The 141,110-nt window shown below is 35.7% G+C and overlaps 17 protein-coding genes and 1 pseudogene across 18 annotated transcripts in view; 1 reads left to right on the top strand and 17 right to left on the bottom strand.

Moving 5' to 3' along the window:
- LOC148770812 (uncharacterized) overlaps window positions 1–1,886 on the bottom strand; it is a 3,312-nt gene extending 1,426 nt beyond the window's left edge. The window contains exons 1-2 of the mRNA XM_088818078.1: window positions 1,428–1,886; window positions 1,284–1,341 (exon numbers count right to left, since the gene is read on the bottom strand). Coding sequence (XP_088674204.1) covers window positions 1,284–1,341; window positions 1,428–1,786 — 417 coding nt within the window. The 5' untranslated portion in view covers window positions 1,787–1,886. The remainder of the gene's footprint in view (window positions 1–1,283; window positions 1,342–1,427) is intronic.
- A 36,933-nt stretch (window positions 1,887–38,819) lies between these two features.
- On the bottom strand, window positions 38,820–41,333 carry LOC148770811 (uncharacterized). The gene is made up of 4 exons (XM_088818077.1): window positions 40,589–41,333; window positions 40,431–40,500; window positions 39,621–39,688; window positions 38,820–39,503 (listed from the first exon to the last, which is right to left on the bottom strand). The coding sequence occupies exons 1-3, from the start codon at window positions 40,927–40,929 to the stop codon at window positions 39,653–39,655; spliced, it is 447 nt and encodes a 148-aa protein (XP_088674203.1). The 5' UTR covers window positions 40,930–41,333; the 3' UTR covers window positions 38,820–39,503; window positions 39,621–39,652.
- Window positions 41,334–52,916: 11,583 nt separating this feature from the next.
- On the bottom strand, window positions 52,917–53,841 carry LOC105967080 (large ribosomal subunit protein uL4 pseudogene; annotated as a pseudogene).
- Window positions 53,842–58,547: 4,706 nt separating this feature from the next.
- LOC105967104 (Class II aminoacyl-tRNA and biotin synthetases superfamily protein) lies at window positions 58,548–62,734 on the bottom strand. Its single transcript, XM_012991677.2, has 10 exons — window positions 62,077–62,734; window positions 61,099–61,209; window positions 60,886–60,999; window positions 60,211–60,501; window positions 60,013–60,123; window positions 59,835–59,888; window positions 59,588–59,667; window positions 59,377–59,492; window positions 58,900–59,014; window positions 58,548–58,780 (listed from the first exon to the last, which is right to left on the bottom strand). The coding sequence occupies exons 1-10, from the start codon at window positions 62,581–62,583 to the stop codon at window positions 58,654–58,656; spliced, it is 1,626 nt and encodes a 541-aa protein (XP_012847131.2). The 5' UTR covers window positions 62,584–62,734; the 3' UTR covers window positions 58,548–58,653.
- A 3,060-nt stretch (window positions 62,735–65,794) lies between these two features.
- On the top strand, window positions 65,795–71,257 carry LOC105967105 (hypothetical protein). Of its 2 annotated transcripts, none has more exons than XM_012991680.2 (14): window positions 65,795–66,083; window positions 66,881–67,008; window positions 67,128–67,313; window positions 67,973–68,041; window positions 68,134–68,190; window positions 69,070–69,123; window positions 69,207–69,269; window positions 69,393–69,455; window positions 69,871–70,035; window positions 70,144–70,299; window positions 70,453–70,533; window positions 70,632–70,693; window positions 70,778–70,870; window positions 70,960–71,257. In XM_012991680.2, the coding sequence occupies exons 1-13, from the start codon at window positions 65,918–65,920 to the stop codon at window positions 70,860–70,862; spliced, it is 1,335 nt and encodes a 444-aa protein (XP_012847134.2). In that variant the 5' UTR covers window positions 65,795–65,917; the 3' UTR covers window positions 70,863–70,870; window positions 70,960–71,257. The 2 variants fall into 2 exon arrangements, with proteins under 2 accessions (XP_012847134.2, XP_012847132.2); XM_012991678.2 differs by having other exon boundaries at window positions 65,798–66,083; window positions 70,957–71,257.
- A 3,006-nt stretch (window positions 71,258–74,263) lies between these two features.
- Window positions 74,264–78,626, bottom strand: LOC105966996 (DDB1- and CUL4-associated factor homolog 1-like). The gene is made up of 7 exons (XM_088818058.1): window positions 78,040–78,626; window positions 77,782–77,961; window positions 77,392–77,694; window positions 77,191–77,304; window positions 76,952–77,067; window positions 75,550–76,768; window positions 74,264–74,863 (listed from the first exon to the last, which is right to left on the bottom strand). Exons 1-7 carry the CDS (start codon window positions 78,550–78,552, stop codon window positions 74,264–74,266), a joined length of 3,045 nt encoding a protein of 1,014 aa, XP_088674184.1. The 5' UTR covers window positions 78,553–78,626.
- Window positions 78,627–78,967: 341 nt separating this feature from the next.
- On the bottom strand, window positions 78,968–82,025 carry LOC148770810 (DDB1- and CUL4-associated factor homolog 1-like). Its single transcript, XM_088818057.1, has 7 exons — window positions 81,808–82,025; window positions 80,598–80,676; window positions 80,381–80,497; window positions 80,144–80,283; window positions 79,762–80,029; window positions 79,578–79,675; window positions 78,968–79,466 (listed from the first exon to the last, which is right to left on the bottom strand). Exons 1-7 carry the CDS (start codon window positions 82,023–82,025, stop codon window positions 78,968–78,970), a joined length of 1,419 nt encoding a protein of 472 aa, XP_088674183.1.
- Window positions 82,026–85,653: 3,628 nt separating this feature from the next.
- LOC148770809 (DDB1- and CUL4-associated factor homolog 1-like) lies at window positions 85,654–90,197 on the bottom strand. Its single transcript, XM_088818056.1, has 14 exons — window positions 89,968–90,197; window positions 89,396–89,477; window positions 89,167–89,283; window positions 88,885–89,075; window positions 88,631–88,753; window positions 88,303–88,549; window positions 88,159–88,236; window positions 87,402–87,884; window positions 87,256–87,307; window positions 86,740–86,954; window positions 86,532–86,642; window positions 86,335–86,444; window positions 85,720–86,264; window positions 85,654–85,664 (listed from the first exon to the last, which is right to left on the bottom strand). Exons 1-14 carry the CDS (start codon window positions 90,195–90,197, stop codon window positions 85,654–85,656), a joined length of 2,595 nt encoding a protein of 864 aa, XP_088674182.1.
- A 2,214-nt stretch (window positions 90,198–92,411) lies between these two features.
- Window positions 92,412–100,085, bottom strand: LOC105967251 (DDB1- and CUL4-associated factor homolog 1-like). The gene is made up of 14 exons (XM_088818055.1): window positions 99,865–100,085; window positions 98,813–98,891; window positions 98,595–98,711; window positions 98,359–98,498; window positions 97,981–98,248; window positions 97,785–97,882; window positions 97,248–97,674; window positions 96,244–96,762; window positions 95,977–96,165; window positions 95,616–95,900; window positions 95,401–95,514; window positions 95,147–95,262; window positions 93,746–94,961; window positions 92,412–93,031 (listed from the first exon to the last, which is right to left on the bottom strand). The coding sequence occupies exons 1-14, from the start codon at window positions 100,083–100,085 to the stop codon at window positions 92,432–92,434; spliced, it is 4,389 nt and encodes a 1,462-aa protein (XP_088674181.1). The 3' UTR covers window positions 92,412–92,431.
- Window positions 100,086–101,815: 1,730 nt separating this feature from the next.
- On the bottom strand, window positions 101,816–105,467 carry LOC148770808 (DDB1- and CUL4-associated factor homolog 1-like). The gene is made up of 7 exons (XM_088818054.1): window positions 104,978–105,467; window positions 104,714–104,884; window positions 104,320–104,610; window positions 104,110–104,220; window positions 103,853–103,971; window positions 102,559–103,759; window positions 101,816–102,463 (listed from the first exon to the last, which is right to left on the bottom strand). The coding sequence occupies exons 1-7, from the start codon at window positions 105,452–105,454 to the stop codon at window positions 101,882–101,884; spliced, it is 2,952 nt and encodes a 983-aa protein (XP_088674180.1). The 5' UTR covers window positions 105,455–105,467; the 3' UTR covers window positions 101,816–101,881.
- A 196-nt stretch (window positions 105,468–105,663) lies between these two features.
- LOC148770807 (uncharacterized) lies at window positions 105,664–107,769 on the bottom strand. The gene is made up of 6 exons (XM_088818053.1): window positions 107,525–107,769; window positions 106,925–107,006; window positions 106,701–106,817; window positions 106,418–106,608; window positions 106,164–106,286; window positions 105,664–106,082 (listed from the first exon to the last, which is right to left on the bottom strand). The coding sequence occupies exons 1-6, from the start codon at window positions 107,767–107,769 to the stop codon at window positions 105,674–105,676; spliced, it is 1,167 nt and encodes a 388-aa protein (XP_088674179.1). The 3' UTR covers window positions 105,664–105,673.
- A 2,296-nt stretch (window positions 107,770–110,065) lies between these two features.
- Window positions 110,066–115,612, bottom strand: LOC148770806 (DDB1- and CUL4-associated factor homolog 1-like). Its single transcript, XM_088818075.1, has 8 exons — window positions 115,052–115,612; window positions 114,014–114,532; window positions 113,756–113,935; window positions 113,386–113,670; window positions 113,171–113,284; window positions 112,916–113,031; window positions 111,508–112,726; window positions 110,066–110,793 (listed from the first exon to the last, which is right to left on the bottom strand). The coding sequence occupies exons 1-8, from the start codon at window positions 115,595–115,597 to the stop codon at window positions 110,185–110,187; spliced, it is 3,588 nt and encodes a 1,195-aa protein (XP_088674201.1). The 5' UTR covers window positions 115,598–115,612; the 3' UTR covers window positions 110,066–110,184.
- Window positions 115,613–115,662: 50 nt separating this feature from the next.
- Window positions 115,663–117,910, bottom strand: LOC148770805 (DDB1- and CUL4-associated factor homolog 1-like). The gene is made up of 5 exons (XM_088818076.1): window positions 117,660–117,910; window positions 116,601–116,679; window positions 116,383–116,499; window positions 116,144–116,283; window positions 115,663–116,033 (listed from the first exon to the last, which is right to left on the bottom strand). The coding sequence occupies exons 1-5, from the start codon at window positions 117,884–117,886 to the stop codon at window positions 115,691–115,693; spliced, it is 906 nt and encodes a 301-aa protein (XP_088674202.1). The 5' UTR covers window positions 117,887–117,910; the 3' UTR covers window positions 115,663–115,690.
- A 6,788-nt stretch (window positions 117,911–124,698) lies between these two features.
- On the bottom strand, window positions 124,699–125,563 carry LOC148770804 (DDB1- and CUL4-associated factor homolog 1-like). Its single transcript, XM_088818073.1, has one exon. It carries the CDS (start codon window positions 125,443–125,445, stop codon window positions 124,978–124,980), a length of 468 nt encoding a protein of 155 aa, XP_088674199.1. The 5' UTR covers window positions 125,446–125,563; the 3' UTR covers window positions 124,699–124,977.
- Window positions 125,564–125,571: 8 nt separating this feature from the next.
- Window positions 125,572–127,659, bottom strand: LOC148770803 (DDB1- and CUL4-associated factor homolog 1-like). Its single transcript, XM_088818052.1, has 5 exons — window positions 127,360–127,659; window positions 127,151–127,261; window positions 126,956–127,074; window positions 125,665–126,862; window positions 125,572–125,583 (listed from the first exon to the last, which is right to left on the bottom strand). Exons 1-5 carry the CDS (start codon window positions 127,657–127,659, stop codon window positions 125,572–125,574), a joined length of 1,740 nt encoding a protein of 579 aa, XP_088674178.1.
- Window positions 127,509–128,496, bottom strand: LOC148770802 (DDB1- and CUL4-associated factor homolog 1-like). The gene is made up of 2 exons (XM_088818074.1): window positions 128,020–128,496; window positions 127,509–127,927 (listed from the first exon to the last, which is right to left on the bottom strand). Exons 1-2 carry the CDS (start codon window positions 128,494–128,496, stop codon window positions 127,736–127,738), a joined length of 669 nt encoding a protein of 222 aa, XP_088674200.1. The 3' UTR covers window positions 127,509–127,735.
- Window positions 128,497–128,705: 209 nt separating this feature from the next.
- Window positions 128,706–130,059, bottom strand: LOC148770801 (uncharacterized). Its single transcript, XM_088818072.1, has 5 exons — window positions 129,961–130,059; window positions 129,743–129,859; window positions 129,460–129,650; window positions 129,206–129,328; window positions 128,706–129,124 (listed from the first exon to the last, which is right to left on the bottom strand). Exons 1-5 carry the CDS (start codon window positions 130,042–130,044, stop codon window positions 128,716–128,718), a joined length of 924 nt encoding a protein of 307 aa, XP_088674198.1. The 5' UTR covers window positions 130,045–130,059; the 3' UTR covers window positions 128,706–128,715.
- Window positions 130,060–132,941: 2,882 nt separating this feature from the next.
- LOC105966995 (DDB1- and CUL4-associated factor homolog 1-like) lies at window positions 132,942–140,767 on the bottom strand. Its single transcript, XM_088818071.1, has 14 exons — window positions 140,403–140,767; window positions 139,337–139,415; window positions 139,119–139,235; window positions 138,883–139,022; window positions 138,505–138,772; window positions 138,309–138,406; window positions 137,772–138,198; window positions 136,786–137,304; window positions 136,528–136,707; window positions 136,158–136,442; window positions 135,943–136,056; window positions 135,689–135,804; window positions 134,293–135,508; window positions 132,942–133,648 (listed from the first exon to the last, which is right to left on the bottom strand). The coding sequence occupies exons 1-14, from the start codon at window positions 140,618–140,620 to the stop codon at window positions 133,040–133,042; spliced, it is 4,386 nt and encodes a 1,461-aa protein (XP_088674197.1). The 5' UTR covers window positions 140,621–140,767; the 3' UTR covers window positions 132,942–133,039.
- Between the last annotated feature and the right edge of the window lie 343 nt (window positions 140,768–141,110).

Here is a 141,110-nt window from a genome sequence, read left to right as displayed (position 1 = left end):
CAACGGGTCGGTTTTGGGCCGAGTTTGCCTAAACCCGAGACCCGACCCGTGAAAAATATATAAAACCCAGACCTGCCCCAACCCGATTCAGCTAAGATCCAAACCCGCCCCAACCCATACCGAATTAAACGAGTCTGCCTCGCCAGACCCGCTAGACCCGTTAACATTAAATTTTTTTATTATTTTTAAACTTCCATAATACTTGCTTCTATATTTTAACAAAATAATCTAAAAATAAAATACAATATTTTAAAATACTTCTACAAGTGAATAATAAAATTATATAATTAATTATATTTAACTTCTACTATAAGTAAAATTCAAAAGGCAAGACGGCTAGCGGTGGTCGACAAATGATAGATTTTACTTGCAAGAAATGAGATTCAAAAAAATGAAATGGTGAAAAATGGGCAAATGAGAATACACACGATGAAAATTGAAAGTTTGATAAATGAAATCATAAATTAATTTTTATATATAGATTAATTATAAAATATAATATAATTATATGGGTCGGTTCTGGGTCAGTTCCAATAAGACCCGTAACGCGACCCAAAACCATCCGGTTTTGGAAACTTAAACCAATGTCCAAGCCAGACCATTTAACTTACCCTGACCCGCCCCAAACGGGTCGGTTCCGGGTCTAAGACCCGGCAAACCCGTACCCATTGACATCCCTAATAGTCGGGTACATCTTATATGAATACAAATCAAGTGGCAACATCTAGTGGAACCTAGACATAAGATTAGGACTTGACAAAGGATGCAAGAAAATCCCGATGAGCTAAACTAAGTCCAATAGAATGGCAAAACACATTTAACCATGTCAAAACCGGAGATGTTCCGACTACCCTTTACGATATGAGGACTAGTAGGACCGCCGAAAACGGAACAACGTAGAGTTGGATAATCCACACTAGGGAACAAAGACACTATATGTAGATGATTTCATTTTTTTCAGTTCACAAGCATTCCAATTTCACTTTTATCATATTCATCATCAAGTAGAGGGGGTAATAATAATATGAGCAGTAAATATAATTCTGGTTCTTTCGAGTTAGTAAAAGTTCAAGGGGTAATTGGCATTTTAACCCTCCTAGTAGATTTATTTGCACATTGCACCCCTCAAATTTCAAAAAATGGCAACATTGAACCCTCAAATCAAACACTTTCTCCCCCAATCAGTCAATTTTAACAGGCAAAATTATTTCCTAATTATAACAAATTAAAATTTATTTAACCAAAAAAAAATATACAGACAGAGAGATGAAGAGGGAATTTACATGTAAATCCAAGAGAGCTGCAAAATCATCTCCCCTTCTCCAAAATGTAGTCAATCCCCTAATTGAATGACAAGCGAAAATCTGGAATCAAAAATAAAAATAAAAGTGTAGAGAGAGAAAGAGTAAGAGAGAGAGAAAAAGGACCTCAGGTAGTAGGCGAGGCCTCTTTCGTTCTCATCTCTAGGGATAAACCTAGCGCCGATAGATCGGTCGGTTAGGGCGAAGAAGATGATGGCTTCATTTTCTTCGATTTCGCCGATATCTAAGATTTTGGGATTCATTCCGGCGGCGGTGGCGTGAATCTGAAGAGATTTCAGAAGATAAACCGACTCCTTCGTGAAGACGTCGTAAGGGATAACCTTGTGGGAATTGGCGGGTAAGCTGTAGCTGGATATGCCGGAGTAGGTTACTCCGGCGGCACCGGCGGACAATCGGCTCTCACATAGAAGTGGTGTTTGTGTGTTGTTCATCAATATAGTTTGCTTTTTGAATGGATTTGTCATCTTCGTGGCTGAGACGGCGGAGGGAGGGAGGAGGGGAGGAGAAAGGGGTGCGGGGAGAGCGGTGGGGCTGTGGTGGGTGGGGGTGGAAGTGAGGGTCTAGAAACGAAAGAGACAGATATATATATAGAGAGAGAGAGAGAGCTGACTTAGAGCATGTACAACAATGAAATAGCTAAAAAAACCCTCTCTAAATAGTGGGGTCCACATACTGCTTTTGCTTCACTTTTTTTTTTGATAACATCTTTCTGCTTCACTTGATCACTTCTTTTGCAGGCCACTTTATCACTTTGTCTAAAAGTGGATCCCACATTTATTCCTTTCAAAATTAAAATTGCTTGAATGGGTCTATTTTGTTGCTCTCCAAAATGCTCAACAAATATTAAATTATAATAAAATATTCACTATTAGTATAAAAAAATACAAATTAAATTTTCAAAATTTTATATTTAATTAATAATATTAATATAATTAACTTGACTTTAAAATTAGACTAATTACGTAAACAAAATTATCATTTAATTATGTTGTGATTTACGGTAGTTTATTTTTCTTTTTTTTGTAATATATAAAAACTAATTAATAATATGAAAATTTAACAACTAACATAAAATTGACATTATATTAATAACACAAAAGATAACAGAAGATTTGAATAACACTGTTGGAATATCTCTCCAACTAATAGAAAACATCAATAAAAATTACGAGAAAGCTAGTAAACTAATTATTAGGCCCCGTAAACGTTGACTTATTTTTTCCTGCACGACTTATGATTTCTCTTTATTGTTCCATGATCCAAGCTTGTTGTTCAATAATCCAAATTTTACCTTCTTCTGTAGGAGCTGAATTGGGATGCATCATCATTATTTCTTTTTCAAACCGTTTGTGTTCTTGTTCTTTCATTGTTGCAATTCTCATTTGCTCAGTTTCCTTTTGAGCTTGTAGCTGTAAATTTATTGCTTCCATTTTCGCTTGTAACTTTTGTTGTTCTATTGCATGTTTCCTATTCCCTTCTTCTTGAAACCGACTTGATGCTTCTTTTCTCATATTAGAAAATTCTTCTGCAAATAAGTCCATAGAATTATTTCTTTTTTTTTTAGCATTTTTCGCACATTTGTTACCAGGAGGACGTGCTAGACCAGTTGAAGTATTATTAGATAATCCATCTTCATCGTCAAGACTAATTGAGGTTGGAGTCCCGCTAGGTGTTGATTGCTCACTTAACGGAGTCTCAGCATTGGAGGAATCTCCAATATCATCTTCATCCAAATTAATTTCTGCCCTCTTTTTTTGAGACATCATTTTCTTCTTCTCTTGTACATCATTGATATGATTGTACCGTTTCGGTGTGTCTTTTAGAATAAGCCAACAAGTCTCCCACTTAAAAACATGGTTCTCTTTCTTGTAATATAATTGTTTTGTTGTTAACATCTGTAAATAAAGATTCAAATACTTTATTTAAATAACATGCATATATATATATATATATATATATATATATATATATATATATATATATATATATATATATATATATATATATATATATATATATATATATATATATATATATACATAAAAACCTTTTACATAAATCATGTTTCAGTTATTGAAAGAGATTTTAAAATTATCTCTGGTGAAATACAGAAATCTGTCCACCCTCCTCATGTTCCTTTTCAAATTGAAAAAAATGGTAGAGTTTTTAATTTTCTTCCATTCTCTAAAATTATTGAAAATGATGTTCTACAAGTTACGGTTAAACATATCAATTTAATGATTGAGCAAAACAATTTTTGCAATCTCTATCTTTCGATTATAGGTGAGGAAATTATTTCTTTACATGATAAAATTGACAAAATATTATCCCAAACTAAGACCCAGACTAAGTCTGATCTACTTGATAAAAGTACCATTGTTAAGACGGCCTCTTCTATACAGTCTCCTGTTGAATTAGACAACTTCAAAATCGAACCCTCTGTTTCTGATTTTGAAAAAATCATTTATAATAAATTCAGTAAATTAAATATTTCTACTTTAAATAATGATTTTGAAGAAAGTCTTGAAACCAGCTCTACAAAGTATGACAATACAGATTGTATTAACAAAATGAGATGGGCTGATAAGCCAAATCTTTCTAAATTCTATTATAATAGACCAAAACCTATGGATGTTCTTCATGAAGAACAAGAAAACTTCTTCAATACTTCCTATTCGGGAAAAAGCATCTATGAATGGAATATTGATGGCGGAAGTGATAAACATATTTTTACTCAATGCCATCGTATGCTTATGTATAGTTCTGCTTGCAGAATTAGTGGTAACAATGATTTACAAACAGCTCAAGCAATTACTGTTGGTTTTACTGGCCAACTTAAAGGTTGGTGGGATAATTACTTAAATAATTTAAATAAACAAGAAATTTTCTCTTCTATTAAAATTGAAGATGGTGAAACTAAACCCAATGCGGTTTACTCTCTTGTTCTTACCATTCTCGAACATTTTACTGGTAGATTTACTAACAAATCTGAAAACACCAAAACTCTTCTTCTAAATATGAAATATAAAACCCTTACTGATTTTAGATGGTACAAAGATAATTTTCTATCACGTATTTTTGATATTCCTGACTGCAATCAGGATATTTGGAGAAACAAGTTTGTTGATGGTCTTCCTTACTTGTTTGCTGAAAGGATTAAAAAAGTCCTTAGAAAAGACTCAGATCATATTGCATATGAGGCTTATACTTTTGGCCAAATCGTTAGCACTTGTATTCAAGAAGGATTAAGTCTTTGTAATGAAATCAAATTAAGAAATCAGATCCGCAAGGATAATCTGTTAGAAAGAAAACAGCTTGGTCATTTTTGTGACCAGTTTGGCCTAGACAATCCCGGCAAAACACATTCTCATAAGAATAAAAGAGAAATTAGTCATAAGCCTAATTATAGGAAAAGAAGAAGACATTATGATAATAATAAACAGATTAACCATTCTAAAGATAAGCAAGATAACGACAAGGGAAGAAATCGTTATCATAGAAAGAAGTCCTATAAAAAGGATAGTAATTTTCTTAGCAAAATTGTTTGCAGAAAATGTGGTAGAACATGTCACTATGCTAATCAATGTTATGCTAAAGATAAGATTAAAAATCTTGATATTGATGATGATTTAAAAGAAACCCTTTACAAAATTGTCATGAATTCCGAGGATGATACATATTCTAATAGATCTAATTCCTCTGAATCGGAATTTTCCGATGATATTTCTACTAAGAGTGATGAATGTAATAATTGTGCTCTTGGTAAACCCTGTCTTAATTACATCAAAGATACAGATAATCCTGTTGAAGATGAATATTATAAACTCATGAGTCAGTTTCAAAACCTGAATATAAATGTGTTAACTAATAATAATATTCTTGACTTTCTTAAACAGATTAAGGATCCTAGTTTAAGAGATAAGGTCATTGACCAGTTACATGATTCTGGTCCCTCAACTAGTAATACTAGCACCAGTCTCTCTAGTAAAATTGATAATAATTATTACAACATGGGAGAATTAGATAACCTCCTTAAGCTTAGGAATATCAAGAATAGTCCTATCACTATCAATGATTTAAGCCAAGAGATTTATAATCTTAAAAATGATATTAAGATTCTTCAAAAGAATAATTCTGAATTTTCGTCGCGTCTTTCTATTATTGAAAAAGGCAAAGGAAAGGAAACTTCTACAGCTCAGTCTCAGTTTATTAACTCCGAGGAGTTTGACAACTTAGATAAAAATCATTTATCTACCATTAATATTATTATTTCTCAAAAATGGTATACAAAGATTTCTCTCCTTATTAATAATTCTTACAATGAAGACTTCATTGCTATGATTGATAGTGGTGCTGACCTGAGTGTCATTCAAATGGGAAAAATTCCCACCAATTTTTTTGAAAAAACTACACATTCTCTTTCTCACGCAGGAGGCGGATCATTAAAAATTAACTATAAGCTTAAAAATGCTTATGTTTGTATCGAAGGTTGTTGTATTGCTAATGAATTTCTTATTGCTGAGGATATTACTAGTCAAATGATTATTGGCCTTCCATTTCTTTATAAGATTTATCCTCTTACATTTATTGATGAAAGGGGAATTACAGGTCTTATAATGGTAAGCCTATTTCTTTTAAGTTTATCATCAAACCTATTCATAAGGTTCTCAATTCTATCCAAGATCAAATTGATTTTAAAAATTGTCAGGTCAATTTTCTCAAAGAAGAATTTAACTCATTAACTATTGAAGATAGATTAAAGAATTCTAAACTTCAAGATAAAATTAAGCTTTTATACAATAAATTCTCTATTGACATTTGCAATGAATTCCCTAATGCTTTTTGGGATAGAAATAAACATATAGTTTCTCTTCCCTATGAAGAAGGATTTAAAGATAGTCATATTCCTACTAAGTCTAGGCCTTGCCAAATGAACTCAGAATTTTTAGAGTTATGTAAAAAGGAGATTTCGTCCTTATTGCAAAAGAAACTTATTTCCCCTTCCAAGTCCCCCTGGTCTTGTACTGCCTTCTATGTTAATAAACATTCGGAGCAAGAACGGGGAGTTCCTAGATTAGTTATTAACTACAAACCTCTTAATAAAGTTCTTAAATGGATTCGACACCATATTCCTAATAAAAAGGATCTTCTTGACAGGCTTGTCAATGCCCTTATATTTTCAAAATTTGATTTAAAATCAGGATTCTGGCAAATACAAATTGACCAGGCGGACAGGTATAAAACTGCCTTCAACTTTCCTTTCGGTCATTACGAATGGAATGTCATGCCTTTTGGCCTTAAAAATGCTCCTTCTGAGTTTCAACAAATTATGAATGATATCTTCTATCCGTATAGAGATTTTATCATTGTTTATATTGATCATATTCTGGTTTTCTCTAAATACATTGAGGTACATTTTAAGCATCTTGATATGTTCAAAAGCTTAATCATAAAAAATGGTTTAGTCATTTCAAAACCTAAAATGGTTCTTTTTCAGACTAAGATAAAATTCCTAGGTCATACTATTGAAAAAGGAAACATCATTCCCATTCAAAGAAGTATTGAGTTTGGAAATAAATTTCCAGATATTATTACAGATAAAACTCAGTTACAAAGATTTTTAGGAAGTCTTAATTATGTTTCTTCTTATATTAAAAATCTTGCTAACGATTCTGCTATATTATATGATAGGCTTAAGAAGAATCCTTCTCCTTGGAATGATAATCACACTAAGGCTGTTATTAATATTAAGGAGAAAGTTAAAAACATCCCGTGTCTTATGCTTGCTAACCCTTTGTGGGAAAAATACGTTGAAACTGATGCCTCAGATTTGGGGTATGGGGGTATTTTAAAACAAATCAACCCTGATAATAAGATTGAATACATCATTCGATTCTATTCAGGTAAATGGAATAATGCTCAAAAAAATTATTCTACTACAGCTAAAGAAATCCTTGCTATTGTTAAATGCGTCCTTAAATTTCAGGATGATTTATACAATCAAAAGTTTACCATTAAGACTGATTGTAAAGCAGCCACTTTCATGCTCTTTAAAGATTATGAGCATAATGTCTCTAAACAAATGTTTGCCTGATGGCAATCTCATCTTGCTTACTTTGATTTTAACATTGTTTATAAACAAGGGAAAGATAATCATCTTCCAGACTTTTTAACTCGTGAATATATTTCTCCATGACAGATATGAGCTTTCCTGGAAGAAACCCTTTTTCCTCTCAAAGAGGAAGGGGAGGCAGAGGTTTCCCCATTGTTCAGCAAGGGAAGAAATCCCTTTACAACCAAAATATTTCTGGTGCTAGTTCTTCTTCAAAAGAGGTTCAAAAGGAGTTCCAAGAATTCCTCAGACAAAGAGAAAAAAATATACCAATGGAGGACAATTCCTCAAAATCAGAAGAAGAAGAATCATATTCTTCAGTGGCTCAGAAAGAATACAAATTCTTTGACTCCCCTAAGAGAGAGTTAATCTTAGTCATTGAAAATGACGATGAAACATTCAAAGAGTCCCCATGGATTCTCATGGATAAATATCTTCCGGCAAATTGTTGGAAGGTCGAAACTTACAAGACAAGAGGATTCTATGAGAATATCCTCACAAGTCTGGGAAGTGTTGATATTCAACACTACCCTCCTAAGAGTAAGATTATTAACTACTCTAAGTTTGTTATTAAGAAGATCATCTCCATCCAAGAATGGGGTACTTCCCCTTTTGCTGAGAAGACCATTACCAACGAAGTTACTAGGTCAGTTTACCAATACAATTATTGGGATTACTTACAGAGTTTTTATAAAACCCTTTTATACCAGAATCCTAAGCATTCTCACACATGGCTTATAAAAATTTGCGACAATATCAGTAGGAATCAAATTCCAAATTGGCTTTTCTCTTTGTGGGAAATTTTTGGTACTATGGCAGACATTTTGCCAGAAGAGATTAAAACTCTCTTAGAAGAATACTCTATTAGTTGTTCTTCTTTTAAAACTCACAATACAGGTAGTAAAACTATTTGTATGTTTTTTGTTGATTCCGGAATCCCATGGGTTTGGAAATGGAAACCGCAATTCGGGTTCACGACCAACGGTACGCCGTGTTTATGGAGAATCCATACTACAAGGTTTTGGAATAATTTAAATGTCATCACTCCTGGCTCCAATGAGTCACCTTTACAGGAAAATATCCAGAGAATTAAATCCAAAATGGAAGATCACAAGAAGATCTCTAAAAAGACTTCATATAGTCTTCCTTCGTTTTCTGAGTTCTCCAAGCAGTACTCAGACATTTTCTCTAAAGAAAAAATTATGGATCTTTATATGGACCATATTAAAAAGGACTTATTCGATGATATCGACTTTTCTGATTCAAAATCAGATGCTTCTATGAGTTCTGTTACTGACCTCCAAGATGCTCAGGATCCTAACGAAGATTATCAAGATCTTTCTTTACAAGAAAGTTTTGATTTACTCAAATCCTCTCTTAAAGAGAAAGTTAAAGGAAAGAATTAATGGAAGACTGGGAGATTTATCTCGTACGCTTCAGCTCATCACCAGATTGGAACATCTGGGAAGTTCCCTTTCATGTTAGGTTCGATGAAAAATCTAACGAGATCACAGATAAAAATTATCTCAAGATTCTTAGAAAGAAGATTGCGGCCCTTGAAAATTTTTTCCTAATTGAAGAAGGGATTAGACAGAGAAACAATTTTGTTGTCCATTCCTTAAATGATTTTAAGAAGACTCTAAGACTTCTGAAGAAACAAGCTTCTTTAATGGCGATGTAAGGAAGATTTGATCTTAGAGCATTCCAGCAAAATGCATCTACAATATCCGACAAATTAAATTTCGTCATTGCTTACACCAGCAGACCAAGTACTGTTTATGAATAGTAAAAATACTATTCACACTTTTTACTATTCACGCTTTTTTATCTTTTTTGAAATCCGGGGCTGATGTCCGGCTCTTTCTTTTTCCTATTTATAGTTGGAGTTTTCTACTCCTTAGGCAGCACTTTTTTAGACTCTCTCTCTCTCTCTTAGAATTTCTTTTGTATAATATTCGTGTGAAATAAGTTGGTTTGAAGTTCTTGGTGTCCTTTAAGGTACTCCAGCTTTAATTTTCAGTCTTTTAATTTTATTTCAATGATCGCCGCCTCAATGGCCGGCTAGGTTTCCTGTATTAAATCATGGCTTGACTCAACGTTACTTTACTATCATGTGCATTTGTGATGTAAAGATTTATTTTACTTAAGATATCAAAGGTAGAGTTTGGTTTAAACAGAAGGTATGAGGTTTTCAGTGATATTCATAAGTTAACCATGTGGGCTTGCCTTGTTGCCGTTTTGCCGATTCATGGCGCAGGCGTTTTGGGCGTTAAGCTTTTTTCAGGTTAACTTATGGACTATGGATGTCCTCAGTAATATCCGATCTGTGTTTTTAAAAGATCCAATAGGATACTATTGATATTTTAAGTACGATCTTGTTACAACTATGGTGTAAATGATATATGTTAAATAAATTAATAATTTTCATATTAATTATTATTAAATAATTTCAATTAAATAATTAACAAATGCAGCATAAGAAAAAATATATATAATCACAGTTCAAGACTTCAAAACATATATTATTAATTAATATATCAATATAATCTCCACTATTGAAAAATATAAAGTATTGAATCAATTCACTTATGTTATTAAAATCAATAGTGTAAAAAAATCGAATGAAAAATAAAATAATATGTTTATTTAAAAAGATAGATTATAACTCATTTCAATTAATTTAAATCGATTTACATCAATTATTGACAAAAACTTATTAATATTATTGAGGATTTTATCATAAGAAAATTATTTAAAAACATAAATGATGTATATTTTAACAAAAATAGATTATAATGAATATGATAATTAATAATGTATTTAACATTATTTATTATAATCATTTTACACCTTTTGTTTATGTTATATATGTTCCTTGTTATAATAATCCTAACTATAAATATAAAAATATAAATAACACTATCAAATGATTATAATAATTGTATAACTAATGTTTTATAAATTATTAATTTTTATGTTGACTATTATTAATATCAAAAATTCCGACTAATAACAAATGCATATATATTTAATTTTGAAAAATATTAAAAAATACGATTTAATTTAAAAGAAAGATTGAATATTGATTTTTGAAAATTTGAAAATTTTCTCAATTATTATTTTAACTTATAAATACCCATAATCCAGTTTTCACGACTTTCATTTTATTTAGTTTATGTCTCAACTCTCAAGGTCAAATCGTTTCATTTTTTTCTAAATAAATTTAATGTTTAAATTCAATTATTTTTTTATTTTGAATTTAAAGTTAATCTCATGTTTTTTCAAGTTTCATATAAGTTTTTTTTTTTTTAAAAAAGAAAAAAAAAAAAAAATTAAAAAACCGGGTTGGACCCGGACCCGACCCGGACCCGCCCCGGACATGGATGGACCCGGGTGGACCCGCCCCGGACCCGGACCCGACTTCCCACGGGTCGGTTTCGGGTCCCCTAAAAGTCGGACCCGGACCCGGCGGGTCCGACCCGGACCCGGACCCGCCCTGACCCGTGGCCATGTCTAGTGTGACCTAGGAATTTTATCTTAGTCTGAAAAAGAACCATTTTAGGTTTTGAAATGACTAAACCATTTTTAATGATTAAGCTTTTGAACATATCAAGATGCTTAAAATGTACGTCAATGTCTTTAGAGAAAATCAGAATATCATCAATATAAACAATGATAAAATCGCTATACGGATAGAAGATATCATTCATAATTTGTTGAAACTCATAAGGAACATTTTTAAGGCCAAAAGGCATGACATTCCATTCGTAATGACCGAAAGGAAAGTTGAAGGCAGTTTTATACCTGTCCGCCTGGTCAATTTGTATTTGCCAGAATCCTGATTTTAAATCAAATTTTGAAAATATAAGGGCATTGACAAGCCTGTCAAGAAGATCATTTTTATTAGGAATAGGGTGTCGAATCCATTTAAGAACTTTATTAACAGGTTTGTAGTTAATAACTAATCTAGGAACTCCCCGTTCTTGCTCCGAATGTTTATTAACATAGAAGGCAGTACAAGACCAGGGGGACTTGGAAGGGGAAATAAGTTTCTTTTGCAATAAGGACGAAATCTCCTTTTTACATAACTCTAAAAATTCTGAGTTCATTTGGCAAGGCCTAGACTTAGTAGGAATATGACTATCTTTAAATCCTTCTTCATAGGGAAGAGAAACTATATGTTTATTTCTATCCCAAAAAGCATTAGGGAATTCATTGCAAATGTCAATAGAGAATTTATTGTATAAAAGCTTAATTTTATCTTGAAGTTTAGAATTCTTTAATCTATCTTCAATAGTTAATGAGTTAAATTCTTCTTTGAGAAAATTGACCTGACAATTTTTAAAATCAATTTGATCTTGGATAGAATTGAGAACCTTATGAATAGGTTTGGTGATAAACTTAAAAGAAATAGGCTTACCATTATAAGTACCTGTAATTCCCCTTTCATCAATAAATGTAAGAGGATAAATCTTATAAAGAAATGGAAGGCCAATAATCATTTGACTAGTAATATCCTCAGCAATAAGAAAGTCATTAGCAATACAACAACCTTCGATACAAACATAAGCATTTTTAAGCTTATAGTTAATTTTTAATGATCCGCCTCCTGCGTGAGAAAGAGAATGTGTAGTTTTTTCAAAACATTTGGTGGGAATTTTTCCCATTTGAATGACACTCAGGTCAGCACCACTATCAATCATAGCAATGAAGTCTTCCTTGTAAGTGTTTGAGTAGGTGACCAACAAGCCAACTTGTGGCTGTGGTCTTTCTCTTTTCCTTGTAATAAAACAATCGTTTTTCGTTCGTAATAATAAAATATCTTATTTGGCATTCTATATCTGTTATCCCATGCAAGCAGCATAGATATAGTCCTAACGAGTTACTCTATTACTGTGAGTTGATCTAGTAGAATCGTGAGATAACTCAGCAATGTAATGTAACTGTTAAACCTTGTTCCTAGTCAATGGGTTACGCCAATAATGAGGATACCGGCCTTTCCCTTTTGAGACTAGCACTTAGTGTATGTGTACTGCGTCTCATCAGTCCTCGGTGTTGTGACATCGGCATACTTGAGTGGGTGCTCATACTGGATGAGTTCACTGAACTCCCTCGCCCTAGAAATCTATAAGTGGTTCTCATTCATCGAGTGATAAGTTTCTAAGATATAGTTGTACACCATTAGTCCTTAAGACCCAGACATCACCGTGACTTCACTAGAGGACCGATTGTATCGTGACCTGTCCCTGAGTCCCACCGCGGACCACACCAAGGGCCAACGTTCGTGCAATCCGAAATCTAGTGTGAAGTCTGTGTATTGTAGTAGGGGATTCGAGCGCTTGAGTAGTCATGGATGTCCTGTGTGTTCTGACGGTTTATGATCCATGGAATCTCTGGCCAGAGTCGATAGTGGGGTGATTAGGGAAATGTGTTTCCCTAAGTCGCACACGAACGGATTTATAACACCTAGAACGTTCGCACGGTTATTGAACTTTATAAGAGGTCTCGGTGAACCAATGCCTCTAGTTCAATCGGGACATGTGCTACGAAAGGATCGTACTGTACGTTAACTATATCATAAGGTTCTTGCAGGCACTTCACTTGTATCTAGGGAATCATGATGCGTAGTTGCTAGACGCCAATCTTGATTCGTTGGGCACCGATTTGATCGGGGATTAGGTAAAATGAGTTTTACTATAATCAGGACTCTTGGGAGGAGTTCATATAAGAACAATGTGTTGTTCGAATCACAAAGAGTTGTGAGCCCACGGCTAGCATACACCTGAACCATTGAGGGTCACACTTCTCGTGTAATATAGATCCTTGATAACAACAAGCATAGATTAATGTGTTAATCTTTGAACGATTGGATGTCGATATGATTGAATCCAAGATTCGTAATTGTGAATTGCGAATTGGAATAAACGTAGAGAAAGAGAGACATGCGGAATTTAGTGAACTTTCTAAATTGGGAAGTTTCCCGATTTAGCAAGTCCACTGAAGTAGAAGTTTCCAATTTTGGAAATTGGAAATTTCGAAGAAGCACTCGTATCGACGAGGACTTTGAGCTCGTCACAAATATAACTTTGTTATAATTTTGTGGACGATCGTTTATTAGAAATGAGGCCGACGAGGGAATGGGCTTAATGCATCAGTGGGTCAAGCCCAATGACTTAAGCCCACTAGGGTTGAAAACCCTAAGTATAAATAGACCTCAAACAAGAGTTTGAAGTCAGATTTTCAGCAACAAAACCCTAGCCGCTCAGCCCCCCCTCTCGGCCGTTGCATCTCCGCCGCGCCACCGCCGATCTTCGCCGGAAACCGCCGGTTTTCTCCCGTTTATTCCTTCGTTTATTCTTGTTGTTTATCTAACTCGTTTACATCTAGTGCTGTAGTTCGAGTGGGTCAAAATATACGAGGTGAAACCTAATTGGAGGAGAGGAAAGCCGCTGCTCCACCGTCGAAGCCGCACGCGCCGCTGTTACGCAGCACGCGCCGCCCACGCGCCGCCGCTGCCGCTGCCACGCGCCGCCGCTGCTGCTGCTGCCATTCACCGGCGTTCGTCGCTTGCTGGATCAGCTCGTTCCAGCCGTGAAGTTGCAGCCCCGAGGATTGGTAATTCGCAGCTTGTACGTGATTGGTTCTTGATTTCGATTCGTCGAAATCTCACGCTACAAGAGGTAATTAAATCGGAACTTTCGTAATTCGATTCAAACATGTTTGTATGATTATTAATTTGCGAGCATGAGTAATACGTGATTACATGTTTCGATTTTGTGAAATTAAGAATAAGCATGTTTCGTAATTTTCGGTTTTACGTGTTTTTCAATTAAATCGATAATTACCATATGTATGGCGGAAGCGTTAAGGTACGTTGACTATGTGATTAGTTTATGTATGTAATCGAAACTAGTTCGATATAAAATTTTTAAATTCCGTTGCGTATACATGCACGATCCCCAACTGTAAGAATTATTAATAAGGAGAGAAATCTTTGTATACCATTTTTGAGAAATAATAATATTAATGGTAGATAAATGATTTTTATCTAAGTTGTCAAACTCATCGGAGTTAATAAACTGAGACTGAGCTGTAGAAGTTTCCTTTCATTTGCCTTTTTCAATAATAGAAAGACGCGACGAAAATTCAGAATTATTCTTTTGAAGAATCTTAATATCATTTTTAAGATTATAAATCTCTTGGCTTAAATCATTGATAGTGATAGGACTATTCTTGATATTCCTAAGCTTAAGGAGGTTATCTAATTCTCCCATGTTGTAATAATTATTATCAATTTTACTAGAGAGACTGGTGCTAGTATTACTAGTTGAGGGACCAGAATCATGTAACTGGTCAATGACCTTATCTCTTAAACTAGGATCCTTAATCTGTTTAAGAAAGTCAAGAATATTATTATTAGTTAACACATTTATATTCAGGTTTTGAAACTGACTCATGAGTTTATAATATTCATCTTCAACAGGATTATCTGTATCTTTGATGTAATTAAGACAGGGTTTACCAAGAGCACAATTATTACATTCATCACTCTTAGTAGAAATATCATCGGAAAATTCCGATTCTTGAGAGGAATTAGATCTATTAGAATCTGTATCATCCTCGGAATTCATGACAATTTTGTAAAGGGTTTCTTTTAAATCATCATCAATATTAAGATTTTTAATCTTATCTTTAGCATAACATTGATTAGCATAGTGACCTGTTCTACCACATTTTCTGCAAACAATTTTGCTAAGAAAATTACTATCCTTTTTATAGGACTTCTTTCTATGATAACGATTTCTTCCCTTGTCGTTATCTTGCTTATCTTTAGAATGGTTAATCTGTTTATTATTATCATAATGTCTTCTTCTTTTCCTATAATTAGGCTTATGACTAATTTCTCTTTTATTCTTATGAGAATGTGTTTTGCCGGGATTGTCTAGGCCAAACTGGTCACAAAAATGACCAAGCTGTTTTCTTTCTAACAGATTATCCTTGCGGATCTGATTTCTTAATTTGATTTCATTACAAAGACTTAATCCTTCTTGAATACAAGTGCTAACGATTTGGCCAAAAGTATAAGCCTCATATGCAATATGATCTGAGTCTTTTCTAAGGACTTTTTTAATCCTTTCAGCAAACAAGTAAGGAAGACCATCAACAAACTTGTTTTTCCAAATATCCTGATTGCAGTCAGGAATATCAAAAATACGTGATAGAAAAGTATCTTTGTACCATCTAAAATCAGTAAGGGTTTTATATTTCATATTTAAAAGAAGAGTTTTGGTGTTTTCAGATTTGTTAGTAAATCTACCAGTAAAATGTTCGAGAATGGTAAGAACAAGAGAGTAAACCGCATTGGGTTTAGTTTCACCATCTTCAATTTTAATAGAAGAGAAAATTTCTTGTTTATTTAAATTATTTAAGTAATTATCCCACCAACCTTTAAGTTGGCCAGTAAAACCAACAGTAATAGCTTGAGCTGTTTGTAAATCATTGTTACCACTAATTCTGCAAGCAGAACTATACATAAGCATACGATGGCATTGAGTAAAAATATGTTTATCACTTCCGCCATCAATATTCCATTCATAGATGCTTTTTCCCGAATAGGAAGTATTGAAGAAGTTTTCTTGTTCTTCATGAAGAACATCCATAGGAGTTGGTCTATTATAATAGAATTTAGAAAGATTTGGCTTATCAGCCCATCTCATTTTGTTAATACAATCTGTATTGTCATACTTTGTAGAGCTGGTTTCAAGACTTTCTTCAAAATCATTATTTAAAGTAGAAATATTTAATTTACTGAATTTATTAGAAATGATTTTTTCAAAATCAGAAACAGAGGGTTCGATTTTGAAGTTGTCTAATTCAACAGGAGACTGTATAGAAGAGGCTGTCTTAACAATGGTACTTTTATCAAGTAGATCAGACTTAGTCTGGGTCTTAGTTTGGGATAATATTTTGTCAATTTTATCATGTAAAGAAATAATTTCCTCACCTATAATCGAAAGATAGAGATTGCAAAAATTGTTTTGCTCAATCATTAAATTTATATGTTTAACCGTAACTTGTAGAACATCATTTTCAATAATTTTAGAGAATGGAAGAAAATTAAAAACTCTACCATTTTTTTCAATTTGAAAAGGAACATGAGGAGGGTGGACAGATTTCTGTATTTCACCAGAGATAATTTTAAAATCTCTTTCAATAACTGAAACATAATTCGGATGATACTTTTTCAGAGCTCCTGTAGTTCGTGTATCCGGATTTGCTGAATAACATTGCCAATCCTGATTTCTTTCATGGGAGGGCCATTCTAGGGTCTAAAAATGAGAGTGTTATATATGTGAACGATTATCTGTCGTCATTAATTGAAGAAGATGAAAAGGTTTACCTAAGCTCTGACAGCCTGTGCATGGACGAAGCAAGTTCCGAGATTAATACAGAAATTTACTCGACTGAGTTTCTCAATACAATATCGTGCTCCGGTCTTCCCCCGCATGAGTTGAAATTAAAGCAAGGCATTCCTGTCATGCTCATTAAGAATATCGATCAAGCGAGAGGTTTGTGCAATGGAACTCGTCTCCAAGTTGAAAGATTGGGCATACACGTAATTAGTTGCAAGGTATTGTCCGGTAAGAATGTTGGCGACATCGTATTTATTCCTCGAATGACTTTGATATCTTTGTATTCCACATTCAGTTAAATTTTAAAGACAACAATATCCGGTGATTATATCATTTGCCATGACAATCAACAAAAGTCAAGGCCTAACTATTTTGCACGTTGGATTGTACCTTCCAAGGCATGTCTCGAGTGAAGAGTAGATCTGGCATAAAGATTTTAATCAATGGCGAATCCGGTGAGTTGTCCTGTGAACTAGCAACGCGTGTACAAAGAAGTATTCGAAAGAATATAAAGGTACACATTGACAAACATCATTTATCGATAACATGTTAATATTTCTTTATTATTTCAATGCGAATCTATATATGTCAATTTTATTTGCAGCATGTAATATACTTCCACTCGAATAATTGAGTATTCCTTTTTTTTTTATATGCTGACATATATATATATATATATATATATATATATATATATATATATATATATATATATATATATATATATATATATATATCAGTATTCTTTATCTACGTAATGTCTTCAACTTATATATTGAAAATGATGAAAAATAACAGGTTATTCGTCCTCTAATCGTATATCTTATTGTAGTTTCATGGTCTTTTTTAACAACATTCTGATTCGTGTGCAAGACTGGTGCATTGCTTTGATTTCAGTCTCGGAGTTATTGGCTATATTTCAACGTGGATGGTGTTTAGAACATTATCAGTTTATTTTTTATTCAAACTTTTTATTGATTAATTAAGATACGGTTTTTTTTTCTCCAATTGTATTCTTTACATCCTCGACATATTTTTTGTTCGTTGGTTTTCTACATTAACTAATTTTTATTTTTTGAATAAATCTCCGTGCATCGCACGGGTGAGTTACTAGTTTACGTAGAGTTTGAATAGTCAAATTAAATTTATGATAGTAAAATAATTTACTAAAAAACTTCAATACAATTACTAATTAAAAGCCCAAAGCCCAAACCCTAATTTTTTCTACCCTTAATCTTGCGCCTCCATCAGACCTTAGTGGCATTACCCCACTTCCCATCATCCTCTTTCACCTAGTTAATATTCTCTGGATTTTTTTTCCTTCCTATCTCTTTCCCAAGCAGTGCCGTTACCAATCTTTCAGCAAACCACACACGAAGAAATGAAGTTTTTTGTCTATCTCTCTCTCTCATTTTAGTTTTAATAAGGAACCGGTTTTTGGTGACGGGTTTTGCCGGTTTTGGGCGGTTCGACCGGAAAATTTCCGGTTTTCATCAATCGACTCGGGTTTTTGGCCCTTTTGGGTTTATGCATCGGATCGGACCGGCTGAATGGCCGGTTCGCGGTTCAACCGGTTGGACCGGCCGGTCCGGTCCAATTTTCAAAACATTGATTAAAAGTGAACAAAAATGTAATGGGATTCAGAAGTTTTTTTTTTTTTTTTTTGAATTGTTTTTTCTTAGAAAAAAAATATTTTAATTAATATTACTGTCTCAGACAGTAATATTACTGTTTGGGACAGTAATATTATGAATATTATTTTTCCGAACAGTAATATTATTAATATTATTGTCTAAGACAGTTAAATTACTGTTGGAGACAGTAATTTAACATCCAAGACAGTATAATATTAATTAAAACAAATTTTTTTGTAAGGAAAAAAATTAAAAAAAAAAAAAAAAAGTCAATTAACAGTTAAATTACTGTCTCCGACAGTTAAATAACTGCTGGAGACAGTAATTTAGCAACGAATACAGTAATATTAATTAAAAATATTTTTTTTAAGAATAAAAAAGTCAATTAACAGTTAAATTACTGTCTCCGACAGTTAAATAACTGCTGGAGACAGTAATTTAGCAACGAATACAGTAATATTAATTAAAAATATTTTTTTTAAGAATAAAAAAGTCAATTAACAGTTAAATTACTGTCTCCCACAGTTAAATAACTGCTGGAGACAGTAATTTAGCAACGAATACAGTAATATTAATTACAAATATTTTTTTTAAGAATAAAAAAGTCAATTAACAGTTAAATTACTGTCTCCGACAGTTAAATAACTGCTGGAGACAGTAATTTAGCAACGAATACAGTAATATTAATTAAAAATATTTTTTTTTAAGAATAAAAAAGTCAATTAACAGTTAAATTACTGTCTCCGACAGTTAAATAGCTGCCGGAGACAGTAATTTAGCAGCCAAGACAGTAAAATTAATTAAAATATTTTTTTTAAGAAAAAACAAAATTATTAAAAAAAAGAAAAAGTCAACGCCGGAGACCCGGCGGTCAACGGCCGTTGACCGGCCGGAAAAAAATTTCAGGAAAACGAAAATTCAAAAAAAAATAAAAACAAAAGTCAACGCCGGAGACCGGCGGTCAACGCCGGAATCTGGCCGGAAAAAAAATATTTCAGAAAAAAAATTTATTTTCTGAAAAAAAAAAGTTTTGGGGTTAATGTGATGTATTTGTTTAAATCCGGGGTCAATGTGTAATATTTAAGAAGTTAGAGCATAATGGGTGGAATTGATAAGAATTAGGGTTAAAATTGGGGTCAAAATTGAAATTAGGTTTAAAATTGGTTAATTTATGAAATTGGGCTAAATTGGGGTGTAAATCATGAAATTGGAGTTGAATTGGGTTTCAATAAATTGGGGGTAATTTTGGTATATATAAAGGGATTTTCCTTATTTGCAAATAAGTTTGAATGGGGTGGGTTTAATTGAAAAACAAAAAAGTTGGATGTCCCTTTTTTAATTAAGTGCCCTTGTCATGGGCCTATTTGCCATTACCCCTATATTATGTTTGTATATAATTTTTTTATTAATTTAAATTTAAATATCACATTATCTTAATTATTTTTAACATTTTATCACAAATTACTATATACAGCTTTCTAGTATTGAAAAAAAAAACTAATCCGACAAAGCTGACATTTTTTAAAATATTTTATAAATTAATTCTAAATTAGAATAAATAAATGAGATAAACTACAAAAACAAATGACATTTATATAAAATTTAAATATTAAATGAAGAAAAGAAATGATATTCATTAATCTTTATTAGAAAACTAATAAAATCATAATAATTGAATTACTAATAATAAAAGTCACAAAAGTAATTGTATTATTCCATGGGAGTTTCTAACAATGTTTCGGGATTATTGTAATTATTGATACCACATGGACCTTAAAAATATTTTAACATACCATAGAGATGTAAGTGTAATTTAGCCTAAAATAAAATACAAGTGCCCTTTTGGAATTTCACTTTGCACGTAAATGGGCCTCCCGGACCGGATTTCAAGATTTGGGGTTGGGAGTATAAATAGGGCATTGGCCCTTAGAAATCAAATGGCACATACTAACCAAAACGAGCCTATTAATTAGTTAGAGTTAAAAACTAATGTTATTTCAAGCAAAAATCTCCCCAAATCGGCAGCCTATTGTTGGTGTTATGGGCACCATCTCCATCCCACCCAATGCAACAACTCTTAAGCTCGTACAAGGCAGCGACGGTGCCCCCACCTCGAACAAATGGCTGACGAGAAGAAAGATAATCTGGATTCTTGAAACCCGAAGCCGGGATGCGATTCTCCTTCTCAATCTCATGGGCTCGCCGGAAATGGGAAGATAAAGATGATTTTTGGTATGATATGCCTAATTGGGCCAACCCAATGGGCCTACAATTTCTTTACCTACTGGGCTACGAGCCCAATATCGAAGACCAATATCACCGAGGCCCAAACACCTTCAAGTAAGGCTTGGGCCCAACAAAGCAAACCCAACCCAATAAACGACATATAAATAGAGGTTTTACTCATTTTATTAAGGTACGTCCTATTAACCGAGCAATACTACAATACGTATTCTCTGGACCATTTCTATGATCAGCACGTCTGACTTGAGCGTCGGAGGGGTTTCCGCCGGATCAACCCCCGGCGTAGTTCACGTGTGTTCATCTCGCAGGTACCTCGGGATCATCAAGTTGTCAAGCTACTGATCTGCTTTGCTCTCCCAATACATTTTCTACACTACCCCAGGTGATCTACATTTTAGCATCATCATTTTGGCGCCGTCTGTGGGAACGATGCAAACCAGATCACGTAGCCAACAAGATCCTCCTGAGGCGTCTGCTCGGAGAGAAAATGACACAGCTAACGACCTCTCACCTCGTGGAGGCTCTGGCTTGCCACCTCCTCCACATCCCATGGATCCGCCTCGCGAGGTTCAGGTGATCCCCCATCGGGACCCACCACTCGCCGATCCACCACTCCCTGCTCCTCGAATGGTTCAAATAACCGAGGATGCGCTTCAACGCATGATAACAGAAGCTTCAACTCGGGCTGCCACTGAATCAGTGGCACCATATATCGCCACGATGGGAGCAGATGCTCTCAACGCGATACCAGCATCTGCTCCACATGTGGAGCCACCTATGGCACCACCGTCATCGACTCCCCAAGGGGGCTTACATCTGCCCCAAAAATATTTCGCTCGCCAAGGGTTATCGACTCCCTGGGGGCTTACATCTGCCCCCAAAATATTTCGCTCGCCAAGGGTTATCGACTCCCTGGGGGCTTACATCGCCCCCAAAATATTTCGTTCGCCAAGGGTTATCGACTCCCTGGGGGCTTACATCGCCCCCAAAATATTTCGTTCGCCAAGGGTTACTGACTACTTGGGGGCTTACATCTGCCCCCAAAATATTTCGTTCGCCAAGGGTTATCGACTCCCTGGGGGTTCACATCGCCCCCAAAATATTTCGTTCGTCATAGCAGGAGCCAACGCTCCTCCTCGTGAGGCCCCACTGGGTCCTCAACATGATCAATTTCCACCTACTTCTAACGGTTCAGATAACCGAAGAAGACCTTCAGCGTATGATCACGGAAGATTCAACTCGTGCTGCCACTGAATCAGTGGCACCATATATCGCCAAGGTTGGGCATCCCACCCCAGATGTTCGTGATCGCCTCATCCTAAATGGGGGGCTATCCCATCCTAAAGTTGGGCATCTCATCTCAAGGGTGGTACATCCACTTACCTTTCAACCCCAAGGGGTTTCACATCCCATCAAGTGTTTCACGTCCCTACTTCAAAAACAGAAAAAAGGGTCAGACGCGCACGCGCGAACCAATGGCACAACCGTGCGCATCCACCTCAGACCATAGGTCTCGAGCACCTCATCCTACAGTGGGCAGTTATCCCCATCCTAAGGTTGGGCACCATCCTAAGTGGATTCACATCCCATCTCAAAGAACGAGGATAATCTCCCTACTCAAAAATAGAACATCCCCAAGGGGGTGCACATCCCATCTCAAGGAACAAGGATAATCTCCCTACTCAAAAAATTGAACATCCCCAAGGGGGTGAGCATCAATCAAAAAAAAAAAAAAAAAAAAAAAGAGAAGAAGAAAAAATACAAGAAGAAGAAAATGAAAAAAGAGAAGAAGAAAAAAGAAGAAGATGAAAAAATACAAGAACAAGAAAAAAGAGAGTAAAAGAAGAAGAAAGAAAGAAGCAAAAAGAAAACCAACAAAAAAGAGAAGAAGAAGACAAAAGAAAAAAGAAAAAGAAGAAAAATGACAAAAGAAAGAAAAGGACAAAAGACAAGAAAAAACGCGCGCGTCAGCGCGCTCCGCCCAAGGGCGCCTCGGTCCGCGCGGTAAAAAAAAAAAAAAAGGGACTGGAGGCGCGCGTGCACAGCACGCGCGCGTGGCGTACACGCGCCATCAAAAAAAAAAAAAAAAAAAAAAGACATGGAGGCGCGCGTGCACAGCACGCGCGCGTGTACGCCACGCGCGCGTGCTGTGCACGCGCGCCAGCTGAAAAAAAAAAAAAAAAAAAAAAAAAATATTCTCACGCGCGCGCGTCCTCCGATGCACGCGCGCGCGCCTCCCAAGGCCACCTTGGAGCGCGCGCTCCCACCTAATTGGGCACAACTTTTGGTACTCTCCACCAAAGTGCGCGTAGATTTCACCTCGCTTCACCAAATCGCGTGAGAATTTCAACGCTCCACCAAATCGCGCGAACTCTTCAACGCGCCTACCAAATTGCGCTCGCTATCAAACGGATAAATAAAAAAAAAAAAAAAATTATTTCTCCACGCCATGCCAACGATTAACGCAAGACTACAGCATAGATCTACTCTCAATACGATCCGGTACCCCTTTCTACTTGGCTCCCACATCGTCTCGAGAGTGGGGGGCTTGCGAGACAACTCCCACGAGGAGCCAACTCGCTCAATACTACCACCCGCAGCGAGACAACTCCCACGAGGAGACCACTCGCTCCATCCTACAACCCGCAGCGAGACAACTCCCACGAGGAGCCAACTCCCTCGGGTCTACGAAACCATAGCGAGATAACTCCCATGAGGAGCAAACTCGCTCGTTCTACAACCCGCAGCGAGACAACTCCCACGAGGAGCCAACTCCCTCGGGTCTACGAAACCATAGCGAGATAACTCCCATGAGGAGCAAACTCGCTCGGTCCTACAACCCGCAGCGAGACAACTCCCACGAGGAGCCAACTCCCTCGGGTCTACGAAACCATAGCGAGATAACTCCCACGAGGAGACCACTCGCTCCGTCCTCTAACCCGTTGCGAGATAACTCCCACGAGGAGACAACTCGCTCTATCCTACAACACACAGCGAGACAACTCCCACGAGGAGACAACTCGCTCTGTCCTACAACACACAGCGAGATAACTCCCACGAGGAGATAACTCGCTATGTCCTACAAACACACAGCGAGAAAACTCCCACGAGGAGACAACTCGCTCTGTCCGACAACACACAGCGAGACAACTCCCACGAGGAGATAGCTCGCTCAGTCATATAACCCGTTGCAAGGCAACTCCCACGAGGAGTCAACTCCTTAGGGTCTACGAACCCACAGAGAGATAACTCCTACGAGGAGACCACTCGCTCCATCCTACGACCCGCAGCGAGGCAACTCCCACGAGGAGCCAACTCGCTCAGTAATACAACTCGCTCGGCCATACAACCCGTTTCGAGATAACTCCCACGAGGAGACAATTCGCTCAGAGCGACCTCAGTCCGCGCGCTCCTCAGTCGCGCGCCATCCGATGCTCCTACAACTCCCTTGCGAGACAACTCCCACGAGGAGCCAACTCGCGCAGTAATACAACCCGCCGCAAGACAACTCCCACGAGGAGATAACTCGCTCGATCCTACAACCCCTTACAAGGAAACTCCCACGAGGAGCCAACCCCCTCGGGTCTCAAAACCACAGCGAGATAACTCCCACGAGGAGTCCACTCGCTCTGTTCCACAACCCGTTGCGAGACAACTCCCGCGAGGAGCCACCTCGCTCGGCACTACAAATCCGTTGCAAAGCAACTCCCACGTGCAACCACCTCACTCGATAAATATTACTCACCGCGAGACAACTCCCATGAGGAGACAACTCGCCCGAAATTCACTATATAATCACAAGCTCAAGTTAACACAATTACAACCCTAGAAGCACTTAGAGACATTATGAGAATCTATATAGCCTGGCCAGCTTGATTACTCAAATTTATCTACTTGTTTTCGATGGGTCATTCATTAAAACGTGGCCACGGTCCAAACATACTTACGACCCACGAGGTCTAACAAAGGGCACGATCCCCATATAAAAATCTTGAGAGCCTGATCCCCTCCTCAAGTACAACACGCAGAAGGCTATATGTAAACACATACAAGCAACGCGTCAAAACATTGAAAATGTCGAAAAATAACAACTCCCACGAGGAGAATACTAGCTCCGTGCTACTACATTATCGTGAGACAACTTCCACGAGGACGTAACTCGATCAACTCGATTACCCCAGAGACAACTCCCACGAGGAGATTACTTGATCCGTGCTACTACATTATCGCGAGACAACTCCCACGAGGAGATAACTCGATCAACAATATTACCCCGCGACAAGACAACTCCCACGAGGAGATAATTCGCTACTACATCGTCGCGGGACAAAACCGACGACTCAATTAACTTATATCGCGGCAACTTTGTCGCGCTATGCGCCAACGCGCATTCACACCCCTCCGACACACGCTCCAACGCGTTTTCGCATACCATTAGGCCATACGCCAACGATCGACTTCTACAATTTTTACTCTCGACACGATCTGAGACCCATCACAACATGGCCCCCACATCGACTCGAGAGTGGGGGGCTTAATGATATGCCTAATTGGGCCAACCCAATGGGCCTACAATTTCTTTACCTACTGGGCTACGAGCCCAATATCGAAGACCAATATCACCGAGGCCCAAACACCTTCAAGTAAGGCTTGGGCCCAACAAAGCAAACCCAACCCAATAAACGACATATAAATAGAGGTTTTACTCATTTTATTAAGGTACGTCCTATTAACCGAGCAATACTACAATACGTATTCTCTGGACCATTTCTATGATCAGTACGTCTGACTTGAGCGTCGGAGGGGTTTCCGCCGGATCAACCTCCGGCGTAGTTCACGTGTGTTCATCTCGCATGTACCTCGGGATCATCAAGTTGTCAAGCTACTGATCTGCTTTGCTCTCCCAATACATTTTCTACACTACCCCAGGTGATCTACATTTTAGCATCATCATGGTAATTAATGGTTGATTTGGAGAAGAGTGCCTTTTGAAAAATTTGACTAAATTGAAAGATGATTCTTTTATGGGGTGACTCTGTAATTTTCAAAGATATAATTTAAAGGGTATTTTGGTATTTTCAAGTTAAAAAACACACTCCCAGTCGCAAAATCGGCGTGTGTAGTGCACGATCAGCTCGTAGGGGGTGTATGCTGATTTTTTAAACATATGAACTTTTCTGGCAATTAGACATTACACAGGGTGCCGCTTGCTAGAAACTCTAATTAGTTACGTAAATTACATAGAGGACAGAAATTACAAGTTTTCCCTTTTAAGGATATTATAATTTATACGATACGTGTGGTAAAAGATACGACTCCTGAGCTTGTATCTTTTTAAGTTATTTATCTCTCCTTACGTATATCTCTGTATGTCTACGTATCTCACCATATCGCGATATAAAAACGATATGACGATACATATTTGACTCATTTTGAAATATTAAAATAGCTATTTTGAGTTGTTTTGAAAGAGAAAATGATGGGTCAATTCATGAAACTAAATTTAAAACTTATTCAAAATTATTCTGCTCGACATCAAAATCTCTAATTTTCTTCAAGGGAATCTTATAATAATAAAACACTAACTACTAAATTTTCAATTTGGGAATTCAAATGACATTGATAAGAGGAAGGAAATAGTCAAAATTGGAGTTGAAGAAATTATTGAAGATGAGGATGAACAATCATTTGAAATTGGTAGATGAGGTAGTTTTAAGGGATAAACTTTAAGATGATGAGTGATAACTTATTTTTTTAGTAGTGATTCCAATTTGAATTTTGATGAACAATTACGACCTTTGTCTTATTTTATAAATATTTTGTACTATATTTAATAGATGGTTAAATATCTTAAGATACGATAAGATATTTAGAGAAAAACGATACGGGGTAAATTTCAGATTCGATAACCTTTGTATTAATACGAACTTACAAGAAACATAGAATAACATGCATGAAGATTAAAAAAACACATCGCCATAATTAGATGACAATGAATTCAAAGAAAAAATAAAAACAATTCTCATTAATTAATTAATTAATTAGTGAAAGAGACAAGGGATTATCTTTGTGGCGGCAATCATAATTGCCGAAAAAGCCATAAATAGAACCATCGATGAATAGAAAGCTAGCTTTCTGTAATGTTTTCTCTTCCGGTGCTTTCCCCGGAGCCTCTCGGCGTTTCCCGGTGATCGGTACACGGCTTTGTACCAAATCTCGGTTTTCTTGTCTAGTTGGTCTAAGTAATGATTGTACTTTTGCGAGATTATCAAAAGTGTGACGAAGTTAAGAATGGCTCCGATGGCAGATAGACACAACGGAAACCAAAAATGCCGGCATTTTAGCGTGGAGGAGCCCGTGACAACTCCCGAGAAGATTGATACGATATATTATATATATCGATTAATTATAAGTTAGTTAGTATTTTATTATTTAATATATTATTTAAGTATTGATTTAGTTAATAGTTTATTATTAATTAATATAGTAGTTAGGTTATTATTATAGGTTTTCATAGTTAATTGAGTAACAAGTTATTTGTGCAGCCGTAAACTTAGATTGGATTAGGTTAGGAGAGTTAGAGTCATATTAGGTAATTAGGTCTTTTGGTTATTTAAGGGCTCAAACCCTACGTTATTTGATATGAAGAGAAATAATAAAGAAGAGTTTTCTTACGTTCAGTAAAGAAATCTTATGATACTCAAGAGATCGCATCAATTGGTATCAGAGCGAAGTTGCGATTAACACCAACGCTTCGTTAGCAAGGCAGAGATTACATCAAAGCTACGCTGGAGCAAAGTTGAGATCACATCAAAACTTTGTGAAAATCATGATGTCAGAAACAAGACGGTTGGAGCGATTGGAGAAATCCGTAGAGAGATTACGGATTAATTTTCAGAAATTGCTCGAACAAAGTCACGGACGACGTCAACGCCTTCACAAAAGCCGAAGGGACCGCTGCCGAAGGGACCGCTGTCCGTCACCACCACGGCCATCACCACCACCGCCAAAGATGCCGAGTCTATCACCGGAGGAAGAGGAAGAGGAAGAGGACGACGATGACTTTTTCGAAGAGCCCCAAATTTTTGAGAGTTCGCCGAAAGAAGAAGAATCGGATTCAACTGATATAAAGTGGGACGAAGAGCCGAAAGAAGAAGAATCGGAGTTAACGGAGGTAATTTGGGACGAAGATGAGGAATTAACCACATATGAGAATGAAGAACTACAATGGATATTGGGAGATTTCCATGTTGTTGAAAGAAAAAAGGACGAACAAGAATTGGTGATTGTGAATGAACCGGAATCTGAAAAGGTAATTGAAGAGGCTTATTTATCGGGAAAAATATTGAGAATTTTTCCAAAAGCCTTGAGGAGTTCGTTCGATCAACATAAACAATGTGGTAAAGATCTTGATCGTTCGTCATGTTTTTCGGATTCACTCGGGACGCAATTCGATGTAGTCAAACATAGGTGGAAGCGTAAAAGAGAGAGCTGCAATAAGAGCTGCAATTATTGGAACCTTGAGGACAAGGTTCATTTCAAGAGGGGTGGTTTGATACGATATATTATATATATCGATTAATTATAAGTTAGTTAGTATTTTATTATTTAATATATTATTTAAGTATTGATTTAGTTAATAGTTTATTATTAATTAATATAGTAGTTAGGTTATTATTATAGGTTTTCATAGTTAATTGAGTAACAAGTTATTTGTGCAGCCGTAAACTTAGATTGGATTAGGTTAGGAGAGTTAGAGTCATATTAGGTAATTAGGTCTTTTGGTTATTTAAGGGCTCAAACCCTACGTTATTTGATATGAAGAGAAATAATAAAGAAGAGTTTTCTTACGTTCAGTAAAGAAATCTTATGATACTCAAGAGATCGCATCAAAGATCACTCCTTGAAAGACGAAGTTGTAATTGGCGAGTTGGAAAACACTTGCTTCCAATTTCAGAATACGGTCTTCTTGCTTCTCGACGTTTTCCGCGAGGCGGTCGCATAAGATTTGATCGATGTTATTCATGCTACATTTCGCTTCCTCTTTGAGTTTCAGAACCCCTATCTCCGTGCTCATTTTTTTTATTGAAAAACAAAATTGAGTTTAATTTAATCTATATAAAGTTAGATAAAATAAGTAAACATTTATTATACGCTAGAATATTATGTATTACAAATTAATTAATAAGTGCTGAAATAGAGTAGAAAAAAATTAATATTCTTGTTTGAATTTGTGTTTCTATTAAGACTATTTATAGTAGGTTTAGATATTATTATTGTGTGAATGTTGTGTCACATATGAAAGTCTTTTTTTATAAATAAATGTGTACTAACAAACTTAAAATGCAAGCACGTAGCCCAACAAACATTCATAAGATCCTATCGATAATCGTCCACCAACAATAATAGTAAAAATATTTTTTGGGGGTCTAACTACGGTTGGTTAAATCTGACAGATCAGATCAGAATTAGCCATTTTAGAAAGGAAAAAATTATTGATTTTTTTTCGTAAGTGAAAAACTAGTTCTAATTTCGTTTAAAAAATTGAAAAAAAAGCATAATCAGAATTTCGGAAACTGAAATAAAATAAAATTGGAAAATTTCGTATCGGAACCGGCGAAATTCAGAAATTTTTTATTTTCGGTCACCTAAAATATAAAATACGTAATAATATTGGTATTTTAAGTGTAAGATTCGAAACAAAATGGAATTTCCAAATTATTTTCGAAACTTAAATCGAATCGGAAATCGGAATCTCATGCATATTCCAATTCCGATCAAATAATTTCGAAAAAATAGGAACTCAGTATTTCGATTCAGATTGAAAAATATTGTTCCAAAATAAAAAAAATTCGAATCGGAATTAGCATAAATAAAAAATTCGGTTCCAATTTCCACCTCTAATTCTAACAGTTGTCAGTTGACAAAAGAAGACAATAATGAAAAACCAGGACAATGTTTTGTAGTGTTTTCATTTTGTTTTCGTTGATTCGAATAACCTGAAATGCCGAGTACGTGCACAAGTAGGAATTCTTGTATGCCAAATTGCGTTGTGTTTGGCCACAAAACGACGTGGTTTTACAATATTATATTTTGGCAGAATATTAGCTAGGCACATGATATATATATTGTGAGAGGAAGATTTATTTATGAAATATTCATATTATATTAGCCTTAATTAGAGGGATTAAAGAGAAAAACAAGACTTGGTATGGGTCAACGGGAATGTAACTCTTTTATTATGCACCTAACACGATATAAATTGCACTTAAGTCCTATGTGGTTTGACTCTTTTGTACATGAGCCGCTCGAACTTTTAATATAAGCATATAACTCCTTCAAAATAATAGGATTTTTCGATAGTCGACGGTAGAATTAGGATAAGTATTTGAGGTATAGAAGAATATATGTATGTTGATGGTATAAAATTTACACCCTCAAGACCTCACTCCAAATCCTACTCCTTTTAGACCGTCGGAGAGTATATCGAGCGTCGGATCTTAGACCGACGGTGGAGCAACGATGAACGAAGAGTAGTAAGTATGAGAGAGAGTTTAGAAGCGAGTACAAAGTGTTCTTATTGATGTTAAATCGTGTCTATAAAAATCGTTCCGTTACATTTGCTTATATAAACTCAAAGACAAACATTTCCCAGTTTTAGGCCCTTTTGATTTGATCTTTATTTATTGCTATATATTCTCTTGCTATCTATAATTACAATTATCTTCATCTATTTATGAAGCACAATTTTTTGAGTCTTATTTTCCAACGACTCTCATTCAGCTCGCTGCTTACTCTATTGATCTGTCTTTAGCATGTTCGAATGGGTTGGCGAGCTCGTTAAAAAGGATCCAAATGAAATTAACTCTAGAAGTCTAAACGCCTTATATTGGGCCGAAAAGTCATACTTTGGATTATTTTGATATCCAATACTTTATTATTTGTTTAATCATAATTGATCGGGTGGGGTGTAAACTGTATTTAATCCTATTTTTTATTCTGTCAATCATATTGACATTATCAATAAGTATATTATACCGCCCCCTGAATATTACAAATGAATGCATAACATTCGGCCACTCAATGGAGATTGAGGGAGGAAAAATGGAGGATCACGAGTTGCACTACAACAACTTTACGTCGTTGATGCAGTCTTTGGAGAAAAAGATCCGGTACCTCGAGACGACGGCGGTCCAGCTGGCGGGCTTTTCGTCGATAGTCCAATGCATTTTATACCAACATTCACTTGATTCCGCCGCGAGAGTTAACCGGCGGTGGATTACCTTCTGCCTCTCGGCCTCCGTCTCGATCGCCTTCTTCCCGACGTTCGGGTCCGCCGTGTGGGGCTGCCTGACGGCGAAACGGCAGCAGGATGCTATGTTCATGGAGCAAGACGAGCTGTACCGGAAGATGTGCTCGATCAGGAACGGCGAGATGAAGGACGATCCCGCCTCCGCCTCCAGCGGGCGGCGGAGGTTAGCCGACGCGTTCCGGCACGCACGCCACAAGCGATACGCGTACGCCGGGTTCGTATCTATCGCCTTGCTTTTCTTTAATCTTCTGGTGCTGTACGCGATTTCTTTCGTTTCATGAAAGAATTAGCGTCTCTCTCGATCTCGATCTCGAAAAACAACAAACAAAAAGAAAAACCAAAACAAAAGGAAGCAGATTTGTTCATATTTGATAAAATGAATAATAAAAGGGTGAATTTTGTTTGGGCCGGGCTGTAATTTTTCATTTATTTATGTAAATATACAGCGCGTAGGTTTTTACTATGCTACACTAAGTGAACTACAACACTAGTGAACTGCATCACCGGGTGCATTTTTACCAATTTATAAATACACAAAACACACATAAGTTGGTGTTTATATATATATCAGAGGTAAAAATCCACCTGGGATGTAGCATAGAAATAACCCGATGTATATATACTTGATATTTGGGTTCTTTTATATGACCCGTACCATCAAGACTTTGTGTCGTCCGTAAAAAAATCCCCTTATGTGTGCGAATGTCGTGTATTGATTTCAAGAGATTCTATTATCTCTTTTTCTTTTCTTTTTTTTTTTTTGTGTGAGATTGTATTCTAGTGTACGTTTTTTTTTCAATTAAAGTTTATAAATATTTGTTTATTTTTGTTTTTGTTAGCTTTTTTAATGATCAAAATTTGAACAATTTTCCAGTGAGCTAAATATCAATTGGAATAATTGTGAATAATGATTCCAACAAACTTAATAATGCCACCACGTTTACATAATGAACTGATAATAGTTGTCCACCAACAATTTTTTTTTTAAATGTAAATTGTAGGAGTGTCGAATACAATAAATCTAAAATACATAGCTTCTTCAATATCATCAAGTACAAAACTCTTGGGCAATGTTTGGAACCATTTCCATTTTGTTTTCATTGTTTCCCCAAAACAAAATGAAATTTATTACACTTTTCAAATCATTTTCTCAAAACAATTTCAAAAGTTTCTCTCTCCTTCAGACATGATGTGACTGCTACAGTAAAATGATGTGACTGCTACAGTAAAAAATGTCTCCACTAAAAAACAAATAAACATCACTTCATCTTTCAATTTTTTTCTTCAAAAATACCTTTTTCTTACACCTTCAAACATGATTTGACTTCTACAGTGAATTTTGTCTCCTTCCAAAATACAAACAAACATTACTTTCATTCTCAAATTATTCCCCCAAAACATATTTCCTCAAAATGAAATCAAAATAAGATCCAAAACGCTTCCAAACATTGCCTTGATATTCAGTTTAATCCCTATACTTAGGATTTTGTATCGATTACCGCCTAAGTAGCATGGAAACTTCAACTTTTTAACGTGTATTTCGGACACGTTTCGTGTTTGACACATGACGGACACTTTATGTGCTATTTTGCAATTTCTGAAAAGTTAGAAATATGTTTGAATATCAATTTTTTAAATATTTTTTTGTTGTTTATCTTAATTATCGACATGATTTAATGATGAATTGCAAATTAATCGTTGATAAGTGATATTTATTTAGAATATATTTGTATGAAATATATAAAAAGAAATTATATATGAATAAAAACTTATATATGTTTAAATAGCATATTTATAAATACATTCCTATACTTTTAATATTTACACATTTTTCCAAATTGTTGTATTCCCATTTTTTGAGACATGTCGCTTCCATGTGTCTATTTTCTCGTTTCTTCATATCGTTGTTTCCGTGTCCGTGCTATACAAATAGCTGCAAAGGCATTACCTGAGTGGTATCGAATAGGAGAGGGTAGTATTAGGTAAAATGATTATATATTTATATTCCATGTGGATACGGTTGTAAGGCCATTTATAAGGGCCATTTTAAAAGGATTTTTTTATTTTATTTTGGACAAAATGCACTTCACCCCCTTAAAAAATCAACTTTTTGCACTTTCCCCCCGAAAATATACAAAAGAGACACTGCCCCTTCAAAATCCAAAATAGTGAGCACATTGCCCCAGAATCAACTTTTGTCCATAATTTAATAATTCAAACTACCTAAAACACACAGTACACACAAATTCAAACATTATCAATTTAATAATTCAAACTAATTACCCACTAAAGCTTTAGTAAATGTTCGAAAAATAAATAAAGACAAATAATAATCATCAACAATCGATGGAGAAGAGCTAGCCTGATTCGCGAATCCAGTTTCGCGTAGAAATGGATAAAAATATTACCTTTAATGAATCTTTTGACCGGTCGATGGAGAAGAGATGGCCGCTGATTCGATTTGATTTTGAAAAGAAGAACCCTAAGTTGGCGGATTCAATTTGGAGAGATTGTCGCTGCTGGATTTGAGTTTTGGGAAAAAGAAAACTCTAGGTTTCCCTAATTCGATTTGAGGAGAAAGGCGTTGATAAAAAATGGAATATAAGTGGGAAAATAAAAAATAAAAAAATAAAAAATAAAAAATAAATATAAAATGACATTTAAATGTAAATGACGAAATTACCCTGCCGCATTATTGAAATCCGGCGAAATTCTGAACGGAATACATTTTCGGGGCAAACTGCTCCTAGTTTTATATTTTGAAGGGGGAAAGTCTCTTTTATATATTTTCAGGGGGGAAAGTGCAAAAAGTTGATTTTTTAAGGGGGTGAAGTGCATTTTGTCCTTTTATTTTATCAATCGTTTTGCAAAACTAGGATATACGTTATCCTTGTGTATAAGGAAAAATATGATTAGGGACTTGTGTGCAATCTTACATTATTAAATAAGTCAACCATTGTTTCTTTTACGCATAAGACTCTAGCACCGGATTTGACTTTTGTATTATTCTATTAAACATTTTTTATTATTAATGGGCGGCATCGAATCTGCACACGTAACATTTTTTACTGTCACCTATATTATTGAGTTATTTCATTCGATACCCGTATTTTATATCGAATTTTAAAAGTACCCCCGTATTATTAATAATATAAAATATTACCTTATGATGTAGGGTTTTTTTTCCTGCACAACCCCTAAGTGATGAATTTTTATTGAATAATTTGTTAACAAAATTGAATTATTAGAATTATTGCTAATGAAAATATGGGTATAGTTCATTTTGGCCAACATGAACTATACTTATCGTATAAATCAGTGTTCTAAAAATCGGCCGAGAATCGGCCGCCTCGGCGGAGGCGGTCCAAAACCTTTACGATTTTAGTGTAAAGGTTTGAAAAATCGGTTTTTTGCCTGTGAGGCGGTTTGAGGCGGTCTGAGGCGGTCAAACCTTTAAGGTGGGTCAAACTTCGGTGGCAAAAATCGGTTTTTTGCTTGTGAGGCGGTTTTTTTTTTTTTTTATTAATCAAAATAAATGTTGGAATTTTTATAAAAAAAAAAAAGGAGTTTATGCTTTATTTTGTTTATGTTAATTATTATTGTTAAAGAACTAATGATGTATGCCAAGAATGTATGTAAATTCAAAAAACATTGTCATTTTATTTATATTTTATAAGGATATTTATGTATTATGATCTTATTATTATTAAACTTTTATTATGTTATATATACATGATAGAGATATAACTATGTTTAAATATTTTTTATCTATGTTTTGAGTATTTATAAATAATATCTACAAATATATTATATTAAATTTTAAAAACCGATTTATTTCCGATTTATCACCGATTTATCACCGCCGCACCGATTAATCGTGAGTCGGTGCCTGACCGACTCGAACCCGATTACCGCTTTTTACAACCTTTGTATAAATACCTCCGTAAACTTCAAAATGAACCAAAATAGTCCATCCGTTTAAAATTCGTGTGCCAGTGCTGATGCTGCACACTTTTGCAAGAATTAGGTCTTGTGATTATTTGGAAAGATAAAAAAATCCTTCCAAATTGCATGAGCAATTTGGCAATTTTGGCATGAAAATTTGGCAACATCGCACAACTTATAAAGTTCGGGGATTGAATTATTTTTTAAGGTGGTAATCTGAAAAACGAGCAAATTTTAAATTAAACTCAAAGAAAAAAATCTTTTAATTTATGTTGTGGACCAAAAAAATTGAACAAGTTGTTCGAAAAGAAATCCCACATACGTACACCTAAATCAGGCGCCAACGACCATTATAAAATGCCTCTTGTATTATAAAAATATGTGAAGGGGAAAATTACGGCCCGTCTCCTAAGGTAAAATCAAATTACAAGAGAATTCACCTTGTTTGGATAATTACAACCATCCATTTATTGTGTCTTATGTCTACACTTACGCAGTCAAATCAAATTTATCTACTGAATGAAGAGTTTTTCGTAAGACAATACATAATTGAACCGTGTTGAAATTACCCAAACAAAAAAAAAATAGATTTCTTTTCATAACATCACCTCTGGTGTGGTGACAGCAATTTAGACTATGTAAAATGACGAACATAAAGATATTTAATGCACGTCATTTATCACGAGCAGACGACATTATTATCACACGAAGACTTTTGATGGATTTTAGTAGTATTATCATTAAACTACTTGATATTAGTTAAAGATTATTTCCCTTTCAAAAGAATTGAATTCCTTCCAACATTTGTCAGTTATATATATTGATTAGATATACTCAGAGGCATTTATACAAACACCTGGTGCGCAGCAAAGATTTAACAAGAGCTTTACCCAAAAGTCAGTGGAGTGAAAACAGCTTGACCGGCGCCAGTTTTGCACGGCGGAGGAGAGCCGGTGATTACAAGTTATTTAGCTACGGACTGTATGCATACACTGGGGTTGTGTGTATCGTCCTGCACTTGGTTAATATGTTCGAGTCGAATACTTTATTTTTTTATACATATTCTTATCATTTTTTTTTCGAGTTAATTGCATACACACCCTGTAAAAAGTTTATTAAAAAAAAAAATCATGTTAAAACAATTAGAACTGACCTCTGTGATTGAAATTGACTGTGATGAAATGACTATATTTACTCTTATGAAAACAACTCTTGAAGGTGGTGGCCGCGTAGACAGGGGTGGGGTGAGGTGTGTGTATATGTGCACAGGCAATCTATCCGAGTATTCGAGTAGCGAGCACGGGATAGTTAAACAAAAAAGTCGGGGCTAGAATTGGCCTCGCACGAAACGAATATAAAAAAACCGAGGTCGGAATCAACCTCGCATTCAAGACAAAACGCCATATCGACCGCGTCAGCAAAAAGCAAAAAGCCGAGGTCGGAATCGACCACGCATTCAAAACAAAACGCCATCGGTATCGACCGCGTCGACAAAAAGCAAAAAGCCGAGGTCGGACTCGACCTCACATTCAAGACAAAACGCTGGTATCGACCGCATCGGCGAAAAGCAAAAAAGTTGAGGTCGGAATCAACCTCGCATTCAAGACAAGACACCATACATATTGACCGCATTAACAAAAAGCAGGATCATAATTGGCCTCGCACAAAACAAAGGGCCATAATCTTCTGTTCTTGTTGGCACAACTTTTGCTCCCATATATCGCCTCCGTTTTTTTTTTCTTCTCCGACCTATACGCCAGGTTATGTAAATATTTTGTGTGAATGTTTTGTTCTATATTATTTTGTATTTTCAACATTACATTTTATTGTTTGCCTTTGATGCCATTTAATTTGAAAAATAGGGAAGATTATTGCCAAAACTTTGGTAACTTCAATAAATGTGTCCTTTGTAATCAGAAATGCCTCCACATTTACTCAGGCAAGTCATTTTTCACATGAAGTAGAATAATATTTTTCTCAATTTTGTAGAAATCGGTTGTGGTAATTTCTTTTAGACTTTTAGGGTGATAATCATAGAATATTCAGTACGCTTTTGAAAACGTCAAACTAAGATGTTTCTCATTCGAAATATCGGGTCGTACTACGTACTTTGTATTTTAGTACTCTTTGTATTTGTATTGGACCTCTAAACTTTTAGCTGGAATATTGTATACCAAAATAAATCCATATATTATGATTCAAAGTGATGGATTTGACATTATAAATTTTTGTTTATTGTATTTGCTTATAGGCGTTAACCAAGATGATTGATTAATCTTAATGGTCTCATATGTATTGTCTAGCTTCAGGTGGACTACTGGTTGATTATGGAGATGCCGCTCTGTTTTTCGAAGACGTTTTTACTGCGTGGTACAGAGAAAATAAATATATTATTAAGATAATTGAATGCGTCCATCTTTTTAACATAATCAGGTGATCGCTTAATTTTATTTTATACGAGTAATGCAATACATATGCGACTTAGTATGGCCAAGTTGGATACAGTTGCGTTGCTACTCCATGTACTGTTTCAGTTATGAAAATCGCGGTTAAATTTGATTTCTGATATTGCTACCAGATTTATGGAAGTATGCAGGTTTCCCAAAGTACAAATATGCGCGTCTTTTATTAGTAAATTAGTAGACAACAACATCTTCTTTCCCATCTTCTATATATAGTTGATTTTGATAAGAAAGTTATTTCATCTTGCACATTAGAACTATGAGCATAAAAGAAATATTTTTGCCATTTTTTTTTGTGTATTATCCTGCTTATCTTGATTTTGAATATCCCTGTCTTCGTATACTGTAAATGATATGTCCTCCGTTCATACAAGGCTGGAAATTTTTGCTGTAATTTGTTCTTTGTCGTATTTTTCTCTATTCAAGAACCTTTTGAATCTCTATATTTCTTCAGTCCTTTTCTTTCAGGCGGCGCCATGGGACAGGGGGGCAACGTTTTTCTATGTTCTCATCACCGGAAAAAAAGTTCTTCCAGTTGGAATTCGAACAAAGACCCTGTCTCTTATTACACGAATGGAAATTTATGCCCCCGTACAATAGCTATTGTGGTACGTTATGACATCGAAGCTAATACTAATTCCACTTTCATCCTATATAGAACTATTGTGGGTCTCGAATTGGAACCATTCAAATTTTACTCATTCAATCAAAGTTATTCTCTAACAATATCCTATGCTTTTCGGTGTATGGATGCCAAATGATTAACTGGACCATTAAGTCTTGATTTTGCAGTAAAATATTACGGCCGGGAGTAGTTGAGAATGACAATTTTCAATCTTAAATATCGACTACACTCTGCAGGCTCTACCCATATTGTCCTAATTTCCTATCACTTTGTGATTCTCGAGATTAACAAACACTCATTTATTTTTGATTTTCCATGTTCTTCGGTTTTTAATTTTTTATTTGTATTATTTCTTACGACATTAAAGGTTTGAGGTTTGCAGGGGTTTTGCATGATCAAGCTGATGATTTTTGATTTCTTACAAGATCGATGGTACTTTGTTGAATTACGTTAGGCCCTTTTGTTTTATCGACGTAACTTTCCGTTTATCGTTTTTGCAAATGCCTCTGTGCACGTAAAGGCATATCGTAGATGAAAGAATTGTGGGTATGTTGTTTAGCAAGTCCACATCACACCTGAATGTGTAATTTTTGTTCATCAAACTTGTAAATGATGTTATACCCTGCATAGTCTTCTTTAATTCTGCAAATTTTGATTAATGCGCATTAGGAAATGTCCACATTGTTCCTTCTGCCAAACAAATCTTTAACTGTCGGACATAAAACAATTATTTTAATATCAAACACAAATAGTTGGGAACCGGCATCGGAATAATAATAAGGGTAAATTACAAACACCCCCTGAGGTATGGTCGAATTACAAAAACACCCCTCTTGTTTGGATAATTACAACCACCCCCTCAACTCCTCAAATTTAGTGGAATCTTCGAGATTATATGGAATATTATCACTTTTGTACCCGTTTTATCCCATTCAAACTCTACATTATGAAGCAAGATGATCATAATATGTGATTTTTAGCTTGTATATATCAGTTTGTGGTGCATCAAAAACTGTATTTTTTACACAAAACGAGTACAAACTAGAGCATATTTCACGGAATCTAGATGACTATGTTGAATTTGGCACCATAAAGGTGGAGGTCTAAGAAAAAATCATAGTTGAGGGGGTAGATGTAATTATCCAAACAAGAGGGGGGTTTTTGTAATTTGACCATAACTCAGGGGGTGTTTGTAATTTACCCTAATAATAATAATAATAGTCAATTGCACAGAGATTCAGTGATGGAATATGAGTCAAAAGTCAATTCAGCTCACATGAAGCCCTGCTTAACTCTAAATACAAACAAACAAGTATCAGATGATAATCAATCCTGTAATATATAACTCTCACTACAAACTCTATTCACACCACGCTGCAATCACACACACACCACAAGCTTTTTTTATAGCCTGGGCCCGCCGGATGAACGAACCTGCCAAAACAAAACAAAACAAAACGGTGATTTGAAACTATTAATTTCATCAGTGTAACTTGTAAGAACACCAACTTTCAGATTATTATTTGATGACTACAAAGTACAAACACATACTTTGGGATCAGTAATCACACACCACAAGATTTTTACTCGGTGAACTGCTGCGGCGGCGGCGCTTGAACCTGCCAAACAAACAAGGTACAATTGAGATGGCAAAAGATAAAATTGACACTACCGTATAAGCATAGCTATGTGGGTTGAAAAGTACACCGCTCGGAATTAAATTGAAGAAAAACCGAGTCTGCAAATTTGACATCTAAATATTCAGATGAAAAATGACAATATTCAAGCTCAAATACAATGTTTTTTTTTCTATCTCTAATCGAATCTGCACTACGTGTATCTTCAAATTGTTTCAGTGAAAAGTAATGCCACGTGTTCTCCTCACCAAATCTTACTAAATTCAGAACTAACTCAAGTATAACAGTATTAAATTTGAACAAAAACTAGCAAATTACAACTACAGAAGAAGAGGGATAAATAAAGGGGGCTCGACAGGATTGATCGTATTACTGCTCAAACTCCGGCTGAAATTTGTACACAAAGCAAACAATATAAACCATGTTAACATCGCATTTCCGGGTCGACACGGGAAGTTATTGAGTGTACCAAACATCAAACAAAATCCAATCATTTAGTTAATCACAGCTAACCCTCACAACAACTAATACAGAGTCATCAATTTAAACTAACAGTAGCCCCAATTATTAGCTTACAGCACATTTCAAGCATAAAACAGTACTAAATCCTATGTGTGTGTGTGTGTGTTTATACACACACAGAGAGAGAGAGAGAGAGAGAGAGAGAGAGAGAGAGAGAGAGAGAGAGAGAGAGAGAGAGAGAGAGATTATAAGAAGAAATTACCGGCAGAATAAGAGAAGGTTTCATTGTCAATTTTTGAAACAAGCCTTTCATTGATGGAAGCAGGGGAATACTAAGAAAAAGAAGAAAAAAAAAAAACTCAACAGTTGATTCACAAGAAAAAACACACACCAAAAAAAAAAAACAGAATGTAAAGTTACCGAAAGAAGAAGGGGAGGAAGCCTCCTTCATCATTCATCGTCTCATGAAAGCTCAGCTTCACTGAGCCATCGTCGCCTCGATCGACAACAGCGTACTTTCTATTAAGGAAATCGCGGTGGTCGAATGTTTCGGGATGCAATAACCCATCCACATACATACAAACAACAGTAAAAATCTTACACCTTATTACAAGATCGAAAAACAAATTCGCCGGAAACCTAGCGCGGCCATTCGCAGGGATAAATACACGCTGGTGTCGTAGTGACAATTTACTGAGTCTTAGAACAATTGAACAGTTGGTCTTGTTCACGAAGGTCAAATACTTTATGCGGTTTGCCATTATCGTCCTTGGATTGCTAGATCCGACACGGCGGATTTGGGGAAGGAATTTAGTGGCGGCTAGAGTGAAGTGTTGTGAAATTAGAGTGTGTTATTCTTTTTCTTTTTTTTTCAAAAACCACCCCTGTGTTATCTCTAATTGTCGGAAAACCACATGTGATAAAATTATTAGCAATTACCCCCCCTATAAAATTTAGTCAAGGTCACAAAACCCCTTGACAGCTTTTCGTGTAGCGCACGCGCAAATTATGCGAATGCTTGTGTATTTTACGTTAAAATATCCTTAAATTCATTAAAGAACTGAACGACGTCGTTTTATATTATCTTCCCAATATAATGAGTTTTTGCATCGTCTTCTTCCTCCAATTTCTTATCAGTTCATTTTCTCCAATTTCCAGCAAATTAGAGAAATAATATCTTCTCACAAGCAACGTGACGAAGAGAAAAGAATGCAAGCCATATATGGATCTAAGGTATTGATTTAACCCATTTTGTTTCTACAATTTGAAATCTTGTAAGGGTGGTCGAAACAATTTGAGGTATCCAACTCACTTGCTATCCTATGAGGAGACAATTCGACTCGCAATCAGTGAATAAACAAGTTCACTATACAATCAGCACCTCAAGTTATAACGATTACAACCCTAGGAACACTTATATTATGGGAATTTTTATAGCCTAGCCAGCTTGATTACTCAAATTTCTCTACTTTTTTTCGACAGGTCCTTCATAAAAACGTGGCCACGGTCCTAACATACTTACGACCAATGAGTAACAAGGGGCACAATCCCCATAAAAAAAAATTGAGAGCTTGATCCCCTCATCAAATATATCATGCACAAGGCTATATGTAAACACATACAAGCAACGCGTCAATCCATTGACAATGTCAATAAAGAACAACTCCCACGAGGAGATAACTCGTTCCATACTACTACATTGTCGCAAGACAACTCCCACGATGAGATAACTCGATCAACTCTATTACCCTGTGACGAAACAACTCCCACGATGAGATAACTCAATCAACTCTATTACTCTGTGACGAGACAACTCCCACGAGAAGATAACTCGCTCCGTGCTACTACATCGTCGCGAGACAACTCTGAAGACTCAAGTTACATGCAGCGCGACAACTTGGTCGCGACCCGCGCCACCGTCGCAAGACTTCGCGCCCCTCCGACCCACGCTCCAACGCGCTTTCGCACACCAACAGGTCATACGCCAACGTGAGACCACTACATTTTTTACTCTCAATACGATCTGGAACTCATTCCGACATGGCCCCCACATCGACTCGAGAGTGGAGGGCTTAATGATATCTATAATTGGGTCAACCCAATGAGCCTACAATTTCTTTACCTACTGGGCCACGAACCCAATATTGAAGACCACTGTCACCGAGACCCAATCACCTTCAAGTAAGGTTTGAGCCCGACAATCTCAACTAAGTTATAAATAAATGTTTTAACTCATTTCTTAAGGTACGTCCTATTATCTTAGCAATACTACAACACGTATTTTCTGAACTATTTCTACTATCCGCACGTCTGACTTGAACGTCGGACTGATTTCCGCTGGATCAACCACATGCTTAATTTACGTGTTTTATGATCGCAGGTATCTCAAGGCCATCAAGCTCGTGAGCCAGTGATCTACTTTGCTCTTCCAGCTCATCCTACTTCAACTCTCTAAGATGATCTAATTCTAACATCATCACAATTAATAATTAATTTAATAACCATGATTTTAACCAATATTATAATATTATCTCAAATATTAAATAATTATTTGATGATTAAATTTTGATATTTAGTATTGGATTTGCTGTTACTGCAATTAATTGCCAAAAATAGGCAACTTAGCCCTAATATTAGTGTTGATTCTCGGTTTGTATTTATATATTACTATTAGTGTTGTATTTTATTTCTTTCTCTCTTCTTTCTCTTTGCGTGTATTTGGTTGGTAAATTATGCGATAAAGAAAAGTAATTGGATCATCTACTTAAAGGGGTGGATTTGTTGGGGGCAAATTGTGGATTGAATGACTTAGATTTGATGGAAATTAGTATCTTTTATATGGTTTTGGTTTTGGTTTCGGTTTCGGTTAATTAGTATCTTACCACCAAGCTACCGAAGATGCCAGTTGGACCGAAACATACATAAGCATCGTTGAATTTGCTGGCATTGTTGTGTGGATCTTACATCAGGTTTTCTTCGAATTATTGATACATATAGCTTGAATTACATTAAATTGTTTCGAATTATGTGAATGATGTAATTTTTTTATAAGTGTTAAAGATGAATGGGTCGGGGGTGGATATCGGACCGCAGCCGCCGCTAGCGGAATGTGTTCACCGAGGTTTAAAAGCATGCACTCGGATTCCCCTACTGCTGCCTGTGGAAGGAAATTGGAACGAAATTTTCGAATTCCACAGATTCCAATTTCATTCTGAATTGATAATTGCGCTTATAATTTGTGTACTATGATCAAATTGCGACGGAAATGAAACTTAATTTGTATATATAAGGAATCGTACAAGCATGTATACATTCAACAGATGAATATACATACATACATACATGCATGATCAAAAAACAAAAAAAATTGAGCACAAGTACTTGAGAAAACAATATCAGCTTGGTGATAATACAAATACACTCGAAAAAACATAGAAAGATTAATGCCCACACTAATAACTCAATACAATGTATAACAACAAATCACTGTAAGAAGCAAACACATCCATAGGTATACATGACATTATAAAGCAACAGAGAGAGAGAGAGAGAGAGAGAGAGAGAGAGAGAGAGAGAGAGAGAGAGAGAGAGAGAGAGAGAGAGAGAGAGAGAGAGAGAGAGAGAGAGAGTGACCTTGCTCATGAGGATTTATCTGTCGTACGTACATAACCAGGAATCTTACAGATGACAACACCAACGACTACTGAGAAAACGATAAAGAGAAGCATTGCTATCCCGAAAAATATATTCCTTGAACGTTTCCGCCGATTGTGCTTTTCATGGAGTCTCCTCTCACCTTTATCGATGTTCTCGGGAGCAGGATTATTAGCATCCATGTACTGACCTATATACCGCATATGAGTATTCTCGTCGACATCGTCCAAGCAATTATTGTACCTCATGGATATTACAAGCAGCGTGACGAAATTAAGAATACTTGCTATGACGGACAGAGCAAAGGGATAGCAGATGAAATTGGATTTAAGAGTGGATGCGCCATGTATTGTTGCTGTGAGGATCACCCCTTGGAATACGAAGTTGTAGTTTGCCACCTGGTAAACAGTTGGCTCCAGCTTAAGACCTATTTCCTCTTTTTTACGGCCTTCTTCCACAGCTTGCTCGCTTGCTTCGGTTTGTTTCTTGTGGTCCTCTTCTGCAAGTCGAACAAATACTTGCTCTTGATCCCGGACCACTTCTTCAAGTTCAACAACTTTTTCGTGTTGTTTCCGTTTCTCTTCTTCAAGTTCAACAACTTTTATCTCTTGTTTCCGCTTCTCTTCTTCAAGTCCAACAACTTTTTCTTCTTGTTTCCGGTACTCTTCTTGAATCCCATCAAGTAATAGTTCCTCTTTTTTCTCCTTCACTTCCGCAAGTTGACGATCTAGTTCCTCTTTTTTCTTCGTCGCTTCTGCAAGTTGACGATCTAGTTCCTCTTTTTTCTCCGTCGCTTCTGCAAGTTGACGAACTAGTTTCTTTTCTTCCTTCGTCTCTTTCGCAAGTTGACCATCTAGTTCCACTTTTTTGTTCGTCTCTTTCACAAGTTGACGATCGAGTTCGATTCTTTTCCTAATCTGATATCCTACAAAATAGTTTCTGCTTCTCACTATGTCCATGATCTTGTTTACTTTCTTTTTTTTTTTTTTTTTTTTATTGACAAGCTGTTCCTCTTTTTCTGAATCACAACAAATTCGTCGTACCATATATATATATATACATGCGTTGAGCGCGCTTGGGGGGGGGGGGGGGGGGGGGGGGGGGGGGTGCGGCGTTAGGGGGCAAATGAAATGCGCAATGGCGGAACAAGAGAATGTCAATGGAGGGACAAAAGATTATTGTTTTCCATGGACCCATTCTCCGAAGAATAAAAATGAAAATTAGGTTTTTTTCTTTTTTCTTTAGACATGGTAAGAACAACCTCAAAACACAGTCTCAAAATGCATGTACATCAAATGACTGTTTTTTTTTTTTTTGGATTGTTAATTAATTTAAAACTATTTTAAGGTTGTTATATTTTGATTGGCACTGTGTCATTTTGTACATGGATATTTTGAATGGTTGAATTTGCAAGTGGCGTTGTTGTTTCCCTCTTCTTTTTTTTTTCTTTTTGTTTTTGGTTTTTTAGGGGAAGCATTTCTGCATCCAAGAAGGTGGAACGTGCATCAATATATGACCATAATTTGGTAATTTCATTGTGATGACGTAAAAAATAAATCACCTAATGTGTTGAAGTTGGGAGAGCAAAGTAGGTCACGTGCTCACGAGCTAGATAGTTCTGAGAACTTTAATTTGCTCTAGGATCCTGCGAACAGAAAACACGTAATCTAAGCCGGGGGTTGATCCGGCGGAAACCCCTCCGACGCTCAAGTCAGACGTGAAGATATTTGGTAATTGTAGAGAGAATTCCTCAAGAAGAATTGATTGAATAATAATAACGTACCTTTACTAAATGAATTTAAGTTGTATTTATACTTTATTGATTGGGCCGAGATCAATTTATCGGACCCCACTTTCTTTGGGTGTGATTGGGCCTTCGAGTAAATAGCTATTAAGTTGGGCCTGTGGCCCAGTAAACATGAGTCTATTGGGCTGGGCCAATAGGCATATCACATTGGAGTACATATTTTTCAATAATGAGCAGCAAATTAAATGTTGGTTGAGTCATTATTATTTTGTAGGAACTCGGGTGCTGCGAGTTGTCTTAAAATTTAGGGTTAAATAGAAGTTGATAAAATAATTATTGTGCTGAAAATAAAATTATAAAATTTCAAAAATTTAAAAATAATTTAAGAATATTATCCCTGATAAAAGAAAATTCATGAATTTTGGGTGATATTTTTAGGCGGGAACAAAATTGCAAAATTTCAAATTTAAAAGGAAATTATAAATAGTTTCAGAATATAATTTTTTTTTTCGAAATGTGAGTGAAATTTTTAGGTTGTGGAAACTAAAATTAGGAAAGAAACATGAAAAATAAAATTTGGGAGTAAATTGAGTACAAGAGATAAGAAAGAAACACAGGGGTATTTTCGTCCGAAGTTGTCCAACATCTAGTGCAACGGTCGGTCAACTTTGAAACAGACGAATTCTTTAACATTGCTTAACGGCAGTGGTCATTTTGTCGCATTTTCTAGTACATGAGGGTGAATGTGATACTAGTGTGATAGTATATGGTGCAATTTGTATTTAACCCTAAAATCTATTAGTGCCAGCAAAATGCGGAAGCTCTAGTCTTATAATAGATTCAGCACACACAGACACCCGCAACATTCGATTGTGGACAATTACTGTCAAACCCAGTTATACATATTTTGATGCTCCATTATAGTTGTTCTAATTAATTGTGTAATAATAATTAAAAATAAAAATTGTGTAATGAAATCGTACAAGAGAAAGATTGTGAGTGATCGACCACGCATATTTCATAAATTATTTAATGGCATCTTTCAGTTTGGCAATTGCAAACGAAATGTTTACATTGACGCATACATTCTACTAGTGGTGTATTATGAAACAAGGTCAAAATATTTTATTTATCATATATTTAGATGTATTCAACTAAATTATATAAATAAAGAAAGACTTAAGTATAAGTCCTAGGGATGTAACTTTGATATACAAGTAACCAACAATTAAAAAAAAAAGGGTCCATTAGATATACACCCCTCATATGGAAAATAAATAGGGATAGGTCCACCCCTAAAATTCTTTCTTTGAGATAACCCCCTAGAGAGGAAAAAGTACTATTGTGCCCTTATTTTACTATTTTCGCCCAATTGCATTCTGCATTTGTGCTACTGCATTTAGTATTTTTTTTTTTTTTTTTTTTTTTTTTTTTTTTTTTTTTTTAGCTTTTTCTTTTCTGATTTTTTCCCCGAAAACTTCCCTGTTTCGAATATGACTATATAAGTTTTTTTTTTTTTTTTTAGCTTTTTTTTTCTGATTTTTTTTCCCGAAAACTTCACTGTTTCGAATATGACTACATATGATTATATAAGACTATAGTCATGTACTGTCTTTTTACCCAAAGTTATGGTCGACCGATTATATATATCGTTGATTTTATAAAAAAAAAAATCATCTGCATCTCCAACAAAATTCAAAATTTGAATAATGATATTATAAATCAATTCGCACCCAACAAAAAATTGAAAAAACGCAATCATCAACATCACTATACATCAGAATCACCACATAACTTATATATGACTATATATAACTACATGTGAATATATATGACTATATCTATATGACAATATGTGACTATATATGTCTACATGTGACTAAATATAACTACATGTATATGACTACATGTGACTATATATGACTACATGCATGTATATGACTACATGTGACTATCTATAAAAGTATAGTCATATATAGTGAAATACACAGTCACATGCAAATGTTACTAAATGTTACTATATGTTACTATATATTACTACGTGTATATGACTGCATGTGACTATATATGACTATATGTACATGACTGCATGTGACGACTATATATGACTATATGTACATGACTGCATGTGACGACTATATATGACTATATGTACATGACTACATGGTACTATATGTTACTATTTATGACTACTATTTATGACTATAGTCATCTATAGTGTTATGTACTCTGAATGAATTTCACTTTATAGCTCACTTCTCACCATCATTCCTTATTGTATAGAAGTAGCAAAAACAACAATTCATGTGGCAAAAAAATACGAGTTAGAAAAAACGAACATATGAAAAATACAAATTACATCAAACCTTATACGTATACGTACGGCTATCAAATCAAAGCAACAATGTGACCAAAGTTTGCACAATCAATCCAAAAACTTTCCTCATTCAAGAAGTAGCGTAAAAATTCATATTCCCTATTCAATTAAATTTTATTAAAATAAAAGAACAACATATCAACATCTCCAAGAACGCATCATTGTTCGACATGAACATCCAATCAAGAGAAATTGAAGAAAAGAAGAGAAACAAACAGTTTAGTGATTTTAATATTATCTACCTACCTTGCTCGTCTCTTCTGAAACCAAACTTTAAACCCGTCATGGCCTCAATTTATATTATTAAAATATTAGATTTTGTACCAATTCATGTTTTTGTTTCTGATCCATGAATTAATAATATATATATAGAGAGAGATACAAAAGATGATACATATATATATATATATATATATATATATATATATATATATATATATATATATATATATATATATATATATATATATATATTGTTGGCACCAAATTTCCGTTAGTGAAGATTGAAGAAATCCGCCATATGTGGAAATTAAAGATTGGCAAAGATTTGTTTTCCATGTTTATTTTGGAATTAATTAGAGTCCTATTTTTGTAATATTGTTATTAGGACTTAGATTTATTTCCATGTATTGTATTCTAGTTAGGTATCTTTTGTATTTATCTAGAATAGAAGTAGAAATCGACTAGGATTCTATTACCTAGTTAATCGATTTCTTAGGGCTCAAGTTAGGTTAAGGGTGGTGGATTTCGTGCCTATATAAGGCCCTCAACCTCATATGAGTCCGACGGAGCTTTACAAAGAAAAATCCCAGCATAAAGGCTTTGAAGGGTGCAGCCCGTGCTGCAGCCCTGTCTGCACGGCAGGTGTGGCAACAGAACAGGTTTCTTCTACCAGGCCATAAAGAAGATCGGCGTTTCGGGAGAAGTGCTTAAAAGATCTCGGGAGAGGTCGATCCGCCGTTTGAAGGAAGTTCAACATTGGAGGAAGTCCAAGAGTGCGGAGGAGGAATTGCTTTGATTATCAACAAGTTCGAGTCGTGTGCAAGAACGGCGTATCACATAAAGAGGGAGTCTTTAGTGTTTTATTAAGTCCTATTAATGTACACATAAATCTGAACTAGTTTTGCAAGTCCTCGTGGATGTAGGGTACGTTTGTATCCGAACCACATTAAATTCTTGTGTTTTTTATTCTGCTTTTAGTAGGTTAATTACTGTGATAACACAAGAATACTGTTGCCACTCCTAATGGCGTAACACGTAGTCTGTCTCAACAGATGAGTAGATATCCATAGGCATTCAAAATTCAACAATTGGCATCAGAGCGGGTCACTAGATATACTTAGTGTCCGATTTTGGGTTTTGATTTATTTGTTTTGCTTATTGGATGACGTGTGTTCACAAGGACGGTTGAGACGGTAGTCTGTCACGACATTCACCCAATTCCGCTGCGTTGTAACGTGCCCCGTGATGGGACACTCTGATAGAAGATCAAGACGGGTGAAGAAAAGTGACATCTTTGTTGCAGGGGGAGTAAATCTCATCTGCAGGGGGAGTTCTTGTTAAACATGGATTCTAACCAATCTATGCCAAAGGGGGAGATTGTTGGCACCAAATTTCCGTTAGTGAAGATTGAAGAAATCCGCCATATGTGGAAATTAAAGATTGGCAAAGATTTGTTTTCCATGTTTATTTTGGAATTAATTAGAGTCCTATTTTTGTAATATTGTTATTAGGACTTAGATTTATTTCCATGTATTGTATTCTAGTTAGGTATCTTTTGTATTTATCTAGAATAGAAGTAGAAATCGACTAGGATTCTATTACCTAGTTAATCGATTTCTTAGGGCTCAAGTTAGGTTAAGGGTGGTGGATTTCGTGCCTATATAAGGCCCTCAACCTCATATGAGTCCGACGGAGCTTTACAAAGAAAAATCCCAGCATAAAGGCTTTGAAGGGTGCAGCCCGTGCTGCAGCCCTGTCTGCACGGCAGGTGTGGCAACAGAACAGGTTTCTTCTACCAGGCCATAAAGAAGATCGGCGTTTCGGGAGAAGTGCTTAAAAGATCTCGGGAGAGGTCGATCCGCCGTTTGAAGGAAGTTCAACATTGGAGGAAGTCCAAGAGTGCGGAGGAGGAATTGCTTTGATTATCAACAAGTTCGAGTCGTGTGCAAGAACGGCGTATCACATAAAGAGGGAGTCTTTAGTGTTTTATTAAGTCCTATTAATGTACACATAAATCTGAACTAGTTTTGCAAGTCCTCGTGGATGTAGGGTACGTTTGTATCCGAACCACATTAAATTCTTGTGTTTTTTATTCTGCTTTTAGTAGGTTAATTACTGTGATAACACAAGAATACTGTTGCCACTCCTAATGGCGTAACACGTAGTCTGTCTCAACAGATGAGTGGACTTTGATAGGCATTTAAATTCAACATATATGTAGAGAGAGAGAGAGAGAGAGAGAGAGAGAGATGATTGAGTGTGCTGTGGAGGAAAACAATTTCTTCCAAAAATGCGCAAGTCAAAGGGGAATGGCGGTAGCGGCGGTGAGAGCCTCTGAATAAGAACACAATTTGATTAATAACTCGTGGCTTTCAATAAATTTTTGAACACAGACCATGTTTCGTAAATCTTTGTCATGAATATTCAAACGGCTCCACTTGGATTTTTCTTGTAGAGAAAAAGAAATGCATAAACATGGTACTGAACTCGATTCGAAGTGGCGATGGGTTGCAGCGAGCGGCGGAGTGTCGGTGGGAGTCAGTGAGCGGCGGAGCGTCGGTGGGAGTCAGTGAGCGTCGGAGCGTCAGTGGGAGCCAGTGAGCGGCGGTGGGCGGCGGAGGGTTTGGATATAGAGAGATGGAAGAGAATGAGATTTGAGAGAAAAGAGAAACACGATGTTTGGCTTGATTGTGGGTGGGTTAAGGTAATAATTGAATTTAAACTAAAAGGGTAAAATAGGTATTTTAAATGCTTCAGGGGGTCTCACAAATTAAGATTATAATTTGGGTTTTTGATAGGACAAAAAAAATCTTTGGACTTCCTCATATATGTTTTCAAACTAGGGGTTATCTCACATTTCCAAAAAAAAAAAAATTATATGAAATATTTGAAGTTAAGGAGGAACATGTCTGTCAAATTATTGGCAAAATGAATTTCTCAATACCAAATTGAAAATAAATTAATAACGGCCCGTTTAAAATCTATTTGTTATTTACTTCTCTATTATTCCTTTAATTTGGAAGAAGTTGACGCCGAAAAAATGAATTGGTCGAACTGAGGAACCAAATTAAATTTCGAGAAAATTTGTTTAAAACTCTCTTAAAACTATTTTGTACAGCTAAAAGTTGCGCCAAGATGTTTTGAATTTGCTAAGGGTCCATTTGGATGGAGGGATTTGGGGAGGGATTTGATTTGGAGAATGGATTTGAAATGACTCCAATTTTGGAGTCATTTGAAATCCATCACTATTGCTCCAAAATCAACTAAAAATGAGGGGTGGGGATTTGAAATCCATCTCCAAATCCATCAATCCAAACAAGTCCGAGGGATTTGTTATTATGGATTTGAAATCCCTCCCCCAAATCCCTCCATCCAAATGCACCCTAAAAGTTTCTTAGGCAGTTTTGTTCGACAATTTAGACTGAAAATAGACAATTTAGTTAGATAATTTGGACTTGAAATGAGGACCAAGACCGGTGAAAATAACATTTTCCAATGACATGCTTAGTGGCAAGGGACTCTCGGGAAGAAGCCGAGGAACGAAAAAAACCCCATTTTTTTTTAGAGTGGAAGTGTTTGAATGACTTTTATAAAACTAAAAAAAATAAAAAATTGTCCTGATTTAAAAGGAAAACTTGAATGGTGTTTAGCAAATTGTCCCTAACATTTCGGACCATTTAGTCAATTTAGTTATTTAAGATTCTTAAACAAAGTTCTTAAAAAAAAAAAAAAGCAAATTAACTGAAAAAAAAGTGTATATGCTAACACTCCAAAATTGATCATGAGCCAAATAAAAATTAATAATTTGTTTTCAAAATTTTATGCAAACATCACATTAGTGAATTAGTTATTTAAATATATATTTGAACCATTTATTACTGATTTATACTTATAGAAAGTAGGTTTAATTGAACTTTGCGGCCTCAAAATGTACCATTTGTCACTTTGCACCCTTGAAAATAATTTATGGCATTTTGCACCCTTAAAACATGTTTAATCGTTCAAATTGCACCTTAGTTTATTTTTCGGTCAAAATTTCCATCGTTGACCTAATTTCTGATAGTTAACAGAGTCATTTTTGCCTGAAAATACGTTAGCGATTTACACCCTGAAGAAAAAATCAATTGAATAGACAAAAATGACCATTTTGACGAACATAAAATAAGTAAACGACAGAAAATTATGTTCATAAGATAAAATAGCGTGCACTTTGAATAATTAAACATATTTTGAGGGTGCAAAGTGCCATAAGTTATTTTCGATGATGCAAAGTTCTAAAATATTATATTTTGAGGGTGCAAATGTGGAACTAAGCCCAGAAAATACGTATTTTAAAAGTGTCTAGAAATACTTTGTTTGAATAATTAGGAAAGTAATAATAACTATATGTCTTCAAAAAATTATCATCTATAATTCATTTTGTATTGACCTAGACGCCCATATTATTAGGATTTCATATTGAAAAAACGAAAATAATAAAGTTTATAGGAAATATCTTTATTACCCCATGTCACATTGAAATGGATTAAATTGTAAAACTCCCCATATTTTTTTTAAGAGTCAAAGTAAAAAAGTGGAATTTACCCAAATATGGATTGAAGGTATTTATATTTAAGTACTAATAATTTAATTTATTTCATATTAATTTTGAAGTTACCTACACCTATAATCATCCAATCACTTGATCTTCACCTATAAATCCCAAATAACACTAAAAATATGCTTTGTGAGTCAAGAACAAAGAATAATTGTAGCTTAAATTAGCTTAATGACTTTCATTCTCTGTCAAACGTTTATAAACAAAATCTAAAATAATAATCAAAATCTATAATTAACAATTAAGATACTCAATTAATTTCTTCCAAGCTTTCTCGGCATCTGGGAATCCTCCGATTTGCTTCACTACTTTTAGGGCGGCGTTGTTTTTTTTTTTTTTCAAACGCCCTCAGCTGTATCGGAGACGACAAGGGGCAATTCGGGAACTTCATCGATCTCGTGCACACGCGCCATCACCGGAGAAGGCACGGCGGAGGCGGTGATCGCGGATAAGATCGCGTGGCACTTCTCGGTGTCGTTAACGGCCCTCTGCCAGCGGCGCCAGATTTTGGTAGGTGCGAACTTCCTACCACCGGGACACGTGTTTCCCAAGGCTCCCTGCCCGCCGCTGGTAACACGAGAAACGGCCCAACCGGTACCCCAGGAATCGGCGGAGGTCTGGCGGCCGGCCTTCTTCGAGAAGGCGTAAAACCGGCGGCGGGAGTTGTTTGAGAATTGGTCGAGCACGTAGACGACGAGGTCGGGGCGGATGGCCGCCATCATCACATCTGGAAGGGGCAGGTAGTTGGCGGCGGCACCACCGTCGGTGGCCGTATCGTTCTCCAGGGTTGAACGGTGGCGAGAGGGCGAGCAGCGGCAGCCATTTGGGAGAAAAATGGAGGGCTAGGGTTTTGGCTGAGAGTGTAAATTAGGGTTGCAGAAAGGAAGCTTTATGGAATGGCAATTATAAATTACATTTTTATTGGTTGTTGGGCTATTCGACAAGCCTGTTTTATTAGGTCTATCTTATTATTGGTAAATTACACTTTACCCTATTATACTTTTGTTCGGTATCACTTTATCCCATTTTATTTTCAATTGCATCGATTTGTCCCCATGTACTTGAAAATTTGTCTCAATGTGGTCTTCGCTGTTAGTTGTGACATATTTCACCTTAACACCATCTGATCTAAGTTCTGAAATTACAAAAACGTCACATCTCCCAATTTAAATAATTGTAAAAAAGAAATGAAGAATTCAAGATAATGAGAAAACGTAGTTCACGACGCTAGCCACATTTATTTTTTATTTTTTAAATTTTTTTAAATAATTAATTATTTAAACGGGAAGGATAGTTTTTTGTAATTTTCAGAATTAGATCAAACAGTGTTAAAGTCAAAGGACTGAAAACTACCGGCGAGAGCCACATTGAGGAACTTTCAAGTGCAGGGGATGCAATCGGGAGTAGAAAGTGGTAAACTGATATCAAGCTAAAGTACGAGGCGAGAAAAGTGAAATTTACCCTATTATTATATTATTACACGATTTTACTATCTGAAATGCTAAATCCCACATGGAAATTACTAGATCCTGCACCTAATAAAAATTTATGCTCTCTCTAAAATTTCAAACGTCAGTCTGTTTCTCTCCCCCCAAACAAGTTCTTCTCCCTCATGTTTGTACAAAAACATCATAAAAACAGTACTATAATTTGAGTTTCGAACTTGAAGAACCTTCTCAAATTTATTCTACAATCAAGGTGACCATTCTATCTCAAATTAATTCTACTAGTTAACAGTACAATAGGTTTTGTTCTCTCTTCTCTCTTTTTTTTTTATTTTTTTATTTTTTTCTAAACTCAATTCAATTTTATTACTTGTTTTTTTTTTGGAAGCAAAAGAAAAAAAAAACAAGTAATAAAATTGAATTGAGTTTAGAAAAAAATAAAAAAATAAAAATAAAAAAAAAATAAAAGAAGAGAGAAGAGAGAACAAAACCAATTTTATTACTTGTTAATATATGGTGTGGGAGGAGAGGAGGGGGGAGGGGGGCACCTGCCATGAAATTCACGTCATAGCAGGTGTGGGGTTTTTTTGGGGTGGGGGGCGGCGGCTGGGTTGGAAACAAAGGTTGATGTGGGGTTTTGGGGTGGTGACTGGGTTGGATGCGATGATGCGTTCTTTCTCTTTTTTTTTTTTTGATTTTTTTTTTTTTGATTTTTTTATTATTAATTCATATCAATTCAATTATTTATTAAATTTTTAATAAATAAATATTATAAATATTTTAGAATTAAATATTTAGAAATTCAAAATATTGAATACATGTTTAATAAATATTTAATAATTAATAAATATTGAATAAATATTTAGACTTGTTTAATAAATACTAAATAACTTTCAAATGTTTAATAAATACTTAATTTATGTTAAATATTTTTGGGATAATTAGTGAAAACCCCCCAATACATTTGATTATATTAGGATGGATATAACTTCATTTTACATATTAGTGAGAACCCCCTTATTTTATATTTTAATTTAACATAAATTCAGATTTTAAGTGATATGTCTATATTACCCTTAGTTATCATTTAAAATCACAAAATCCTATTTCTCTTCTTCATCTTCTTTTTCTCTCCAGCCACCACCTCTCTCTCGTTTCTATCCCCAACCCCAAACCAGATCTCATCTGCCCACCACCACCCTCCGTCAACCGTCGTCGTCGCTGCACTCCGTCCACCGCCGTCGTCGCGGCCCTCCGTCCACGGCCGTCGTCACCGCCCAACAGTGCCTTTGTTAATCCTTTACTCTTTTTGAGTATCGCCAAATACCAGAAGCCGTCATTCAGTAGGCAACAATCGCTCTCCGATTGCCTCGAGTCGCGGCTCTTGCCGATTCATTTAGCCCGAGGATGAAACCGGTAATAAAAAAACTCATCGGAGCAAAGCAGTTAATTCATCCTATCTTTTGCCAATTTTAGATCGAATTTTCAGATTCGGTTCAGATCTGTATTTATGATTTTCGATAAAAATATGGGTTGTAGTTGATTTTCGATATATTGTAGAGTGTAGTTGATTATTTATATTAATTTTCTCTAAAACCATTTTAGGTATCCACAACGGTGATCTGATGTGGCATAGTGGTAATTGACGGTTGATGCAAGGGGTTTGCGTCCTTTCTTCACCTGACAGGCATTGGCATGTAGAAGTTGGGGAATGGTTGAGACGGTGGCGATGGAACAAATCACCCTCACAGCCTTCGGATTCAACACATGGTCGGTGGAGATGTAGCCCTTTCTCGATGGATATGCGACTGTAATGTCCAGCATCTGGATTGAACGATAGTTGTTTAATCTCTTAAATTGAGATTTTTTAATTCATAGTTGATTTAGATAAATTAGTTTTCGATTTTTATAGTTGGTTTAGATAATTTTAAAGTTGATTTGATAAATTTTTAGTTGATTTCAATTTGTTATGGTTGATATTCGTTAATTTGTAGTTGATATAATTTTAGTAAACCTGCTATTAAAAATAACTATTTTTTGTGATTGTTGGTTCGAGAAATAAACGAACAAAAAAAAAGTTGTTTTCAGTAATCTATAGTTGATTCTGGAAATAGTCAATTTCGAAAATAGTTGATTTCGGAAATAGTTGTTTTTGAAAATAGTTGATTTCGGAAATAGTTGATTCCGAAAATTTTATAGCTGTTTTCGGAATTTTATAACGATATGAAAACAAAAAACTGGAAAATAAAAATAATAAAATTGAAAAAAAAAATATATTTAATTTTTTTTAAATAAATAAACGAATATTATAATTAAAAGAAAAAAATAAAATAGATATTAAAGTAGTGGAGAGTAAATAGTAAGGAAGGGTAAATTTGAGAATTAAAAAAAGTTGGACTTATCACTAATAAAGGAAATGGGGTTGGACCCATCGTTATTAAAAAAATGCTAGAGGGGGTTCTCACTAATAGTCCCAATATTTTTTGTATAATGTTTAATAAATATGTTTCGTAATTTTTTTTTACAAACTGTAAATTTTTTTTCTAACTGGAGTCACACCTACAATCTCCAGTAATGGCATCTTGTACCTATTACAAAATAATTATTTAATATTAATATTCAATAAAATTTTAAACTTCAAATTAAATTGCATCAACTATAAACAAATTATTACCTATTGGTCTTATACGTAGAGTCCATGAGTAGGACATACGGGAACAACTTCAGCATATCAGGAATTCGAGGATCAACAAACACCAAGTCAATAACCTCATTTGTCATTGAATCGGCGCGATGTCGCTGTATATACTTGCTCTCATTAATACACTGCATCAAATGTTGAATAACTGTCTTTCCGCCCATTAATTTAATTTTGATTTTGAGTCTTGCATTATAAATGTATTTCAACGAAGTGGTAATATTTGGATCTTCAGGTTGAAAATTGTTTAAAATCTTCTTAGGCTTCACGTGACTTCTCGTCAACATCTCGGTAACTTCATACTGCTTCTGCGAGAGTTGTTTATAACGACTATGCTTCGAAGCCGGAGGATGATTATGCTTCCCGTAAATTATAGAGAGTTCCCATTTACCCTCTGCTTGTAGAGCCCCATTCAGCTGGAAACCACAATTACATTTTTTCGTGCCATTACATTTTGTACTTTCTACATCTATATTCTTTCGTTTCACCTGCTTTTTCCCAAACCAATCACAGGTGACGTATACTCTATCACAAAAAGTATGACCTATACTTAAGCTTAGTGCCATGGCTTTCAGATGTGTCTCTCGCCCACTGTATTAAATCGCATCTACAATTAAACAATTGTACTCCTCGAAAATATTCAGAATAATCAATTTCCCCATTATCCTGAAAAAAAAATATATAAAAAAAAAAATATATATATATATATATATATATATATATATATATATATATATATATATATATATATAAAGAAAAAACACCGGATCGCATCTAAGGTAGAAGCAGACGCATCAACGACGGCGCCCACCTTGGACGCGAATACAGTGTACTACGCGTCCAACATGTGCGCACTATTTGTTTCGTCTTCTAGGTTGTCTGCCCTCCCTCTGCGTATGACGAATTTTTGGCAAAAAAAATTAAAATCTTACATTCAGTTGAAGTGAATTGTCGTTACAAAGTATTGAACTCATTAGTTGATGAATATTACGTAACAAAAAACGACTTTTGACGACTTTTCAGTATTTTGAAAACCCTCGAAAAAAGTTGGAGAGAAGTCGAAAAAATAGAGCGGAGAGAGAAAATATTTTTTTTATAGAGAGAATTTTTTTTATGTCCGAGATTTAGTAACTTTTTATGTGGAAAACCCTAGAAAAAGATTTTTTTTATAGCGAGAATTTTTTTTTATGTCCGAGATTTAGTAACTTTTTATGTGGAAAACCTTAAAAAAAGTTAGAGAGAAGTCAGAGAAAATATTTTGTAGAGAGAGAATATTTTCGGTAGAGACAATATTTTTTATTTATGTGAGGGATTTAGCAACTTTTAGCGTCGGATTTAGCACGCCCATTTTTCTATTATATTTATTTAGGGTAAATTAATGGCAAATAACTTACAAATCCTTGTGATATTTGTATTTATAAATATCCCCTAAAACTAATAACCCTTAATAAATCTTAAATTAATAAATGGTCTAAATTATTAATTTGTTTAAATTACCCTTTTATTAAACGAACAAACTATTGGCAAAATTACCCTTTTATATCTGCACCATTGGATTAATTTCATGAATATCATTTTCTAAACTTGTCTTCTTCAAATGAATAATAAACACAAACATCAAGAAAACCAAGTAATAATAAAAGCATAAAAGTGTGCTGTTTTCTAGGTAAATTCAGTAGCATAAACAATGGCAGTTTGATATTCTCATCATATAAAAAAAAATATTAAAGTCTGCACAAAAATAATCATGGAGTTATTCTCTGAGGGTCGCGAGGGAAGAGCGATGTTTTGCGGATATTGTTGAGTGCACAGAATAGCATCACCACTCGCTCCAATCCCACTCCAAATCCGCCATGTGGCGGTGCCCCGTACCTTCAAAAAAACCAAAGCGAATCAAACGCACAAATCTAGTATTTCTTTCAACGAAAACCAGAATATTCCAGACAAACTATAAATGAGAAAAAAGACAATGAGTTGATGAAAAAACGCACCTGAAAGAATCGATATATGTCGAGATTGTGTTAACATCAATTCCGCATGCTTGAGCACGCTCTGTCAAGAACTCAGGCACATGCACACGTTGAGCTCCTGATATGATTTCCTCGCCTAGAAAGATAAACCAAGAAAAAAAAATATATATATATATATAATGAATTGGATCCAATAAAAAGAAAACCTTTATTTAATCTGAATCTTGAAATGCATAGCAGCAAGCAATTTGACAATAGATCAAACCGAAGAGGGTTGATACATTACCCGCTATAGTAATTCTTCTTGTATTACAAATGAAAATGACAAAACATTTATATAACCTTTGTATTTGGTGAAATTTATTATTATGCATTTGGAAAATAGAAAAAATCAAACAAGCCCAAGCTAATTTGCATCATTTGTTTCATGCCACTTTAGTAATTAACGAGACAACCATGCTTTTGACTTCATGTATAATAGTTGCTATTATGAAATACCTCGTATAAAAACATCAAACGAGTTGCTATACTTCATGTCATCATGACACGGCATGGTATAGAACGGTCGAACTCCGAGAGGGTAGCGGTGAAGGATGTAGAATTCGGTTCCATACCTAAAATTGGAAACGCGAGAAGAATCAGATGGTGATGGAAGTCATATATCTAAAATAATTAGATTGAAAGAAACAATAGGATTAAACCCGCATACTTTTCCAGTACAAGCTGCCCGAGCTTTCTTTCGGATTCTGTGTTGAGATCTCCGAGTGGGTCAACGTCAACACCAGATTCCTGCAGAAGTAAGATTCATTAAACAAAATGATATCATTATCGAATATGAACTAACATTTACTTATGCCAATTCCCGATTCATTAAGTTTATTATACGCCTATTTTATTTTGCAAAACTTCTAAACATGTCAAAGTTGAATTCGCTAAACACTCGTGTTCCGTCTTACCTTGAGCATTTGTACGCCCTCTTCGAATGTAAGACGCAAAGTTTGGCGCAAATACTGCATAATCAAAGACAACAATGTCAGTACACAGTAACGAATTCTTACATTCATTTCATATCATTATTACAACATATTACATATCATTAATAAAACAAGATTTAAGTTTTGATAGAGAGTCAACCTTAAGCGGCTCAAAGGGGTACTGCTTGTTGATTGCTTCGAGCTCCTTGGAACATGTCTCATTCAAACCGTCAAACATCGTGACAAATAAACGGTCAACAATGTCCATAACCTGATTGAATGAATAAACGAAGATAATGATTTACAAAACAACATTTGACAGTAATCCAAAGCTTCTAAAAAGACAATAATAAATTACCTCTGAATAATGCTCGTTAATCTCCATTTCAACATCAAGACCTGTAAATTCGCACAAGTGTCTATGTGTGAAAGAGTCCTCTGCTCTGAAAACTGGACCAATCTCAAACACGCGGCCAAAATCACCACAAATGGACATTTGTTTGTGAAGCTGAGGTGACTGTGCAAGACATGCAGGTGTTCCTTTGTAGTCCAATCTGAAAACAGCTGAACCACCTTCACTCGAACCTGCTATCAGTTTTGGGGTGTGGATCCCGACAAACCCTTCAGACAGCAAAAACTGCCTAAAGATCTGCTCAAACGTTTAATAACATTAAGAATCAGTGCTGAATATTTCTCAATGATCTTAACAATAAATTTAACATCTACATGACACTTCAATATTTCTAGCAAAAAAAGGGAAACAAGAGAAGGAGTGGGGCTGGGGGGGCTGCAAAAAAATAATTATCTTCTTTCAATCGACCAAAACCAAATTAGGAATCACTCGTCGAAAAAATGTTTTTCAAAACTTGGAAATGCAAGTGAGCAAATAAAAAGACAGTGACAACACTTCTAAAGACTAGATAAGGTTAAAAAAAATGGAAATTAATGAAAAAAGTCACTGATTAGAGGCCTTGTGATAAAGAACCGATGCTGAGATAATGGGAAAATCGCCTACAAGAAAGTGTGTACTCACATTCTCAATTTGACACTGAATGCGGAAAATTCCTTGATTAGCAGGGGTGCGGATATCAAGAACTCTGTAGTTCAAGCGAGTATCCTGATTCACTCGAACAAGCTGCTCACCTGCCTGTGTTTGTTAAAGGGCTCATCAGTACATTGTTTTCTACTAAAAAGGATAAAAAAGGACTTTATTTTTTAGTAAATTAATTAAAGCAAGATTAGATACCTTCAAAGCCTTTTCTATCTCGATCTCACTTCTAGCTGCATCGTCAATGTTAATGGGTAGTGTGGGAATAGCCATGTTCACACAATAAAGTTTCCTCACTTGAATCTCCACCTACAAGAGTCAATATATTTAACCAAAAATTCATGAGATAAAGACTCGAAGGATAAAATAAGTACCAGTCACGTCTGCCTAAGTGGTAAAAATTAAAAGCCATTGAATTGATTATAAGCTATCCAAGCAAGTGCCAAACCAAATATACAAATATGGATAAAAGAATCACAGATGCAAACAAAGGTTACGTAAGTACCAGAAACTATGAGTACACAATATCATAACATTATATCAACGAGTGAAGCACAGAAATCCCTTAAACAAGATACATATTAGGCACCAACTGCAACCACAGTGTATATTAGGCATCATATACACTTTCACATACATTAACGAACCAGAACCACTTCCAATTATCATAATTGAGTGTTCATTAGTGGATTAAAATATATTAACAAAAGAATTACGAGCCAGAAAACTGATTCTAAACTAATCAAAGCAAGTACACCAAATCCTGTATACAACTACCTATAAAGAAGCATATATGAAAACACATGATACTGAAAGAGCAAAAACTAGAGTCCACACTATAATTACATAACATACTTACATATACACTCTTTTATTCCTTAATCATGAAACAGAGATACATATTAAGCACCAACTGCGAACACAATTATTATGATCTAATAATAACAATAGACGGCACAAACTAAGCAAAATCATATACATTAAGGAACCAGAACCACTTCCAATTATCATAATTGAATGTTAATTAGTGGATTAAACAACATATGAAATTATATACAACCTCGAAATCGTCTGATATACAGTCAAAAATGTTCCAAGTTGAAATTGAAGTATCTACAGTACTTTCCTAAAATAATTCACACACACACACACACACACACACACACACACACAAACCTGCTGACTGGCGCCAGTGATGGGTTGAGCCGGAACAGAAACAATTCCTTCGATATCAACGATGCTCTCTCTGCTCAAACTAGTGGCGAACTTCACCATCTGAGAGCTGACAACATCCTGCGCCACGGTCAACACGCACTGCACGGTAAACCCTCGCTTCCTCACAACGACGAACGCCATCTTCTTCCCCACGGCACGGATCGCCTGCGCGCGGCCGCGTACCAGCACGGCCTGGTCCTTCAACCCATCGTTCAAGTCTTTCACATCCGTCCACTTCTTCCCGGAGATTTCCTTCGACTGCAGATCGTTCAGCGGGATTTCGCCGTAATTCGCAGCCAGCGGGTCCTCGCCATCGAGGGCGACGGCCGACACTGCGGCGGCGGCAGATAAGGCGGCGGCCTCTTGGCGTTTGCGCTGGCGCTCTATCTTAGCGGCTTCTTTTTTGGAGATTTTCTTCTCGGAGTTCTCTTCGGCGATGGGATTCTGCGACGGTTCTTCCGATGACATTTTAGGGTTTGTAGGGTTTGTTAATTTTACTGAAATCGAATTTAAATGGAAGACGAAGGAAGATATGGTTGGCGGCCGAGGTTTTCTCTTCTTCTCTGTGAGTTTAGACTATTGTTGCCTATTAGACCGATTCTTTCTCCTTTTCATTTTTAGGGTAAATTACGAAAACCCCCTAAACGTAGGCTAAATAACGAAAAATACCCCAACTTATTCGTAATTACCAAAAACTCCCTCTTGAGGTTGTTTCCGTCTTTACACCAACCCCGTACAATATGACTTTTCACGGATTTTTTTTTTCAGGGAATAGACTTTACGCAATTTCATATATTTACTTTTATTTCTCACATATTTAACATAAGGTATAATAGACCGTACACGTTTTTTATTAAAAAACTCAATTAACAGTTAATTAGAAAGAGATTTGGTTATTACGGATAGATGGGGTGTTTTTCGTTATTTAGCTTAAGTTTAGGGGGTTTGGTAATTTACCTTTTTTTAATGTGGACTTATTTTTTTGTGAAAATTAATTGTTGTTTAATAAAAAAATCTATTATTTAAATTTAGAATTAAAATAATAAATTAATTTCATTTTTTATTTATTCTTAATTAGTTAATAGAAACTTAAGGGGATATACAATTAGTAAGAATACGAATTTTAGTACATTGTACGTGTTTTACTTAAATTTAAACATACTTATTAATTTTACATGGAAAAAAGAAGGAAAAATTAATATTTTCACCCATCAAGTTTGCCCCGATTTCACGTTTGGTAGCCATATTCATAAAGAATATATTTGATCCCTCATGTTTCAATAATTTAACATTTTTTTCCGTTTTCGACAATTTACCGTTAGTTCGCAAGTCAAGACAGACATGGAAACACGCTTGATTCGGTTAGTACTAACAGAAAATTGAGAGCAAGGACAAAAGTTTGAAATTTTGAAATATAGGGGGCCAAATATATTTTTTGTGAACATATGGGGCGAAATGTGAAATCAATGCAAACTAGAGGGGTTAAAAATGTATTTTTCCGAAAAAAGACGTCACAAGTTCAGAAAGTGGTATCACATAAGGGGTTGTACATTGTGCAATAATTATAGTACATCAACAACTCAAAGAGGACTGTGGGATAATCGATTGCAAAAGGACACGTGCAGCCCAAAGAGAACCCTCATCTACCCTTGCCAGCATTAGCATTTAGTACGCGCTATAGAAATTACTATCTCCACTCCAGAAAAACTCTACCGACATCCCAATCTATGCGGAATGACTAAATTGCCACAACTTTCACCCCTGATAGTTAAAAGTGAAATAAAATGAGAGAACAAAACTAAATTGGTTATGGAAATTTAATTTTCTTTCACTTTATTTTTAAAATTAGGATTATCAGATGTGTTTATAATTTTCATTAAGTGTGGTCATCAATATTATCATTGTAATCAAAGTGGGAAAATTGAGGTATTTTATATATTTTTTTTAATATTATGCTATATATATTACGTATGATGTAATCTTAAATAATTAAATTAATTTAATAATAAATAAAGTATAATAGTTGTGTTTATTTCGGTCAAATTGGTTTAAATTAATTAGGTTGGATTTTAATTTATTGTGCTAAAATTATTGTTCAATTTATCTTATTGATATTAGTTCTTGGGTTTTTGCTTTGCTCATAACACACTTGCAACACTTGAAATTGTGATTTATACGTATTTTACTTTGTCTCTATACTTATTATTGTTTATAACTAGGGTAAATTACAACCATCCCAGAGGTATGGTTAATTTACGAAAAAATCCTTCTTGTTTGGATAATTACATCTACCTCTCAGATATGATTTTTTCTTACACCTCCATCCTTATGGTGTCAAATTCAATATAATCATCTCGATTTCGTGAATTGTGCTCTAGTTTGTACTCGTTTTGTGTAAAAATACAGTTTCTGATGCACCACAATCTGATATATATACAAGCCAAAAAACACATATTATGATCATATTGCTTCAAAATGTGGAGTTCGAATGGGATAAAACGGGTACAAAGGTAATAATATTCCATATAATCTCGAAAAATCCACTAAATTTGAAACCATAAGGGTGGACGTGTAAAAAGTTTTATAGTTGAGGGGGTAATTGTAATTACCTAAATAAGATGGGATTTTCGTAATTTGACCATACCTCAGGGGCGATTGTAATTTACCCTTATAACTATTATAAAATTTCAACTTATTTAAAATATATAAATAAAAGTTTCCTAGTTTATTAATTCCATTTAGTTATGACTTTCCATCAATTAGCAAGTACTTGTGAATAATAGGATTTGAAAATGGCATGTATATATGTTTTCATAATTAGATGGCTTAATTCCACTTTGCACCCTTGAAATATACCATTTTGGCACTTTGCACCCTCGAAATAAACTAATAGCACTTTGCACCCTCGAAATACAATAAATCATGCATAATGCACCCAAATGAATTTTTAAAGCTAAAAAATATAAATTTAATATTTTTAGTGATATTTTTTTAGAACGCCAAATATCAAATATTTGTTTTATTCATCAATCATTTTGAAACTATAAAGTTTAAGAATAAAAATACATTTCATCAACATATTTAAAAATTATATTTTTTTTATCAAAATAAAATATTTTACGAAAAAAAAATCATTCAGCTATTCCGTTATCAAGTTATCTGAAAATCATATTTCCTTCTAAATATTTTCACCTAATATTTTTAAACAGTTACATAAAAGATCCATTAATCGAATAATTTAGTGATAAAAGCTTATTTTTTATTTTTCTTTTGTAAGAAAATGTAGTTTTTTTTTAATAATCCGGTGTAATTTTTATTTTTTCGCACTTTGTCCGCTCGAAATTAGGTTTGAAGTTCAAGAAAATAACAATTTTTTTTTATTTTGTACCCGGAAAATAAAAACACCAATGAAAAATGAAATTGCCTTTATTATTCAATTGAGGGTGCATTGTGAATGATTTATTGTGTTTTGAGGGTGCAAAGTGCTATTATTATTTTTCGAGGGTGCAAAGTGCCAAAATGGTATATTTCAAGGGTGCAAAGTGGAATTAAGCCTAATTAGATCATAGTGAATTATAGTAAGAAGTAGAAATTACGAAGATAAATGCGGGGTACTAATGTCTTTTCCGTACCCGAAGAGAGTGCTCATAGCAATAAATCAAAATCAAAAAATTAATAAACAAAAGAAAATTCAATCAATAAATCTAAAGGGTACAATTTCAGACTTCTGTAAAGTGAAAAAAAAAACTAAATTTGCTTCAAAATTGGATCGCCGTTTGCCGGAGCCTCCGCTATTGGCAGTATGGCGGCGTTGAAACTGTTCATCGTCACCGTGTTTCTTTCCCTATTCCTCGCCGGCATCGGAGTTAACGCCGACGCCTCATTATCGGACGCCGATGGAAAACCTAGATCCGACGGCCCTGATTCCGCCGTCTTAGAGCAGCTCAAGTCCAAGATCCACACTCTCGGTGAGTGGGTTTCTAAATTGTGCAGTTTTCGTTGCTCAATTGTGTTTCCGCTTCGATTTTGTCGGTTGGTTTAGATTTGACTGTGATTATCAGATTGTTCTATTTTGAAAATTGAATTAGGTTTATTAATTGATGAATAGATGTTAAGAGAGATGGATATATTTAGTAGCTGGTGAAAAAATGATAGCAAATATTATTGGAGAAGATAAAGGCTCTATCTTTGCAGTTGGAATCCATCGTTGCGGGTCCCACTTTAATACCCTAGGTTGTTTTTCCTTTTGACTGGTAAATGATATGATTCCTTAAGTACGAAAAAGTATATGGTCTGTGTTTGACGCGTGGGTTATATTGCATAGTTGAAATTTTGTCATGTTTCTGATGATTTCAATGTCTGCTCATGATCATATTATTCGGAAGATGTTAAAGTTTTATCTGAGTTGTCGAATGAGTTTGTGGTGAAATGATCTACTTATCTTTTAGTGTAAGTAGTTACACTGAAATTACTTTCCGACTGTCAAAGGAGTTAGATAACTGATTTGATTTTGCTTTTTTGCTTGTGTAACTGGTTCGTATTGAATTTAGGTATGTGTGCTACCTTTTCTATTTGGAGGTTTCTGCTCTTTTTTCGATTTTCTTTATGTCACTGTGTGTGTGTGTGTGTGTGTTTGGAGCTTCTACTCTTCATTTTTGTTGTTGTATATTTAAGTGATATAACCATGATTTTTTTATTTTTTTTTCTTCTTTTTAATGTGGTAGCAGTTTCTCATTTTCCCTTAAAATGTTTATTATGTATGAAGAGAACCATATCGAGGAGAAAACTCGAGAAATAAAGAATAAAAACGAGGTGATTGCTTCAAAGGAGAAGATAATAAAAGAGAAATCGGATGGCATCGTGTCATTGGAAAGTGAAATTGCTTCTCTACAAGTGAGTGACTAGACTCTCTAAAACTAAATATTTTATTGTTGTTCTTGTTGATCTGTACGACAATGACTTGTATTTGAGCAAGATGCTTGAATTTTGATGTCTTCATTTTTGTTGCTTAGAAAAAAGGAAAATTAGATGCCACGGAAAAGTTGGAACAGGCTTACGCCAGAGCTGATGAATTGGAAAAGAAGGTGGAGAAACTCATAGAAGATCTCAATGTGAAAATCAAGGAAAAGGAGCAACTGGAAGCCCGAGTGATTGAAGCCGAGAAAAAGGCATCTGAAATGAGTTCTAAAGCGGATAAAGTAAGTTCCTTGCATATGCAAAGTTTGGCAATATGATGTGAGGTTTCATGTTTTTTCCTCCCTTTACTATCAGAAATGTTGAGTTTAAGGTTGTAATATATCCAGTCCACGATCTTCACATCATAATGCATCATTATATAGTGAACTGAACTTATGCATGGTCCTCTTGTCAATTTCAAATATTCGCGTGTTAATGCATGAAATAGTGAATTTATAGTTTCTGTCTGTGTATTTGTGTCTATGAGTTTTTAGTCTGCAAAGTGGTTGTCTTGTTGCATAAAGATTTGGTTTCGTTGCAAAAAAATAATTTCAGCGCGTCTGTCTTTCTATATGATGTCTGTCTATGTTTTGCATTTAATGTGGGCAAAAGAAGGGTTCAATGGCCTGAAAACCATGGTGCGACATGTTTTCTCTTCACGCCCATGCATAATATATATGGTCTACAAAGTGGTTTTATTGATACATAAAAAAAATAGTTTCGTTTCTTGGTTTTGTTGAATACGCAGTTAACGGTTTCCTAGTGTATTTGGTTTTCCGTATTGAGGATTGCAGAGCTTTCAATATGGTCATGGTGTTTTGTATCATATATGAGACTATATTTCAGGGATTATATTTTATTTATTGGACTAATTTGGTGGTGTTGTCATTTTGTTTTATAGCTTCAGAAGATTATTGATGATCAGAAAACCAAGTTGCGTAAAACTGAACGAGCTCTTCAGATTGCTGAGGTATATTATTAAGAGCATGACCAGTCGTAAGATTATTTTGTTCCTTCAATGAGATGATTTTACTGTTTCTTATTGCCTGAAATCTTTCACAGGAAGAAATGATGAAGTCAAAGTTTGAGGCGACTACCAAAGCCAAGGAGTTGATGGAGGTTTAAATATTTACTTTATTTATTTACTTTTACTTATTACTGGAGTACTATTATCTGGTAATATAATAATCATCTAATATATCTGTGTGTTAATGATTGCATTCGCCTACTAACTTGACATTGACCAATTCAGTATATTTTGTAGAAAGAGCAAAATAGAGATTAATTACCGTACACAAGTTAGAAGATGCAGCTTAGGACTAAAAATAAATCACAGACTAAGATAATCATGCCATAAATAAAGTCTTTCGTTTTTTTTTTAAATGTAGTTTGCTTTGATTCGTCATCTGTAAGTATCATTTGGCAATTCGAGTGAAAATAAGAAAACCTTATGACTGGATTCTTTTATTGTTGAATAACTTTTAGCTGCCATTATGCAATATTGACCTACTATACCTTCTTAGCCTTGTGTATTCAACATCATATCACCAGTTTAAGTCATTAGTATAGGGGGCGTTTTTATCGAGACAAAAAGTCCAATTCCTTGTGTTTGCTTTAATGCCGTGCATAATCGAAAACCTGTACGTTAACTAATCTTGTGTTATGCGATGTTTTATTGTGTTGTCTTCTTATATGTGCTTATATTATTGATTTTAAGTTGGTATCTGTTTCCGATAAGAACCTTGTACTTGCCCTTCAGTATGACTGTGCATGTATCGCTGTGGTGATTTTTGTACAGAAAGCTTGGAACTAATTACATTAAGAATATTTTAAATCTTCGTTTGAAAATAGTTGCTATATGATTGTGTTGAAATAGGTTGGACCATTCACACTGGGTTTCCTACATGCTTCTAGATGTATATATTGGCATATGAATTGCACAATTTTTGTTTTAATTTGTCTGGTTAAGATTTATTTATCTTTGCAACATACATTCAGGTTCATGGTGCATGGTTTCCGCATTGGCTTGCAGTCCATTGCACTCATTATCAGGTATCTAATTATTCATTTATTTCACTGCTTACTTTCTTTTGGAACATCTGCTATATCTGCTTGCCGTCTCTTTATATTTCCAGTCGGTTTTGGAGAAAAAATGGGAAGCGCATGGGAAGCCTGCTGTGGAGGTGTTGGTTCAAAAGGTTGGTATTTTAGCAACACATGTTCTTCCAATATATTCCCATGGCCATTGTACTTTCATACATATATATATGTGTGTGTGTGTGTGTGTGTGAATTAACTGACCACGTTTTTTCTCGTTTCAGGCTATTGAGAAGAAGGCCCAAGCTGGAAAATGGGCTGCACCTCATGTGGAGACAGTGAAAACTGTAAGTCAGCACATTAATTAAACACGTGTATAGATTCAAATATATTTTAGGTACACATATCTACATGTATACGTATTTAACTGTGTGTAATTTAAATGTGGAAATTTACCAGATGTATTTTACCAGATATAACATCTACAAGACCTAACCAATCGCAATTTATTTTAGTTGGTATGTATAGATGTTGATTATGAAGATAAGTACCCAATATTGCACTTTTTCATCATCTATTGTAATTTAGTGTTAATTATATCATATATTATATTTTATACAAACAGTTAAAATAACGTTCCCGAAAAAACACTTAATTTCTATTGTTAAATACAATATGATTTACTGATCTGGATTTTGAATTGCATAAGAATGCTTAAATATCTTGTTTGTTTGTTCATTGAACCTATCTTTGTATGTGAAGAAATGGGTCCCGGCCATAAAGGAACAGTGGGTAGTGATTGCTAGCAATGTCGAACCGCATGTGCAAATGCTAACTACGAAAAGTATCGAGGTTTACGGAGCATCTAAAGATGCCTTAGCCCCACATATCACTAAAGTTGTTGTATTTGTTGATCCTTATTTCCAGGTGAGATGCATATTAGTATTCCTTTTGCCTTTGTTTGTTTACCTTTTTTTTCTCTTTTTCCATTTGCTTATCCAATGAAATTAATCCGATTATTATTATGTTATGCAGGAACTAAGGAAAGTCACCAAACCGTACATTGACCAGGTGGCCACTGCATCGAGACCTCATGTCGATAAATTACACTCTGCTGTGAAACCCTACACACAGCACGCAGTTCATGCATATGGGAAGTTTCTTGAATCAGCTACAACATACCATCATCAGGTGTGTATGTATGTATGTATGTATGTATGTATCTATGTGTGTGTGCGTGCATGTGTCATAATATATTTTGGTTGTTTGATATTTGACTAAGTGATGTAATAGTTCTATTTGTTTGATCCTGATCTCAAAATAATTTTTTATCTTTGATTAAAGGTTCAACACAAAGTCCAAGAGAAACTGAAGAGTCACGAGCTTACAAACCCTTTAGCAACGAAAGAGCTTGTTTGGTTTGCTGTAAGTTCTTCATCACACGACAAATTTTTTAACTCTTTGGTGAGAAATTTGTTGCATGAATTGCAGTTTTTTAAGTGAGATCTGTTCTTGTTTTTCAGGCGTCTGCGCTTCTGGCTTTGCCCGTCATTTTTCTGATTAAAATATTTTCGGCCATCTTTTGGTTAGTCTACTAGCCTCGAGTTTTATCGTAGCAAAAAGTTTTAAGTTTTTTTAATTATTCTCTGATATTTTTGTTGTACGGCAGTAAAAAGACGCAAAAGCGCACCCGAAACGGTAACCCTGGCCGCTCTCGCCGAAAAGTGAAGCATGTACACCATGCAGAGAAGTAAAAAAACAGGTGATGTATACATACACACCTCGAATATAACTTTTTTGTTTCATCGGTAATTGTTGATTAAATACGATTTTTTTTTTTGGAAACAGCAGACAAAGGTTGAGCAACTAGTTTTGGTTCGTTTCTCGAGAAGATTCTGTAGACGTACACGAAGTACAGTGTCGATGGATATCGAAGCTATATTACAACCGTTCTTTTTGTATGTATACGAGGTAATCGGAATTAGGTTTTTTGTTGGAGTGGATAAAGTTTTTAAATGGGGTTTTCCAGGTAATATGTATTGGCATAGTCCTTATCCATGTATAATTTCTTCCCTTTTGTTTTTGGCCTTCAATACCACAGATTAATGTCATCTCTTTGACACTTTATAATTTCATTTATCGTTTTTTTCGTTTTCGTTTTCTGTTTGACAATAGATTTTATAATCCGAAACTTATTTCGGAAATTTAATACGAAACTCAAATCTCTCTCGTGACGTTCCGACTTATAAGAAACGAAAGCAGAGTTCTGAATGGCATCGGAAAAAAAAAGTACTGTTATTATTTATCCTTTTAGACTCCGTAGTTTTAGTTTTGTTTCTATCCTTATATGGTTCATAATTTAAATTAGGGTAAAATACGAAAACCCCCATATACTTGGGCTCAAGTATAAAAAACACCCCCACCTATTCGGACCTATTAGAATTCCCCCGACGATTGTTTTCATCTTACACCGACCCCCTTATGGTGTTATTTTTCACGATTCCTTTTATTTTATTCCAGGGAATATTTCCCGAAAAGTGTCGATTCTACTCTTGTAGAAGATATATTTTTTATGCTACTTTTTAAAGACACGAATTATTGAAATGTTAATCTGCCCCAACACTCGTATTCTGATATTAACAATAATAATAATAATTAAAAAAAAGAAAAAAGAAAAAGGTGAATCATATTGAAGGGAGTTAAGCATTTAACAATTGAATCATATCAAATTATCAAAAAAAAAAAAAATTGAATCATATCATATCAAAACTATTAAATTGAAGTTTGTTTCTTACTACTGTCAGTAAAACTGTAATAGTATACACTATAAAATTATTCCATTCTCCACCACTAAAAATTAAAATACACTTGCTATAGCCCCTAAGAAATGTTCTCATTAATTATCTTCATCTTCACTTCTGTAGATATTCAAAGACAAATCACTCCCACTCTCATATTCTTCGTCTTCATTCACGGTTTCCTCGTAATCGTTCCCTTCCGATTCTTCTTCATCTTCGTCCAATTCAACCGTGTGCAGATCATATTCCGCATCTCTGTTTCTATTCCGGTTCTGGTTTCGATTCCAATTCCGATTCCGATTAAACTGTAGACCGTAATCACCATCAATGGGATTATTTCTCTAACCGACATCATATATCCTAGCCAATGATCCCTTCATATCACCATCGTTATCCATTTATTATGCTCATCAACGCCGGAGCTCTTTCCTCCGAAATCCCGATTGATTTCTAATAACTTTCTCGCCAACTGAAATAGAATATTCAAAACGGAAACTATGCATGAATTAATAATTAATTGTACGTAAGCAAAGTAATTGCGAAAATGAATAACTACTTTCAAGTGGATAACGACCTCAAGCTTTGATAATGTACGCGCAATGGAATTGTCCTTGGCTAAACCGAGAAGGACTCGGCATGTGAGAACACGGCGACGCACAAGATCAGCTTGGGATGAGACTATCCGACTTTCGAGAAGCCGAAGAAGAATCTTTATTCCGTTATTTTCACTGATAGATTCTCTTGCTAGACAACACCCTTGTTCCATGTCGCTTATTGCCCGATCTTTGAAACCGTCTTCCGGGATGAATGGAGGAGGGGAAACCAGATTTACCAATTAAAATTTAAAATTTATTGTCACTCGATTCGGTGAAGAAAAAAGAAAGTTAAAACAATAACATGAAATTCATGTAGTATAATTTTCGATATGGTAAATAATTGGATAATATTACTGCACACATGGCAGGAAAAAAAACAATGTCAATTTCCACAAAATAGTAAATTCGAACATGTATCTTTCTTTCATACATATAATGTTAATATATAATATTAAATTAGTACAAAAAAATATATTCTCTGGTTATGTTCATGTAAAATTTATAACATGTTAATATCAAATGATTTAATCTGCTTATTGTTTTTAATATAAATCCAAATTTATTAATTGAAATGCAAAATTTCCGTAACATCACCAATCATGCAACAATAATAACAGAAGCTTTTAAATTGAATTTAACTAAATTTAAATTAAATTCATTATTATTAAAATTAAATTCAAAAATAAATCTATATATAGTTTCCAAGAAAGTTGATATATTTAGAAATTTTATAAATGGTAGGATATAAATATTTTAATGAAATAATAAAATATATTTAATTATCTTAATTTTGGAATGATGATATGTTTTTTATGATTTATTTTCACCTATCAATTTAACATATGAGATGAAACTGAATACATGTTACCAATTAAAATTGACAAATGTCAATCAATTAGGTGTGGAATTCAACTTTTATATATTATATAGATATAGGTTCTTAACATGCACATTATGTCATAATATCACAGTTTCAATGACTCATAATCACTCATCAGTTCATAATAATTAAAAACACAAATTAACGAAAAGTACTATTAAATTATAAATTATAATAAAAAAATTTATTAATATAATTGATTCACCGACAATTATTGGTCAATTGACAATTATTGGTCAATCGACTCATGGGTGTAACTCAACTGGTTCCGGAGGTGGTAAGTTGGTGCAAGGTCCTAGGATCGAATCCTGGCATCCGCAGTGTGAGAATTTCAACTCCAATGACGGTTGGTTCCTTGTGGGCACCAGGTCCGGGTCCGCTACCTTAACGGGCCGTTGAATTACCATGATTTACATTCCTCCATCAATCCTTATCGGGCCAAGGGATGGGGGCCCGGGGGCGAAGGATTTCGCCTTTTGGTGCAAGAAAATAGAAAATAGAAAATAAAAATCACGAACCGCCATATTATATATTGGGTTGGTTGAAATTTTCGACCCGATCTAATAAATTGTTTAAAAAACAATATTCATACACAAAATACACATTTCATACTCAAACTATGCACATACACTGTGCAGTCTGCTCACGAAATATATGCACATACATAGCGCACACAAAACACACACAGGGCACGCAAAATTTTTAGGGTGAAAAATATTTGGATTTTGTCCAAAAAGGGGAAAACAATGGATTTAAGAAACAAACTTAAGTTTGTTTCTTACTGTCAGTAAAACTGTAATAATATACACTATAAAATTATTACATTTTCCACCACTAAAAAATAAAATACACTTGCTATAGCCCCTAAAGAAATATTCTCATTAATTATCTTCATCTTCACTTCTGTAGATATTCATAGATAAATCACTCCCACTCTCATATTCTTCGTCTTCATTCACGGTTTCCTCGTAATCGTTCCCTTCCGATTCTTCTTCATCTTCGTCCAATTCAACCGTGTGCAGATCATATTCCGCATCTCTGTTTCGATTCCGGTTCTGGTTCCGATTCCAGTTCCGGTTCCGATTAAACTGTAGACCGTAATCACCATCACTGGGATTATTTCTCTCACCGACATCGTATATCCTAGCCAATGATCCCTTCATATCACCATCGTTATCCATCGCGATCAATCCCACAAAGGAATCGGTCGGTTCGGTGGCGAAATCGAGCACGCACCGCTCGATTGGGATAGTTGCAATGTCGGTGTAGTTTAGTGCGTCTAGTGTGCGGAAAGCCGAAAAGAGATTGTGCTTCATCCGGCGAGGGTTTACTGCTGACTTGAAATCCGAGCGGTCTCTCCTCAAGATTGCGTATATTACGTCACCGCCACTGTTGAATTTGATTGTCGTCTGGTGTAAGGAGGGCACGGTTCGGAGAATCTTGAAGTTTCGAAGATCACACACCTCGGAGTTTATAATGACCTGTTGTAAAAACATTCGTCGTGTAAATTGTCAACAAAAATATATTTTGTTTTAGCAAAACTAAGGGTGAAAATCGAACTGATCATTTTTTTTGAAAGTGGGAAACTAATTCCAGCTTTGTACCAAAACAAATTAAGGAAAAAATGAAAAACGAAATTCCGGAAATTGGAACGACAAAAACTCGTTTTGAAATCGGAAATTTTCGGATCGGAATAGACGAAATTCGGATTAAGAATCACATGGACTAGAGGAGGAAGAAGTTACCTGAAATACAAAATACATACTAATAATGATATTTATTATAAGTGTAATTTCCAAAAGATAATCGAAATTTTTGGAAATAAAATTGGAATCTAATATGTTTTCGAATTCCAATCAAAAATTGAAAAAATCAGAAACGTAATTCGGATTGAAAAATAACGTTTCAACATCGAATTTTTTTGGATCGAAATTAAGAATTTCCGTTCCAATTTCCACCCCCGCTAAAAAGTTAAAAACTCATCATTAAGGATGTGCTCCGAAAAATAAAATGGGAAGCATGATAGGATTGGAGACTTTTTGCTAATATTAACGAGGAGTTTTTTAGCAATTCGATATAATATAGGGGCACTAAATGCAATAAACTCTCGTTTTTTTGAAGTAAATATATAAAAGGGAAACTATCAACCTCTACTCTACGTACGTACCTCATTCCCAGCAGGATGAAAGCCCCCGCCACCAAGGTCGGTAAATTCTTGAAAGCGATGAATCGGCCTTGCGCTTCGATAATCCCACAAAACGCCTTCCCAAAGAAGCATATACCTCAACGGGCCGAAGTGAATCTCGCAATACGGATTTTCATGACGAATTACGCGACTATCCGTGTCATCGACAAGACTCGTATTCAAATTCAACGTCTGAACATCGAACAAAAGAATCTCATGCGAAGAAGAATCCGACGGCAGCGCCGCGAATAAGGTACCCTGACTGTCGAACCGTGCGGCCTTAACTCCGTCAAATGTATGTGCCGCAAACGAAGATCCATCCCACAAGCAAACTTCATTGGAAGTTGACGAGAGAAGAAGCCGCGAACGAGAATGCAAATGTGTCACGTCGGAAGTATGGCAGACGGAGCTCTCGCACACCGTGGTGCTGCTTAAGTCGAAAAATTTTAGCCTCCTGGAAAACCCGCATGCGGCAACCCTAGTAGGATCTTCTATAAAAGCGATGCTGGTCAAACACGACTTGTCGACTTTGTCGTATAGAGTTTCCCTATGTCTGAATCTACTGTAGACAAATCGACGATCCTTGAGACTTACATCTATACCCCCGTACGCAGTTCCAACCACTTCGCATCTCCTAAGCCTTGCTGTCATGTTCGTCGGCGCGTCTAGGGTTTGTCTCGGTTCGGGGCATGCATGGGGGTGAAGCAGTGAGAGCGGGGGTAAAGTCGTAATTGGAGCCGAGCATTTGGCATGCTGCAGCTTCAAATACTCGAGCATCACAGAATCTAACGTGAGCCGCCTTTCGGAGTGAATCTCGTTCGAGTGCGTCAACTTGCGCTTTTTTGTCAGCAATATTTCGGTGTCTGATTCACCGTCAGTTTCCGGAGTGCGGATTATTAGTGGTGGTGCGTCTTCCGATTTTAACGATTTAGATTTTCTCGGAGTGTCCTTCAATTTAATTATAATCTTTGAATGTGTCGATGGTTCATTTTTTCTCGAGGTCGGATGTTTATGATTTGAAGACGAAGAGCCTTCGGATTTGTCGGGGAAGAATCCGGAAGGAGTACGCCCACACGGCAATTGATCAAAATGTTCTTTGGAAGATTGGAAATCTGACAATTTAGCCTCTTTGCTAACTATAGCTGCACTTTCCGGTAAACCCGATGCTTCAAGGTGCCCGTGGATAAGTACAAGAAGTTCCCTGAAATTTCGAATGGACGACGAATTCCCGACAATTTAACACGCATTATAAAAAGATCACAACAAATGCATGAGTAAACTAAAAAAAAATAAAAAAAATCAAATCCCGTTACAAACTGGGAAAGTACGAACTTTCCTAACGAGGGTTGGTATATATGCATGAATAAACTAGAATTTCAGTTACCTTGGATTATAAGTAATCGGAGTTGCTTCGACAATGGCAGCTTTTTCTATACGCCTCAAAGGTGGGGTAAAAGCATCGGCAGCTACAGTGCTTGAACACCCGGAATTTGTTGTTACCTTCAAACAATTTTTTTTTTTTAAATTTATAAACATCGAACAAATACACGTACCCCACCAAATCGCAATAATTTATACATTACGCGCAGTATAATTAATTTTGTTGTGAATAATTCTACTTACCGCAATTAGCTCAATCGTCAGTTGGTCAAGCTCTGCATGCCATTTATTATGCTCATCAACGCCGGAGCTCTTTCCTCCCAAATCCCGATTGATTTCTAATAACTTTCTCGCCAACTGAATGAGAATATTCAAAACGGAAACTATGCATGAATTAATAATTAATTGTACGTAAGCAAAGTAATTGCGAAAATGAATAACTACTTTCAAGCGGATAACGACCTCAAGCTTTGATAATGTACGCGCAATGGAATTGTCCTTGGTTAAACCGAGAAGGACTCGGCATGTGAGAACACGGCGACGCACAAGATCAGCTTGGGATGAGACTATCCGACTTTCGAGAAGCCGAAGAAGAATCTTTATTCCGTTATTTTCACTGATAGATTCTCTTGCTAGACAACACCCTTGTTCCATGTTGTTTATTGCCTGATCTTTGAAACCGTCTTCCGGGATGAATGGGGGAGGGCAAACCAGATTTACCAACATATGTAATGCTGGCTCCACAATCTGACATTTTTCACGAGAAGTATGATCGGGAAATCGAAAATATATATATTTATAAAATATAAATGAAATCAAGTTTGCGGAAAATACCTCCGGTTCCAAATTAGCTGGTGTATTTATTACATCCAAAACAACAGCTATAGCAGCTCGGCCATTGCTTAACGTTGCATCTATGATATCACTTCGAATACACCGAATCAAAGTCAGTATACGCAATACTTCGATGATATATTGAAGAGAACCTTGTAAAGTACGTGTTAATTGCGAGGCCTACAAAGCAAATAAATATATGTTAGGGAAACATGTGATATATGCAGAAATCGAAATTTCGACAATATTGAATCAAACCTGGCACAACTCAAGCAAAGTGATATGACCATTTGATCTTATGAATCTGTAGGCAGAGGGCCAACGGCAGTAGATAAATGTGGCACCCAATTTTTCATCGTTCCGTATTTGACGAAACAGAGAGTCAAACGCCTCGTTGCTTGCGTTAATTGGCTTATACGGTTCCCTACTCGAGACGCTTAGAATAGAATCCACAAACAGAAGCAGCTGTGTTCTGATATATTGGTGGAGTGCGGCACAAGTCTCGTGAGCAGTCTGTGTCTGTCGATAAGTGAGTGGTGTCGAAGCGCCGGATGTTACTGAAGCGGAATGATGCAAATAATTAACCAATTTCTCCAGACCGTCGTGCGCGTCGAACACGTCGAGTACCGCTCTATAGCTGAAAGCGGACGTTAGAAATGAAGAAACATCTGCCCTTGCTATGTAGTATTCGTGTTCAGACTCGAGAATTTCAAAAACCAACTCAACAACCTGCCGGATAACGCTTGAAGGGAGATCGCAGAGACATCTCATCGTACTCTGTGAAAATATGTTATGGTGTGAGACAACAAATAGTATAACAAAAAATACTAGGGCTGGAAATCGGACGGATCGAATCGAAAAGTAAAAAAACAAAAAAAGTATTTTTAGAAAGTGAAAAAATAATTTGAATTTATTCCAAAAAAAATCATAATTACCAAAAAGCGGAATTTCCGAAATTGGAAAAAAAAAACTTGTTCGAGAATCAAAACAATTCTTATCGGGATTTGAAATTTCCATTTCTTTAGTAATTTATATTATAAAATACATAATAACATTATTACAAGTGTAACTTCCGAAAAAAACTTGGAATTTTCAGATCATCGGAAACTAAAATCGAATCGAAAACCGGAATCTAATATATATTCCAATTCCATTCCTAGAAAAAAATTGCCAAAAAATAACATAATCAAATCAAACTATACGCATGAATTGCACTTGTAAAATCGATGACACAACTGAAAAAAAACATAGTTACCTGAACCCGAGTAACGGTGCATAAAAAGGAAGACAAACCATGAAACGATCGAGGAATTCTCGGACCAGCCAGCAATTTCTGGAGGCCACCGTTATCCAAAAACAACACCATGAACTTCTCGTGTTCGGTCAATTCGCAGACGAGCTTCAAAATATCATGCCAAAAGAGCTTATAATCATTCGATCCATCGTCTGTCCCGACACATTTCTGCACTAGAGCAAGACACACATCGACCGCCTTCTCGTGAAGGAGAGAGTCGAGAAAATCGACATCCTTCCACATAATCAAAAGACACACAAGAGACTGGATACAAAATTTCTCCCTCAGCTTCGAAAGCGATTCAGCGTCCACAACGAAAAATTTGCCGACATCTTCGTCAATTTTAGGGTTTGGATGATCCCAATTATCACCGTCAATATAATTTAAATACCTACGAAAAGCAAAACTCCGATTGAGAATCTAGATTAACGTAGTAAATGATCCAGAGTTTTAACCTGTTTGTGAAATGTATCATTTAATATTGATATCTTCAGTATCAAACCTCGAGAGAGCAACAGCATTAAAATCATCTATAAGCGCCGATGCAACCTTATAAGCAGCATACGCTGCAACGTTTTCGTCATTCGTCTTTCGATACTCCTACAAAATTAGGGGAAAAAGAGTCATTCGATTTCAAAAGTGAATTTTTTTTTCAAAACAATAAATCGATAATAATATAAACTCGCCTCGAAAGCAGCACTCTTAACAACTTCGGCAGCAGCAACACCAGCAGCACTTATGTCTGCTTCGGATGACTTGGAAGCTCTCGCTTCAGCTTCGGCAGCTCTGGCGGATTCCTTTACCAAATCGGTGATGTCCTTATTTCCGACTTTCGATAAACTAGACTTCGTTTCACTTGTGCTACTTGCCGCGCACAAAACCTCAATGCGTAGTATTTGCATTAGCTTAGCTGGCAGTCCAGACGTTAAGAAACGTTCCGCTGGTTCGCTGTCGCTGAAGTTCAAGAGAGAATGTTATAACAAACAAGAGAGCGGCGAACGCATGATCATAAAAACGTAATGGACAATTAAATAATAATAAATAAATAAAAATGGATTAAGACCGTACCAAACCAAGCATAGAGTAAAAACTCTTGAAAGAGCTCCGATTGAATATGTTCGCAACGTTTCTAATTCCAACGTATCGGGTGTCGTCTCATCCATCACCCAACCTCCGATTATATCTAGAACATCGTCTTCAAGCTCATACTGTATCCAATGTGTTAAAAGTTATAAATATATGTTGTAATGAAAAAAGAAAAAAAGAACAATAAAATTGATTGCATTCAAAATATGGTACACTTACCAACCAACTCGGCAAACAACTGAAAACGAGCCTTGCGGTGGCTGCCTTTGCCGAAACAGAATATCTTCTATCGGTTAGAATTTTTGACGATATTAACTGGAAAAATGCATCGTTCTCCTACATGAAGAGGAAAGTACGTAAAACCCGATTTAATTAGTAGCAAATTCTATTTAAAAAAAACGGTTGGCCTGTTTAGCAAAGGAAAAAACATAAGTACCTTAATAAGTTCCATAATACGTCCAGCGTTACCGAGAATGCTAGAAAATGTCGAGGATTGACCTTGATCGTTCGTGTATCTAAAATATCCAAAAATAAACAAGATGAAAATTAGTTACTATAATAAAAAAAAAAAATCTCCTAGATCGTCATGCAAACAATTACGTCATTCAAGAAAAGACACGTAAACACGGAGGAGGAAGGTTTTTCATTTGTACTCCTATAGACGACAAAGTAGGCATTTACGCATCCGAAAACCTTTTTATATGTGTCGTTTATTCACTCTTTACTTCCTTTTTTTATGTTGGTAGTTAAGTTGCAAAGTAAATTAAAAAGGCACATAACTTAAAACGAACGTAAATATGACGTCGACCGACTATTTTCTCGACCCCACAAATCCCTTTAAATGGAAATAAATAATCGAAAAGTTAGAAACCGTCTTTCAAAAACGCCACGTGATCCTATATAAGTACCTACAAGAACGAGACACGTGCACAAGACAAAACTCTACAAATGTCGAAAAACAAGCTAAGAGAACGCGGGCAAGTTGCGATCGGTAAATTATGTTTCTTTTAGGTAGTTCGTTAATAAAGATATATACTTAATTGGAGTTCCATTTTTTCGGTTTTTTCCGTTTATAGTTAGCGATTAGACTAGATCGACAAAAAGCTACATCAGTTATCACAAGACGATAAAGAGATCAATGTGTGTGTGTGTATAATATATATATGTATATTTATATTCACCAATATCTCACTTCTACCATTTACATAAACACACATTTAGTTAAATAAACTAATAGATACGAACTACAAGATACTTAAAAAAATTAACAAAAAAATTAAAAATTAAAAAAATTAAAAATTAACTGAATTATCTGGTTTTTGTGTAGATATTTATATAAACCATGTTCACTAAGATCTCTTTTTTTTTTTTTTTTTTATAAGAATGTTCACCGAGATCTCACTTTTACCATTTACATAAACACATATAGTTAAATAAACTAATAGATACGATCTACAAGATATTTAAAAAATAACAATAAATTAAAAATTAAAAAAAAATTAACTGAATTATTTGGTTTTTGTGTAGATATTTAAAAATCAAAAAAAATCAAAAAAAAAAAAGTAAAAAAAAACTAAACAAAAAAAATAAAATTAATAACTGAATTATCTGGATTTTGTGTAGATATTTAAAAAAAATAGAAAAACCTTGATTCGAGAGATTCAAGGATAGTGGAGATAGCGTTGATTAAAATGGGGCTAGGGTTTTCAGAATTTTCTGTGATTTTATCCATTAACAACTTCACTCTCGCCGTCAAAACCTCCATTTCACCATCCACTTCATTTTCCGGCAGCTCTTCCACCTCCATCACGGCGGCAGAGGTTTCAGGCTGCGGCGGCGACTGAGCTTCCATTGGAAAATCCATCAATGTTTTTTGACTCAAAAGGAAAACAAAGGATGAAAATTTTGAATTTACAATTACAGCTATTGAAATGAGATTTGTTTGGTAGATTTTGTATTTATTTCACCGAGAAAACGTTTTCTGGGGGCAAAGTGAGTGTGAATGTGCTGCTGCTTTCTGTATTTATAGTGTTTGGACACGTGTCCTAGAGTGAAGCATCTTTTTATTTTTATTATTTTATTATTTATTTTTTGTATATTCATTTTGCCGCTTTTTGGCGATGATTCCTATGGAGATCTTTCTGACCCCACACTGACCATTTTATTATTAATGGCTAATCACAAAAAAGTCCATGACAAGGGAACTTAATTAAAAGAGCGATATTTAATTTTTTTGTCTTTCAAATAAATCCACCCCATTCAAACTTATTTGCAAATAAGGAAAATCCTTTTATTTATATCAAAATTACCCCCAATTCATTGAAACTCAATTCAACTCCAATTTCATGATTTACACCCCAATTTAGCCCAATTTCATCAATTAACCAATTTTAACCTTAATTTTAATTTTGACCCCAATTTTAACCCTAATTCTTATCAATTCCACCCATTATGCTCTAACTTCTTAAATATTACACATTGACCCCGGATTTAAACAAATATATCACATTAACCCCCAAAACTTTTTTTTTTCAGAAAATAAATTTTTTTTCTGAAATATTTTTTGCCGGCGTTGACTTTTTTTTTTTTTTTTTTTTTTGAATTTTGTTTTCTTGAAATTTTTTTCCGGCCGGTCAACGGCCGTTGACCGCCGGGTCTCCGGCGTTGACTTTTTTTTTTTTTAATAATTATGTTTTTTCTTAAAAAAAATATTTTAATTAATTTTACTGTCTTGGCTGCTAAATTACTGTCTCCGGCAGCTATTTAACTTTCGGAGACAGTAATTTAACTGTTAATTGACTGTTTTTTTTTTTTCCTTCAAAAATATTTTAATTAATATTACTGTATTCGTTGCTAAATTACTGTCTCCAGCAGTTATTTAACTGTCGGAGACAGTAATTTAACTGTTAATTGACTTTTTTTTTTTCTTAAAAATTTTTTTTTTAATTAATATTACTGTATTCGTTGTTAAATTACTGTCTCTAGCAGTTATTTAACTGTTGGAGACAGTAATTTAACTGTTAATTGACTTTTTTATTCTTAAAAAAAATATTTTTAATTAATATTACTGTATTCGTTGCTAAATTACTGTCTCCAGCAGTTATTTAACTGTCGGAGACAGTAATTTAACTGTTAATTGACTTTTTTATTCTTAAAAAAAATATTTTTAATTCATATTACTGTATTCGTCGCTAAATTACTGTCTCCAGCAGTTATTTAAGTGTCGGAGACAGTAATTAACTGTTAATTGACTTTTTTTTTTTTTTTTTCCTTACAAAAAAATTTATTTTAATTATATTTACTGTCTTGGATGTTAAATTACTGTCTCCAACAGTAATTTAACTGTCTTAGACAATAATATTAATAATATTACTGTTCGGAAAAATAATATTCATAATATTACTGTCCCAAACAGTAATATTACTGTCAGAGACAGTAATTTAGTAGTTAAGACAGTAATATTAATTAAAATATTTTTTTTCTAAGAAAAAACAATTCAAAAAAAAAAATAAGTCAACGCCGGAGACCGGCGGTCAACGGTGGTTGACCGGCCGGAAAAAAAATTCAGTGAAAAAAAATTCAAAAAAAAAAAAAGTCAACGCCGGAGACCGGCGGTCTCCGGCGGTCAATAAAATTTCTTAGAGTGGTCTCAATTTTCTCGTAAATTCCAGAGTTCTTGTGTTCTTTCGGATTAATCCGTTGCAATTAATTGTTATTGTGCTTCCGTTCTACGTCATCATGTATAAATAGATTATTTGTCGTTATAGTTAACTAATTGATCATTATATAGTTATATTATGCAATTTAAGATTCTCTTTATTTTCTCCTAAATATATGGTTAGTTTACGTATCGAAGGAACCAAAAGCTCCCATTTTCCTAAAAGAAAAAAGATTCTCGAATAAGTGTTATAGATTCGAAGAATATAATTAAGGTGATTCATATATTTATAACCGAACGAGCTCCAATTAAATGACCACAATCCAGTAAATAATTCAGGTCTGCACAAAAAAAAAATAACAATTTTATGTCCCTCAACCTCCGATGAGCAGACTATAATCAAGAGTATAGAAACGAACATATTTTTGTTTTGATAAAAATATCTAAATATTACATTTTTATTACCAATTCATAAGGTATACATAAAATGTTAATCCAATTTTGATCTATGAACATATATTTCAGAAAAAATAAATAAACAACAACAACATTTCCTCTATATATCTATATCCTAAAAAATAAATAATAAATAAATAACCCTATAAATCTAATTTTGGCCATTATATTTCCCACCACTGATATCATGCCACCTGTCTTCAGAATTAATATTCGTCTACAGAGCTGCTTTCTGATTCATCATTATCACTCTCAACTTCCTCCTCATCTTCCTCTTCGCCGCCGTCACTCCACCGCTCTCTATCGCCGTCGTTCCGATTCAGATGCATCTCCAGAAGCGAGGACACAACTTCTCTCTCCTCGCTACTCAACGCCGCCGCAGATCCGCCGCCGACCCGCTCCGGCCGGCCGATTTCGTAAACCCTAGCCGTAGATCGGCGGTCAATTATGCTGTTCATGGAAACCACGCCGACGTAGGAATCCGTCGGCTCCGTCGCGAAATCCAGCACGCAGCGCTCCGCCGGAATCGTCGCGATGTCGGAGTAGCTGATGCCGTCGACCGTGCGGAAAGCGGAGACGAAATCGTTCCTCATCCGGCGAGCGTCGAACGCTGACGTCACGTAATCGATGTTCCTCCTCATGATTGCGTAGGATGACGTCACCACCGGAATTGAATTTAATCGTCGCCCGATCCAGTGACGGTACACTTCTGAGAAGCTTATAGTTTCGGAGATCCCACACCTCCGAGTTTATAATTACCTGTTCAGATCAATTGTTTCCTTTAATTAATATACATTTCATAAATTTAAAAAAAAAAAAAATTATTTAATTTATTTAATATGTACCTCATTTCCAGCAGGATGAAAGCCACCACCACCAAAATCAGTGTACCGATCAAAGTGGTGAATCGGTTTTACATCTCTGCAATCCCACAAAGCTCCATCCCAAAGAAGCATAGATTTCGTTGCGGCGAAGTGAATTTGTGAATTCGCATTTGCCTGATCATCTAAATATCTTGTGCTGTCATCTTTGAGCATCAGATTCAGCTTACACGTCTCGATATCGAACAAATAAATCTTCCGCTGAAAAGTTTCCATCGGTACTGCACCGAACAAAGCACCGCAGTTACTGAACTGCGCGCGTCTGATTCTTCCAAACAAATGCACCGGGCCATGTAAAAGTGAAGATCTGCTCCATAAGCAAACGTGATCCGAGCTCGAAGAAAGAAGAAGTTGAGCCCCGTTTTTATACTGAGACTGCAAAAGAGTCAATTGAGATCGGTGACTAGCGGAACTCTCCGCCACGCTTTTGCTTCCACCGTTGTAATCGAAAATTTTCACTTTACGAGAAGATCCACCCGTCGCAATTTGAGTTTTTCTCAGTCTGAATCTACTGTATTTAAATTTTCGATCGTTGCGGTTTACATCAAACCCTTCACAAAGACTTGTATATTCACGTGCGCCGATCCTTGCTGTCACGTTATACGAAGAATCGGGACACTGTTTTGGCTCCGGGCAGGAATGACGTTGCAAGAGTGAAAGTGGGGGCAATGTCGTAATTGGAGCTGAGCATCGGCCGTGTTGCTGCTTTAAATATTGAATGACGAGTGAATGTAATGTGATTCTCTCAGGAGTAAAATCGTAATTGGACTTGACCCGTCTTTCTGGTGGTGCAGTCTCGTTCAGCTTTCGCTTCATCGGTACAACTGAAGCGGATGATAGTGGCGGCTCTTGTGCATTTTTGGAAGACGAAATACATCTTTGTGAACGGTCCTTCAGTTTGATTTTGAGCTTTGATTTACCATGGGAACTGTATTTGGATTTCTCGGAAAAGAATCCACCGGGAGAAACTCGAGAAGGCCACTGCATTTGTATAACTTCCGTAGATTTCGGGGCAGATTGTGATAAGTTAGCGTCTTCGAAAAGTGCAGCTGCACTATCTGCTAGGCCCACTGATTGAAGATACTCATGCATGAGGAGAAGAAGTTCTCTGAAATTCATTCACATAATTTCAGAAAACGTATTATATATAGAAAAGATGAATATTTTCGATCAATTACCTATTATCGTATGTGATGGGAGTTGCAGCAGCAATGGAGGCTCTTTCGATGCACCTAAAATTTGTCCTTACAGCAGCTAAAGTGCTTGCGTTTGCGCAATTAGTTACCACCTTCAGATTAATCAAAAACTTTATCAGTATGAATGTAGTCTTCAGTAATGTATGTATATATAATATATATATATAAGTAATGCTTACCGCGATCAGCTCAGCAGTTACTTGGGCAAGCTCTGCCTCCCACGTATTATGCTCACCGCTAGAGCTTTGTTCTCCGGAATCTCGAGCAAGTTCCGATACTTTTTCCGCTACCTGAAATAGAAAGTCAAAAACGGAAACTTTGTACGATTTTTTTTTCTTTTTGTGAAATTGAATAAAAGTTTATATTCGAGTGATAATGATTACTGACCTCAAGCTTTAGTAATATATCCGCGATTTCATTATCTCTGGCTAAACCAAGAAAGACTCGGCATATCAGAACACGGAGGGATTTAAATTTCCGGGGTTGAAGAAGCTGAATAAGAGCTTTTATTCCCTTGTTTGCATGAACAGCTTTTCTAGCTTGTCGATATCCTTGTTCTAGCTTCTCTCGTTCAGCGGAAGCTTGCTGCTGAGGCACGTTGGCTGCATTTGATTCAACAAATGCAGCCAACGTGATTGAGGAGGGCAGACGAGATTTATCAACAGATGTAGCGCCGGCTCAGCACCCTTGAACATATTTGTCACAAGACATGTGCAGTTATTGGGAAATTAATTAGCAAACCGAAAAAAAAAGGAATGTAATAATAATTAAGAATCGAGATCATACCTCTAGTTTAACATCGGCAGGGGTCATTATTGCATCCAAAATAACAGCCATGCCGACTCGACCATCGCTTACTGTTTCGGTTAGTATTATTTCACGGCTGTATGGAATTAAAGTTACGATATGCAATACCGAGTACGTGTGGAAGCAAATCTTGTAACCTATATGTGTTCTGTAAAACAAAAAAAAGAAAATTATATATATACATACTGAAAGAATAAATATACATGCAGAAAATGGAAATTTCAACAATACTAAAATCAGACCTGGCACATCTCCAACACGGTAATATGACCTTTCAAACGTAAGAATTCGTCGACAGCGTGCCAGCGCGTCGCCCTTGCAAAAGCGGGCCCCACTTTCTGATCCTTTTGTATTTTACGAAACACAACGTCCAGTGCCTCGTTGCTTAAGTCGAGTTGTCTATACGAAACCCTAACTTTCGAGACGTGTGAAATGGAATCGACAAACAAGTGGAGGTGCGCTTTCATGTACCGGTGCAGTGCAGTGCAAGTACAGTGGGCTTTGTTCTTATTGGAAGCATACTCTTGCAGATGACAAAGGAGCTTTCGCAAACCATCCTTTCTGTCGAATGCTTCGACGAACGCACGGAAAGAAAAAGCGGACGAGATGAATAAACCGGCATTTTGGCTCGATAAATCATTCCGACACTCAAGAAGCTCCAAAGCCAACTCGACAACTGTTTCGATGACGTTTGAAGGAAGATTGCACACGTGTTCCATTATGCCCTGCAAAAAACATAGTATGGTGTCAAACATTTGCTCACAGATCAAGAAAACCAATAGATACATAAAAACATAGTATGGTGTCAAACATTTGCTCACAGATCAAGAAAACCAATAGATACATATGATTACAAAAAAAAAGAAAAAACGAACTTAGAAAATTACGAAAATACCGTTGTTAAATAATTAAGAGTGATAAAGGGCAAAAATGAAAAAAAAAATGATCTTGAATATACTAAAAACCGGAGATATAAAAAAATTATGCGAAAACAATTACCTTAAACTTATTAATGGCGAATAAGAGCAACGAGAGACTGAAAAATGTTTGCTTATTTCTCGGAACGTCAACAACTCTCTGCATGCCACCACGGTCAACGAATAACGTTACAAATTTTCGATGAGCCGCAAAGTGACCGACTACCTTCAAAACATCAAGCAAGTATAGTATACTTCTCGATAACGGTACACCCTCGCCAATTTTCACAGATTTCCTTAGTAACTCTATGGAAATATCAACCGCCTTCTCATGAAGAAGAGGTTCGATACTCTCGATACGCTTCCCCATAACCGTCAGACACTTAACACAGGCTTTCTCCCTTAGCTGTGTAAGTGAATCAAAGCTTGCTATGTAAACTTCACCGATATCGGTTTTCGGCATAGTTAACTTCCTACAAAACGCGGAAAAAAAATAGTCGATAAGAATCTAGATATATATATCGACTGAATAAATTAAATGATCATGTATGTACCATATGAGAGAAGCATCAAATGCAGTCTTTTTTACTTCGCCCAAAACCCCACTTCGTAAATATTGCATTAGCATAACCGGCAATCCGTACGTTGTTAAGGCGTCTTTCATTCGTAGGCAACCACTAAAAATTTCGATAAAACAAAAATGTTAGAAAAAAACCCACATAACAAGACAATACAAATAGTGAAAAATATAAATTATATATAAAAAAAATTAATAAATAAAATAAAATTAAAGGGTTTAAGAACATACAAAGTCAAGCATACGGAAAGAAGAGCAACGGAGTACGTGTGCAATATTTCGACATCTAATATTTGCCGTATCGTTTCAATATTCTCCAATTTGAGTTGAGCACCGGAATTTCTTTGTGGCTCGTTCATCGACCAGCCTAAAAAATTATCGACAACGTCGTCTTCGAATATATGCGGTTTTTGTATCCCTTTCTACGAAAAATGAATATATACATGTTAAATAAATAAATGATTAATGGAGTGTATAATATAGCAGCTAAAAATTGTGGTAACAAATACATACCATCCAAACTAGCGAACAATTGAAAATAAGGCGTACAGCAGCCGCGCATACTGATTTAGAATATATTCTATCGGTCAGAAACTTGAAAGATATCAATCGAAAAAACACGTCGTTCTTCTGCATGCATTAAAAAAATAAATTAATTAGCAACTAATTAAGGGGGTTTTGGGATTAAAGAGTAAAAGCTGCAGTTGGTGTATTTAGCAAAGGAAAAAAAAACGAAAAGTACCCGAATAAGATTCCAAATGCACCCAAGATGATCATGAGAAGAGCTGCTGCCATTATTTGTTGAGGAATGATCTGCGTCGTAACTATATATCCAGAAAAAAAATAGAACGAAAAAGTACAGTTAGCCAAAAAAATGTTTGAAGAACTGTAATTAATTAGGTCATTTCTGAATTAAAACCCTAAAATCTAAAACGAATAGAAACACGGCGTCGACTTTATTCACTACCCGAAATGGAAATAAATCGAGAAAGTATAGAAACGATCGATCGGCTTAAGAATAAATGCAATATTAAATTACATCATCTTTTTTAAATAAATTCATTAAATTCTTTACTTATCCTTAATTATAGTTGGCGCGATTTATTCGGTTTTCCATTTACCGTTAGCGATTAGATTTAGCTTCTTGTATAATGCATCATAAAGTAATGAAAAACTAGCTAGAACTGAGTTTCTCAGCTTCTCTTCTTAAAAATAAATAAATCATAAATAAACATAAAAAAAAAAATAAAAAAAAAAAATACAATGAATATAAATCTGAGGGTGAAGTTGCACATAGAGCAACAAAAGTGGTACCTTGCATCAAGAGACTCAATAATGGTGGAAAGAGCATGAAGCACAATGGGGTTAGGGTTTTCTGCGTTTTCTGTGATTTTATCCATTAACGACTTTGCTCTACCCATCATGGCCTCGATTTCCTCCGGCCGACCACCCACTCGATTCTCCGGCAGCTCAGCCACCTTCACCTCCACGTCGCCGGCGGCGGCGGATTTTGGTACAGCCTCGAATTCCCTGGCAGCATCCATTAATTTAATGCTAGTAATTACTACTCACAGAAAAATCTATCCGAATTAAAAATTGTGTATTAAATTCTAGTCTCTCTCTCCGAATACGTTTACAGCTGTGTGTGTGTGTGTGTGTGTGTGTGTGTGTGTGTGATTTTAGAGTGCTGATTTGGTCGTATTTATAGGTGTTTCCGACGGTGGGGGGGTGGGGTGGGGGTGGGTGGGGGGTGGCGTGTAGAATTACAGCACAACGGCCACCTTTTTTTCTTTTATATTTCATATTACATTTGGCGCTCTGTGGGCGATGATTACAATGCTGATTTTGTGGGTCCCGCCTGAACAATTCTTTTTTTTTTTGTGTTATTAAAATCTACTCCTATTATTCAACAGTCTTTTCTATTTTTGAGAATTGGATAAATTTTGAGACAAAATATACTACTATTTATAGTAATTAAACTATTTTTCACAAAATTAATCTGGCGTGAGTTAGACAAGATCTTATATTATTTGCAGAATGTTTGAATAATATTTTGTGATTTATATATTTTTTACTTACGATTTTGTGTATTAAAATTTTATATTAGATACTGGGAATTGATTTATTATATTATGATACATTATTACGTAGGAAGTTTTAGTCAATTTATACTAGATTTTTTACATTAACACTTTGAGTCAATGTAATCAATCTTATTAACAATAGCATCAGATTAATAGCATATTTTAATTCAGATGACATCAGCATATGACATCACCATTCCCTAAGTTACAACTTACAAGTCATCATGTGCAATGGGCCCAATTAACAACTATTTCCACCTACCAATTTGTAGCCCAAATAAGTTGATTAGTAAAATTTAATTTCGCTGAAATTTAAAAATCAATGCCGACCCGATGTTTGTGAATCGGTTGATGGTTGCGAACATAATTTTTGGTTCCAAAATAAGTTGGTTGATTGGTATATCCATCACCTAGTTCACTTTTAAAAATCAAATTTTGGAGTAAAAGTATGCAAATTATATCTATGGCAGTTCAAAATAATTAATTATAATTCAACAAACAAATTAAAAAGAAAACAGTTCCAAAGTTAAAATTAATTCTTACCATGCACATCATGTCATAATACCACAGTTTCATAGACTCATAATCACTCATATGTTCATAATAATTAAAAGAGTTGTGCTATTTTTACCTTCAAAGTATCTCAATCCACCACCAAATATTATAAAATGTCATAAATATCTCTCAAATTTATAATCCACCACCCTTCCTTCTATCACTTAAGCCTCATGTGTTCTAAGTTATTTCTATTTTATTTTATTTTTTTAATTTTTTTAATTTTTTTAATTATTTTTATTTTTTGCATGAAATATTTATTACAAGATATTTAAACTTCCATATCAGATGACCTACAGATTATGTAACTTTTTTTTAGGAAACGAAATTATATTAAGCTAAACTGGCCATTTATGCAGAAAGTTCATGACTTTCCATACAAGCACTCTTAATTTATTTATCAGAAAACGTGAATTTTCTGCTCCTTTTGACCTTTAAAAATGTTTTTCTCTAACGAAAGTATTAGTCACTTAAGGTGGAGAGGATGAGATTTTCAGTGAATATGGTGGGGTTTTTTTTTATATATATTTTAATTAGTTTAGTGATAGAGAGTTTATAAATTTATAAAAATATAGTTATAAGAAGAAAATGGGGTAAAATGAAAAATATATTTAATTTGGTGGTGAAATAAGATATTTTAAGGGTGGAAATAGCACGTCTCTAATTAAGAATACAAATTAACAAAAGTACTATTAAATTATAAATTATAATAATATTTAAAAAAATTATTAATATAATTGATTCACCGACAATTATTGGTCAATCGACTTTTCATGATATTAGAAAATAGAAACCACGAACCGCCCCTATTATATATTGGGTTGGTTGAAATTTTTCGAACCGATCTAATGAATTGTTTAAAAAACAATATTCATACACAAAATACACATTTCATACTCAAATTATGCACATACACTGTGCAGTCTGCTCACGAAATATATGCACATACATAGCACACACGAAACACACACAATTTTTAGGGTGAAAAATATTTGGATTTTGTCCAAAAAGGGGAAAACAAAATGGATTTAAGAAACAAACGTAAGTTTGTTTCTTACTGTCAGTAAAACTGTAATAATATACACTATAAAATTATTACATTAAAATACACTTGCTATAGCCCCTAAGAAATGTTCTCATTAATTCAATTCATCTTCACTTCTGTAGATATTCAAAGACAAATCACTCCCACTCTCATATTCTTCGTCTTCATTCACGGTTTCCTCGTAATCGTTCCCTTCCGATTCTTCTTCATCTTCGTCCAATTCAACCGTGTGCAGATCATATTCCGCATCTCTGTTTCGATTCCGGTTCTGGTTCCGATTCCAGTTCCGGTTCCGATTAAACTGTAGACCGTAATCACCATCACTGGGATTATTTCTCTCACCGACATCGTATATCCTAGCCAATGATCCCTTCATATCACCATCGTTATCCATCGCGATCAATCCCACAAAGGAATCGGTCGGTTCGGTGGCGAAATCGAGCACGCACCGCTCGATTGGGATAGTGGCTATGTCGGTGTAGTTTAGTGCGTCTAGTGTGCGGAAAGCCGAAAAGAGATTGTGCTTCATCCGGCGTGGGTTTACTGCCGACTTGAAATCCGAGCGGTCTCTCCTCAAGATTGCGTATATTACGTCACCGCCACTGTTGAATTTGATTGTCGTCTGGTGTAAGGAGGGCACGGTTCGGAGAATCTTGAAGTTTCGAAGATCACACACCTCGGAGTTTATAATGACCTGTTGTAAAAACATTCGTCGTGTAAATTGTCAACAAAAATATATTTTGTTTTAGCAAAACTAAGGGTGAAAATCGAACTGATCATTTTTTTTTTCGAAAGTGGAAAACTAATTCCAGCTTTGTACCAAAACAAATTAAGACAAAAATAATGAAAATTGAAATTTTGGAAACTGGAATGACAAAAACTCGTTTTGAAATCGGAAATTTTCGGATCGTAATAGACGAAATTCGGATTAAGAATCACATGGACTAGAGGTGGAAGAACTAAGAAGTAACCTGTAATAAAAAAAGACATACTAATATTGATATATATTATAAGTGTTTTTTCCAAAAATAATCGAAATTTTTTGGAAATTAAAATTGGAATCTAATATTTATTCGAATTCCAATAAAAAAATTGAAAAAAAATCAGAAACTTAACTCGGATTGAAAAATAACGTTTCAGAATCGTTTTTTTTTTTTTTAATCTAGATAGATGAAAATTCAGAATTTCCGTTCCAATTTCCACCCCTACTAAAAACTCATCATTAAGGATATACGCTTAAAAAAAAGGGAAGCAAGATAGGATTGGAGACTTTTTGCTAATATTAACTACATGAGGAGTTTTTTAGCAATTCGATATACTACAGGGGCACTAAATGCAATATTAAACTCTCTTTTTTTGAAGTAAATATGTGAAAGGAAAACTATTAACCTCTACTGTACGTACGTACCTCATTCCCAGCAGGATGAAAGCCCCCGCCACCGAGGTCGGTAAATTCTTGAAAGCGGTGAATCGGCCTCGTACTTCTAGAATCCCACAAAACGCCTTCCCAAAGAAGCATATTCCTCAACGGGCCGAAGTGAATCTCGCAATACGGATTTTCGTGACGAATTACGCGACTATCCGTGTCATCGACAAGACTCGTACTCAAATTCAACGTCTGAACATCGAACAAAAGAATCTCATGCAAAGAAGAATCCGACGGCAGCGCCGCGAATAAGGTACCCTGACTGTCGAACCGTGCGGCCTTAACTCCGTCAAATGTATGTGCCGCAAACGAAGATCCATCCCACAAGCAAACTTCATTGGAAGTTGACGAGAGAAGAAGTCGCGAGTGAGAATGCAAATGCGTCACGTCGGAAGTATGGCAGACGGAGCTCTCGCACACCGTGGTGCTGCTTAAGTCGAAAAATTTTAGCCTCCTGGAAAACCCGCATGCGGCAACCCTAGTAGGATCTTCTATAAAAGCGATGCTGGTCAAACACGACTTGTCGACTTTGTCGTATAGAGTTTCCGTATGTCTGAATCTACTGTAGACAAATCGACGGTCCTTGCGACTTACGTCTATACCCCTGTAAGCAGTTCCAACCACTTCGCATCTCCTAAGCCTTGCTGTCATGTTCGTCGGAGCGTCTAGGGTTTGTCTCGGTTCGGGGCATGCATGGGGGTGAAGCAGCGAGAGCGGGGGTAAAGTCGTAATTGGAGCCGAGCATTTGGAATGCTGCAGCTTCAAATACTCGACCATCACAGAATCTAACGTGAGCCGCCTTTCGGAGCCAATCTCGTTCGAGTGCGTCAACTTGCGCTTTTTTGGCCGCAATATTTCGGTGTTCGATTCACCGTCGGATTCCGGAGTGCGGATTATTAGTGGTGGCGCTTCTTCCGATTCTAAAGATTTCGATTTTCTTGGAGTATCCTTCAATTTAATTATAATTTTTGGAAGTGTCGACGGTTCATTTTTTCTCGAGATGGGATGTTTCTGATTTGAAGATGAAGAGCCTTCGAATTTATCGGGGAAGAATCCGGAAGGAGTACGCCCACACGGCAATTGAATTTGTTCTTTGGAAGATTGGAAATCTGTCAATTTAGCCTCTTTGCTAACTATAGCTGCACTTTCCGGTAAACCCGATGCTTCAAGGTGCCCGTGGATAAGTACAAGAAGTTCCCTGAAATTTCGAACGGACGAATTCCCGACAATTAAACATACATTATAAAAAGATCACAACACATGCATGAGTAAACTCTAAAAATTAAAAAAAATTCAAATCCCGTTACAAATTGGGAAAGTACGAACTTTCCTAACGAGGGTTGGTATATATGCATGAATAAATTAAACTAGAATTTTAGTTACCTTGGATTATAAGTAATCGGAGTTGCTTCGACAATGGCAGCTTTTTCAATACGCCTCAAAGGTGGGGTAAAAGCATCGGTAGCTACAGTGCTTGCGCACCCCGAATTCGTTGTGACCTTCAAACAATATTTTTTTATAAAATTAATAAACATCGAACAAATACACGTACCTCACCAAATCGCAATAATTTATACAATTACGCGCATATCATGCCTTGTAATAAAATTAATTTTGTTGTTAATAATTCTACTTACCGAGATTAGCTCAATCGTCAGTTGGTCAAGCTCTGCATGCCATTTATTATACTCATCAACGCCGGAGCTCTTTCCTCCCAAATCCCGATTGATTTCTAACAACCTTCTGGCCAACTGAAATAGAATATTCAAAATGGAAACTGTGTACGAATTAATAATTAATTGTAAGTAAAGTAATTGCGGAAATGAATAAATTATTTCAAGCGGATAACGACCTCAAGCTTCGATAATGTACGCGCAATGGAATTGTCTTTGGCTAAACCGAGAAGGACTCGGCATGTGAGAACACGGCGACGCACAAGATCGGCTTGGGATGTGAATATCCGACTTTCGAGAAGACGAAGGAGAATCTTTATTCCGTTATTTTCACGGATAGATTCTCTTGCTAGACAACAACCTTTTTCCATATCGGCTATTGCCCGATCTTTAAAATCGTCTTCCGGGATGAATGGAGGAGGGCAAACCAGATTTACCAACATATGCAATGCTGGATCCACAATCTGACATTTTCACGAGAAGGGAAATTGAAAAAATATATATAATATATATATAAATATAAAATGAAATCAAGTTTGCGGAAAATACCTCCGGTTCCAAATTAGCTGGTGTATTTATTACATCCAAAACTACAGCTATAGCAGCTCGGCCATTGCTTAACGTTGCATCTATGATATCACTTCGAATACACCGAATCAAAGTCAGTATACGCAATACTTCGATGATATATTGAAGAGAACCTTGTAAAGTACGTGTTAATTGCGAGGCCTACAAAGCAAATAAATATATATTAGGGAAACATGTGATATATGCAGAAATCGAAATTTCGACAATATTGAATCAAACCTGGCACAACTCAAGCAAAGTGATATGACCATTTGATCTTATGAATCTGTAGGCAGAGGGCCAACGGCAGTAGATAAATGTGGCACCCAATTTTTCATCGTTCCGTATTTGACGAAACAGAGAGTCAAACGCCTCGTTGCTTGCGTTAATTGGCTTATACGGTTCCCCACTCGAGACGCTTAGAATAGAATCCACAAACAGAAGCAGATGTGTTCTGATATATTGGTGGAGTGCGGCACAAGTCTCGTGAGCAGTCTGTGTCTGTCGGTAGGTGAGTGGTGTCGAAGCGCCGGATGTTACTGAAGCGGAATGATGCAAATAATTAACCAATTTCTCCAGACCGTCGTGCGCGTCGAACGCGTCGAGTACCGCTCTATAGCTGAAAGCGGACGTTAGAAATGAAGAAATGTCTGCCCTTGCTATATAGTATTCGTGTTCAGACTCGAGAATTTCAAAAACCAACTCAACAACCTGCCGGATAACGCTTGAAGGGAGATCGCAGAGACATCTCATCGTACTCTGTGAAAATATGTTATGGTGTGAGACAACAAATAGTATAACAAAAAATACTAGGGGTGGAAATCGGACGGATCAAATCGAAAAGTAAAAAAAAAAAAAAAAAAAAGAAAAAAAAATTAAGAAAGTGAAAAAATAATTTGAATTTATTCCAAAAAAATCATAATAACCAAAAAGCGGAATTTCCGAAATTGGAAAAAAAAACTTGTTCCAGAATCAAAACAATTCTTATCGGGATTTGAAATTTCCATTTCTTTAGTAATTTATATTATAAAATACATAATAACATTATTACAAGTGTAACTTCCGAAAAAAACTTGGAAGTTTCAGATCATCGGAAACTAAAATCAAATCGAAAACCGGAATCTAATATATATTCCAATTCCATTCCTAGAAAAAACTGCCAATAAATAACATAATCAAATCAACCTATACGCATGAATTGCACTTGTAAAATCGATGACACAACTGAAAAAAAACATAGTTACCTGAACCCGAGTAACGGTGCATAAAAAGGAAGACAAACGATGAAACGATCGAGGAATTCTCGGACCAGCCAGCAATTTCTGGAGGCCACCGTTATCCAAAAACAACACCATGAACTTCTCGTGTTCGGTCAATTCGCAGACGAGCTTCAAAATATCATGCCAAAAGAGCTTATAATCATTCGATCCATCTTCTGTCCCGACACATTTCTGCACTAGAGCCAGGCACACGTCGACCGCTTTCTCGTGAAGGAGAGAGTCTAGAAAGTCGACATCCTTCCACAGAATCAAAAGACACACAAGCGACTGGATACAAAAATTCTCCCTCAGCTTCGAAAGCGAATCGGCGTCCACGACGAAAAATTTGCCGACATCTTTGTCAATTTCAGGGTTTGAATGATCCCAATCACCTTCAAAATAATTTAAATACCTAGAAATGCAAAACTTCACGTGAGAATCTAGATTAACGTAATAAATGATCAAGAGTTTTAACGTGTTAGTGAAATGTATCATTTAATATTAATATCTTTAGTATCAAACCTCGAGAGAGCAACAGCATTAAAATCATCTATAAGCGCCGATGCAACCTTATAAGCAGCATACGCTGCAACGTTTTCGTCATTCGTCTTTCGATACTCCTACAAAATTAGGGGAAAAAGAGTCATTCGTATAAACTATCGATTTCAAAAGTGTATATTTTTTTCAAAACAATAAATCGATAATAATATAAACTCGCCTCGAAAGCAGCGCTCTTAACAACTTCAGCAGCAGCAACACCAGCAGCACTTATGTCTGCTTCGGATGACTTGGAAGCTCTCGCTTCAGCTTCGGCAGCTCTGGCGGATTCCTTTACCAAATCGGTGATGTCCTTATTTCCGACTTTCGATAAACTAGCCTTCGTTTCACTTGTGCTACTTGCCGCGCACAAAACCTCAATGCGTAGTATTTGCATTAGCTTAGCTGGCAGTCCAGACGTTAAGAAACGTTCCGCTGGTTCGCTGTCGCTGAAGTTCAAGAGAGAATGTTATAACAAACAAGAGAGCAGCAAACACATAATCATAAAAACGTAACGGACAATTAAATAATAATAAATAAAAATGGATTAAGACCGTACCAAACCAAGCATAGAGTAAAAACTCTTGAAAGAGCTCCGATTGAATATGTTCGCAACGTTTCTAATTCCAACGTATCGGGTGTCGTCTCATCCATCACCCAACCTCCGATTAAATCTAGAACATCGTCTTCAAGCTGATACTGTATCCAATGTGTTAAAAGTTATAAATATATGTTGTAATGAAAGAAGAAAAAAGAACAATATAATTGATTGCATTCAAAATATGGTACACTTACCAACCAACTCGGCAAACAGCTGAAAACGAGCCTTGCGGTGGCTGCCTTTGCCGAAACAGAATATCTTCTATCGGTTAGAATTTTTGACGATATCAACTGGAAAAATGCATCGTTCTCCTGCATGAAGAGGAAAGAACGTAAAACCCGATTTAATTAGTAACAAATTTTCTATTAAAAAAAAAGGTTGGCATGTTTAGCAAAGGAAAAAACACATGTACCTTAATAAGTTCCATAATACGTCCAGCGTTACCGAGAATGCTAGTAAATGTTGAGGATTGACCTTGATCGTTCGTGTATCTAAAATATCCAAAAATAAACAAGATGAAAATTAGTTACTATAATAAAAAAAAAAAAATCTCCTAGATCGTCATGCGAACAATTACGTCATTCAAGAAAAGACACGTAAACACGGAGGAGGAAGGTTTTTCATTTGTACTCCTATAGACAACAAAGTAGGCATTTACGCATCCGAAAACCTTTTTATATGTGTCGTTTATTCACTCTTTATTTCCTTTTTTTTATGTTGGTAGTTAAGTTGAAAAGTAAATTAAAAAGGCACATAACTTAAAACGAATGTAAATATGACGTCGACCGACTATTTTCTCGACCCCACAAAAATCATTTGTCATAAATCCCCTTTAAATGGAAATAAATAATCGAAAAGTTAGAAACCGTCTTTCAAAAACGCCACGTGATCCTATATAAGTACCTACAAGAACGAGACACGTGCACAAGACAAAACTCTACAAATGTCGAAAAACGAGCTAAGAGAACGCGGGCAAGTAATTGCGATCGGTAAATTATGTTTCTTTTAGGTAGTTCGTTAATAAAGATATATACTTAATTGGAGTTCCGTTTTTTCGGTTTTTTCCGTTTATAGTTAGCGATTAGACTAGATCGACAAAAAGCTACATCAGTTATAACCAAATAAATCCATCACAAGACGATAAAGAGATCAATGTGTGTGTGTGTGTGTATAATATATATATGTATATATATGTATATTTATATTCACCAATATCTCACTTCTACCATTTACATAAACACACATATAGTTAAATAAACTAATAGATACGATCTACAAGATATTTAAAAAAAATAACAAAAAATTAAAAATTAAAAAAAATTAACTGAATTATCTGGTTTTTGTGTAGATAATTAAAAAATTAAAAAAAATCGAAAAAAAGTAAAAAAAAATTAAACAAAAAAAAAAAAAATTAATAACTGAATTATCTGGATTTTGTGTAGATATTTAAAAAAATAGAAAAACCTTGATTCGAGAGATTCAAGGATAGTGGAGATAGCGTTGATTAAAATGGGGTTAGGGTTATCTGAATTTTCTGTGATTTTATCCATCAACGACTTCACTCTCGCCGTCAAAACCTCCATTTCACCACCCACTTCATTTTCCGGCAGCTCTTCCACCTCCATCACAACGGCGGCGGAGGTTTCAGCCTGCGGCGGCGACTGAGCTTCCATTGGAAAATCCATCGATGCTTGTTGACTCAAAGGGAAAACAAAGGATGAAAAAATTGAATATACAATTAGAGCTATTGAAATGAGATTTGTTGGGTGGATTTCTGTATTTATTTCACCTAGAAAACGTTTTCTGGGGGCAAAGGAAAAACTGTGAGTGTGAATGTGCTGCTGCTTTTCTATATTTATAGTGTTTGGACACGTGTCCTAAAGTGAAGTATCTTTTTTATTTTTATTATTTTATTATTTATTTTTTGTATATTCATTTTGCCGCTTTTTGGCGATAATTCCTATGAAGATCTTTCTGCCCCCACCTTAACAATTTTATTATTAAATAATAATTATATTGCATTAAATATTAAATTTAATTGGTTATTTATTTTCTTTATGTTTTTTCTTTCTTTGGGTTTTCTAAAGTTTATGATATAACAATAAGTCAACAGTCAACAATCAATCTACTATAATATATTATGACGTCTATTAAAATGCAAAATTTACTCAAAATTATTCAAATTTAATGTAATCACTAATTATTATTAAGATCAATATTATAAAAATCACGAGTCTTATTATATAAATGTTGTGCCAAAAAAAAGTCATACTATTGTTCAAAATGAAATTTTTTTCTCCTTGAGCCCATTAATTATAGTCCAAACTCATAATTCAAGACAATGACTCAATTGCAAGTAGAAAATCAAATAATTATTTCCAGCCCACTATTAAGTTAATCAAAGCATATTGGTGAAGTGGCGATGGAGGTGGAACTGTGCGGGACCAAACTTTTCCGAACCGGAAAGAAGTGGGGATCTAAACATGCATCTATAATATGATCTACGATGGATTTTGACGTTTCGAGGTCATTTATGCCCTCAAAACAATGTCTTTGTTGTTTTAGGAAAGTTTTATAATTCATAATCAATTCTAGAAAATTCGAATTTGAAATCCTCGAATTGGATTTTTTCCAATTTGCAGTATTCTATTGGATTTATGATTTATTTCATTTTTCCCTTTTTCCCTTTTTTGGTGATATTTCGTTTTCCTAGTATAGTTAGGGGATTTAAGCTTTTATTAGTATATATAGTTGCTATAGGGATTATTTTTCATCATCGTTTATTATAATATTATTTTTAGAGTGCTCTCAATTTTCTGGTGAATTCCAGAGGTCTTGTGTTCTTTCGTATTAATTCGTTGCAATTAATTTGTTATTGTGCTTACGTTATGCATCATCATGTATAAATAGATTATTTGTCGGTATAGTTAATTAATTCATTCTTTAATTATTTTACGCAATTTAAGACTCTTATCTATTTTCTCCTAAAATATGTGGGTCACTTAGATATCGGAGGAACTAAAAGCTCCAACGCCCTCAGGTGTGTGTATTAAACCCTCCCATTCTTTCAAACGAAAAAAGATAGTGTCATAATTCGAAGAACATAATTAAGGTGATTCGTATATTTTTAACCGAACGAGCTCCAATTAAATGACCCCAATCCACTAAATAATTCAGCTCTACACAAAAAATAACACTTAAGTCCCCCAACCTCCGATGAGCGGAATATAATCAAAAGTATAGAGACGAACATAATATTTTTATTAACCAATTCATAACGTATACATAAAATGTTAATTCAATTTTGATTTATGAACATATATTTCAGAAAAATAAATAAACAACAACAACATTTTCTCTATATATCTTTCAAAATTTTGAAACTCCCTCTCTATAAAATAAATAATAAATAAGTAACCCTATAATCTAATTTTGGCGTTTATATTTTCCACCACTGATATCACGCCACCTGTCCTCAGAATTAATATTCGTCTCCAGAGCTGCTTTCTGATTCATCATTATCACTCTCAACTTCCTCCTCCTCCTCGGTAACATCCCAATCAGTATCCTCATCTTCCTCTTCGCCGCCGTCACTCCACCGCTCTCTATCACCGTCGTTCCGATTCAGATGCATCTCCAGAAGCGAGGACGCAACTTCTCTCTCCTCGCTACTCAACGCCGCCGCAGATCCGCCGCCGACCCGCTCCGGTCGGCCGATTTCGTAAACCCTAGCCGTAGATCGGCGGTCAATTATGCTGTTCATGGCAACCACGCCGACGTAGGAATCCGTCGGCTCCGTCGCGAAATCCAGCACGCAGCGCTCCGCCGGAATCGTCGCGATGTCGGAGTAGCTCATGCCGTCGACCGTGCGGAAAGCGGAGACGAAATCGTTCCTCATCCGGCGAGCGTCGAACGCTGACGTCACATAATCGATGTTCCTCCTCATGATTGCGTAGATGACGTCACCACCGGAATTGAATTTAATCGTCGTCCGATCCAGTGACGGTACACTTCTGAGAAGCTTATAGTTTCGTAGATCCCACACCTCCGAGTTTATAATTACCTGTTCAGATCAATTCAATTGTTTTCCTTTAATTAATATACATTTCATAAATTATTAAAAAAAAATTATTTAATTTTAATTTGTTTAATATGTACCTCATTTCCAGCAGGATGAAAGCCACCACCACCAAAATCAGTGTACCGCTCAAAGTGGTGAATCGGTTTTACATCTCTGCAATCCCACAAAGCTCCATCCCAAAGAAGCATAGATTTCGTTGCCGCGAAGTGAATTTGTGAATTCGCATTTGCCTGATCATCTAAATATCTTGTGTTGTCATCTTTGAGCATCAGATTCAGCTTACACGTCTCGATATCGAACAAATAAATCTTCCGCTGAAACGTTTCCATCGGTACTGCACCGAATAAGGCACCGCAGTTACTGAATTGCGCGCGTCTGATTCTTCCAAACAAATGCACCGGGCCATGTGAAAGTGATGATCTGCTCCATAAGCAAACGTGATCCGAGCTCGAAGAAAGAAGCAGTTGAGCCCCGTTTTTATAATGAGACTGCAAAAGAGTCAATTGAGATCGGTGACTAGCGGAACTCTCCGCCACGCTTTTGCTTCCACCGTTATAATCGAAAATTTTCACTTTACGAGAACATCCACCCGTCGCAATTTGAGAAGAATCTCCGAGGAAAGCCATACTAGTTAGAAGGGGCTTTGATTCGTCGCCGAAAGATTTTCTCAGTCTGAATCTACTGTACTTAAATTTTCGATCGTTGCGGTTTGCATCAAACCCTTCACAAAGACTTGTATATTCACGTGCGCCGATCCTTGCTGTCACGTTATACGAAGAATCGGGGCACTGTTTTGGCTCCGGACACGAATGACGGTGCAAGAGTGAAAGTGGGGGCAAAGTCGTAATTGGAGCTGAGCATCGTTCGTGTTGCTGCTTCAAATATTGAATGACGAGTGAATGTAACGTGATTCTCTCAGGGGTAAAATCGTAATTGGACTTGACTCGTCTTTCTGATGGTGCAGTCTCGTTCAGCTTTCGCTTCATCGGTACAACTGAAGTGGATGATAATGGCAGCTCTTGTGCATTTTTGGAAGACGATAGACATCTTTGTGAACGGTCCTTCAGTTTGATTTTGAGCTTTGATTTACCATGGGAACTGTATTTGGATTTCTCGGAAAAGAATCCACCGGGAGAAACTCGAGAAGGCCACTGCATTTGTATAACTTCCGAAGATTTCGGGGCAGATTGTGATAAGTTAGCGTCTTCGAAAAGTGCAGCTGCACTATCTGCTAGGCCCACTTCTTGAAGATACTCATGCATGAGGAGCAGAAGTTCTCTGACATATATTCACATCATTTCAGACAAGGTATTATAGAAGATTGTTTTCTTCTGTATATATAGAAAAGGCTGAATATTTACGATCGGTTACCTATTATTGTAAGTGATGGGAGTTGCAGCAGCAATGGTGGCTCTTTCGATGCAACTAGCAGTTGTCCTTACAGCATCGTTCGCAGCTAAAGTGCTTGCCTTTGCGCAATTAGTTACCACCTTCAGATTAATGAACAACTTTATCAGTATGAATGTAGTCTTCAGTAATATATATATATATATATATATATATATATATATATATATATATATATATATATATATATATATATATATATATATATAAGTAATGCTTACCGCGATTAGCTCAACAGTTACTTGGGCAAGCTCTGCCTCCCACGTATTATGCTCACCACTAGAGCTTTGTTTTCCGGAATCTCGAGCAAGTTCCGATACTTTTTCCGCTACCTGAAATAGAAAGTCAAAAACGGAAACTTTGTACAACTTTTTTTTTTGTTGTTGTGAAATTGAATAAAAGTTTATAATCGAGTGACAATGATTACTGACCCCAAGATTTAGTAATATTTCCGCGATTTCATTATCTCTGGCTAAACCAAGAAAGACTCGGCATATCAGAACACGGAGAGATTTAAATTTCCGGGGTTGAAGAAGCTGAATAAGAGCTTTTATTCCCTTGTTTGCATGAACAGCTTTTCGAGCTTGTCGATATTCTTGTTCTAGCTTCTCTCGTTCAGAGGAAGCTTGCTGATGTGGCACGATGGCTGCATTTGATTCGTCTGTCATCGATTGAGGAGGGCAGACGAGATTTATCAACAGATGTAGCGCCGGCTCAGCACCCTTGAACATATTTGTCACAAGAAATGTGCAGTTATTGGGAAATTAATTAGCAAATCCAAAAAAAAAAAGGGAATGTAATAATAATTAAGAATCGAGATCATACCTCTGGTATAACGTCGGCAGGGGTCATTATTGCATCCAAAATAACAGCCATGCCGACTCGACCATCGCTTACTGTTGCGTTTATTATTATTTCACGGCTGTATGGAATTAAAGTTACGATATGCAATACACCGAGTACGTGTGGAAGCAAATCTTGTAACCTATATGTGTTCTGTAAAACAAAAAAAGAAAATTATATATATACATACTGAAAGAATAAATATACATGCAAAAAATGGAAATTTCAACAATACTAAAATCAGACCTGGCACATCTCCAACACGGTAATATGACCTTTCAAACGTAAGAATTCGTCGACGGCGTGCCAGCTCGTCGCCCTTGCGAAAGCGGGCCCCACTTTCTGATCCTTTTGTATTTTACGAAACACAACGTCCAGTGCCTCGTTGCTTAAGTCGAGTTGTCTATACGAAACCCTAACTTTCGAGACGTGTGAAATGGAATCGACAAACAAGTGGAGGTGTGCTTTCATGTACCGGTGCAGTGCAGTGCAAGTACAGTGGGCTTTGTTCTTATTGGAAGCATACTCTTGAAGATGACAAAGAAGCTTTCGCAAACCATCCTTTCTGTCGAATGCTTCGACGAACGCACGGAAAGAAAACGCGGACGAGATGAATAAACCGGCATTTTGGCTCGATAAATCATTCCGACACTCAAGAAGCTCCAAAGCCAACTCGACAACTGTTTCGATGACGTTTGAAGGAAGATCGCACACGTGTTCCATTATGCCCTGCAAAAAAAAAAACATAAAAACATAGTATGGTGTCAAACATTTGCTCACAGATCAAGAAAACCAATAGGTACACATGATTACAAAAAAAAAAAAGAAAAAACGAACTTAGAAAATTACGAAAATACCGTTGTTAAATAATTAAGAGTGATAAAGGGCAAAAATGAAAAAAAAATGATCTTGAATATACTAAAAACCGGAGATATAAAAAAATTATGCGAAAACAATTACCTTAAAGTTATTAATGGCGAACAAGAGCAAAGAGAGACTGAAAAACGTTTGCTTATTTCTCGGAACGTCAACAACTCTCTGCATGCCACCACGGTCAACGAATAACGTTACAAATTTTCGATGAGCCGCAAAGTGACCGACTACCTTCAAAACATCGAGCAAGTATAGTATACTTCTCGATAACGGTACACCCTCGCCAATTTTCACAGATTTCCTTAGTAACTCTATGGAAATATCAACCGCCTTCTCATGAAGAAGAGGTTCGATACTCTCGATACGCTTCCCCATAACCGTCAGACACTTAACACATGCTTTCTCCCTTAGCTGTGTAAGTGAATCGAAGCTTGCTATGTAAACTTCACCGATATCGGTTTTCGGCATAGTTAACTTCCTACAAAACGCGAAAAAAAAATAGTTGATAAGAATCTAGATATATATATTGAGTGAATAAATTAAATGATCATGTATGTACCATATTAGAGCAGCATCAAATGCAGTCTTTTTTACTTCGCCCAAAACCCCACTTCGTAAATATTGCATTAGCATAACCGGCAATCCGTACGTTGTTAAGGCATCTTTCATTCGTAGGCACCCACTAAAAATTTCGATAAAACAAAAATGTTAGAAAAAAACCCACATAACAAGACTATACAAATAGTGAAAAATATAAATTATATATAGAAAAAATTAATAAATAAAATTAAATTAAAGGGATTAAGAACATACAAAGTCAAGCATACGGAAAGAAGAGCAACGGAGTATGTGTGCAATATTTCGACATCTAATATTTGCCGTATCGTTTCAATATTCTCCAATTTGAGATGAGCACCGGAATTTCTTTGTGGCTCGTTCATCGACCAGCCTAAGAAATTATCGACAACGTCGTCTTCGAATATATGCGGTTTTTGTATCCCTTTCTGCGTAAAAATGAATATAAACATGTTAAATAAATAAATGATTAATGGAGTGTATAATATAGCAGCTAAAAATTGTGGTAATAAATACATACCATCCAAACAAGCGAACAATTGAAAATAAGGCGTACAGTAGCCGCGTTTACTGATTTAGAATATCTTCTATCGGTCAGAAACTTGAAAGATATCAATCGAAAAAACACGTCGTTCTTCTGCATGCATTAAAAAAAAATTAGCAACTAATTAAGGGGGTTTTGGGATTAAAGAGTAAAACCTGCAGTTGGTGTATTTAGCAAAGGAAAAAAAAAACGAAAAGTACCTGAATAAGATTCCAAATGCATCCAAGATGATCATGAGAAGAGCTGCTGCCATTATTTGTCGAGGAACGATCTGCGTCGTAACTATATATCCGGAAAAAAAAAACCGAAAATGTACAGTTAGCCAAAAAAATGTTTGAAGAACTGTAATTAATTAGGTCATTTCTGAATTAAAGCCCTAAAACCTAAAACGAATAGAAACACGACGTCGACTATATTCACTACCCGAAATGGAAATAAATCGAGAGAGTATAGAAACGATCGATCGGCTTAAGAACAAATGCATTAAATTACATCATCTTCTTTACTTATCCTTAATTATTATAGTTGGCGCGATTTATTCGGTTTTCCGTTTACCGTTAGCGATTAGATTTAGCTTCGAGTATAAAATGCATCATAAAATAATAAAGAACTAGCTAGATCTGCGTTTCTCAACTTCTCTTCTTGAAAATCAATAAATCTTAAATAAACATATACATATATATATATAGAAAAAGAAAAAAAAAAAAAAAAAAAAAGAAGGTCCAGATCAAGATTTAAAAAAAAACACAATGAATATAAATCTGAAGGTGAAGTTGCACATAGGGCAACAAAAGTGGTACCTTGCATCAAGAGACTCAATTATGGTGGAAAGAGCATGAAGCACAATGGGGTTAGGGTTTTCTGCGTTTTCTGTTATTTTATCCATTAACGACTTTGCTCTACTCATCACACCCTCGATTTTCTCCCAGCCACCCACTCGATTCTCCGCCAGCTCAGCCACCTTCACCTCCACGCCGGCGCCGGCGCCGGCGGTGGCGCCGGAGGAGGACTGTGGCACAGCCTCGAATTCCCTGGCAGCATCCATTAATTTAATGCTAGTAATTACTATTTACTACTCACAGAAAAATTGTGTATTAAATTCTAGTCTATCTCTCCGAATACGTTTACAGCTGTGTGTGTGTGTGTGATTTTAGAGTGCTGATTTGGTCGTATTTATAGGTGTTTTCCGACGGTGGGGGGTGGGGTGGGGGTGGGTGGGGGGTGGCGTGTAGAATTACTGCACAACGGCCACCTTTTTTTCTTTTATAGTATTTCATATTACATTTGGCGCTCTGTGGGCGATGATTACAATGCTGATTTTGTGGACCCCACCTCAACAATTTTTTTTTTTTTAAACATTAAAAGTCTTATTAAAATATTATTTAACAGCCTCTTCTATTTTTGAGAATTGGATAAAGTTTCAGACAAAAATATACTACTACTTTTAGTAATTAAACTAGTATATTTTTTTCAATTCATTAATCTGGCTTGATTTAGACAAGATTTTATATTATTTGCAGAATGTTTGAATAATATTTTGTGATTTATATAACTTTTAATTACCATTTTGTGTATTAAAATTTTATATTAGATACTGGGAATTAATTTATTAGTCAATTTTTACTAGATTTTTGAAATTAACACTTTGAGTCAATGTAATAATAGCATCAGATATTATCAAAAAAAAAATAATAGCATCAGATTAATAGCATATTTTAATTCAGATGACATCAGCATATGACATCACCATCCCCCAATTTACAAGTCATCATGTGCAAATGGCCCAATTCAGTAGTTAATTGATAAATAGTAATGGGCCCAATTAACAACTATTTCAACCTACCCATTAGTAGCCCAAATATGTTGATTAGTAAAATTTGATTTCGCTCAAATTTAAAAATCAATGCCGACCTGACGTTTGTGGATCGATTGATGGTTGACAACCGAATTTTTAGTTCCGAAATAAGTTGGTGGATGGGTATATCCGTCACCTAGTTCACTTTAAAAAAATCAAATTTTGGAGTAAAAGTATGCAAATTATATCTAGTGCAAATTTGCCATCATCATTTATCAGTTCAAAATAATTAATTGTAATTCAACAAACAAATTAAAAAAAAAAAAACAGTTCCAAAATTAAAATTAATTCTTAACATGCACATTATGTCATAATATCACAGTTTCATAGACTCATAATCACTAATCAGTTCATAATAATTAAAAACACAAATTAACAAAAAGTACTATTAAATTATAAATTATAATAAAAAAAATTATTAATATAATTGATTCACCGACAATTATTGGTCAATCAACTTTTCATCATATTAGAAAATAGAACTATTATATACTGGGTTGGTTGAAATTTTCGACCCGATCTAATGAATTGTTTAAAAAACAATATTCATACACAAAATACACATTTCATACTCAAATTATGCACATACATTGTGCAGTCTGCTCAGGAAATATATGCACATACATAGTGCTAGGGCTGGGACTGGGTTGGGTCGGTCGATTACCAGCCTAAGAACCGACCCATCCGTCAAACCATTTTTGCTAAAATTTGAAAACCGTTGCCGACCCAACCTTTGTGGGTCGGTTGATGGTTGAAAACCGAATATTTGGTTCAGGAATGGGTCGGTTGATGGTTTATACCCGCACCTAGTTCACTTTAAAAAAATTCAAATTTTGGAGTAAAAATAGGTTCAGGAATGGGTCGGTTGACGGTTTATACCCGCACCTAGTTCACTTAAAAAAAATTCAAATTTTGGAGTAAAAATATCCACATTTTGCGTAATGTCACGGTGCGATCATCATTTATCAGTTCAAAATAATTAATAACAATTTAGGGAAAAAATATGATTAGGAAGTTCAAAGTAATTTCAAATATACACAAGAGATTTAGTGGAATTTTGTGGGCTTTTGTTTAAGTTTGGGCATAGAAACTGGTGGAATATTTAGGTCAATTTTTTTTTCCTGTGTTGATTGTTTTAAAATTCAAAATACTAATTATTTTTATAATTTAATAACCACTTAAGAAAACACGGGCTTTATTTTATATTTTTAATAAAATTTTAATAGTATAGTTGGATAACCGATAATTATCGGTCAACCAACTTTTGATAATATTAGAAACCACCAACCGACCCATTATAGATGGGTTGGTTGAAATTTTCGACCCGATCCAATGGGTCGGTTAAAAATTGATTATCCGCCTAAAAATATGGTCGGTAATGGATCGGTTGGTGGATAAAAACCAACCCAGTCCCAGCCCTACATAGTGCACACGAAACACACACAGGGCACACAAACTTTTTAGGGTGAAAAATATTAAGAAACAAACTTAAGTTTGTTTCTTACTGTCAGTAAAACTGTAATAATATACACTATAAAATTATTACATTTTCCACCACTAAAAATTGAAATACACTTGTGCTATATCCCCTAAGAAATGTTCTTATTAATTCACTTCATCTTCACTTCTGTAGATATTCAAAGACAAATCACTCCCACTCTCATATTCTTCGTCTTCATTCACGGTTTCCTCGTAATCGTTCCCTTCCGATTCTTCTTCATCTTCGTCCAATTCAACTGTGTGCAGATCATATTCCGCATCTCTGTTTCGATTCCGGTTCTGCCGGTTCTGGTTCCGATTCCAGTTCCGATTCCGATTAAACTGTAGACCGTAATCACCATCACTGGGATTATTTCTCTCACCGACATCGTATATCCTAGCCAATGATCCCTTCATATCACCATCGTTATCCATCGCGATCAACCCCACGAAGGAATCGGTCGGTTCGGTGGCGAAATCGAGCACGCACCGCTCGATTGGGATAGTGGCTATGTCGGTGTAGTTTAGTGCGTCTAGTGTGCGGAAAGCCGAAAAGAGATTGTGCTTCATCCGGCGTGGGTTTACTGCCGACTTGAAATCGGAGCGGTCTCTCCTCAAGATTGCGTATATTACGTCACCGCCACTGTTGAATTTGATTGTCGTCTGGTGCAAAGAGGGCACGAATCGGAGAATCTTGAAGTTTCGAAGATCGCACACCTCGGAGTTTATAATGACCTGTTGTAAAAACATTCGTCGTGTAAATTGTCAACAAAAATATATTTTCTTTTAGCAAAACTAAGGGTGAAAATCGGACTGATCATTTTTTTTTCAAAAGTGGAAAACTAATTCCAGCTTTGTACCAAAACAAATTAAGACAAAAATAATGAAAATTGAAATTTTGGAAACTGGAATGACAAAAACTCGTTTTGAAATCGGAAATGTTCGGATCGGAATAGACGAAATTCCGATTAAGAATCACATGGACTAGAGGTGGAAGAACTAAGAAGTAACCTGTAATAAAAAAAGACATACTAATATTGATATATATTGTAAGTGTAATTTTCGAAAAATAATCGAAATTTTTGGAAATTAAAATTGGAATCTAATATTTATTCGAATTCCAATAAAAAAATTGAAAAAAATCAGAAACTTAACTCGGATTGAAAAATAACGTTTTAAAATCGGTTTTTTTTTTTTTTTAATCTAGATAGGTGAAAATTCAGAATTTCCGTTCCAATTTCCACCCCTACTAAAAACTCATCATTAAGGATATACGCCGAAAAAAAAGGGAAGCATGATAGGATTGGAGACTTTTTGCTAATATTAACTACACGAGTAGTTTTTTAGCAATTCGATATAATACAGGGGCACTAAATGCAATATTAAACTCTCTTTTTTTGAAGTAAATATGTGAAAGGAAAACTATTAACCTCTACTCTACGTACGTACCTCATTCCCAGCAGGATGAAAGCCCCCGCCACCGAGGTCGGTAAATTCTTGAAAGCGATGAATCGGCCTCGTACTTCTAGAATCCCACAAAACTCCTTCCCAAAGAAGCATATTCCTCAACGGGCCGAATTGAATCTCGCAATACGGATTTTCGTGACGTATTACGCTACTATCCGTGTCATCGACAAGGCTCGTATTCAAATTCAACGTCTGAACATCGAACAAAAGAATCTCATGCGAAGAAGAATCCGACGGCAACGCCGCGAATGAGGTACCGTGACTGTCGAACCGTGCGGCCTTAACTCCATCAAATGTATGTGCCGCAAACGAAGATCCATCGCACAAGCAAACTTCATTGGAAGTTGATGAGAGAAGAAGTTGCGAGTGAGAATGCAAATGCGTCACGTCGGAAGTATGGCAGACGGAGCTCTCGCACACCGTGGTGCTGCTTAAGTCGAAAAATTTTAGCCTCCTGGAAAACCCGCATGCGGCAACCCTAGTAGGATCTTCTATAAAAGCGATGCTGGTCAAACACGACTTGTCGACTTTGTCGTATAGAGTTTCCCTATGTCTGAATCTACTGTAGACAAATCGACGGTCCTTGCGACTTACGTCTATACCCCCGTAAGCAGTTCCAACCACTTCGCATCTCCTAAGCCTTGCTGTCATGTTCGTCGGAGCGTCTAGGGTTTGTCTCGGTTCGGGGCATGCATGGGGGTGAAGCAGCGAGAGCGGGGGTAAAGTCGTAATTGGAGCCGAGCATTTGGAATGCTGCAGCTTCAAATACTCGACCATCACAGAATCTAACGTGAGCCGCCTTTCGGAGCCAATCTCGTTCGAGTGCGTCAACTTGCGCTTTTTTGGCCGCAATATTTCGGTGTCCGATTCACCGTCGGATTCCGGAGTGCGGATTATTAGTGGTGGCGCTTCTTCCGATTCTAACGATTTAGATTTTCTTGGAGTGTCCTTCAATTTGATTACAATCTTTGGAAGTGTCGACGGTTCATTTTTTCTCGAGGTCGGATGTTTATTATTTGAAGACGAAGAGCCTTCGGATTTGTCGGGGAAGAATCCCGAAGGAGTACGCCCACACGGCAATTGATCAATATGTTCTTTGGAAGATTGGGAATCTGTCAATTTAGCCTCTTTGCTAACTATAGCTGCACTTTCCGGTAAACCCGATGCTTCAAGGTGCCCGTGGATAAGTACAAGAAGTTCCCTGAAATTTCGAATGGACGACGAATTCCCGACAATTTAACACACATTATAAAAAGATCACAACACATGCATGAGTAAACTAAAAAAAAAAAAAAAAATCAAATCCCGTTACAAACTGGGAAAGTACGAACTTTCCTAACGAGGGTTGGTATATAATATATATGCATGAATAAACTAGAATTCCAGTTACCTTGGATTATAAGTAATCGGAGTTGCTTCGACAATGGCAGCTTTTTCGATACGCCTCAAAGGTGGGGTAAAAGCATCGGCATCTACAGTTCTTGCACACCCGGAATTTGTTGTGACCTTCAAACAATTTTCTTTATAAAATTAATAAACTTCGAACAAATACACGTACGTCACCAAATCGCAATAATTTATACATTACGTGTAATCGTGCCTTGTGATATAATTAATTAATTTTGTTGTGAATAATTCTACTTACCGAGATTAGCTCAATCGTCAGTTGGTCAAGCTCTGCATGCCATTTATTATGCTCATCAACGCCGGAGCTCTTTCCTCCCAAATCCCGATTGATTTCTAACAACCTTCTGGCCAACTGAAATAGAATATTCAAAATGGAAACTGTGTACGAATTAATAATTAATTGTAAGTAAAGTAATTACGGAAATGAATAAATTATTTCAAGCGGATAACGACCTCAAGCTTCGATAATGTACGCGCAATGGAATTGTCTTTGGCTAAACCGAGAAGGACTCGGCATGTGAGAACACGGCGACGCACAAGATCGGCTTGGGATGTGAATATCCGACTTTCGAGAAGCCGAAGGAGAATCTTTATTCCGTTATTTTCACGGATAGATTCTCTTGCTAGACAACAGCCTTTTTCCATGTCGGCTATTGCCCGATCTTTAAAATCGTCCTCCGGGATGAATGGAGGAGGGCAAACCAGATTTACCAACATATGTAATGCTGGCTCCACAATCTGACATTTTTCACGAGAAGTATGATCGGTTAATCGAAAATATATATTTATAAAATATAAATGAAATCAAGTTTGCGGAAAATACCTCCGGTTCCAAATTAGCTGGTGTATTTATTACATCCAAAACTACAGCTATAGCAGCTCGGCCATTGCTTAACGTTGCATCTATGATATCACTTCGAATACACCGAATCAAAGTCAGTATACGCAATACTTCGATGATATATTGAAGAGAACCTTGTAAAGTACGTGTTAATTGCGAGGCCTACAAAGCAAATAAATATATATTAGGGAAACATGTGATATATGCAGAAATCGAAATTTCGACAATATTGAATCAAACCTGGCACAACTCAAGCAAAGTGATATGACCATTTGATCTTATGAATCTGTAGGCAGAGGGCCAACGGCAGTAGATAAATGTGGCACCCAATTTTTCATCGTTCCGTATTTGACGAAACAGAGAGTCAAACGCCTCGTTGCTTGCGTTAATTGGCTTATACGGTTCCCTACTCGAGACGCTTAGAATAGAATCCACAAACAGAAGCAGATGTGTTCTGATATATTGGTGGAGTGCGGCACAAGTCTCGTGAGCAGTCTGTGTCTGTCGGTAGGTGAGTGGTGTCGAAGCGCCGGATGTTACTGAAGCGGAATGATGCAAATAATTAACCAATTTCTCCAGACCGTCGTGCGCGTCGAACGCGTCGAGTACCGCTCTATAGCTGAAAGCGGACGTTAGAAATGAAGAAACATCTGCCCTTGCTATGTAGTATTCGTGTTCAGACTCGAGAATTTCAAAAACCAACTCAACAACCTGCCGGATAACGCTTGAAGGGAGATCGCAGAGACATCTCATCGTACTCTGTGAAAATATGTTATGGTGTGAGACAACAAATAGTATAACAAAAGATACTAGGGGTGGAAATCGGACGGATCGAATCAGAAATAGCATTTTCGGGAAAACAAAAAAAAATCAATATTTTTCGAAAGTGAAAACCTAATTTGAATTCTATTCCAAAAAAAAAGTGGAATTTCCGAAATTGGAAAGAAAAGACTTTTTCGAAAAAAAAAAAAAATCCTATCCGGATTTGAAATTTCCATTTCTTTAGTAATTTATATTATAAAATACTTTTAACATCAATATTACAAGTGTAACTTCCGAAAAATACTTGGAATTTTCAGATCATCGGAAACTAAAATTGATTCGAAAACCGGAATCTAATATATATATATATATATATATATATATATTCCAATTGCGTTCGTAGAAAAACAATAATCCACATGGACATGCTGATAAATAACATATATAATCAAATCAAACTATATGCATGAATTGCACTGGTAAAATCGAGGAAACAACTGAAAAAAACATACTTACTTGAACCCGAGTAACAGTGCATAAAAAGGAAGACAAACGATGAAACGATCGAGGAATTCTCGGACCAGCCAGCAATTTCTGGAGGCCACCGTTATCCAAAAACAACACCATGAACTTCTCGTGTTCGGTCAATTCACAGACGAGCTTCAAAATATCATGCCAAAAGAGCTTATAATCATTCGATCCATCGTCTGTCCCGACACATTTCTGCACTAGAGCCAGGCACACGTCGACCGCCTTCTCGTGAAGGAGAGAGTCTAGAAAGTCGACATCCTTCCACAGAATCAAAAGACACACAAGCGACTGGATACAGAATTTCTCCCTAAGCTTTGAAAGCGAAACGCCGTCCACGAAGAAAAATTTGCCGACATCTTCGTCAATTTCAGGGTTTGAATGATCCCAATCACCTTCAAAATAATTTAAATACCTAGAAATGCAAAACTTCACGTGAGAATCTAGATTCTCGTAATAAATGATCACGTGAGTATCATTTAATATTAATATCTTTAGTATCAAACCTCGAGAGAGCAACAGCATTAAAATCATCTATAAGCGCCGATGCAACCTTATAAGCAGCATACGCTGCAACGTTTTCGTCATTCGTCTTTCGATACTCCTACAAAATTAGGGGAAAAAGAGTCATTTGTATAAACTATCGATTTCAAAAGTGAATATTTTTTTCAAAACAATAAATAGATAATAATATAAACTCGCCTCGAAAGCAGTGCTCTTAACAACTTCGGCAGCAGCAACACCAGCAGCACTTATGTCTGCTTCGGATGACTTGGAAGCTCTCGCTTCAGCTTCGGCAGCTCTGGCAGATTCCTTTACCAAATCGGTGATGTCCTTATTTCCGACTTTCGATAAACTAGCCTTCGTTTCACTTGTGCTACTTGCCGCGCACAAAACCTCAATGCGTAGTATTTGCATTAGCTTAGCTGGCAGTCCAGACGTTAAGAAACGTTCCGCTGGTTCGCTGTCGCTGAAGTTCAAGAGAGAATGTTATAACAAACAAGAGAGCGGCGAACGCATGATCATAAAAACGTAACGGACAATTAAATAATAATAAATAAAAATGGATTAAGACCGTACCAAACCAAGCATAGAGTAAAATCTCTTGAAAGAGCTCCGATTGAATATGTTCGCAACGTTTCTAATTCCAACGTATCGGGTGTCGTCTCATCCATCACCCAACCTCCGATTATATCTAGAACATCGTCTTCAAGCTGATACTGTATCCAATGTGTTAAAAGTTATAAATATATGTTGTAATGAAAGAAGCTGAAAAAAGAACAATATAATTGATTGCATTCAAAATATGGTACACTTACCAACCAACTCGGCAAACAGCTGAAAACGAGCCTTGCGGTGGCTGCCTTTGCCGAAACAGAATATCTTCTATCGGTTAGAATTTTTGACGATATCAACTGGAAAAATGCATCGTTCTCCTGCATGAAGAGGAAAGAACGTAAAACCCGATTTAATTAGTAACAAATTTTCTATTAAAAAAAAAGGTTGGCATGTTTAGCAAAGGAAAAAACACATGTACCTTAATAAGTTCCATAATACGTCCAGCGTTACCGAGAATGCTAGTAAATGTTGAGGATTGACCTTGATCGTTCGTGTATCTAAAATATCCAAAAATAAACAAGATGAAAACTAGTTACTATAATAATAATAAAAAAATTAAAAAAAAAAAAGAAGAGTTTTTTTCTCTTAGATCGTCATGCGAACAATTACGCAAGAAAAGACACGTAAACACCGAAGATGAAGGTTTTTCATTTGTACTCCTATAGACGACAAAGTATATATGTGTCGTTTATTCACTCTTTATTTCCTTTATTTTTGATTTTTTATTTTTGTTTTTTATGTTGGTATTTACGTTGAAAAGTGAATTAAAAAGGCACATAACTTGAAACGAACATAAATGTGACGTCGACCGACTATTTTCTCGACCCCACAAAAATCATTTATCATCATAAATCCCCTTTAAATGGAAATAAATAATCGAAAAGTACAAACTCTCTTTCGAAAACGCCACGTGTTCCTATATATGTACCTACAAGAACGAGACACGTGCACAAGAGAAAACTCCACAAATGTCGAAAAAACGAGCTAAGAGAACGCGGGAAAGCTGCGGTCGGTAAATTATGTTTCTTTTACGTAGTTCGTTAATTAAGATCTATACTTAATTGGAGTTCCGTTTTTTCGGTTTTTTCCGTTTATGTTTTCTATCTTAATTAAGATCTCTTTTTTTTTTTTTGATAAGAATGTTCACCGAGATCTCACTTCTACCATTTACATAAACAGACATATAGTTAAATAAACTAATAGATACGATCTACAAGATATTTAAAAAAATAACAAAAAATAAACAAAAAATAAAAATAAAAATTAACTGAATTATGTGGTTTTTGTGTAGATATTTAAAAAATAAAAAATCAAATTTTTTTTTAAAAATTTTTTTTAAAAAAAAATCAGAAAAAAAAAATTAATAACTGAATTATCTGGATTTTGTGTAGATATTTAAAAAAATAGGGAAAAAAAATAAAAAATGAATTAAATTATCTGGATTTTGTTGCATGTAGAGAGCAACAAAAGTTAATACCTAGATTCGAGAGATTCAAGGATAGTGGAGATAGCGTTGATTAAAATGGGGTTAGGGTTTTCAGAATTTTCTGTGATTTTATCCATTAACGACTTCACTCTCGCCGTCAAAACCTCCATTTCACCATCCGCTTCATTTTCCGGCAGCTCTTCCACCTCCATCACGGCGGCGGCGGCGGAGGTTTCAGGCTGCGGCGGCGGCGACTGTGCTTCCATTGGAAAATCCATCGATGCTTTTTGACTCAAAAGGAAAATAAATTGAATATACAATTACAGCTATTGGAATGAGATTTTTTTGGTGGATTTCTGTATTTATTTCACCTAGAAAATGTTTTCTGGGGGTAAAGGAAAAACTGTGAGTGTGAATGTGCTGGTGCTTTTTTATATTTATAGTGTTTGGACACGTGTCCTAAAGTGAAGCATCTTTTTTTTTTATTATTAATTTTTTTTAATATATTGAGTTTGCCGCTTTTTGGCGATGATTCCTATGGAGATCTTTCTGACCCCACCCTGACCATTTTATTATTAAATAAATATATTGCATTAAATATTAAATTTAACTGGTTATTTATTTTCCTTATGTTTATTCTTTTTGTTGGGTTTTCTAACGTTTATGATATAACAAAAAGTCAACAGTCATCAATCAATCTACATTATATTATGACATCTATTAAAATGCAAAATTTAGTCAAAATTATTCGAATTTGATATAATCACTAATTATTATTAAGATAAATATTATAAAAATCACGAGTCTTATATTATATAAATGTTGTGCCAAAAAAAGTCATAATATTGTTCAAAATGAATTTTTTTCTCCTTCAGCCCATTAATTATAGTCCAAACTCATAATTCAAGGACTCAATTGCAAGTAGAAAATCAAATAATTATTTCCGGCCCAACTATTAAATTAATCAAAACATATTGATGAAATGGCGATGGAGGCAGAATTGTGCGGGACCAAGCTTTTCAGAACCGGAACGATGTGGCGTTTCGAGGTCGTTTAGGCCCTCAAATTATTTTTAAAGTGGTCTCAATAAGACAAGAGAGTTTGTAGGAAAGTATTTTTATTACTTAAGTGCTTGTTGGATTTTTGTTGGATGATTACAAATGAGGACTCTACCTCTATTTATACTAGATCACCTCCTCAATGGACGGTGGAGATCTATTTGATCTAACGGTTGGGAGTGGTTCACTAGAACACTCCAAAAATTTCCTACAAAAATTATCTACAAGGGAGGGTTCTAGAATATTTTCTAGAATCCTTCAACAATCTCTACTTCTCTATACATTTGGGCCAACTTGGGCCTACCCAAGGGAAATGGTAAAAGATTGGACCAAAACTAGCGAACCGTGACACTACGCTCTGAATCATCATGTATAAATAGTTATTTGTCGGTATAGTTAATTAATTAATTCTTTAATTATTTGGGCATATTACAAATAAGCCCATCAGTGGGAACTTATTCATAAAGAGATCCAGACAATATTCTCTTTTACCAATAAGTCCACACATGGTCCAGATTTATGTAAATGACTAAAATAACCCCTCTTACTTTTATATGCTCAAATTTCATCCTTAACTTAATTTAACTTCAATTTGACCCCAAATTTCACAAATTATTCAATTTTGACCCAAAACTTTTTTTTTTCACAATTTTTTTTTTTCAAAAACTTTTTTTTTCCCGCCGGATTCCGGCGTTGACTTTTTTTTTTTTTTTTTTTTCCGAATTCCGGCGTTGACTTTTTTTTTTTTTCCTTTCTTCCGGATTTTTTTTCCGGATTCCGGCGTTGACCGGCGGTAAACACCGGTCTCCGGCGTTGACTTTTTTTTTATTTATTTATTTTTATTTTTTTTTTCTGTAACTTTTTTTTCCGTTTAAACAACAATATTGCTTTGAATGACAGTAATATTAACTATATTACTGTTAAACACACTAAAAATAACTAAACTATAGTTTAACACAGTGATATTGCTATATTAGTCTCTAGCACATTAATATTAACACAACAAAATTCATTATTATTGTATAATAAAGTAATATTACTATGTTGTCCGTTCAACAAATGTAAACAAAATAAAAAAAAATCAAAAGAATTAATATTACTGTGAGTGACAGTAATATTACTATAGCAACAGTAATATTACTATAGCAACAGTAATATTACAATAGTAGACAGTAATATTATTACGTTACTCCGTGAATAACTCAAACAAACAAAATATCCAAACAAAATAATAATATTGATGTGGTTGACAGGAATATTACTATAACAAACAGTAATATTACCGTCAACCACAGTAATATTATTGTGTTTACAGTAATATTACAATAATAGACAGTAATATTAATACAAACACCACAAAAAAATAATAATATTGATGTTGTTGACAGTAATATTATTGTGTTTACAGTTATTTTACTGTCAACGACAGTAATATAATTACGTTGACTTGTCAACAAATCAAAAAAAATAAAAAAAATAATAATAAATAAAAAAATATAATATTGCATTAATTTACTGTCAACGGCAGCACAATTACATAAATGTAATGTCAACGGCAGTACAATTACGTTAATTAACTATCATTGACAGTATAATTACGTTAATTTACTGTCAGTGACAGCACAATTACGGTCAACGTTTAGCGGCGGACGTGGAAAAACAAAACAAACCAAACAAAAAAAAAAAACTTAAAAAAACACTAAAAAAAGAGACAGCCGGAAACCGGCGAAAAAATCCGGAAGAAAAGAAAAGAAAAAAAAAAGAAAAAGCAAAAAAAAAAAAAAAAAAAAAGTCAACGCCGGAGACCGGCGTTGACCGCCGGTCAACGCTGGAAACCGGCGAAAAAATCCGGAAGAAAGAAGAAAAAAAAAAATATAAAAAAATAAAAAAGTCAACGCCGGAGACCGGCGTTGACCGCCGGTCAACGCCGGAATCCGGCGGCAAAAAAAAAGTTTTTGAAAAAAAAAAAAATTTTTGAAAAAAAAAAAGTTTTGGGTCAAAATTTAATAATTTGTGAAATTTGGGGTCAAATTGAGATTAAATTAAGTTAAGGATGAAATTGGAGCATATTAAATTATACTCCAAAAAAAAGTCAAAATTGAATTTTTGTGGTCAAAATTGAACTTTTATGGACAAAATTGATTAATTTGGATTACAATTAAGAATTGGGTATAAATGGTTGAGGGTAATATTGGGATATACATGAATGTTTCCTTTAGTTATAATAAATATTAAAGGGATGGGCTTATTGGTAAAAGAGATATGTCCCCTAAACCTAGAATAATAAACATGCTTGGTTGGGGACTTTTGCATAAAAATCCCTAATTATTTTAGCAATTTAAGACTCTTATCTATTTTCTCCTATAAATATGTGACTGGAGGAACCAAAAGCTCCAACGCCCTCACGTGTGTATATTAAATGCTCCCATTTTCCCAAACGAAAAAAGATTCTCGAAGAAGTGTCATAGATTCAAGGGGGAATATGTCAAACACCCTCTATTGGGTTTTTTATTCTTGATAAATCCATAATTAATTAATGGTATTTGAGATAAATCCATTGGACTTGAAAACCCATATATGCCCCCACTAAAAATTAAACTAAATATTACGGTACATTAATACCAAATCCCTCCCAAAAATAAATCAAAACCCAAATCAATCCCAAAATCACATTGCCGTATAATTCGCCCCTCTTCCCCCAAATCACGGTAGAAAAAACCACTCCGGCTAAGCCCATTATCCCCCGTTTTCTGCAATGCCCCACAGCACGGTAGAAAACGTTCTCGTTTTACTCTGAAATCAGAGACGAAAATTGCTAGAGGAAGCAAAATTTCATCGTATTTTTGTATAACGGCAAGATGGTACAAAAATCAGCAGCGAAAAGTAAGTAATCAGTGTCACCATAGGTTGATTCCGTCCAATTAGTAGAAAACCACAATAAATCGAAATGGCTGTTCTTATTGTTTTGTGCATGTGCTTACCGTAATCTGTATTTTTTTACAGGGAAGAGGAAATCCAAAACCGGTCCTGACATTATGCAGTTAGATGCTGGTGAGTTTTTAAATCCGTAAATGGTGAACAAATGTTTCAATTTTGTGTTGTTTGTTGCGATGGGTGTTTGCCCAATTATAGTTTCGTAGTGCATTCTTAATTTGGAAACCACTTTTTTGGTTCCAAAATAATGTTTGAAGTGGAAGTCTGTTACTTGGATGTTTTGCACATCCTGGTATGTGTATGTTTAACCATTTAAGTGTTAGTGTGGTTTTTCCTGGGTTTTGTTGTAACAACCCAAATATATACGTTCTTTTGTTTAAGTGGTTTTATGGGTTGATCTCAAAACCACTGCATATGACTCAAACTCAATTTATGAATTACTGGTTTTCATCAACGATATTTACATGCTACTTTTTTTTCCTCTGGTTTTATGGGTTGGTTTTTAAACCACACAAAAATATGTGGTTAAGATAAGTGGTTTTGAGTTTGAAACAATATTCGGTGGTTTCTGTAGTAAGTGGTTTTTTCCTAGATATTAAGTGTAATAAGTGTTCTAAGTGGTGTACGATTAAGTGGTTTTCATTCATGGTCTTTAATCGGTGGTTCTGTATTAAGTGTATTAAGTGTTCTAAATGGTAGGCGATTAAGTGTTGTGATTGGTGCCTTAAATAATTATGTGATTTTAAATTATGTTGTTTTGAAAAATGTTATGTGTTTATGAATTAAGTGCAGTTGGTACAAATGTTGTGTGGTTTATTTATGTTTTTCTTCAGAATTTAAAAAAAAAACTGTATGTGTCTTGAATTAACCTGTTTTTGAAGTGTGCAAGAATGTTTTTTTTTTTTCCTTTAATGGTGTTATCTAAAACCACTTAATGGTACGTTTTGTATTGGTTATTAAACTGTTTTCACCAGTGCGTTATTTTGGTGTTTGTATGAATGTTAATTAGTGTTGGAGTGTATGAATATATATTACTATACATATTCAGTTGTTTATGCACTGATAAGTGGTTGTCAATCAATACATAACCCTCAATCAATCAATGCATGTATCCTCCACGGACATTGTTTTTCATCTTTGAATCGACATTCAGCCGTAACCCTGCACATGTCATTCTTCACGTACTCATATTCGAACCCAATCTCCACCGAAAACTTCACAAGCGACTTCCTGAACTCATCAGCCCCTCCTGCAAATTCTTGACCTTCATTTTTTATTAAGTTCGCCCATTCTGCACTGAACAATCTCTTGCTGTTACCTGTTGATATGTTTACAATGTTTTGTTGTTCACTAACGACTGCGGCCCTATCATATTCGACCAATATTACAATAGTTTGCACCGGTTGTTGTTGGATACCGTCACCAAGATTTGCGTCCATAGCTTGCTGTTCCTTTACGGTTATCTCAACACGACCAGCCCCAATCTCGCGCATGATGAACAACATTGATGTCAAATCATCATCGCTCGCAAGGATGCAGTCGTCGTACACGTCAAACTTATAAGTCAAAGTGAAGTTACGTCCATTGATCGCATCAAACTTCGACCAAACATATTTTATCAATGAATCAAAATTCATGCTATCAGACCATCGTTTTATTGCAACAATCCCTCGAAACCTCAACACAAATGTCACGTTGGAATCCATGAAACTGCACATAATAATTACATGGTAAATTATGACGAAAAAAAAAACATGCTATTAGATATGGGAAAAAAATACCCTATTACCACGATTGAGAACATACATTACACATCTGACATGTACATTGTTCATAATTTTAAAACGGACATGTAACGTTGTAATCCGGGAATATATCAAAACCACTATGACATTTTAAATTATCGATCGAATATATGCTACAACAGCATAACAAATGTGCATTCATATTAAAATTAATTCGAAAAGTGCTGAACCCATGACTATTACGCACTATCTCGGTTTGCGGAGTAGCACGAAAACCACTCTGTATTTTTTTTGAACGATTGTATTGCATAATTAGACTCTATATTTTCCCACTCTGTATTTTGTTGAAAACAACTGATTATTATTACGTTAATGTACCCCTGTACCCGTAAAATGGTGAAATTCTGAACATCACTCTGTTATTTACTGAAAACCACTTTTATTTTGCTACGTAGCTGCATTCATATTAACATCCTTTCGAACCCATAAAAAACCATGATTATTAAGGGTATCGGATATTATGTGTAAAAACCACTCTATATTTCCAAAAAGTTCGATCGGCTATATGTTAAAAATCACATAACAATGTCGGGGAAAAACCACTATGTATTCATATTAACATAATTTTGCACAAAAATAAAAAATCATGAATATTATGTGTGTCGGCTATTATTCGTGAACACCACTCTGTATTTTGAAAGGTTCGTATATGCTAACAACCGCGTAACAATGGCCGGGAAAAAAACAGTTGCTTTCATGTACACATAATTTCGAACACAAAAAAAAAAAAAAAAAAAAAAACATGACTGTTAAGAACTTACAGAGTTTCCGTAATAGCACGAGAACCACTATGTATGTTGTTAATATGAAACGTTCTGCTCCTACAATTGGATCGGTAGAGGAAGTGTGGAAAAAATACAGATATGTATGAAACAGTTTCTCTGTAATTAAGGGGACGAGTAATTAAGGGGCGCAATCGTGGTATATGAGAATCTGTTGTTACGATAACATAGGAAAAGATATTACAAATCTTTTTTAATTTTTTTTATTTCCAATCTTAAAACATACGTTACTTTTATGTTAGGGGTATAATAGTGATAATTTATTATTTTTTATTATTTAATACTTAAATGGATTTATCTCAAAAAGTTCTAAAAAAATTGGACCTACTGTAATTAGGCTTGTGTAATGGGGGACTTTTGACAAATAATCCCTAGATTCAAAGAACGTAATTAAGGTGATTCGTGTATTTTTAACCGAACGAGCTCCAATTAAATGACCACAATCCACTAAATAATTCAGCTCTACACAAAAAATAACAATCAAGTCCCCCAACATCCGATGAGCGGAATATAATCAAAAGTATAGAGACGAACATATTTTTGTTTCGATAAAAAAATTCTAAATTTAAGATTTTTATTCACCAATTCATAACGTATACATAAAATGTTAATCCAATTTTGATTTATGAACATATTTCAGAAAAATAAATAAACAACAACAACATTTTCTCTATAAATTTTAAAACTCCCTCTCTATAAATTATAAAATAAATAATAAATAAATAACCCTATAATCTAATTTTGGCCTTTACATTTTTCACCACTGATATCATGCCACCTGTCCTCAGAATTAATCTTCGTCTTCAGAGCTGCTTTCTGATTCATCATTATCACTCTCAACTTCCTCCTCCTCCTCCTCGGTAACATCCCAATCAGTATCCTCATCTTCCTCTTCGCCGCCGTCACCCCACCGCTCTCCATCACCGTCGTTCCGATTCAGATGCATCTCCAGAAGCGAGGACGCAACTTCTCTCTCCTCGCTACTCAACGCCGCCGCAGATCCGCCGCCGATCCGCTCCGGCCGGCCGATTTCGTAAACCCTAGCCGTAGATCGGCGGTCGATTATGCTGTTCATGGCAACCACGCCGACGTAGGAATCCGTCGGCTCCGTCGCGAAATCCAGCACGCAGCGCTCCGCCGGAATCGTCGCGATGTCGGAGTAGCTCATGCCGTCGACCGTGCGGAAAGCGGAGACGAAATCGTTCCTCATCCGGCGAGCGTCGAACGCTGACGTCACGTAATCGATGTTCCTCCTCATGATTGCGTAGATGACGTCACCACCGGAATTGAATTTAATCGTCGTCCGATCCAGTGAAGGTACGCTTCTGAGAAGCTTATAGTTTCGGAGATCCCACACCTCCGAGTTTATAATTACCTGTTCAGATCAATTATTTTCCTTTAATTAATATACATTTCATAAATTTAAAAAAATAAAAGAAAAAAGATTTGTACTTAATTTAATTTATTTAATATGTACCTCATTTCCAGCAGGATGAAAGCCACCACCACCAAAATCAGTGTACCGCTCAAAGTGGTGAATCGGTTTTACATCTCTGCAATCCCACAAAGCTCCATCCCAAAGAAGCATAGATTTCGTTGCGGCGAAGTGAATTTGTGAATTCGCATTTGCCTGATCATCTAAATATCTTGTGTTTTCATCTTTGAGCATCAGATTCAGCTTACACGTCTCGATATCGAACAAATAAATCTTGCGCTGAAACGTTTCCATCGGTACTGCACCGAACAAAGCACCGCAGTTACTGAACTGCGCGCGTCTGATTCTTCCAAACAAATGCACCGGACCATGTGAAAGTGAAGATTTGCTCCATAAGCAAACGTGATCCGAGCTCGACGAAAGAAGAAGTTGAGCCCCGTTTTTATAATGAGACTGCAAAAGAGTCAATTGAGATCGATGACTAGCGGAACTTTCCGCCACGCTTTTGCTTCCACCATTATAATCGAAAATTTTCACTTTACGAGAACGTCCACCCGTTGCAATTTGAGAAGAATCTCCGAGGAAAGCCATACTAGTTAGAAGGGGCTTTGATTCGTCGCCGAAGGTTTTTCTCAGTCTGAATCTACTGTACTTAAATTTTTGATCGTTGCGGTTTGCATCAAACCCTTCACAAAGACTAGTATATTCACGTGCGCCGATCCTTGCTGTCACGTTATACGAAGAATCGGGACACTGTTTTGGCTCCGGGCAGGAATGACGGTGCAAGAGTGAAAGTGGGGGCAATGTCGTAATTGGAGCTGAGCATCGGTCATGTTGCTGCTTCAAATATTGAATGACGAGTGAATGTAACGTGATTCTCTCAGGGGTAGAATCATAATTGGGCTTGACTCGTCTTTCTGGTGGTGCAGTCTCGTTCAACTTTCGCTTCATCGGTACAACTGAAGTGGATGATAATGGCGGCTCTTGTGCATTTTCGAAAGATGAAATACATCTTTGTGAACGGTCCTTCAGTTTGATTTTGAGCTTTGATTTACAATGTGAAGTGTTTTTGGATTTCTCGGAAAAGAATCCACCGGGAGAAACTCGAGAAGGCCATTGCATCTTTACTTCCGTAGATTTTGGGGCAGATTGTGATAAGTTAGCGTCTTCAAAAAGTGCAGCTGCACTATCTGCTAGGCCCACTTCTTGAAGATACTCATGCATGAGGAGCAGAAGTTCTCTAACATATATTCACATCATTTCAGACAAGGTATTATAGAAGATTGTTTTCTTCTCTATATATAGAAAAAGCTGAATATTTTCGATCGGTTACCTATTATTGTAACTGATGGGAGTTGCAGCAGCAATGGCGGCTCTTTCGATGCAACTAGCAGTTGTCCTTACAGCATCGTTCGCCGCTAAAGTGCTTGCCTTTGCGCAATTAGTTACCACCTTCAGATTAATGAACAACTTTATCAGTATGAATGTAGTCTTCAGTAATGTATATATATATATAAGTGATGCTTACCGCGATTAGCTCAACAGTTACTTGGGCAAGCTCTGCTTCCCACATATTATGCTCACCACTAGAGCTTTGTTTTCCGGAATCTCGAGTAAGTTCCGATACTTTTTCCGCTACCTGAAATAGACAGTCAAAAACGAAAACTTTGTAACTTTTTTTTTTTTTTTTTGTTAAATTGAATAAAAGTTTATATTCGAGTGACAATGATTACTGACCCCAAGCTTTAGTAATATATCCGCGATTTCATTATCTCTGGCTAAACCAAGAAAGACTCGGCATATCAGAACACGGAGGGATTTAAATTTCCGGGGTTGAAGAAGCTGAATAAGAGCTTTTATTCCCTTGTTTGCATGAACAGCTTTTCGAGCTTGTCGATATCCTTGTTCTAGCTTCTCTCGTTCAGCGGAAGCTTGCTGATGTGGCACAATGGCTGCATTTGATTCGCCGGTCATCGATTGAGGAGGGCAGACGAGATTTATCAACAGATGTAGCGCCGGCTCAGCACCCTTGAACATATTTGTCACAAGAAATGTGCAGTTATTGGGAAATTAATTAGCAAACCGAAAAGAAAAAAAAAGAATGTAATAATAATTAAGAATCGAGATCATATACCTCTGGTTTAACGTCGGCTGGGGTCATTATTGCATCCAATATAACAGCCATGCCGACTCGACCATCGCTTACTGTTGCGTTTATTATTGTTCCACGGCTGTATGGAATTAAAGTTACGATTTGCAATACACCGAATACGTGTGGAAGCAAATCTTGTAACCTATATGTGTTCTGTAAAACAAAAAAAGAAATTTATATATATACATACTGAAAGAATAAATATACATGCAGAAAATGGAAATTTCAACAATACTAAATCAGACCTGGCACATCTCCAACACGGTAATATGACCTTCCAAACGTAAGAATTCGTCGACGGCGTGCCAGCTCGTCGCCCTTGCAAAAGCGGGTCCCACTTTCTGATCCTTTTGAATTTTACGAAACACAACGTCCAATGCCTCGTTACTTAAGTCGAGTTGTCTATACGAAACCCTAGCTTTCGAGACGTGCGAAATGGAATCGACAAACAAGTGGAGGTGTGCTTTCATGTACCGGTGCAGTGCAGTGCAAGTACAGTGGGCTTTGTTCTTATTGGAAGCATACTCTTGAAGATGACAAAGAAGCTTTCGCAAACCATCCTTTCTGTCGAATGCTTCGACGAACGCACGGAAAGAAAACGCGGACGAGATGAATAAACCGGCATTTTGGCTCGATAAATCATTCCGACACTCAAGAAGCTCCAAAGCCAACTCGACAACTGTTTCGATGACGTTTGAAGGAAGATCGCACACGTGCTCCATTATGCCCTGCAAAAAAAAAAACATAAAAACATAGTATGGTGTCAAACATTTGCTCACAGATCAAGAAAACCAATAGGTACACATGATTACAAAAAAAAAAAGAAAAAACGAACTTAGAAAATTACGAAAATACCGTTGTTAAATAATTAAGAGTGATAAAGGGCAAAAATGAAAAAAAAAATGATCTTGAATATACTAAAAACCGGAGATATAAAAAAATTATGCGAAAACAATTACCTTAAAGTTATTAATGGCGAACAAGAGCAAAGAGAGACTGAAAAACGTTTGCTTATTTCTCGGAACGTCAACAACTCTCTGCATGCCACCACGGTCAACGAATAACGTTACAAATTTTCGATGAGCCGCAAAGTGACCGACTACCTTCAAAACATCGAGCAAGTATAGTATACTTCTCGATAACGGTACACCCTCGCCAATTTTCACAGATTTCCTTAGTAACTCTATGGAAATATCAACCGCCTTCTCATGAAGAAGAGGTTCGATACTCTCGATGCGCTTCCCCATAACCGTCAGACACTTAACACATGCTTTCTCCCTTAGCTGTGTAAGTGAATCGAAGCTTGCTATGTAAACTTCACCGATATCGGTTTTCGGCATAGTTAACTTCCTACAAAACGCGAAAAAAAAATAGTTGATAAGAATCTAGATATATATATTGAGTGAATAAATTAAATGATCATGTATGTACCATATTAGAGCAGCATCAAATGCAGTCTTTTTTACTTCGCCCAAAACCCCACTTCGTAAATATTGCATTAGCATAACCGGCAATCCGTACGTTGTTAAGGCATCTTTCATTCGTAGGCACCCACTAAAAATTTCGATAAAACAAAAATGTTAGAAAAAAACCCACATAACAAGACTATACAAATAGTGAAAAATATAAATTATATATAGAAAAAATTAATAAATAAAATTAAATTAAAGGGATTAAGAACATACAAAGTCAAGCATACGGAAAGAAGAGCAACGGAGTATGTGTGCAATATTTCGACATCTAATATTTGCCGTATCGTTTCAATATTCTCCAATTTGAGATGAGCACCGGAATTTCTTTGTGGCTCGTTCATCGACCAGCCTAAGAAATTATCAACAACGTCGTCTTCGAATATATGCGGTTTTTGTATCCCTTTCTGCGTAAAAATGAATATAAACATGTTAAATAAATAAATGATTAATGGAGTGTATAATATAGCAGCTAAAAATTGTGGCAATAAATACGTACCATCCAAACCAGCGAGCAATTGAAAATAAGGCGTACAGTAGCCGCGTTTACGGATTTAGAATATCTTCTATCGGTCAGAAACTTGAAAGATATCAATCGAAAAAACACGTCGTTCTTCTGCATGCATTAAAAAAAATTAGCAACGAATTAAAGGGGTTTGGGATTAAAGAGTGAAACCAGTTGGTGTATTTAACAAAGGAAGAAAATACGGAAAGTACCCGAATAAGATTCCAAATGCATCCAAGATGATCATGAGAAGAGCTGCTGCAATTATTTGTCGAGGAACGATCTGCGTCTGTCATGTAACTATATATCCGGAAAAAAAAAACGAAAATGTACAGTTAGCCAAAAAAATGTTTGAAGAACAGTAATTAATTAGGTCATTTCTGAATTAAAGCCCTAAAACCTAAAACGAATAGAAACACGGCGTCGACTATATTCACTACCCTAAATGGAAATAAATCGAGAAAGTATAGAAATGAGATCGATCGGCTTAAGAACAAATGCATTAAATTACATCATCTTCTTAAAATAAATTCATTAAATTCTTTACTTATCCTTAATTATAGTTGGCGCGATTTATTCGGTTTTCCGTTTACCGTCAGCGATTAGATTTAGCTTCGAGTATAAAATGCATCATAAAATAATAAAGAACTAGCTAGATCTGAGTTTCTCAGCTTCTCTTCTTGAAAATGAATAAATCATAAATAAACATATACATAGGGCAACAAAAGTGGTACCTTGCATCAAGAGACTCAATAATGGTGGAAAGAGCATGAAGCACAATGGGGTTAGGGTTTTCTGCGTTTTCTGTTATTTTATCCATTAACGACTTTGCTCTACTCATCACACCCTCGATTTCCTCCCAGCCACCACCCACTCGATTCTCCGCCAGCTCAGCTACCTTCACCTTCACGCCGGCGCCGGCGCCGCCGTCGGCGGAGGAGGACTGTGGCACAGCCTCGAATTCCCTGGCAGCATCCATTAATTTAATGCTAGTAATTACTATTTACTACTCACAGAAAAATTGTGTAGTAAATTCTAGTCTCTCTCTCCGAATACGTTTACAGCTGTGTGTGTGTGTGTGATTTTAGAGTGCTGATTTGGTCGTATTTATAGGTGTTTCCGACGGTGGGGGGTGGGGTGGGGGTGGGTGGGGGGTGGCGTGTAGAATTACTGCACAATGGCCACCTTTTTTTTCTTTTATATTTCATATTACATTTGGCGCTCTATGGGCGATGATTACAATGCTGATTTTGTGGACCCCACATGAACAATTTTTTTTTGGGTAAACTCCACTTTATCCCCTCGTACTCTGTCCGAAAATCACTTTACCCCCTTGTACTCTCAATTTCATCGATTTAACCCCTGTACTTGTACAATTTTCCAATACAACCCTTCTCCGTCAACTTTTTTCGATTTTGACTCTGATGCAGTTTTGCCAGAGTCAAAATATTGACTTCTTTCGATTTTGACTCTCGAGTTTAGAAAATAGAAAGTTTCACACATTCATATATTTTTCTTTTTGCACTGGGTGGAATCCATCAATTTTTGGTTCTTGATTTTAACTAAGTTAGGGCTTCAATTTGGGAATATCTTGGAAGCGGAAGTGGTGAGAGAAGAAATAACGACAATATTGACGGAGAAGAAACGACGTGCTATTGCCAATTTTGTAATTTACAGAGTTGACCAACGGCTTCAAAGTCAAAATCGAAAAAAATTGACGGAGAGGGTTGTATTGGAAAATTATACAAGTACAAGGGGGTAAATTGATGAAATTAAGAGTACGAGGTGGTAAAGTTATTTTTGGGCAGAGTACGAGGGGTAAAGTGAAATTTACCCTTTTTTTTTTTTAAACATTAAAAGTAGTATTAAAAATATTGTTCAACAGTCTTTACTATTTTTGAGAATTGGATAAAGTTTCAGACAAAAATATACTACTACTTTTAGTAATTAAACTAGTATATTTTTTTTCAATTCATTAATCTGGCTTGATTTAGACACAATCTTATATTATTTGCAGAATGTTTGAATAATATTTTGTGATTTATATATTTTTTAATTACCATTTTGTGTATTAAAATTTCATATTAGATACTAGGAATTGATTTATTATATTATGATACATTATTACGTAGGAAGTCTAGTCAATTTAGACTAGATTTTTGAAATTAACACTTTGAGTCAATGTAATCAATCTTATAAGGATAGCATCAGATTAATAGCATGTTTTAATTCAGATGATATCAGCATATGACATCATCATCCCCAATTTACAAGTCATCATGTGCAAATGGCCCAATTCAGTAGTTAATTGATAATAGTAATGGGCCCAATTAACAACTATTTCCACCTACCAATTAGTAGTCCAAATACGTTGATTAGTAAAATTTAATTTCGCTGAAATTTAAAAATCAATGTCGACCCGACGTTTGTTTGTGGATCGGCTGATGGTTAACAACCGAATTTTTGGTTCCGAAATAAGTTGGTTGACTGGTATATCAGTCACCTAGTTCATTTTCAAAAATCAAATTTTGGAGTAAAAAGTATTCAAATTATGTCCAGTGTAACGTGCCATCATCTTTATCAATTCAAAATAATTAATTGTAATTCGAAAAAAAAAAAAAAAAAACAAAAAAGCAGTTCCAAAATTAAAATTAATTCTAAACATGCACATTATGTCATAATATCACAGTTTCATAGCCCATAATCAATCATCACTTCATAACAATTAAAAACAAATTAACAAAAAGTAATATTAAATTATAAATTATAATAATAAAATAAAAGATTATTAATATAATTAGTTCATCGATAATTATCAGTTAATCAACTTTTTATGATATTAGAAACCATGAACCACCCCAATTATATATTGGGTTGATTGAAATATTCGACCGATCTAACGGATTATTTAGAAACAATATTCGTACACAAAATACATATTTCATACTCAAAATATGCACATACACTGTGCAGTTTGCTCACGAAATATATGCACAAACATAGCGCACACGAATGACGAAACACACACAGGGCACGCAAATTTTTAGTGTGAAAAATATTTGGATTTTGTCCAAAAAGGCGAAAACAATCCACAAGGAGAAATTCGAGATGAAGATTGCATTTGTACTCAGATTTTGTCAGAACAATTGAATCATATCATATCAAAACTATTAAACTAAAGTTTGTTTCTTACTGTCAGTAAAACTGTAATAGTATACACTATAAAATTATTACATTTTCCACCACTAAAAATTAAAATACACTTGCTATAGCCCCTAAGAAATGTTCTCATTAATTATCTTCATCTTCACTTCTGTAGATATTCAAAGACAACTCACTCCCACTCTCATATTCTTCGTCTTCATTCACGGTTTCCTCGTAATCGTTCCCTTCCGATTCTTCATCATCTTCGTCCAATTCAACCGTGTGTAGATCATATTCCGCATCTCTGTTTCGATTCCGGTTCTGTCGGTTCTGGTTCCGATTCCAGTTCCGATTCCGATTAAACTGTAGACCGTAATCACCATCACTGGGATTATTTCTCTCACCGACATCGTATATCCTAGCCAATGATCCCTTCATATCACCATCGTTATCCATCGCGATCAATCCCACGAAGGAATCGGTCGGTTCGGTGGCAAAATCGAGCACGCACCGCTCGATTGGGATAGTAGCAATGTCGGTGTAGTTTAGAGCGTCTACTGTGCGGAAAGCCGAAAAGAGATTGTGCTTCATCCGGCGAGGGTTTACTGCCGACTTGAAATCCGAGCGGTCTCTCCTCAAGATTGCGTATATTACGTCACCGTCACTGTTGAATTTGATTGTCGTCTGGTGCAAGGAGGGCACGGTTCGGAGAATCTTGAAGTTTCGAAGATCGCACACCTCGGAGTTTATAATGACCTGTTGTAAAAACATTCGTCGTGTAAATTGTCAACAAAAATATATTTTCTTTTACCAAAACTAAGGGTGAAAATCGGACTGATCATTTTTTTTTGAAAGTGGAAAACTAATTCCAGCTTCGTACCAAAACAAATTAATGAAAAAATAATGAAAATTGAAATTTCGGAAACTGGAATATCAAAAAAAAAAAAATTGAAATCGGAAATTTTCGGATTGGAATAGACGAAATTCGGATTAAGAATCACATGGACTGGAGGAGGAAGAAGTAACATGTAATTGAAAATACATACTAATAATGATATATATTGTAAGTGTAATTTTCGAAAAATAATCATTTTTTTTGGAAATAAAAGTGGAATCTAATATGTATTCGAATTCCAATAAAAAAGATTTAAAAAATCAGAAACGAGCGGATTGAAAAAGAAAGTTTCAAAATCATTTTTTATTTAACGAGTTATGTGAAAATTCAAAATTTCCGTTCCAATTTTTACCCCTACTAAAAACTCGTCATTAAGTATGTACGCCGGAAAAAAAAAAAATGGGAAGCATGATAGGATTGGAGACTAAATGCAATAAATTAAACTCCCGTTTTTTGAAGTAAATATGTAAAAGGGAAACTATTAACCTCTACTCTACGTACGTACCTCATTCCCAGCAGGATGAAAGCCCCCGCCACCGAGGTCGGTAAATTCTTGAAAGCGGTGAATCGGCCTCGTACTTCTAGAATCCCACAAAACTCCTTCCCAAAGAAGCATATTCCTCAACGGGCCGAAGTGAATCTCGCAATACGGATTTTCGTGACGAATTACGCTACTATCCGTGTCATCGACAAGGCTCGTATTCAAATTCAACGTCTGAACATCGAACAAAAGAATCTCATGCGAAGAAGAATCCGACGGCAACGCCGCGAATAAGGTACCGTGACTGTCGAACCGTGCGGCCTTAACTCCTTCAAATGTATGTGCCGCAAACGAAGATCCATCCCACAAGCAAACTTCATTGGAAGTTGACGAGAGAAGAAGTCGCGAGTGAGAATGCAAATGCGTCACGTCGGAAGTATGGCAGACGGAGCTCTCGCACACCGTGGCGCTGCTTAAGTCGAAAAATTTTAGCCTCCTGGAAAACCCGCATGCGGCAACCCTAGTAGGATCTTCTATAAAAGCGATGCTGGTCAAACACGACTTGTCGACTTTGTCGTATAGAGTTTCCCTATGTCTGAATCTACTGTAGACAAATCGACGGTCCTTGCGACTTACGTCTATACCCCCGTAAGCAGTTCCAACCACTTCGCATCTCCTAAGCCTTGCTGTCATGTTCGTCGGCGCGTCTAGGGTTTGTCTCGGTTCGGGGCATGCATGGGGGTGAAGCAGCGAGAGCGGGGGTAAAGTCGTAATTGGAGCCGAGCATTTGGAATGCTGCAGCTTCAAATACTCGACCATCACAGAATCTAACGTGAGCCGCCTTTCAGAGCCAATCTCGTTCGAGTGCGTCAACTTGCGCTTTTTTGGCCGCAATATTTCGATGTCCGATTCACCGTCGGATTCCGGAGTGCGGATTATTAGTGGTGGCGCTTCTTCCGATTCTAAAGATTTCGATTTTCTTGGAGTATCCTTCAATTTAATTATAATCTTTGGAAGTGTCGACGGTTCATTTTTTCTCGAGACGGGATGTTTCTGATTTGAAGATGAAGAGCCTTCGGATTTATCGGGGAAGAATCCGGAAGGAGTACGCCCACACGGCAATTGAATTTGTTCTTTGGAAGATTGGAAATCTGTCAATTTAGCCTCTTTGCTAACTATAGCTGCACTTTCCGGTAAACCCGATGCTTCAAGGTGCCCGTGGATAAGTACAAGAAGTTCCCTGAAATTTCGAACGGACGAATTCCCGACAATTAAACACACATTATAAAAAGATCACAACACATGCATGAGTAAACTTTAAAAATTAAAAAAAATTCAAATCCCGTTACAAATGGGGAAAGTACGAACTTTCCCAACGAGGGTTGGTATATATGCATGAATAAACTAGAATTTTAGTTGCCTTGGATTATAAGTAATCGGAGTTGCTTCGACAATGGCAGCTTTTTCAATACGCCTCAAAGGTGGGGTAAAAGCATCGGCAGCTACAGTGCTTGCGCACCCCGAATTCGTTGTGACCTTCAAACAATATTTTTTTATAAAATTAATAAACATCGAACAAATACACGTACCTCACCAAATCGCAATAATTTAAACAATTACGCGCATATCATGCCTTGTAATATAATTAATTTTGTTGTGAATAATTCTACTTACCGATATTAGCTCAATCGTCAGTTGGTCAAGCTCTGCATGCCATTTATTATGCTCATCAACGCCGGAGCTCTTTCCTCCCAAATCCCGATTGATTTCTAACAACCTTCTGGCCAACTGAAATAGAATATTCAAAATGGAAACTGTGTACGAATTAATAATTAATTGTAAGTAAAGTAATTGCGGAAATGAATAAATTATTTCAAGCGGATAACGACCTCAAGCTTCGATAATGTACGCGCAATGGAATTGTCTTTGGCTAAACCGAGAAGGACTCGGCATGTGAGAACACGGCGACGCACAAGATCGGCTTGGGATGTGAATATCCGACTTTCGAGAAGCCGAAGGAGAATCTTTATTCCGTTATTTTCACGGATAGATTCTCTTGCTAGACAACAACATTTTTCCATGTCGGCTATTGCCCGATCTTTAAAATCGTCTTCCGGGATGAATGGAGGAGGGCAAACCAGATTTACCAACATATGCAATGCTGGATCCACAATCTGACATTTTCACGAGAAGGGAAATTGAAAAAATATATATAATATATATATAAATATAAAATGAAATCAAGTTTGCGGAAAATACCTCCGGTCCAAAATTAGCTGGTGTATTTATTACATCCAAAACTACAGCTATAGCAGCTCGGCCATTGCTTAACGTTGCATCTATGATATCACTTCGAATACACCGAATCAAAGTCAGTATACGCAATATTTCGATGATATATTGAAGAGAACCTTGTAAAGTACGTGTTAATTGCGAGGCCTACAAAGCAAATAAATATATATTAGGGAAACATGTGATATATGCAGAAATCGAAATTTCGACAATATTGAATCAAACCTGGCACAACTCAAGCAAAGTGATATGACCATTTGATCTTATGAATCTGTAGGCAGAGGGCCAACGGCAGTAGATAAATGTGGCACCCAATTTTTCATCGTTCCGTATTTGACGAAACAGAGAGTCAAACGCCTCGTTGCTTGCGTTAATTGGCTTATACGGTTCCCCACTCGAGACGCTTAGAATAGAATCCACAAACAGAAGCAGATGTGTTCTGATATATTGGTGGAGTGCGGCACAAGTCTCGTGAGCAGTCTGTGTCTGTCGATAGGTGAGTGGTGTCGAAGCGCCGGATGTTACTGAAGCGGAATAATGCAAATAATTAACCAATTTCTCCAGACCGTCGTGCGCGTCGAACGCGTCGAGTACCGCTCTATAGCTGAAAGCGGACGTTAGAAATGAAGAAACATCTGCCCTTGCTATGTAGTATTCGTGTTCAGACTCGAGAATTTCAAAAACCAACTCAACAACCTGCCGGATAACGCTTGAAGGGAGATCGCAGAGACATCTCATCGTACTCTGTGAAATATGTTATGGTGTGAGACAACAAATAGTATAACAAAAAATACTAGGGGTGGAAATTGGACGGATCTAATCGAAAAGTAAAAAAAAAAATTAATTTAGAAAGTGAAAAAATAATTTGAATTTATTCCAAAAAAAATCATAATAACCAAAAAGCGGAATTTCCGAAATTGGAAAAAAAAAAACTTGTTCGAGAATCAAAACAATTCTTATCGGGATTTGAAATTTCCATTTGTAATTTATATTATAAAATACATAATAACATTATTACAAGTGTAACTTCCGAAAAAAACTTGGAATTTTCAGATCATCGGAAACTAAAATCGAATCGAAAACCGGAATCTAATATATATTCCAATTCCATTCCTAGAAAAAACTGCCAATAAATAACATAATCAAATCAACCTATACGCATGAATTGCACTTGTAAAATCGATGACACAACTGAAAAAAAACATAGTTACCTGAACCCGAGTAACGGTGCATAAAAAGGAAGACAAACGATGAAACGATCGAGGAATTCTCGGACCAGCCAGCAATTTCTGGAGGCCACCGTTATCCAAAAACAACACCATGAACTTCTCGTGTTCGGTCAATTCGCAGACGAGCTTCAAAATATCATGCCAAAAGAGCTTATAATCATTCGATCCATCGTCTGTCCCGACACATTTCTGCACTAGAGCCAGGCACACGTCGACCGCCTTCTCGTGAAGGAGAGAGTCTAGAAAGTCGACATCCTTCCACAGAATCAAAAGACACACAAGCGACTGGATACAGAATTTCTCCCTAAGCTTCGAAAGCGAATCGGCGTCCACGAAGAAAAAATTGCCGACATCTTCGTCAATTTCAGGGTTTGAATGATCCCAATCACCTTCAAAATAATTTAAATACCTAGAAATGCAAAACTTCACGTGAGAATCTAGATTAACGTAATAAATGATCAAGAGTTTTAACATGTTAGTGAAATGTATCATTTAATATTAATATCTTTAGTATCAAACCTCGAGAGAGCAACAGCATTAAAATCATCTATAAGCGCCGATGCAACCTTATAAGCAGCATACGCTGCAACGTTTTCGTCATTCGTCTTTCGATACTCCTACAAAATTAGGGGAAAAAGAGTCATTCGTATAAACTATCGATTTCAAAAGTGAATATTTTTTTCAAAACAATAAATCGATAATAATATAAACTCGCCTCGAAAGCAGCGCTCTTAACAACTTCAGCAGCAGCAACACCAGCAGCACTTATGTCTGCTTCGGATGACTTGGAAGCTCTCGCTTCAGCTTCGGCAGCTCTGGCGGATTCCTTTACCAAATCGGTGATGTCCTTATTTCCGACTTTCGATAAACTAGCCTTCTTTTCACTTGTGCTACTTGCCGCGCACAAAACCTCAATGCGTAGTATTTGCATTAACTTAGCTGGCAGTCCAGACGTTAAGAAACGTTCCGCTGGTTCGCTGTCGCTGAAGTTCAAGAGAGAATGTTATAACAAACAAGAGAGCAGCAAACACATAATCATAAAAACGTAACGGACAATTAAATAATAATAAATAAAAATGGATTAAGACCGTACCAAACCAAGCATAGAGTAAAAACTCTTGAAAGAGCCCCGATTGAATATGTTCGCAACGTTTCTAATTCCAACGTATCGGGTGTCGTCTCATCCATCACCCAACCTCCGATTATATCTAGAACGTCGTCTTCAAGCTGATACTGTATCCAATGTGTTAAAAGTTATAAATATATGTTGTAATGAAAGAAGAAAAAAGAACAATATAATTGATTGCATTCAAAATATGGTACACTTACCAACCAACTCGGCAAACAGCTGAAAACGAGCCTTGCGGTGGCTGCCTTTGCCGAAACAGAATATCTTCTATCGGTTAGAATTTTTGACGATATCAACTGGAAAAATGCATCGTTCTCCTGCATGAAGAGGAAAGAACGTAAAACCCGATTTAATTAGTAACAAATTTTCTATTAAAAAAAAAGGTTGGCATGTTTAGCAAAGGAAAAAACACATGTACCTTAATAAGTTCCATAATACGTCCAGCGTTACCGAGAATGCTAGTAAATGTTGAGGATTGACCTTGATCGTTCGTGTATCTAAAATATCCAAAAATAAACAAGATGAAAACTAGTTACTATAATAATAATAAAACAAAAATTTAAAAAAAAAAGAGTTTTTTTCTCTTAGATCGTCATGCGAACAATTACGCAAGAAAAGACACGTAAACACCGAAGATGAAGGTTTTTCATTTGTACTCCTATAGACAACAAAGTATATATGTGTCGTTTATTCACTCTTTATTTCCTTTATTTTTTATTTTTGATTTTTGTTTTTATGTTGGTATTTACGTTGAAAAGTGAATTAAAAAAGGCACATAACTTGAAACAAACATAAATATGACGTCGACCGACTATTTTCTCGACCCCACAAAAATCATTTATCATCATAAATCCCCTTTAAATGGAAATAAATAATCGAAAAGTACAAACTCTCTTTCGAAAACGCCACGTGTTCCTATATATGTACCTACAAGAACGAGACACGTGCACAAGAGAAAACTCCACAAATGTCGAAAAAACGAGCTAAGAGAACGCGGGAAAGCTGCGGTCGGTAAATTATGTTTCTTTTCCGTAGTTCGTTAATTAAGATCTATACTTAATTGGACTTGGAGTTCCGTTTTTTCGGTTTTTTCGGTTTATGTTTTCTATCTTAATTAAGATCTCTTTTTTTTTTTTGATAAGAATGTTCACCAAGATCTCACTTCTACCATTTACATAAACACACATATAGTTAAATAAACTAATAGATACGATCTACAAGATATTTAAAAAAATTAACAAAAAAATTTAAAAAATAAGAAATTAACTGAATAATTTGGTTTTTGTGTAGATATTTTAAAAAAAAAATAACAAAAAAATCAAAAAAATAAAATTAAAACAAAATCAACACAAAAATCAAAAATGAAAAAAAATTAAAAATTAACTGAATTATCTGGATTTTGTGTAGATATTAGAAAAAAATAGAAAAAAATGAATTAAATTATGTGGATTTTGTTGCATGTAGAGAGCAACACAAGTTGATACCTTGATTCGAGAGATTCAAGGATAGTGGAGATAGCGTTGATTAAAATGGGGTTAGGGTTATCAGTATTTTCTGTGATTTTATCCATTAACGACTTCACTCTCGCCGTCAAAACCTCCATTTCACCATCCACTTCATTTTCCGGCAGCTCTTCCACCTCCATCACGACGGCGGAGGGTTCAGGCTGCGGCGGCGACTGAGTTTCCATTGGAAAATCCATCGATGCTTTTTGACTCAAAAGGAAAACAAATGATGCAAAAAAATTGAATTTACAATTACAGCTATTGAAATGAGATTTGTTTGGTGGATTTCTGTATTTATTTCACCTAGAAAACGTTTTCTGGGGGGCAAACGAAAAACTGCGAGTGTGAATGTGCTGTTGCTTTCTATATTTATAGTGTTTGGACACGTGTCCTAAAGTGAAGCATTTGTTTATTTTTATTATTTTATTATTTACTCTTTGTATATTCATTTTGCCGCTTTTTGACGATGATTCCTATGGAGATCTTTCTGACCCCACCCTAACCATTTTATTAAATAAATATATTGCATTAAATATTAAATTTAATTGGTTATTTATTTTCTTTATGTTTTTTCTTTCTTTGGATTTTATGATATAACAAGAAGTCAACACCAGTCAACAATCAATCTACTCTATTATATTTGACGTCTATAAAAATGCAAAATTTAGTCAAAATTGTTCGAATTTA

This window comes from Erythranthe guttata, chromosome 5 (genome assembly GCF_056151865.1).
Source record: "Erythranthe guttata isolate IM_541 chromosome 5, IM_541, whole genome shotgun sequence".
Taxonomy (NCBI): Eukaryota; Viridiplantae; Streptophyta; class Magnoliopsida; order Lamiales; family Phrymaceae; genus Erythranthe; species Erythranthe guttata.
This window is presented reverse-complemented; position numbering and strand designations above follow the sequence as displayed.

Coding starts and splice junctions, on each gene's coding strand:
- LOC148770811 (XM_088818077.1), bottom strand. CDS start 40,929: ATGGCAAACCGCATAAAGTATTTGACCTTCGTGAACAAGACCAACTGT. Junction 40,501..40,588: donor TTCCTCCCCTTCTTCTTTCG/GTAACTTTACAT, acceptor TCTTTTTCTTAG/TATTCCCCTGCTTCCATCAA. Junction 39,689..40,430: donor AACCTTCTCTTATTCTGCCG/GTAATTTCTTCT, acceptor TTTGTTTGGCAG/GTTCAAGCGCCGCCGCCGCA.
- LOC105967104 (XM_012991677.2), bottom strand. CDS start 62,583: ATGTCATCGGAAGAACCGTCGCAGAATCCCATCGCCGAAGAGAACTCC. Junction 60,502..60,885: donor TTCAGTGTCAAATTGAGAAT/GTGAGTACACAC, acceptor ACGTTTGAGCAG/ATCTTTAGGCAGTTTTTGCT. Junction 59,889..60,012: donor ACCCCTTTGAGCCGCTTAAG/GTTGACTCTCTA, acceptor TTGATTATGCAG/TATTTGCGCCAAACTTTGCG.
- LOC105967105 (XM_012991680.2), top strand. CDS start 65,918: ATGGCGGCGTTGAAACTGTTCATCGTCACCGTGTTTCTTTCCCTATTC. Junction 70,036..70,143: donor TTGTTGATCCTTATTTCCAG/GTGAGATGCATA, acceptor TATGTTATGCAG/GAACTAAGGAAAGTCACCAA. Junction 70,300..70,452: donor CTACAACATACCATCATCAG/GTGTGTATGTAT, acceptor CTTTGATTAAAG/GTTCAACACAAAGTCCAAGA.
- LOC105966996 (XM_088818058.1), bottom strand. CDS start 78,552: ATGAGATGTCTCTGCGATCTCCCTTCAAGCGTTATCCGGCAGGTTGTT. Junction 77,305..77,391: donor AGGTCGTTATCCGCTTGAAA/GTAGTTATTCAT, acceptor ATTCTCATTCAG/TTGGCGAGAAAGTTATTAGA. Junction 74,864..75,549: donor TTCATCCTGCTGGGAATGAG/GTACGTACGTAG, acceptor TTTTTACAACAG/GTCATTATAAACTCCGAGGT.
- LOC148770810 (XM_088818057.1), bottom strand. CDS start 82,025: ATGGATTTTCCAATGGAAGCTCAGTCGCCGCCGCAGCCTGAAACCTCT. Junction 80,677..81,807: donor CTTGAATCTCTCGAATCAAG/GTTTTTCTATTT, acceptor TGGATATTTTAG/ATACACGAACGATCAAGGTC. Junction 79,676..79,761: donor TTAAGAGTGCTGCTTTCGAG/GCGAGTTTATAT, acceptor CTAATTTTGTAG/GAGTATCGAAAGACGAATGA.
- LOC148770809 (XM_088818056.1), bottom strand. CDS start 90,197: ATGGATGCTGCCAGGGAATTCGAGGCTGTACCAAAATCCGCCGCCGCC. Junction 88,754..88,884: donor CTTTCCGTATGCTTGACTTT/GTATGTTCTTAA, acceptor CGAAATTTTTAG/TGGTTGCCTACGAATGAAAG. Junction 86,445..86,531: donor TAACTGCTGAGCTGATCGCG/GTAAGCATTACT, acceptor ATTAATCTGAAG/GTGGTAACTAATTGCGCAAA.
- LOC105967251 (XM_088818055.1), bottom strand. CDS start 100,085: ATGGATTTTCCAATGGAAGCTCAGTCGCCGCCGCAGGCTGAAACCTCC. Junction 97,883..97,980: donor TTAAGAGCGCTGCTTTCGAG/GCGAGTTTATAT, acceptor CTAATTTTGTAG/GAGTATCGAAAGACGAATGA. Junction 96,166..96,243: donor CTTTGCTTGAGTTGTGCCAG/GTTTGATTCAAT, acceptor TTTGCTTTGTAG/GCCTCGCAATTAACACGTAC.
- LOC148770808 (XM_088818054.1), bottom strand. CDS start 105,454: ATGGAACACGTGTGCGATCTTCCTTCAAACGTCATCGAAACAGTTGTC. Junction 104,611..104,713: donor CTGCCGACGTTATACCAGAG/GTATGATCTCGA, acceptor AATATGTTCAAG/GGTGCTGAGCCGGCGCTACA. Junction 103,972..104,109: donor TAACTGTTGAGCTAATCGCG/GTAAGCATTACT, acceptor ATTAATCTGAAG/GTGGTAACTAATTGCGCAAA.
- LOC148770807 (XM_088818053.1), bottom strand. CDS start 107,769: ATGGATGCTGCCAGGGAATTCGAGGCTGTGCCACAGTCCTCCTCCGGC. Junction 107,007..107,524: donor ATTGAGTCTCTTGATGCAAG/GTACCACTTTTG, acceptor CCGGATATATAG/TTACGACGCAGATCGTTCCT. Junction 106,818..106,924: donor GCATTTGGAATCTTATTCAG/GTACTTTTCGTT, acceptor TAATGCATGCAG/AAGAACGACGTGTTTTTTCG.
- LOC148770806 (XM_088818075.1), bottom strand. CDS start 115,597: ATGATTTTAATGCTGTTGCTCTCTCGAGGTTTGATACTAAAGATATTA. Junction 113,936..114,013: donor CTTTGCTTGAGTTGTGCCAG/GTTTGATTCAAT, acceptor TTTGCTTTGTAG/GCCTCGCAATTAACACGTAC. Junction 113,671..113,755: donor CAGCTAATTTGGAACCGGAG/GTATTTTCCGCA, acceptor GAAAAATGTCAG/ATTGTGGAGCCAGCATTACA.
- LOC148770805 (XM_088818076.1), bottom strand. CDS start 117,886: ATGGATTTTCCAATGGAAGCACAGTCGCCGCCGCCGCAGCCTGAAACC. Junction 116,500..116,600: donor GTATTATGGAACTTATTAAG/GTACATGTGTTT, acceptor CTCTTCATGCAG/GAGAACGATGCATTTTTCCA. Junction 116,034..116,143: donor TTTACTCTATGCTTGGTTTG/GTACGGTCTTAA, acceptor CTTGAACTTCAG/CGACAGCGAACCAGCGGAAC.
- LOC148770804 (XM_088818073.1), bottom strand. CDS start 125,445: ATGAGGAGGAACATCGATTACGTGACGTCAGCGTTCGACGCTCGCCGG.
- LOC148770803 (XM_088818052.1), bottom strand. CDS start 127,659: ATGTTCAAGGGTGCTGAGCCGGCGCTACATCTGTTGATAAATCTCGTC. Junction 127,262..127,359: donor ATATATTACTAAAGCTTGGG/GTCAGTAATCAT, acceptor TGTCTATTTCAG/GTAGCGGAAAAAGTATCGGA. Junction 126,863..126,955: donor CCCATCAGTTACAATAATAG/GTAACCGATCGA, acceptor AATATATGTTAG/AGAACTTCTGCTCCTCATGC.
- LOC148770802 (XM_088818074.1), bottom strand. CDS start 128,496: ATGGAGCACGTGTGCGATCTTCCTTCAAACGTCATCGAAACAGTTGTC. Junction 127,928..128,019: donor CCGTGTTGGAGATGTGCCAG/GTCTGATTTAGT, acceptor TTTGTTTTACAG/AACACATATAGGTTACAAGA.
- LOC148770801 (XM_088818072.1), bottom strand. CDS start 130,044: ATGACAGACGCAGATCGTTCCTCGACAAATAATTGCAGCAGCTCTTCT. Junction 129,860..129,960: donor GCATTTGGAATCTTATTCGG/GTACTTTCCGTA, acceptor TAATGCATGCAG/AAGAACGACGTGTTTTTTCG. Junction 129,125..129,205: donor TTTGATGCTGCTCTAATATG/GTACATACATGA, acceptor CGCGTTTTGTAG/GAAGTTAACTATGCCGAAAA.
- LOC105966995 (XM_088818071.1), bottom strand. CDS start 140,620: ATGGATTTTCCAATGGAAACTCAGTCGCCGCCGCAGCCTGAACCCTCC. Junction 139,023..139,118: donor GCTGTTTGCCGAGTTGGTTG/GTAAGTGTACCA, acceptor CATTGGATACAG/TATCAGCTTGAAGACGACGT. Junction 135,509..135,688: donor CCGATTACTTATAATCCAAG/GCAACTAAAATT, acceptor TCGAAATTTCAG/GGAACTTCTTGTACTTATCC.